At 39.6% G+C, this 133114-nt stretch overlaps 4 protein-coding genes across 9 annotated transcripts; 3 read left to right on the forward strand and 1 right to left on the reverse strand.

Annotated features, from left to right (window-relative positions):
- The first annotated feature begins 4780 nt into the window (after nt 1-4780).
- ephb2a (eph receptor B2a) lies at nt 4781-62551 on the forward strand. Of its 3 annotated transcripts, none has more exons than XM_057363404.1 (16): nt 4781-4941; nt 21367-21431; nt 22123-22807; nt 46060-46215; nt 47384-47719; nt 52189-52313; nt 52998-53160; nt 54362-54470; nt 54625-54689; nt 55723-55845; nt 56056-56303; nt 56846-57061; nt 57173-57322; nt 57536-57729; nt 58774-58929; nt 59091-62551. In XM_057363404.1, exons 1-16 carry the CDS (start codon nt 4842-4844, stop codon nt 59197-59199), a joined length of 3000 nt encoding a protein of 999 aa, XP_057219387.1. In that variant the 5' UTR covers nt 4781-4841; the 3' UTR covers nt 59200-62551. The 3 variants fall into 3 exon arrangements, with proteins under 3 accessions (XP_057219387.1, XP_057219388.1, XP_057219389.1); XM_057363405.1 differs by having other exon boundaries at nt 55732-55845; XM_057363406.1 differs by lacking the exon at nt 46060-46215.
- A 159-nt stretch (nt 62552-62710) lies between these two features.
- On the forward strand, nt 62711-75519 carry lrrc38a (leucine rich repeat containing 38a). 3 transcript variants are annotated; one of them, XM_057320216.1, is made up of 5 exons: nt 62711-65192; nt 65897-65976; nt 66046-66302; nt 66519-67872; nt 74383-75519. In XM_057320216.1, exons 4-5 carry the CDS (start codon nt 67245-67247, stop codon nt 74625-74627), a joined length of 873 nt encoding a protein of 290 aa, XP_057176199.1. In that variant the 5' UTR covers nt 62711-65192; nt 65897-65976; nt 66046-66302; nt 66519-67244; the 3' UTR covers nt 74628-75519. The 3 variants fall into 3 exon arrangements, with proteins under 3 accessions (XP_057176199.1, XP_057176200.1, XP_057176198.1); XM_057320217.1 differs by having other exon boundaries at nt 66077-66302; XM_057320215.1 differs by having other exon boundaries at nt 65897-66302.
- A 3910-nt stretch (nt 75520-79429) lies between these two features.
- On the forward strand, nt 79430-119178 carry vps13d (vacuolar protein sorting 13 homolog D). 2 transcript variants are annotated; one of them, XM_057363119.1, is made up of 70 exons: nt 79430-79948; nt 80457-80655; nt 80751-80828; nt 81480-81670; nt 81985-82065; nt 82161-82277; nt 82364-82468; nt 82559-82729; nt 82937-83037; nt 83176-83344; nt 83490-83591; nt 83776-83977; nt 84151-84333; nt 84417-84547; nt 84655-84721; nt 84808-84987; nt 85088-85218; nt 85301-85433; nt 85537-87789; nt 87880-88031; nt 88366-89448; nt 89546-89636; nt 89765-89891; nt 90897-91077; nt 91784-92008; nt 92928-93075; nt 93195-93408; nt 93516-93687; nt 94256-94371; nt 94465-94677; nt 94756-95027; nt 95112-95245; nt 95362-95517; nt 95600-95786; nt 96074-96148; nt 96244-96441; nt 96525-96614; nt 96880-97020; nt 97145-97270; nt 99811-99885; nt 101106-101211; nt 101300-101452; nt 102221-102356; nt 102527-102574; nt 102655-102805; nt 102893-103109; nt 103196-103443; nt 103521-103712; nt 103795-103921; nt 104047-104189; nt 104279-104409; nt 104528-104703; nt 105210-105333; nt 106830-107065; nt 107186-107288; nt 107386-107543; nt 107652-107760; nt 107848-108018; nt 108116-108220; nt 108378-108527; nt 108685-108834; nt 108959-109052; nt 109135-109283; nt 109479-109613; nt 109748-109915; nt 113299-113431; nt 113528-113720; nt 116719-116850; nt 117506-117746; nt 118243-119178. In XM_057363119.1, the coding sequence occupies exons 2-70, from the start codon at nt 80559-80561 to the stop codon at nt 118372-118374; spliced, it is 13179 nt and encodes a 4392-aa protein (XP_057219102.1). In that variant the 5' UTR covers nt 79430-79948; nt 80457-80558; the 3' UTR covers nt 118375-119178. The 2 variants fall into 2 exon arrangements, with proteins under 2 accessions (XP_057219102.1, XP_057219103.1); XM_057363120.1 differs by lacking the exon at nt 99811-99885.
- A 5187-nt stretch (nt 119179-124365) lies between these two features.
- dhrs3a (dehydrogenase/reductase (SDR family) member 3a) lies at nt 124366-132293 on the reverse strand. Its single transcript, XM_057319555.1, has 6 exons — nt 131801-132293; nt 127686-127829; nt 127442-127561; nt 125419-125657; nt 125202-125327; nt 124366-124935 (listed from the first exon to the last, which is right to left on the reverse strand). The coding sequence occupies exons 1-6, from the start codon at nt 131996-131998 to the stop codon at nt 124851-124853; spliced, it is 912 nt and encodes a 303-aa protein (XP_057175538.1). The 5' UTR covers nt 131999-132293; the 3' UTR covers nt 124366-124850.
- Nucleotides 132294-133114: the final 821 nt, after the last annotated feature.

The following is a 133114-nucleotide window of genomic DNA, read 5'->3' on the forward strand; positions in this document are numbered from 1 at the left end:
AGCGTCACTAAACTCAGCCCTCTCGCGGTGAGTTGTGGGTAATAACAGCCGTTAAGTGTCCATGAATTCGGCATCCGGGTACTTTGAGAATACTCATTTCAGCATACTATGATTTGGGACTTACTAATTCTATTTTCAAATACTATTTAGGACAGACAGTATGCAAATTGGGACGCAGCGATAGAAATTAATGACAAATTTTGTGCAATCAAACGTCAGAAAAAGGAGACCACCAACCAAAAGTATCGATGTTCCAACATTGTACAATTAAATATGTTTTTGGTTTAATTAAAATTCTGTTTTAGGTCATAAGTCTTTTTTGGGGGGGCCACAAAGTGATACACCCAACACAAAGGGGGTCTGACTGGTTTACTTGCCTGGGAAGCAGTTCAATACTGAAATGGATATCAGTGCGACAGGTAGCCATTTGCTTGACTGAACCTTTTTTGATCTAGTCTTTCCACTTTTAAAGCATGCGAAAGAGATTCTTGCCTTCAGGCTCCATGTCTAAACTGATGGTGAGATCATCAGATTGACTGTGCAAACTGCTTGCTTTATGCTGTTTTTATATAGAAACACCATCACATCTGATATCATAAACATATGTCAAATTGGTAATTATAGCAGACAAAACTGATCAATGACATGCAAATTTAATGTGGTACAACATTTTTTCCTTATGTGGAGTAGTGGGGGATGGTGGATGGGTTTCTGAAATTCAGTTTGCAGTTTCATCATCGAAATATGTCATATGAAATATGTTTATTCTATTAAATATATATATATTTAAACGATTATATATTTTATCTAAAGGTAAGTATTCTGTGTAGGTGTATTTTCTACACCTTTAGGAAACGTGTGCGCCAGACGTGTATATTCTTTCATCATTTATTTTGGTCAATTTCACTTCATACGACAGAAGAATGCAGACAGAAAATGAGATGATATGTCAAAGCGTGCACATGGCCCACAGCACTGACCATGTCCCACATATTAAATTACTCATGAAATATTAGTTACTGAAATATTCATCCTTTTAACTCTGCTTGGACAAACTTGTGTCACCTCAGTGAGCAAGGTCAATTTTTCCAATTTAGAGCAGCAGGATTAGAAAAACCCATATCACTGCGTGTTACCAACAAAAACCGTCAAAATGGCTGAATGGGGTGTCATGTTTGTTTCTACACTCACACAAGAGAGTATTATGATGCTCTGTGTTCTCATGGGAGAGTTTAGAACAACAGCGCTGACCCCTTTTTGAGGGTCATTGACCCTTTTCGAGCTTGTTTTGTTTGGTGTATCAGAAAATTTCAAACTTTGGGCCCACTCATAAAAACGGCTAAATGTATTGATCACAAGGCTCTACAGGGATTTGGGTTTTTTAGATATTTTCAGCCACAGACCTTTGTGACACATGTGCTTTAAATGCAGAGACAATCATTCCTTGTGGGAATTATAAAAATCATACCACAGTAAAACATTTAATTCAACACCAAGGATAACACTAATATGTTGTATTTACACCCATAATAGTGACAACACTTTTTTTGTATCTTTTATTCTGTTTTTATAGAAACACATGTTTATCCTTTAACGGTGCAGAATAGTCAATGTTCTTTTGTTGGTTGAGCAGCATTACTCACTCAAATGAGCACAAACTCATGTTATAGTTATAGAATAGTCTGTGATATGAGCCGGGATAGAAACCAGTTTCATGGTTCAATTCGTGACCCGCAAGTCAAGACAGATTAGACCCGATTGGGTTGTTGGTGCCATATGTGACCTACAATCTGCGCTCTGCTAGCATTAATAGACAGGAGGGTCGCCAATCTCCCTGGGCAAAGGTTTCCATGGAAACGACCCCGGATCTTGTAGTCTGCCGTTTTGCTGTCCCGACTCATCTTGAGGCTGAATTATCCTATATTCCTTTATGTCAGTTCCATATTCTTCTGCTCTATTTCCTTGCTTGCTCGCCATCTCTCTCTCCCTTACTTTCTGTCTCTCTCTCTCTCTCTCTCTGTCTCTTTATATCCAGTTTTCCTTTGCTCTATACGCGCTAAAAGCTCTGTTGTACGATGTTTGGCTTTTTAAAGAAATCTGTGTATTCATGCTCTATTTTTGTCAATGACTCATTATGATTTTCCACTTCTGTAGCATCTTGGGTGCTGAGACATGGCATGAAAAATACTGCCTTATATAAGAAGTGACTTGTATGTCAGCAAATTATCAACTGTCTTTATTTAACATACTCTTCTTAACTTTCTATTAAATGTAAGTGTAACTGAAAATCGTTTTCAAGTTAAACGTTTCTTAGCCTATATGCAGCTTAGAAAATTTGATAAAATTGTTTTTTTTCTAATTTAAGCATAAACCCATCAACATTTTATTGGATTTAATATATTCTGCCATTCTGCTATTCATGTAACGGTGTGTGCTATTCTATATATCAAGGCTGGAGTAGCATGCAGAGGTTCTCACATGTGAGTCAAAGATCACATGCAGGGGTGTTGAGAAACCAGGGCATTTGTCCACTTCACACACCAGCCACTTGTGTGCTCTGTCAGTTTTGCAGAGGTGTAAAGAGTACCTGAAAACCATACTTAAGTAAAAGTACAGATACCTTGCAGTGAAAATTACTCCATTACAAGTTACAAGTCACCAATTCCAAAACGACTTCAGTAAAAGTCTTAGAGTATCTGATTTTAACAGTACTTCAGTATTTTACTCGTACTGAATGTAGGCTCAAAGCAGCACTAGTCCTCAACACTTAAGAGACTTGTCAGTGAAAAACAAGAAACAGTCGATTCGCGAGGAGAGCAATCGCATTAATTTTCTTGCATCATAATAAGACTGAACACCTCAAAATTGCAACAAATCATGGTCGACACCATAACCTACATCTATTACAAACACCCAAGTCTCATTTAAGCTCAAGTGCTCATAAGTAAGCCAACATTCTTCAAAAAGGTCTCTTCAATATAACGGATAAATAAAATAATGTTAGGTAAAATTAAAAATTCAAAGCCAGTGATTGTCAACTACCTGATAATGCACTCGTATTTGGGGCTGTCACGATTATTAAATAATCGTCTCATCGCGATTGTTTGACCTCATCGCGATGGTTTCAGATCATCGCAATTATCGCACATCTCTACAGAAGACACTAGGGGGAGCTGTAGTGTATCTGCATATTGCATATTTTAGTGTATATATTGTTACTAAAGCATGGTAATACTTGTAAAATGTACCACCACAACACAATCACTTAAAAAAAAACATATACAAATTACCTGCTGTACAATTTAATATTATTTAAGCAAATCTCAGTGTGAAAACCAGTCTACCAAAATTTCATTAACACACAAGTAAAATTTTATTGTAGTCTTGCAAGTGAGAAAAAACAGACTAGAAGCTTTTCTATGACCGATAGCATTTTAATGGTGGCTTCAATTCACACCTGATCAATTTACTTCATTTACAAGTATTTCGTGGTTGTATTATTGACAGGTAAAAGCCTAAACCTTAAATATATGATGACCCAATTTTTTCTGATGTATTTCTAAGAAAAAAACATAGTCTTGTATTCAGAACAATATGGTCGTTTCAATCGCTGAATCAAAAATGTATGAGAATTAAATGTCAAAGCTCAAAAACAGACAATTAATCGTCATAATCGTCAAAGCCCTAAAACAGACAATTAATCGTCATAATCGCAATGATTTATTAGACAATTAATCGTCAATCAAATTTCATAATCGTGACAGCCCTACTCGTATTCACATAAAGAAGTAAGGGCAAAATTCACAAGAAGTACCTTCAATGCCCTTTAAATGGCAATATTAATTCTTCTGTAGCAAAAATAAACTGCTGCAAAAAAAAGATAGGTGCCATGCAAAATGTAATGTGTTATTGCATTAGTCATTACAAATGTAGTGGAGTAAAGAGTACATATACTTGTTCAAAAATGTAGTCAAGTAGAGAGTAAAAGTTGCTAATATCTTGAATACTCAGTACAACTACAAAGTAGCCAAAAAGATACTTAAGTACAGTAAATAATTACATTTACTCCAATACTTTACACCACTGCAGTTTTGTTATCTTCAGAATGATCAAATCGCAAGTGACTCAGAGGGATTATAGAATGAGAAGATAGATGATCACAAGCATCACCAGCTATTGGTAGACTATCCTATACCAGCCCACTTCTCAACCCCCATCATTTACTTACCCGCAGTTTAAGTTTTTTCCCCAAACTCCAGGGGGCACTGTTGCTACAACATGATTTACTGTAATTTAGTCAGATTTGAACACATTACTTGGCTTTTTGTGTCCAGCTAAGGAATGTCATTCATTAAAAATGTTGAAATACTTGGAGCCTCCATTGTGTCTTTTGTTTTAAATTAGTTATAAATGACTGCGTTGGGGGGATTTTGGATGCTGCCCTCTTTTCAGTTTCTATACGTTTTTAAACATATATAAAAAGTGTTCAGAAATGAATTTATTTTCATCGTATTACCGTGAACAATCTACATATTGATGTTATGTGAACTTGAAAATTTACATTTCAATTAAAAATGTTAATTAATTTTCAGATTTTTTTCTCACACAATTTTTTTCTGTTCGAAGAGTTTATAATTCGTTATTATTATTATTGTTGTTGTTATTATTATTATTAATAATAATAAAGTGTTGCGAGTCACACACACACATTCCCGCCCCTTCGTCTGCGTTTCATTGGTATCGTCCAAACTTGCTGTAGTTCTTCCAGTCAGTCTGATGGGGTTAATTCGAGCGTCTGTGATGGTAGTGTGTTCGCAGATGGCTTACCGGACAAGTTTTCAATGAATACTCTGGGTATTTACAACCAAATGCCCAAATTTACGGCAGTCATGGATATAATTCGTCTGTTATGGATAATACGGATTGTGTGGGCTGTTGAAGGTAGGAGCATGAGCGCGTCCCTGTCAAACCCGTGTGCTTGGAAATGTTTTATTACTTTTTACATTAGACAAATTGATTATATTTATCAAATTAAACTAATCCATATTTCAGTTAAATCGCGGTGGCAGTGTTTTACAGTTCTGTGTAAATGATCTCAAGGCAAATCGGTTTTCATGAAAGTGTGTGCAGGTGCAATGCAACTGTCTCTTGGATATGAATGAGTTGAAATTTCATTCTACTGAATTATCTGTTATCTTCCTTTCAACGTCGATACATGTGATTATTTTTTAAGATGCACCGGTGTCCAGTTAAAGCACAGCATTACTGTCTAATGTATACCTGTAAACGTTTTATGCTCGAAGCTTGTGATGCAAACTACCTAAACAGCATTTTTAGTCACTACAGACGAGATGTTTGAGACAGACCCATAGAGTCTTAACAAAAATAAACATATCCTCAAACGGGGTTAGCCTGGCTTATAAACGCGCGTTTTATTTAACAACTGCTTCTCTATATCGACTAATTCTTGCGATTTTAGTCATCTCTTTACATTAAAAGTCATCTTTTCTGCCATGCTTCAGCTTCTGCTTTGATTTATACCGGAGCGTCTCAGCCGCGCCTCCAGCGCGTGAGCCATTGTCCCAAATTTCTGTCTGGAAATCTACATCAGCATCTCATCACCTGAGACTATAGCAGCATCAGACTAAATCCGACCCATGTCATCCCCTTATACACCATGAGATAGTGAAGTCTGTATTTAACATATTTAGAGGAATTTAGGGATAAAGTTACATGTGGCGATGATGACCTGTTGGAATGTAGGACAAAAGACATTTGCCTTCTCTGGTGTCTAGGTTTGGAAAGCAAGCAGTATTCTTAGAAAATGAAAGTTTATTCTCCCCTTCTTTTTTTTTAGGTTTTAGGTCTTTACAGTATATATAACAACTGTTGCAACAAAACATGACAATTAACAAACGCATAATGCAGTTGGTTTATCTGTTAGATCTGATTTGTCATATTATAACAATAATAATCAGGTTGAAGTGCTTTAACATCTTTTTATTATGATTTTTCCTTTTTATTATAATGGTTCATATATATTTGTTACCTATAATGTACAGAATAATCTGTGGACCAGCTGATTAGAACGTTACACTGTCTTGTATCCTATACATTCATTGTGATGATAAACCAACTGTTTGTAATGAAACTGTAAACAATGCCCACGTCCACCTCCATGCTTTGCAACATACTGAAGACGTATCATCCTGTCATTCATTCAAACATCATTCTAGTTTTTGTTGGACTTTCTAATGGATTTCAGAAATGAAAGCTCATATCACACTTCAGAGCAGAGACAGATCCTGGGAATAAAATAGCGGTTTAAATAGACACACATTTTAGGTTGCGACTAAGGGCTTGAATATTTCCTCAAAGTAGTGAAAATGTCAGTCTCAATTGTACTCCACTTTGACTAATCTAATGAATCTGTTTCAGTTGTGTCACTGGCTTGTTTATTTGCCCATGGGCACTGAGTAAATGATTTGTTTTACCGTGAATAAAACACAGAGAGGCTTTAATAAATGTCGGACTGCCACTTAAGCTCCTGTTCTTTTTTTTTGTTCTGTCGATCATGTTTGAAGCTATAATGGGAGAAAAGCTGCAGATCCCTTAAGCTTATATAGAAAATTGTATGCATATAATATAGCAGGACTGCATTAGTGTATTGTTTGTGGTATTAGAAAAGCCACTTTTTGTGACTACATAATGACTACATTTTTGTTTCCTTAAAAATAGCAATCATGTGTACCCACAATACACCTGGTTGACAGAACATGTGATGCCAGTGCACGCCAGATCCAAATGACGTGTGTCATGTAAGGATCTTTATTAAGAGCAAGACCTGCCTCTGGGTCCTGACATCTTTCCAAGCCTTTACATAAGCAGGGCAAACCTGCCCAATTTCAGTCGTGCCCCGAACGTCCTGCGCAACTGACGGAACAAACCGTCTCTCAAGCTAAATTTGAGACGAATCAGTGAATTCATGATCACATAACAGAGACTTTCCATATGGTCTGTCATGAAATGATAAGGTCTGTCCACAGTCCCACTATAGGGGTCAAAATGGTGAAATTATCAGATGTCCAAGAGGGACTTGCCATCTGCTGGACAATTTAATTACCCATCTGTCTCCTGGTCTTGAGTGATCATTTTGAATAATATGAGGTGAATTGGATTGTCCTCTTTAATGTTCATTATTAGCCGGTTTGATTGTCTGCTGAGCACCATTATATTGATTTACATTCATGCTTTGTTTGAGTGCCGAGCCCAGGGTACAAAACAAACTCGGATGTGTAAACACTCCGAATCTCATCTACCAAATGTCAAAGTGTCAGCTCTTATCAAGGGAGCTATGTTTCTCCAACTTCCACAGATACGTGGGCAGACATGGTTCGTTTTTGAAATGTATGACACACTGGGCACAGTGGACGCTGGGGGAAACCATCTATTTTTCTTCACATCTTGTTTTGTGCAAAATACGAATCTTTACATTTGAATTCAATATTTTTGTTTTGATATAAATGCTAAACTAGGGCAAGTCATAAATACAATGACACAACTATAAAATGTATTTATTTGATACGGTAAATTGTCGTGGTTCTGCACAGTAAACAATGTTTTTTTAGGGGCCAAGCCCCGAAGGGTCTATGGCCACTATTGTTTCTGTTAGTATTATTAGGGGCCAAGCCCCGAAGGGGCTATGGTATGGTGTTAGAAATTGGACAAAACTACGTGAGAGTGTAAACACAGCGCGCAAGCAGATTACAGCTGCGCGAGCACACTGAAAACGCTTGCACGTAAAATGTGAACCTGTAGATATCGCAAATCTCTAACTTGAACACGAAAACCAAGATTGTGCACGTAAATAAACACTTGCGAGGGGAAATAACAAACCCCCGAATATTGACTACACGCGCAAGTGCTACTCTACGCGCATGCGAGCTGGGATTCTTCACGCGCGCGAGTCATTTTGACTTTTGGCACTAAAGGGCCGGGACACTGCGATTTTGTGACAACAAATGCAATTGGTCCTGCTCTTCCCGTTGTGATTGGCTGTTGCTGCCATCCTCAAGTTGATGACAGAAGAGGAGAGATGGCAGAGAATTGAGAAAAATTGGATCTAAGGAATTCCCATTAAGTAATATTTTATATATTGGCCCAAATGCAGGAAGACGAATGAGTGCAGTAAGGAGATTTATTAGAAACACTGGGTAATTAAATAAATACATATTTAAATATATATGAAAGCACTTCCGCCCTGCATTCAACCATAGCAAATGTGCATTACCAGTGGCCACCTTTTTGTAGATTAGCCAGTAATATAGACTTGAAATGTGTTATAATATAACGTTACATATATTATAATTTAACGTTTTCAATGTTCCGTGTTTACATACCCGGACGTGGTCCGGGTTTCAGATTTTCAAGGTATTGGCGTGTCCCATTTATGTGGTTTCCCAGAGGTTTACCTCTGTTATTTTGAATTTTCACACACCTGCATTTAAAGTATTAGACGTAAGGATTTTTAACATCAACCCTGATACTACAGTCTATTGTCATCACTTCAAGAGTGCAGATGGACCGGCTGCTGAAGAATGGGCCGTTGGTGAAAGCGCAGTTTTCAGCATCCGAAGCAATAAGAGCAGAAGTTATAGGCCCGTTCGTTTTATTTATCAAATTCCATTTTCTTCTCTTTTAATTTGTGTGTATTCTGCCTTTAAATGTTTGAAATTAGGTAAATACATTTTTGTTAAGCAAAAAGCATGTCTAATAAACCATAAAACTTTAACCATTTTTTAAAAGTTTTAAGTTAAAAATGTCATAAAAACAAGAATTCATTATTTGTTAATAACGTTTAGTGAGAAAGATGGTCCTATCATATGGATATAGACTTTATATTATTTCACGTGTTCTTGTTAAAGAAAACCAAGCTATTTGATCATGTGAAAGTCGGCTTCCTATTCCGGCTGTAGAGGAATTCCTTCGTCTGCTCAGCAGACTCTGAGACAGACAGATGACTGTGAAGCGAGTTGATTTGTATTTTTTTGTTTTAATAATTTTGAAAAATGCAATTTCAAACTTTGTTTATCTAAATCAGATGATGCTATTCTCTAATCTCAGTTTTAGCCCATTTTTCCATCAAGTTAGATTTTTGGACTAACCCTACCCCTGCCTTTCATGCATTAAATTTCAAATTCTAGTTCAAATACCAGCGTTTATAATCTTAAAGGAACAATACGGCATTTTTAGGAGGATCTATTGACAGAAATACAATATAATATACAAAACTATTTCTTCAGAGGTGTATAAAGACCTTACGTAATGAACCATTAAGTTTGTAATACCTTAGAATAAGATGTTTATATCTACATACAGAGCGGGCCTACATACATTGAATTCGCCGCCATGTTTTGTACAGCAGCCCTAAACGGACAAACAACTCTACAACGCACGTTTTCTCTTCCTCTCCGCTGCAGTATCGTGGTGAAATGGATCGCGGGATGATCCGTACAGATCGTGCTCTCCGGTGCGGAACGCATGTGACCCACGGATTAACTGAAAGTTTATTCATCATTGAGTAAAAGAGTAAAACGCACTCTCGCTCGCTCTCCAGATTCAGCTCCAGCGCGCTCTCGCTCTCTCTCTCCAGTATCTGGATTCTGGACGAGTACAATATTAAAGCGGTTCCAGATAAACAATGACGCTCAAAACTGCTCCGTCACACAGCTAACATTACACAACAACATATCTTGATATGTTAGTATGTTACTCACATACTGATCCGAATCAAAGCAACCTCCTCGGAGGTGATTTTTAGACGATCTTTCTCTGCAACGTCTCTCTGCTGGAAAGTATCTCCATAGATATCTGTGAGTATATCTGCTAAAAGCCTCAGTACCGCGGGTCCTAACGTGTCTCTGCTGTAAAGTCTTTATAATATTAGCGCAGGTCCTAGCTCCTGCCTGACTTTTATCCTTCTTTTTATACGTAAAATCCACAAACCTTATATTTTATGTAATATATAAGTCATAGCTCTTTCTACAGTCTTTCTGATGCCCGCAAAATCTCTTCCCTGCGTCAACATGAGAACGACATCTTTTTGTACTGTGGTGGCCACCGTCGTGTTTGGACTGAGCGATTCGTGGCAAATCTATAATACAACGCTAGTGGCCGCTGTTAATTAAGAACTGCGCCTTTAACGTAATTGTATATGTAGCTTTTAGATTATGAACACTGAATTTATGAACACTCCAATGAAAACACTGGCCCCCCTCACTTTGTACGCCCTAGGGGTATTTAAACGCGGAACATCGAAGACGTTAAATTATATTGTATATATATATATATATATATATATATATATACATATATACAATGTTATATTATAACACATTTTACTAATCTATATTACTCGCTAATCTACAAAAAGGTGACCACTGGTCCATATTTGCTATGGCTGAATATGCTTTCATATAAATGTTTTAAATATTTTTTATATTAACCCAGTGTTTCTAATACATTTCCTTACTGCACTCATTCGTTTTCCTGAATTTGGGCCAACATATAAAATATTACTTAATGGGAATTCCTTGGATCCAATTTTTCCCAATTCTCTGCCATCTCTCCTGTTCTGTCATCGACTTGAGGGCGGCAGCAACAGCCAATCACAATGGGAGTTCCAGAAAAGAGCAGGGCCAATTGCATTTGTTGTCACAAAATCGCAGTGTCCCGCCCCCTTAGTGCCAAAGTCAAAATGACTCGTGCGCGCGTAGAGTAGCACTTGCGCGTGTAGTCAATACCGTGCGCAAGCGATCTGCTTTGATTCGGGGGTTTGTTTTTTCCCCTCAGAAGTGTTGATTTACGTGCACAATCTTGGTTTTCGTGTTCAAGTTAGAGATTTGCGATATCTACAGGTTCACATTTTACGCGAGAGCGTTTTCAGTGTGCTCGCGCAGCTGTAATCTGCTTGCGCGCTGTGTTTACACGCTCACGTAGTTTTGTCCAATTTCTTCATCGACACCTCGGACTGGGGGTCCTTGCCAAAATGGGGAACAGTGCCACCTATGGGTTGCGAGAATTGAAAATGGCAATTTTGCTCGTAACTTTTGAAATGTTTGTGAGAAATTCGTGATCTCGGTGTCTACGGATTCCTCGTGACGTGCCGGATCGGGTGAGTATGATTATGTATTGGAAATGTAAAAATGTATTGGAGGCTGTATCTCGGCCATTCTTCGATCTATTGGCACGAGACTTTGTAAGCTTCATCGACACCTAGGACTGGGGGTCCTTGCCAAAATGGGGGACAGTGCCACCTATGGGTCGCGAGATTTGAAAAATGGCTATTTTTGCCCGTAACTTTTGAAATGTTTGTCAGAAATTCGTGATCTATGTGTCTACGGATTCCTCGTGACGTGCCAGATCGGGTGAGTATGATTATGTCGCTATTGGATGATCGGCCTGTCCACCATTTTGAAATTTGTCATAAATTGCCATATCTTTTAAAACTAGTGACATATCGGCATTTAATTTTTTAAGTATTATTGAATTAGTGTCCCGAACGTGCCTGCGACGCTAAAAGACAGCGCCACCTAACGTTCTCGTATTGAACTATTCTGAGTAACGTTTTGTGCACTACTATGCAAAATGGTTTTCTTGAGTTCATTCCCACCTATGCCTCTGTTTCTCAAATACGTAGTATTTCTTTTATTTCTGCTCTACAACTCGTTTCAGCATCTTTGCTACTTGCAGCTTTCACACGCACTTTTGAATACTTTTTATTGGTTACATATTTGCAAAACCCAGTGAGAAACATATATCAATAAAAAAATAAGAAATCTGGACTTATAAGGTTTCAGAAGGACTGCAGTGATGTGCTGCACATGAAGGGATAATATCAAATCACTACGAGAGTAGTGAAAAGTTTCATATTCATTTTTTTGTGGAATTCACAGCCTCAGCTAACAGTGATAAATAGAATTCGGTGGACATTCGTGTGCTTATTGGTATGGTTATGCCCTTGGCATTTCACACCATTTCATTTGCCGTTTTCGTGTCGGATCTGGGTGTACTTTCAGACCACTGTGAACTTAAAGGTGTTTTTTTTTACGGCAATAAGTGCTCAAAGCAAAATGTGCAAACCCAGAACTATTTTCACAGAAATTAAATGTTCATAGAAATTCATTTTGAATAAGAATTTAAGGTCCAGTGTATGAAATTTAGCTGCATCTAGTGGTGAGGTTGCGAAACAATTTTTACGAATTGTATTGTATACAGTATACGAAACGCGCTCTGTAGATCGCGTTCTGTAGGCCTGTATCACGAAGCAAGGTGAACAAACACTGATTTGCAGAGTAAGTTTTGAGTTGACAGCCTGGTTTAGATCAGATTCAGCTGTAGCACAACGCTTGGTATAAATGTTTTCTGTTAACTCCGGTTTGATCCAGTTTGTGAGACGCGTGCACCTGAAAGTGTGACACGTGCGGCAAACAGCCAATCACACGGACGGAACATGAAAAGCATCATCAGTTTGATTGACTTCTCGCGAGTATCAGCGCAATTCACATTTCTGTTGAAGATGAAGAGATCATTATGAAAAAATGTCATGAATTGAAACATAATTTACAAGGCAGGAATAAACACTGCTGCAGTGAAAGTTTGAGAAGGCAGCTACTGACTATATCAATGCAGAATCATATAAGTTTGTTTTTATATGAATATAGTTATATTCATTTAAATGCTATGTTTAATATTAATTAATTAATATTAATTATCAACTCATATAATAATTAAATGAATGTGTTTTGAATTATAATCAATAAATGTAAATACACAATACAAATAAACACTTGGCAGCAAAAGATTTTCCCTCTAACATCTTAGCACTTTCAGCTTTTTTTATCTTGGAGCGAGAGATACTTTGGGAGTGGCTTCACAGCGTCAGCACTTTTCTTAGAGCTGATTGGTACAGTTTTGGTTTGCGATTTCTAACCCAGAATAAAACCTGCTCCGGAGCAGGTTAGCCGTGTAGCCTAACACTGTGTCTACACCGGATGCGGAAAGACAATAGAATGCATTAGAACTCATTATAATATAAAATTTTGTCCACACCGGACGTGGTGTGGTGCAGCGCGACAATCCCATTAGAACAAGCCATGTGTCGCAGCACGGCCGGTGTAGACACGGTGTAAGTTACCATGGTGACGAAACCCATTAAAAACCATTCCACCTTCTTGAGCCCGAAAACTAGGAGTATGCTCAAACTAAACGCGAACTTAGCTGGGTAAAAACCGAAACCGGCTTCGTGATACAGGCCACGGTTTGTCCATTTAGGGCTACTGTAGAAACAACATGGCAAATTCCACGCAGTGTAGATAAAAATAGCTCATTTTAAGGTAATAAAAACACAGCGCTTCATTATGCGAGGTCTTTATATATACCTCTAAAGACATAGTTTCTGTCAATTTCTGTCAATAGATCATCAAAAAATTACACAGCACGCAACACCTTTAATAAAGTACTTTTACATAATCGAGCCAGTCCCCAGAAAGGTGAAAGTGGTTAGGGTGAGAAATGAAAAATGACCTTTGACCCCAAGTCTAGGTCATTTGAACCCTAATAAATTTAGTTTGAAACATGTGTAGTGCATTATTGATGGTATAAATTACTGTAATATTTACAAGAATTGATAACATACTCAGACTCTTTTCACAGTCATTTAATGGGCTTGGTGAAAATAACATTTTCTTCCTGAAACGAGTCTAAAGTTGGACCTAAATTGTAATAATTGACCCAGCTTTACATTCTGAAGAGAACTTAATGAAAAGATGAGAGATCCCGGAGCTAAACAATCTATTCAAAGTGATTAAAAACCAGATAAAAAGTTAATTTACTCCCATAGCCTGAAGCTGCTAATTTACTCTGATATCCACCGAGGCACAGATATGATTTGCAGATGGATTGTTGTAGAGTGATAATAATCGGTCTTCAGTCAAAACCTTCTCATCTGGAACCCTTTGGAATCACGTTCCGATGTATCTGTAACTTGATTTGTGCAGTAATATCACAATGAGATTCATCTAACAATCCACTTTAAATGGATAGAATTGGCCTCAGGATGTGACAGTTCATTTGATCTGCATAATCTTTTTAAGTTTATTACAAGTTATCCCATTACATATAGTCTTCATTTTTCAGTCATGGAATGTCTCGAAGCAAGAAAGAAATGAGCGTGAATGGGCATTTTAAATATGGAATCGGATGAAAGGAACATATTGCATAATCAAAATGTCCTAGAAGCCAATAGGCAGCGGTTTTGCCATCTGAGCAGAAGCGCTTTTTTGGCCCCTGAGAGCTGACATAAAATATTGAACTTCAAAAGCTCATGACCTACTTCTCCACTGTCTTCCGTTTCAAAACCATGGGTGGGCGTTCGGTTTAACATCCTTCAATTACACCCTCTCCAAATTATAAGTCAGTGTCTTATGGTTATTTCCACTAAGGCTTCCTCAAGAGAAATCATATAGACATCTTGGGATGCTCATAGATTACTCATTTATTAGTCATGCAGAGGCCTTGCTGTTTGAGTTGAGTGTTTTTTTTCCCTTTAAAGTCAGTATATTATTGTAACGACTCGAGGAAGGCGGGACAGGAGCCGTGAGGGAACTGTGCGAGGCCGGTGACACGAGTGATAATGAGTGACAGCTGCGCGTTGCACCTGAAGCATAAATAAAACTTAACACAATGTCCAGGCCCGGTCATCTCTCGTCGTACACTCCTGTCGCTCGTCCTTTTATGCTTCCGTAGCTCCTCCGTGAGAGATGCGAGACCGGTGCAACGCGCAGCTGACACTCATTATCACTCGCGTCACCGGCCTTGCACCGTTCCCTCACGGCTCTCGTCCCGGCTTCCTCGTTACAATTATATTTATATTATATTTGTTTATGTATTTCATATGAGTCATTCATGCATGTACTGAACTCTCAGTATCTGGACATGGAGGAATTATTCATCCACAAATCGAAAATCTGTCATCATTTGTTCACAACCCCGGTTTGCTTTTTTACACGGAATGCAAAAATAAGTACTGGAGCTGTCAATGACAAATAAGCACCATAAACATATAACAAAAATTGCCATTTTGGAGCTTGACAGCTCCAGTCCCCATTCACTTTCATTATATGGAAAAAGATGCCAGGAAATCGATAAAAAATTATAAACATATCTTGCGTTATATGGAGGAAAGCAAGCCCCAAGGGTATGAGACAATAATATAATAGTATTGAGTAAAATAGTGACAATGTGTGTTTTTGGATGAACTGTCACTTTAATATTTGATTGTCTGGGGTGGATACAGTATGTGAGTGATCAGAGGATGGCTTTTCTGCTCCTGGCCCACATCGCCATGGTGATGAGCGCTGTACGGTAAATTGGGAAAGAAGGCGATTAGTGTCGGGTCTGTAAACTGTGAGCAGGCTGCTCCACTGACCCACTGCTCATTCAGTGCCATCACATTTGGCTTCTGTCTGCAAATGTTTGCCAGTAAAATCAAAGCTGAGATACACAGAGGTTTATGAGCGGAACATCCCCATAACGTCTGCTAGAAATCCTTACAACATATTGAGAATAATTGTGGTACGACTGTATCTCACAGGCACATTTTGTCAATAGTTTAGCAGGTCATTGGATGCTGATAGTGTGTCCATCCATACTTAGTGTTTATGTTAGACTCTAATATCCTGTATTATTTTAAGGTGTATTTTTTCATTGTGGGTGAAGAAAATGACACGTTGAATAATGCAATCTAGTACTAAACATAAACAATGTTCAAACACAGCCTAAACTGTTCATGTATCTTGACGCTTCTGTATATCCTATGAAGCAGGATTTATGTACATTTTCCTAGTCATTTCTGTGATGAAATATCAGTGCACGCCTATTTAGTGCAATCACAAAACCATCTCGTGAATATATCATTGTTAAATGTGCCATGAGCTGTAGATTGGAGCCATGGTTCTTTTATGATGGATTGTGAATTTGCACACTCAGTCACACTGCAGCAGTCCCTGTGGTCTAGTGAATGTTTTAGCATCCCACCCACAGGTTGAGTGACAGATCTGGAGCAGCGAGGATCAATGCACTTTGTCCCCTTTCTGGATCCGGAATTCTGAGCGTGTTCTTACTCTAATTCACGCATTCACATTGTGTCATAGCTGCTTATTGCAGGACATGGAAGCCATCGATCGGTAGTACATAATATCTGTTACAACCAGCACTGCTTGTAATAATATAGATATATATTATTATATATATATATAATAATATATATAATAATATGGATAATGTTATTATCCCCCATTTTCTGTAAAATAGTCTTTATTTTATATATGCACAATTTAGAATGTTTTAGACTGTAAATCGTATTATATTGTATTGTCATTGTGTTNGTTATTATCCCCCATTTTCTGTAAAATAGTCTTTATTTTATATATGCACAATTTAGAATCTTTTAGACTGTAAATCGTATTATATTGTATTGTCATTGTGTTGAATGTCTGTACTAGAAGCTTCCAACACCAAAGAAAATTCCTTGTGTGTGCAAGCACACTTGTCAATAAAGCTCTTCTGATTCTGATTCTGATTCTGTAGCAGTAGTGTACTAGGGAAATGCGGCATTGGTTGCATAATAATGTTTGGAGTTTATAATACAGTGGGGTCCAAAGTCTGAGGATAATAGTTACATTAATGTATATTAATGTAAAAACATATTTTCAGACTAACAGTTTGAGTACTAATATATGTTATCGAGACGTTGTAAGGTGAATTTCAGAATTTAGCTTTATTGACAGCATGCACTTGAGCTGGCATGGACTTAAGCATGTAAGGGAAAACAACTTCCTGGAACTATCTGAAGGCTCCATGAATCACGTGACACGCGGAAATTTTGAATTTCCGTTGTAGCAACTCTCTCTCTCTCAACGGCTCTGGTTTAAAGGAATCAAAATGGTTAAAGCTGGGATCTGTCATTTTTGCCTCTCTATCGCCCTCTCTGTTAGAAAAATAAAATTGTATTTTACTTTACAAACTTATTTTTGTTTGTGTTGAAAAATGTCCTGTGAAAACCAAACAGACCGTTCAATTTAAAAATTATGACGCTGGACCACAAAACCAGTCACACGGGTATATTTGTAGTAAAAGGCGAAAATACATGGGTCAAAATGATCTATTTTTCTTTCATGCCAAAAGTCATTATATAAAGTAAAGATCATGTACCATGAAGATATTTTGTAAATTTCCCACCATAAATATAACAAAACGTTATTTTTGTGAGTGGATGCAGCAAAATCGCAAACAGAAATGGCTGGAAACACGCTTACAAACTTCGCTTGCTGCTGCCCGCTCTTTGGGAATTACCCACTCAAGTTTGGTATCATGTAAAGCTTAGAATTTCCACTTTTGGGTTCATGTACTGTCCACAACGTCATTACAAGGTTAAGATAGTAGAGACCGATAAAACAAACCTATTCTTAGCAACAGACTGCTACAGCGCTTCTGATTAACAACTTCAAAGGCGATTTTCTCAATATTTAGATTTTTTGCACTCTCATATTCCAGAGTTTCTAATAGTATCTCGGCTAACTATTGTCCTATCCTAGCAAACCATACATCAATGAAAAGCTTATTTATTCAGCTTTCAGATGATGTATAAATCTCAATAAAAAAAATTGACCCATAATAACTGGTTTTGTGGTCAAGAGGCACATTTATTAATATATTATTTAGTTTCTTTTAATTGTTCCTGTAGCTAAACTGGTAGAGCATTGCTTTAGCAGTGGAACAGGTTGATAAATGTATACCTTGTAACGTAAGTCACTTTGTATAAAAGTGTCTGCCAAATGCATAGACCTAAATGAAAATATTGACATTTGTTTATTTTCTGGTTTAAATTTGGATATTAAAGGTATAGTTCACCCATGCAAAAATCAAACTTTTCACCATTTACTCACCGTGCAGTTTTCTAAAAATGTAAGTAAAAATGGCTTTGTTTGTTTGGTTAGGGATATTTTGAAGAATGATGGAAACTAAACTGGGGCACCATTGACCACCATAGTAGTTTTCATATGATCAGTGTTCGATTAATCATACACTTCTGCATATTTTAAGGGCAGTTTTTTAGATTTATATATACCAATAAAGGACACGAAATTAATGGTGTAGATCATGAGAGCATTATAAAATGTAGATTCTGGACTGTGTCTCAGTAATGGTTCAAAGATTCACACTTGCACTATAAACATGCACAGATCTTCTCTCAGCTTCTGTTAGGCACAGTTGTGTTTACAGATCCCGCTCAGATTTGTTATCAATGGTGTTTTACATTTTACACACATCTTGAACTGTTACTGTTTATATGCTGGCTCACTGCTAAACCCTGAAGGGACAGTAGAGAATTCCGTGTTTATCATGTCAATGCATTCCACCGAAATTTCAATATGACCTAATCCTTCCAGGCTTGCTATGATGCTCTGCCATCTTCTGCGTTTATTTATCCCCTTTGAATGTCCTACACGAAGCAAACCTACACTTCCAGCCTTTGTTAGATTACATAATGTTCTGGATAGATGCTGTCAGATCACCTCAGTGCAGTGTTACTGTGATGCAAGTCTCTGGTTTGTGTGAGGAAGATGTGGTGCATGTTTGCGTTCTCTGCACTCGGTGCACTGGCACAGCTGAATGTGGGAATAAAAATGTGGGACTGAAATTCATGCCTTGGCACGCTGACCTAAAATCCAGTGAAGACTCGCCGTGTCTCTCGTGGGATTAATCCGGTGTGGCATACAGTGTGTAGTGCAGGCTGTAAGGATTATATGTACTGGACTTGGTCCCCGGTTGCCCTACTTTTCATTAAAATAGAGAGAGAGAGAGGGAGAGAGATTGCATGAATGCCAGGACAGATGGAGTGGGGGTTTGATTAAACAGTGCACCAAGTGCAGAGAAATGCCACAACTTTTTGTTTTCTTGTCTCCGTACGGCTATTCTTTGTAGTATTAAAATTATCTTTTGGTTTGAATAAGTGGCAATTTTAATATCAGCACTTTGTTGTTTTGCCTGTGAGTTTATAAGCGGTAAGAGGATTGTTTTAGTGTTTGTCCGGCCTCATCATATTCTCACATTCAGAGCTTTAAACACACAGCAATAGCAGCACTCCTGAGAGAAATATCTTCTCTTGCCCCTGAGCTACAGAAGCTGCTGAAATATAAATGAGACGCTTAATGGCTGAGGCTGTATTGAGCCAGTGTTTACAGGGATCCCGGGATTGTGTGTCGCCGGGCTTCTGGCTTCCATCTCAGGAAGTCCTCTTGCCACTCGCCAAGGTCCTGATTCACAAATGCCACAGTTGGTGGCACACTGTATGTGTTTATGTTGCTGAAGCATGTAAGCCCTGGAAGGGCCATCTTTAAAGACATGAAAATGCTTAGTCATTTATTTTATATCTAAAGATGATAAACAGTGTGTGTGAAATAAATGGTTGTAGTTTTAGGGCAGAGATATTGAAATGACCGTTCAGGACTTTTTGTTTTTAAAAGTGTAAAAATTTTAAGTTGAGAAAATATACTTTCAGTAGATATACACCATTTGTTACTCTTCCAGGAAAAAGACCAAATTAATGACTCATCGTGCCCTACATATTTTTGTCAAACCAGACGCTCTCTAGACTTGATACTCCATTCAAAGCCACTCGTTGTTGACTTGCCAATCATGGCTGTGACATGAACCATCAGCCTATTGGCTGCAGTTCACCCAAAAATACAAATTCTGTCATCATTAACTCACCCTCGAGTTGTTCCAAATCTGTATAAATTTCTTTGTTCTGATGAACGCAGAGAAAGATATTTGGATGAATGCTTGTAACCAAACAGTTCTTGGACCCCATTGACTACCATAGTAGGAAAAATTACAATGGTAGTCAAAAGTTCCCCAGAACTGTTTGCTGTCCTACATACTTTCCAACTATCTTCTTTTGTGTTCAATAGAACAAAGAAAGTTTTTTCCAGATTTGGAAAAACTTAGTTAATGTTAATGAAGACAGAATTTTTATTTTTGGGTGAACTGTTGCTTTAAAACAAATATGGCCTTCATTATGTCCCGCCCCAATCAATAGGAAATACATTAACAGAATTCTTCAAATAATTTTGTGGCATTTAATATTGATACATCAAGCACTTTTCTGTTTCAGAAGAAGTTTAAGCAGTGATATTTTTTGTGCGTGTCGGTGTGTTATTGTGCTATTTTATTCCTTCAGTCCCACAGGATTTACTGCCAACATTTGTAATACTTGCAGCCTCTTCCACAGGACAGTTTAAAAGCAGTGCCACAAATCTTTTGCCGTAAAACACCATCTGAAGATTTGAGTTAGAGTCCCATTTTTACTCATTCTGGCAATATGCGGCAACCAGTTGTACCTGGCTAAATAATTGAAAATGTCAGACCTGAGATGCATTTCAACAATTTTGTCCTACTTGTCGTAACGGATAGAAAATCACCCTCTGTCATCCGGCCCAGTTACGGAGTAGACGTGGAGGCAAGCAGATGTTAGAACATGACGTGATCTATCATCCGTGATGGATGACACCACCAATCGCAAAATGGTCATTTGTAATATTTGATTAACAATAAGAGTCAAAAATAGAGAGCTATTACTTCTGTGAAAGGGGCAAGTGTTCACAGTGTGACTCAGCCTTCATTTAACGTTCGGAAAAGCTTTCCATTATGCGTCATAATTACTGTTAAGTAGGGATGTAACGATTCACTCAGCTCACGATGCGATGCGATTCACGATTCTGATCTCACGATGCGATTTATTCACGATTTACTCACGATTTATTTTTTAAAAATGAGTTGAAACAAATTAGAAATGAACAACTTCCCTTGCATTATTTCTTAAATTTCTTTGCATAATAAAATAATGTTTTATTTCAAATAACAAAAGTAAACTGCGATTTTATAACATATTAATAATAGAAAAAGTCTCTTTAATATAAACGAACTAATACTGTCTGTGCTTTTCTTGGATTTTTTGCATTTAAGAAATATCAGCATCCACGTTTAGGTTTGCAGTGAAAATAGCGGCCCCTGCTGTTCAAAAAATGTATTGCGATTCAGTTCAAGCCTCAACCGAATTGAATCGTCACTCATTATAACCGATTTTCAACCGGCTCACGGTGAATCGTTACATCCCTACTGTTAAGAGATTTAAAGAACAGTGTCCTCAAGAATGCTTGAACGTGCTTGTCAATGGCTCAGATGCTGGATTATTTTAGTAGAAAATGTCAGACTGACTGATTTTTGGCATGCATTTCTTTTCAGATGTGTTGATGGACTCCACGACGGCGACAGCAGAGCTGGGCTGGACGATATATCCATCGCTGGGGGTGAGGATAGCAAAAACGATTATTTAGTTTGACGGATCGGTGTTAAAATTAGTGATTCAATTTAATGTGACTCATGCTGCCGTGACAAAAATAGAAGTTGAATGAATTCCAAATTGGATTGTTTTGAATGTTGTTTGCTTTGTTATATTATCTGAGCATGTTTAGTGTTGGGGGAAAACCATTCGAATAAATTTGTATGATCTCATTCTCATTTGTATGTTGCTTTCATGCCAGTGACTGTTAGGTTTGGGGTGGGGCTTCAGTATTGTATTGCTTCAGTAGTCAGTATTGTACGTTTTTGTAGGATTCACAGTGTATAAATTCTTACAAATGATCCACATCGTAATATAGTTATAAATTGCTGTGAGATTAACAGTCTAAAATACATTTAAAAAAGCTATATTCTCACGAAAAAAATTAGCTATATTTTCTTAGTTGTGCTTTCTAAATAGCAAAGATTTTTTAATAACAACCCCTGTTTAGTTTTATTCATCCTAATTCAAAATAAAAATTCTCATATTTGTGCCAGAAAAATCTAGTAGTTACATATTTCAAACCATGTTGTGTCTATAATTGTTGTGACTTGACTGTAGTTTAACTACAAATTATCAGTGGATTGTTGCCTTTTTAAAAGAATTTGCTGGAGCAGATGTTGCATATTCACACATCATTGTCTGCGCTTTGGTTGCAGTGGGAGGAAGTAAGCGGCTATGACGAAAACATGAACACCATCCGGACCTACCAGGTGTGCAACGTCTTTGACGCAAGCCAGAACAACTGGGTTCGCACCAAATACATCCGGCGGCGAGGAGCCCAGCGGATACACGTGGAGATGAAGTTCTCAGTGAGAGACTGCAGCAGCATCCCTAATGTCCCTGGTTCCTGCAAGGAGACATTTAATCTTTACTACTTTGAATCTGACTCTGACGTAGCCACCAAGGTGTATCCTTCCTGGATGGAGAACCCTTGGATCAAGGTGGACACCATTGCGGCCGATGAGAGTTTCTCCCAGGTTGATCTGGGTGGCCGTGTAATGAAGATCAACACGGAAGTACGCAGCTTCGGGCCCGTGTCCCGTAATGGCTTCTACTTGGCCTTTCAGGATTATGGCGGTTGCATGTCACTCATTGCTGTGAAGGTTTTTTATCGTAAGTGCCCCCGAATTATTCGCAATGGGGCCGTCTTTCAGGAGACGTTGTCAGGGGCAGAGAGCACCTCTCTGGTGTCGGCCAGGGGAACTTGTATACCTAATGGAGAGGAAGTAGATGTTCCTATTAAACTGTATTGTAATGGAGATGGGGAGTGGTTGGTACCCATCGGACGCTGTGTGTGCAAGGCAGGGCACGAATCTGTGGATAATGGGACCGTGTGTAAAGGTGAGTGTTGTTCCATTAATATTGTTAGTATTTGATTTTCTTTTTGCATCCGCCAGTTTTGTTTTTAACTGGTATGGTTTTAACTTTTAATGTCTGTCAAAACTCTATAAAGTGAGTTAGCACATTCTTGATTGCACAAAAAATTTATGTTTACTTAATATTGTTGTCTTGTTTTCCTGTACAAATAACTAAACCGTGCTAAATCAGATACATTTACTTGAGAAGTAAACTGAGTTACTATTGAACTATTTGGGTGTTGCGAATGTAACTTTTTTTTGTGAGTAAATTACGTACAAAGTAAATTCAATGATGCGAATTGACACGAATGGGCGACGCGAAAGATTGAATTGGCAACCGCGCGATATTCTTCTCAATCATGTCTTCGGTGCAAGTTAAAAAATTTCAACTTGTGGAAAAATCTCGTGAAGAGCTCATTGACACGTCTGGTTTGGCACGTCCGGACATGAGAAAACACTCCCCACTGTGTAATGTTTTTCACGTTACTCACTCGAAACAAAAACAGACAAGTAATCCTGGGAGTAATATAGAGCGAGGAACGCGATGCAAATGTGAAATATTTGCCTCAGTTGTGTCTTCCGTGCAAATTGCAAATAGTGTCAATTTCTAAATGAAATCAAAATTACGACTTTATACTTAAAGCAAGAAATTATTTTTTGATTATTTTTTACTTTTAAATAATACTTTAAAATGCTTTAAAACTTAAAATTCAAGTAAATATAACAGTAATATAATATAATATATTTTTATAAGTGTTTAAATTTACTTTATAATTTTTATTTTTTTATTTTAAATTATTTCTTTTTTTTGCCCCATTGGCAGATTTTTTTAAAGCATAAAATCTTTTAATGTTTTCTAAAAGAATATATCAAAATTAATATCTTATGTAATTTTCTTTCCCAATAAATGTATCATGATTTAAGAATTTGTAAGTATTTGTACTGGAAAAAGAGAAAAATACTAAGTGAATTTTTTTATTTTTAATGTATTGCAGTGTAATGCATTTCTCATTGCTGTAATTGCTCCAGTAATTATGGATTTGCAATAAACCCCTTCACTATAGCACAATACATATAGATTAATATAATTAACTGTCATTCTAATGAGTATTTACATAATGACATAAAGGGAAGACATAATGTGCTCCCTGTATGCGCGCACACACACACACACTCGTACAGTACTACTAAAAGCCGCGCCGCAGGAACAAAACATTCACTGGCATTCCCACTCCATCTTATGAAAGCCAATTAGAAGACATCAGGCCATTGTGTCTTCCTCTCTTCCCATCCATGAGCAGCAGTTACAATCAACGTTATTTCAAACTACACACATGCACCAGCACCGACCCTTAAAACTGATATTATAACATGAGATGATGTAGTTATTCTCACATCGGTTGACAAGGAGGTAACCCTCTGTGCGTGAGAACAAGAGAGCAGTAATGAATAGAAATCCCCCAGTCAGTTGTAATGCCGCTTGGAAGGGTTCGAATGAATGGACGGATTTGGGTAGAGAAAGGTGCCCTCGCTCAGCACTCGGCAGATATGATTACGTTCAAGGAGAGCGGGGCAGCGCTGAGAGAACCATTTTGGCAGAGTTCTCTTGGGTACTGTTGACAGAATCTAAATTACTAATATCCCCCCATCTGGAGCAGCTGATAGATGGAAATCGGCAATATCCTGGGCGAGCACAAGGCAGGCCGTCTCTTTTATTTCCCCTGGTGCTAATCCTCCTCTCTGCCATCGCTTTAATGACACTCCTAATTGACTAATTTGGAGTGTGCAGGGGGAGCCGGGTGGACGCTTAGACGCTGCTCTCCCCTGCGAGTCCATTCAAAAATCAAGCACATCTAATGAATCCCCCTGTGGTTGTTAAGCAAGGACTCCATGTAGACAAATGGATTTATGAGTTCCATTTTCTGTCTCTTAAGAAAATATGCAGTAGCAGTGCTCATTAACGTGGAGTAGGAACATAATGGTCTAATTGATAGCAAGCTTGATGTGTAATTCTGTTGTAATGTGTTATTTGTGGAACGGTCAGGTACAGTACAGTATACTTTAGCACTACTTACTTTGGATCAGTGGTTTTATTTTGATGGCTACATTATGAGGTCATATATTTATGTGGTGTTATGTGGAGCAAGATTTTAGACCAATGAGATTTTACAGGGGGAGGAACCTGCGAAATGTCACAGAATATAATTTACAATATAAATTATACACAGAGATACCTTAAACTTGAATTTTGCTAACAAGCTGCTACATAAGGGTAACAACAGTTGGCTGATGAATTACACATCATTTATCAAGCTCATAAACCGTTCATGCGTTTGACTAAGGATGGATATTTAAACAGAAGGAATTTGTGTTTAAAATCAAAAACTGCCATTCTAACCACCTATTAGAAATTCCTGGGGGTCCTGTGGCTTAAAAATGCTAATTCTCTAACTGGCTTTGGGAGTACTGTTAGGGCTTGGCAGTTGTAAGGAATATACTGTTGCGACTGAATAAAATGTCAACGTAAACAGATTTTCCTGTTCCGTGTAAAATCCAGTATGTAAATAAGTGGGCGTGGCTAACTTGAATACAGGACCCCTGCGCGTTATGCTGTGCACACTAGACTTTTCGATCCATTGACTTCCATTTTTTTACACACACGTTTACACACACACAACAAAAAAACGGAAAACTATTTTGCGGGTGGGCTTTTCGTGTCAATGACATTGGAGTTTTGGGGGCCCTGAAATGCAAACGGTTTTTGAAAGGCAAGTTTTTAAAAATGATACTGTTATTACATCCGTGTAAACCACAAAAACTCAAATCTTTGAAAATGGTAACGTAATGCTCATGTAGATTATGAGTTTAGTTTGTAGGCATGCGCATATATACTCAAAACAACAATGTTAGCCTACAGGACCGTGTGTTTTGTGCCACTCAACATAGTTATTAACATTCCTCCAGCAAAGTGTAGACCACTACGACCAGCAAAGGCACATTATTTACATACAACAAAACACATTTATATGCAGACAAATGGTATTCAAAAGCACTTTTGGGTTAAACTTGGGTATGTGTATTTCCACAGCTGTTTATTTACAAAAGTAACATGGCTAACTACGGGTCTGGAATGCATAATACAGCGTTTTTACTCGTTTTTGCGGATCTGTGTGAATGCAGATCGTTTTGATAACTTAGTAAATGAAACTTTAAAAAACGCTTAGGAAAAATGTATATTTTTTATACATTGTTGTCATACTCTTACACCGTGTCTACACCGGACGCAACTGGCGCGAAGCGACACAACAAAAGACATTAAAAATGCATTAGAACCCATTATAATTTTACATTTTGTCCACACTGGATGCGGTGCCGGTGTAGACAGTGTTAGTGTGACAAAGAAATCTCACAAACAAACCTCGAGCAGGAGGAGGAGCTTCTTATTAAAAGATGTGTTGTCGACATGGTTTGGTTTTTTGTCTATAACTGCATTGTGGTACTATATATATCATTACTGTAAAATAAATGTACTCGTACCATGAAACAAGTTCTTTGGTGATGCCATCCACCTCGAACCAAAAAGTCAGAACACAGTGTGAATCATGAATTTTGCAAGATAAACTATAGAAAAGTCTTGACCACACTTATGGGAAATAGCATTACTGTACATGTGTCTCCTTGTGCCGGGAATGCCTCTCAAGTTAAGGCCTGACACCCACACACCTCAACTAATTAAAGTGGTAGCACTAATTCAGTTAATCCGGTCCACCTCCCCACCCTCTCTTCTTTTCTAAAGATGTACGTTTCTTCTCTTTCACTGACATTCAAATGTGGCTTTGTGCTCTAGCCAATAATGGATATTATTGATTGGCCTATAAGTAATTACATATTCCTCACGGTGCAGTCTCTAGTTGTCTTAACATGTAATGATTATAAATAGTGAAATTCGATTGTTGTCCTCTGATGAATTACCTCTACTGTACAAAGCTGGACAGAGGCCAACCCCTCCAGCCAAGCTTGCTTGCATGTCTCCAAACAAGATAAATGTTGGCTGGTTTTGCTTATATTGTGTTATGGTCTAAAATCAATCATTTTTAAAGAAAGCATCAACGTGCATTTGTTACGGTATGTTGACCTCTCATTTAGAGGTAATGGTGTTGCTTGTTTTATTATGTTGGGAGTACCTTAGATCTAAAACTCATTTTTGTTTGTTGGGGTAATTCAAAGCTTACAGTTAATAAAATTGCATTTTTAAAGCATGATCTTGCAATAGATTCGCTGTTGCAGTGTTGTGCTTCCGACTTCTGATCTTTCAAAGGTCAGTATTGAGTGACCTTTATGTAATACAGCCGCTGTGTAAATACTTTAGTTTCCATGTGTTTATTAGTTGGATAATGTGTTTATACAGTATGTGCTGAGAAATGGGCTATTATAATTGGCCGACACTCCCCATAGTCACATGGGGTTCACAGTGGTAAAGTCTGTCAGTAGGTGACTGCTTTAGTATCATCAGGCATATGACATCTTCACCTTAACACAGGGAATTTTATGCATCTCTACACGTAATAAAATAAGGCAATGAGATTGTACTGGGCTCGTGTGGTCTGGGAGGTTCTAATATGGAGCGTGTGATTCAGTATGGCAGTAAAGCAGAGTACTGGAGTCTGTCTCCACATTTGATGGAGGTGCAGCTCTTTAATCCAATCGCAGCAGCACATTGCTGCAGGGTGCTTATCTGCGACCTTATTTGTTCATGTGACACTGGATGTATTTCAATTTGTTCCACCAAAGCGATAAAGGGAAGGGGACTATAGTACAACAGCACAGAAACTAAATCAGGCTGTACATGTAGGAGGGAGAAAGAATTTGCGAATTGCAACCAACGGCTCACCCCACCCCTCCCTTTCAAAGCACTAAGAAGGCTGACAAAGAACTAGGATGTCGTCACGTTTTCGCTTCTTTGCTGAAGGAGATGTATTTATGAAATGCGCTCTGTAGAGCAGTTTGTCCGTTTAGGGCTACTGTAGAAACAACATGGCGAATTCCGTGCAAGGGGACCCGCGGTGTATGTAGATAGAAATAGCTCATTCTAAGGTAATAAAACATAACGCTTCATTGTGTCAGGTCTTTATACACCTCTGAAGGCATAGTTAGGTATATTATATTGCATTTCTGTCAATAGATCCTCTAAAAAATAACACACAGCACCTTTAAAATGTTACTTTGGAAGATGAGATCCACAAATATTATTCTAATTTAAATTATAAGCGTTCAGAATTAAGTGTTTGAAACTGACATACAGTACAGAAACACTGCTTGAGAAACATTTGCGTAATTGGATTTTTGACTCACAATCTCACATGATTGAGAAAAAGCCTTTGTGACAACCTCCCAATAGGACAGCTAGCACCAGCCTCCCTACATCAAGAATGTGTTAGTAAATTCTTAGGTGACATGCATGAATTAGATATGGAATACATTCCTATGTATTGGAAATGTATATCATATGCATACCATCAACAAAATTATTATTATGTATATATGATAGACATTCCTATCATCCCACGGCTATAAGCTTATAGGTTATGTTACACACCAGACGCAAAAGCTTTAGCCTTCAAATGTATCGTATTTCAAAAGAAGGTTTATGCATGAAAGAAGATAGGAAAGTAGTGTTCATGCACGGCCAGACTTCTAATCCAAAGCTTTTGTATTTTCTGTAATAAACAGGATTAATGAGGATTTGTTTGAATTGTTTTTTCATTCCAAATCTCACAAGACATTTATGTTAGCAGCATGGCAGCATGTTGAAAGTCTATCCGACCGATTCCTCACTGTCTCTTCTCTTTAGCCACAGTATATCTACAGTACGTAGGAGAATTCGTATCATGATGATACTATTACATGATGAACACATCTGTTGTGTGATGAGAATCAGGCATTCAGATTGTTCATTTGTCGTTTGGGTAAAGGTCAGTTGACTCTCACTGGGGACTGTAGAGTTGGGGTTGTTACACATGTGATGATGATTGTTATTGATTGTCTTAGCATGCAAGACTTGCGTCAGCTTTTTGATCTTTCTCCTTGTTGTAAAAAACATTCATAAATCAAAAGTCTGCCCTGATCAGATCTGATCTGATACAGTATTTCACCACTCTGATCTTAAAAGCTCCAGAAATTCAAGGGTTGATGCATGCATTTGATCTATTTCAAATTCCCTTATGTTCTAGCTGGAGGTGTTGCGACTATAAACTAGTTGGGTGATATTAAAGCGGCCCTAACACACGCAGTTTCTGCCAGTCTCATATTAATCTTGAGTACCTATAGAGTAGTATTGCATACTTCGTATCTCCGAAGAGTATTGATCACATTTATAAAAGATAGATACAACTGTACGATTTTTTCCGAAAGCATACGGCGCATGCGGGGGGGAGGTGTAGGCTGAACTAAAGCACGTGCGCACCCATTGCCAACAAAACACAGACATCAGTTTCACTCATCGCATGCGGTTCATGTCCGGCATCTTTTAGCGTTGGGACGGCTCCACATATCAGTTTCAAATGATCTCCAAATCCAGCGTTATATCCACCGTTTATATAACATTCATCACCCAAATGCAGTGAACAAACAAATACCTGAACTTCACCTCTCTCTCCTGCACACAAGTGAAAGTGACGTCTGCGCATGCTCCTTCTCCTGCTCTCCTTGCTGCCGCGTGCTTTTCCGGGAGAATTGTCCAATAAGGGACTTAGAAATATTGTCACGAAACAGTTTTATATGTTCTAAAAAAAACTTTCCGAAACCTGTACAATCGCTGGGGGAGTGTATCGAGCACAGAAATACTACGTAATACACCCAACTCATTTTTTGACAAGTTGACCATGTTAAGCATGAGAAGACGGCACGTTTAACAGTGTAAAGAAGTCAGAATGCATGACACACCGTTGCACCACCCCTTTAAAGTGCACTTTCACTATAATTCAGTGTGGTTTGTTATAAAAGCTTTGAAGTGATCTGCATGGACTGGTTTGTGCATTGAGGCAAACTGTTTTTGAGGTGACCTTTGTGTCTAAAAATGTTAAGCTTGTGATAAGGGCAAGTCTGAATTTTTTGGATCTCCGATTGTGTTGCTTTTTGCATTACGATCAAAATGTTGACAAGGATTTGTTTGTGCAACACCAGTTCCGTATCAGTACAAATGCACTGTTGCAGTAAATGTCAATACAGTATCTACAGTTTGTGTTCACAAATCAGTTCCTTGTCTTTTTCGGAGACATAAAACCTATAGTGTGATAGAAGATGATGCTCCAGTAAAGCACAGGGTTAATCAATGCTGAGAGCTGGACGTCCACACTAGAGCTGTCTGGCCCTCATCTCTTTGATGGGAAGCAGGTGTCCTGTTGTCATTGACGAGGGGCTCATTGATCAAAGGCCCTTCAGGAGTCCAGCGCTCATCCATCACACTCCAATGGCCAGGCAATGTCACGGAAACGAGGACTGTCAGAGCTTCTGTACTCACAAATCACCATGAAAAAAAGTCCTTTACTGGCCAGGCAAAAAAAATAAAGGAGTTTTTTTGTTCCCTTTTGTGTCCATACATTGAAGTTGTAATGTTTCTCTTGGCACAATTTGCTCTTTGTATGGGTTTTAAGAATGATGATTATGTGTAAGATGATGTGTCGCAGTGATAATTTGGAAAAGCCAAAGGCCTCCAGCGTGCCAAACTGCAGCTAATTGACCTACATGGGGACATAAATGGTCCATAAAATGGGCTGCCCGTTATCAACTGTGCTCACACACTGGCACACCTGCTTAAATGAGTGACAAAAGGCCCGTGCAGGGGGCAGGAATAAATAGGGTGTTTGAGGTCTCCCTTGTGCAGCTGTGACATGGGGCTGAATCCCAATATCGGTCAACGGCTGCTATTCAGATGGGTCTTGTCAACCAGTAGAATAAAAATGATGTGTGTTTTAGTGTGTTGTTTGTCAAATCAGCGTATTTAACCTGTCGAGTGAAGTCACTGCACTAAAGTCATTGAGTTTACTGAAATGAGTTTGTCATTTACACGGTATGCTGGTGTTGACATTTAGGAATGATTGTTAAAAGGAAATGTAGAGAAGATGACAAGAAAATTATACGGTCTGATCTGGCCGTGCTGGTCAAAAAAAAGTGTATGATAATTGAATTTTTTCCATTTTCAAGCTGCATGGCATAAATTTTTCCCACACAGCAGAATAATTATTATAAGAGACATAAAACAACAGGAACAACTGGGTATTAAATTGTATTTCATTCAAGTAAGGGACATTTGAAAAATTATTAAATAGAAAGGTCATATAATATATAAGGTTTTTTTGTAGGGTTCGATGGGTTTGATTCCTCACGAACATGAACATGCATGCTGATGAAATATATAGCTAGAATATACCGTTTGTTCCCTTGGATAAAAGTGTCTGTCAAATGCATTAATGCAAATGTACATTTATTATGCAGTGTGAAATGCAAACGATTGACAGATTTAATTCATGGCTAATTGAAATTATCTAGTATATTGTAGAAAGCCACATAGCGACAGTGCTGTTTAAAATACATAAGGCATGATGCTGATATTTCTTTCTCCTCTGTAAAATCATGAACTGACTGTATCTTTGTTTTGCTTTTAAGCATTTTATCAATTTCTATTATCTTGTCTGACTTTTGATGGTGACCCCAAGGGAAGCCGAGTACTTTGATTAATGTGTCTATCTGGTTCTTTTGTGTAAAGGACACGATTAGCATTATTGGCTACATGCAAACAATTAAGAGGTTTAGTAGGCAGCCAGTTTGAATTGATTTATTACTCCGGAAAGTTGTTTAGATAAAGCTATTTTAATGTTAGATTATTTATCTTTGTCAACTGGATATGTATACACGGGAACTCAATCAAGATTAATAGGAATAGTTTACCCCAAAATAAAAATTCTCTCATAGTGCAGTGCACTCAACCATACGCAATACAAATGACTTTCTTTCTTTAACTGAATACTACGGAGCCCGTCTGGTCACCCCGCGGAGAAAAAAAAACAAGACCCGCAAATCCGTGGCCACAGTTTCGTAATTCGTTCCCTCAGTTTACAAAATTGTGCTCTCGGATTAATAAACTGTACCCACGAGTTTACAATCCGTGCTCTCGGTTTTGTAAACCGTCCCCTCAGTTTTTGAAATCTGTACCCACGAATTCATAATCTGTGCCCACGCTTTCGCAATCCGTGCGCACGGTTTTGCAAACTGTAGCCTACTCACGGAATTGAAGCCTCTGTCTGTCAACAGAACAAGCTCCTTCCTACAGGAACATTAACCAATATTGTATACTGTTTTATATATAAATTGTCCTAATGTGTTTACACACGAGTGCGTGGCGCATATAAAGCATACGAATTCTGTTAAAGACAATATCTCACTTGGCACTGAACTTTGAGCTTTATCATTTTGCAGGTATTGTTTATGCTCTAACAGCAACATTACACACTAACTAAAGGTTGAAAAATGGGATCACGGGGAATGGGAACTTTAATAAATTTCTTCAGAAGTGAAACGATGGATTTGTGTCAAAAAATATTTCTCAATATTACAAATAAAACTTATCAATTGAATTAAATATCAACTATAAATACTATAAACATTGGCTGCCATAAAATGGTCGTATGCGTATTCACAAAAGAGGTGAGTTCTGAAACATGACCTTTGACCTCTTTAATGATGTAATTGTATTGTAATTGTGATGTAATTGTAGCATTTATGCCTATTTATGAAGGTAAATTGTTTTTATTGTACACCTGTAGTTTGTGACTGGTTTGTACACGGTGCACAGCGCTTTTGCATTCATCAGTTCAAATGCAAGCATCATGATATGCTTGTGAGAGGTCAGAGGTCATGCTTACATCAGAATTCTGTTTTCTTGTTAGTTTGTGTTCAGCTGAAGACAGACACCTGGGATGAGGGTGAGTAAATGATAAGATAAACATTTTTTTACGGTGAACTGTTCCTTTAAAAGTTTTTATGAAAATATCCAATTACATTTTATTAAAAGGTTGATTGTTAATGCAGAGCGGGAAGTGAAGTATAGCATGATGTTCGTTTATCTCACCAGTGAGTTGCAAGTTTGTTTGTGTTTAAATGACTGGAAATCCCTATTTTATCCTCATTTCCCATATATGTACAAAACCAGTTTTTTCAAGACATCAGATGCATGTTAATATAGTCTGATAGTACAGAAAACTCCATACTGAACCACTCATAACCATCACTGTCTGTTAAACAGAGAAGGGCTTCAATATTCGCCGCTGCCATGCATCTTCTGCTGGCTCTCTCCCCAACAGTGCTGCTGAGTGACATATTCAGATACGGCTGACAACCTCACACAAAGGAACACAGAACATCATAGATGCATGATGTTGACACCACACAGTCGGCTCGGGTCCGCGTGTCACAACGTTGCATATCCAAACTTGTTCTGTGAGCACGGGGGTCTTTGTTTCAGGTAGAGGTTAGCAGATGGAGCTGACACCATTAATATTTACAGCTCTAAATGAAACAAATACATTTTGAATGTCAGTCACGGCACAATGGAGGCAGACAGCAGAAAAATGCTCCCTGTGGAGCGAAGGCAGAGGCGTGCGCGACTACTCAAATATTAACACCAAATACTCCAAATGAATAAAAGAAAATCTCTTTAGGATGGGAAATGGTTTCTCACATTTGCAGGTAAACTGGAGGCGAGCCAAGTTAAAGTTATAGTTTACCTTCAAAGTAAAAATTCTGTCATTATTTGCCCTCTTGTCATTTCAAGAGGGCAAAGGAAGTCAATGGAGACCAACGTTTTTTGGTAACCAACATTTTTCAGAATTTCTTCTTTTGTGTTTGCAGAAGAAAGAAAATCACACAGGTTTAAAATGACAAGGGGGTGAGTAAATGATGAAACAGAATTTTTAAATGTAAAAAAAAGGTGAACTATCACTTTAAATGATGGAAATCCTCTTTTGCTCATTTTATGCAAATTTCTTGCATTGAGTCATCAAATTAAATATGTTTTAGTATTCGAGTATAGGATATATTTGTATGAGAAGGGTGTGACTAATATTCACATTAAGTTAACAAACCGTAGTGAGTGAAGCTTTTAATACTGAAGTCACAAAGGATCAGTTGAGGTCTTTTTTTTGACTGTCGGCATAAACCTAAAACGTACATTTGTTGTCTCATTTGCAAACGTCTTGCTCATAAAGCTGAATATGGCCCGTACTAAATTTAAAATATCCAACAGAGACTAGTGGGCGTTCAATGTTGTGGCGAAGCCACATTTTCCATAGACTCAATAAAAAGATCAGGCTTTGTTATTTAAATGAGCCTGTCAGATTTTTGAGGAGAGGTTTTCTTTTAGCTGGACTGCACACTTTAACTGTCCTTCAATTCGGTCTTGCTTTACCGTGTAATTATTCACATTCCAGATGCCGGCGTCAATAAAAGCATTAAACATCCTGTTAATGACTTTACTCTCTAGTGAATTCTTTATTATTTTAGTTTTCAAGTATGTTTTGCCATATTGCCTCTCAGATTTTACTGCTAGCTCGGGTACCGCTCAGTCATGATGGCTCTCCCAGCGTGAAGGGGCAGGATTCTGGGCTCCGTCCTGTCCTGCTGGGTAATCCCGGCCGGCTCGTAAAAATTCAGGATTAATCTGAGTGATGATGAAAGTCTGGGAGAATTCCCTCACATATTGATGGGAATTAATGAAGTAGTCGGATAATGAAAACAAGCTGGTGAGCATTAGAACACAGTACAGCTGTTGCTGGGGTTCTGAAAGAATGGACGGTAGAAGACTTTAGTGTTGTTAAAATCGTGTATGGAGGAGAATTAGAAGCCACTTCACACAAACATGCACTTTTTCAGCGTCTTTCACATGAGCATCACATTTGTACTCCATGTCAAGTTAAAATAATATAACTTTTACACGCAGTGCCGCTAAATGTCAGTTCCAGAACAGTGGACCAATTTTGAACCATTTCTATGTGCTTCATCTCGCAATTTTGTACGAATAGACACAAGCTGTGTCTTGTTTCGGAAGGCTGTGTCCTCCGGAGGTCGCATTTGAAGACTGCAGATGTCATCGAGGCTGTCTCGTTTCATAAAAGCAGGTAGGACACTCCGAGTGCACTCTTTAAATGCGACCCTCTTTCACAGGAATTCGGAGGATGCATGATCCTTCGTTGCTAGAGATAACCCACAATTCTTTGCGTCACCCAATGTCTTTTATTTGAATAAACGGAAGCAGTTTAAATGTAAACGGTTTACAATTTTCTGTTACATTTTTTTTAACCTCAGCAGGTATATGTAGTAAATAAGGTTAAAAATGTTTAGTGATTTTTAAACGTTTAAAATAGTAAGGCAAGAATTGGTAATTTGTTTAATTCTTCTGGCCTTTGTTTAGGGTAAAAAGTAACCAACTTTTCACCTATTAAAATTATTTAGAAATCATTTTCATTAATTTGACAGGTGTGAGAGCGCAATGTGTTGTCATAGCAATGTGGTACTTCCTGTTTCCTGTTCTGCCAGTATGTCCTACGAAGGACATCTCGATTAATTCTAAATTGAGGATCCTTTGTATACCGCATCATTTAGAGGATGCGACCCTCCGAAAGGACAAACAGCTACAGTCTATGTAAATAGCCCCTTAGATTGCTTAGTCACTTTTAAAGGGATAGTTCACCCAAACATTTTAATTCTGCCATACCAATGTTTTTTGTTTAGATGTTTTTTTATCAATAAATATTTTCAGCTATAACGTATAACATTTTTAGCTGGTCCAGCTATCATATATGCATTTTAGAAAAATATAAACAGTTAGTGTAGGCCTTAGCCAATGGAAGAGCAGAACAAATTTATTTAAGTTTTGTGTTAAAACATTGCATTCATTTTAATGGAACAATTTACATACAAATGTACGCATTTGTGAACAACTTTCACTGAAAGTTGCTTTTCTCATGTTTTCTGAACAATCACATCACACGCGCTCTTAGGAACATTTAAGCCACATTCACACTGCAAGCCTTAATGTTCAATTCCGATTTGTTGCTCAGATCTGATTTTTTTGTTTGGCTGTTCACACTATTTTTAAAAATGTGGCCAATATCAGATTCCAGTGTGAACTGGTGATGGTTATAAACTGAATCGCATTGCCGGAAAACGGCGAGCATAGAAAAACTGAAATACTTGGCAACAGTAAAAGGTCCTGGCAGATCGCAAGCCAGATAAATTGCGTACACAGGAAATCCCTCTGCATAGAAACCATTTTCTACTTTTGGACCTTTTTATAAATGTAGTGGAGTAAAAAGTATGATATTTGTCTTTCAAATGTAGTGAAGTTATAGTACAAGTACTCAGAAAAAATAATACTCAAGTAAAGTACAGATACTCAAAAAGTGTACTTAAGTACAGTACTCAGGTAAATTTACTTCGTTACTGTCCACCACTGCATTTAGAACAACGTTCTAATTGGGAAATTATTTAAAGATATATATATAGTTCTGGGATGAATGGCATGGAAAGGCTAATTTAGTAAGTAACTTTGTTTTCTGTTTACGATGAGAGCATATTAATTGTTACATTTCATTTGCTGTTTGTGTAACGGTTTCAGCACCACCGGCCACGCCCCCCATGTCGTCACCGCCAGCTCGCTTCACCCGTTCCCTCTCCCCGGAGTTTTGAACTCAATTTCCCAGCATGCACCACACATCCACCATTTTTGATTAGTCCACACCTGCATCACATCATCAGGACTCTATTTAAGTTTGCACCTTTTTGTTCTTCCCTGTTCAGTCTTGTTGTCTTCAAAGCAATTCTCTACCCCGATAAGTATACTTACCTGTTTTTGGATACTTACCTGTTTTTGAATACTTATCTGTTTTTTTGGATATTCTTGTTTTCGCATACTTACCTGTTTTTGGATACTTACCTGTTTTTGGAGATTTACCTGTTTTTGGATATTTACCTGTTTTTGGATACTTACCTGTTTTTGGATATTTACCTGTTTTTGGATACTTACCTGGTTTTTGGATACTTACCTGTTTTTTTTAAATAAACTCCTTTTTCTTATCTACCTCCGTGGTGTGCTCTCCGTCTACCAGAACCCTGACAGTAGACTGAACCACCACCATGACCACACCACAGACTTCTTCCGGTCCTTCACCTCCAGCTCCCTCTGATCCCCTCTCTGAACTGGTCACCCTACTCCGGAACCAACCCGCACCTGCACTCCTTCCGTCTAACCCACCATCGGCGTCTAGTCCCATGGCCTTACCCAACCGATATACTGGCTCCGTGGAGGAGTGTAGCGGGTTCTGTCTCCAATGTGAGCTCTACATACAGTTGCACCCCGGTCAATTCTCCACGGACAAATCCAAGGTAGCTTTCATCATCTCCCTCCTGAGCGGTAAGGCCCTGAACTGGGCATACGGGATTTGGCAGGCCGGAGGACCACTTACCACTAATCTGAAGTCTTTTCTTGAGCACTTTAAAGGGGTCTTTGGCCAAGCAATGGATTACCTTTCGGTGCACGATCTACTGCTGAGGCTTCGTCAAGGACGCCTTTCAGTGGCGGATTATGCCCTCCAGTTCCGCACCCTTGCGGCGACCAGTGGATGGAATGAGCCGGCGCTTGTCTCGGTCTACCGCCAAGGGCTACAGAACTCGATCCGATTACACATGGCCATCTACGATGACTCGGTCGGTCTGGAGGCTCTCATACAACGATCCATTAGTATCGCCCAACGTCTGTCAGCCTGTTCGCCGTCATCACCCGGTACATTTCCTCCACGGGTTACGACCTCTGCTTCCCGGACTCCTTCAGACCCAGAACCCATGGATGTGGATCGTTTTCGACTATGTCCTGAGGAACGTACACGGAGGCGGAACCTTAACCTTTGTCTGTACTGTGGAGGGTCAGGTCATCGCCTAGCCGTCTGCCCCGTCCGTCCGGCTCGACCAGCGGTGAGTTCTATCCATACACCGGCCTCCTTACCTCACCTTGCTCTTACCCAAGTGGTCATTATTGCACCTAACTTCTCTGTTCCAGTCCACGCCCTGATTGACTCTGGAGCCGCCGGGAACTTCATTTCTCTGAATCTTCTTACTCAGTTGGGCTTCCCGCGCCTAAGGAACGGGAGGACCATGTTTGTGCAAGACATCCTAGGAAAACCGCTGGGCCGAGGTCGGATCACACACCATTCCCCACCCATCACCCTTCACATCTCTCCCAGGCATACGGAGAAGATCTCCTTCTGGGTACTGGAGGGGTCCACCTCCGATATCGTCCTGGGACGACCCTGGCTGATGGAACGTCAACCTATCGTGGACTGGCGCACTGGCATCATATCCGGATGGGCGGGTCGCCCCGCCAACACCAGGGTCCCGATCAAGGAGGAAACTTTCCTAAAACCGGTACTACCCATCCTAGCCACTACCGTCGAGAGTCCTGAGGTCCTCAACTCCGGGGAGGTTCCCGTAGATTATCGGTCGTTCCAGGACGTCTTCTCCAAGCTGAGGGCTACGGAGCTGCCTCCTCACCGGCCATGGGACTGCGCCATTGAGCTGCTGCCTGGGGCCACAATGCCCAAAGGAAAGATCTATTCCTTGTCCATCCCGGAGCAGAAGGCCATGGAGGAGTATATCGAGGAGGCATTACAACAAGGTTTCATCCGACCGTCTGTCTCCCCTGCCGCGTCAAGCTTCTTCTTCGTAGGGAAAAAGGATGGAGGTCTTCGTCCCTGCATAGACTATCGGGTTCTCAATCGTCACACCAAGCGCTTCGCCTATCCTCTTCCCCTGATACCTGCCGCCCTGGAACAGTTACGCCATGCCACATTGTTCACCAAGCTGGATCTAAGAAGCGCCTACAACCTGATTCGGATTCGCCCAGGTGACGAATGGAAAACGGCCTTTGTGACTCCCAACGGTCATTACGAATATAAGGTCATGCCCTTCGGCTTGGTGAACGCCCCAGCAGTGTTCCAGAGCTTTATGAATGAGATCTTCCGGGACCTGCTGGGGAAATTCGTTATAATTTACCTCGACGATATACTTATTTACTCCCGCTCTCGACCCGCTCACGTTACCCATGTCTCCATCGTCCTCCAACGCCTACGCCAACATAAACTATACCTGAAACTCGAGAAATGCCAGTTTCACCAATCCACCATACAATTTCTGGGTTATATCATCTCTTTCAACCAAGTTACCATGGATCAGGGGAAGGTGGAGGCGGTCCAGAACTGGTCACAACCCCATACGGTGAGGGAGATGCAGCGGTTTTTAGGATTTGCTAATTTCTACCGGCGCTTCATCGCTGGATTCAGCTCTATTGCAGCTCCCCTCACCGCCATGACTGGAAAAGGCTCGAGATCCCTGTCCTGGAATCCCGAAGCTCTCAAAGCTTTTGACCAGATGAAGCAAGCCTTCTGTACTGCTCCTACCCTACTTCTACCCGACCCAGACCTGCCTTTTCTCGTGGAAGTGGATGCCTCTTCGACCGGGGTAGGAGCGGTGCTCTCTCAGCGGCAGGGGAAGCCTCCTAGACTCCATCCATGTGCCTACTTCTCCCGCAAGCTATCCCCGGCGGAGTTAAACTACGACATCGGGAATAAAGAGCTCCTAGCCATCAAACTGGCTCTGGAAGAATGGCGACACTGGCTGGAGGGCGCGAACTATCCCTTCACCGTGATCACCGATCACCGTAACCTGGAGTACCTCAAAGAGGCCCGGAGGCTGAATTCTCGTCAGGCCCGTTGGGCACTCTTCTTCTCACGGTTCGACTTCAAAGTGACTTACCGACCTGGCTCGCAAAATGGCAAAGCTGATGCTCTCTCCAGACAACACTACGTCACCCCAGATTTAACCGAACCTGAACCAGTGCTTCCTCCAGCCCTGTTCGTCTGCCCCATCCAGTGGGCCCTCGACCGGGACATCGCTGAACTCCAACACCCTACTCCGCCGGGAGGTCCCGAGGGTAGGATCTTTGTGCCATCCGAGCTCCGCACTACCCTCGTGGACTCTGCTCATTCTGTTCCGGGATCAGGACACCCAGGCAGACAGCGCACCCTCTCGCTCATCTCCGCCCGATACTGGTGGCCTGGGATGACTCAGGACATCGCCCGATTCGTCAAAGGATGCTCAGTCTGCGCCATCGCAAAGACACCACGTCGCCTGCCGGAGGGAAAACTACTCCCATTGCCCATACCCCAACGACCGTGGTCTCACCTCGCAGTGGACTTTATCACCGACCTGCCCCTGTCTGACACATTCACCTGTATCCTGGTGGCAGTGGATAGGTTCTCCAAAGCATGCAAGTTGATTCCCCTCACTCAGCTCCCCACTGCACTAGAGACGGCTGAGGCCCTGTTTACCCATGTGTTTCGCAATTACGGGCTTCCTGAAGACGTTGTGTCAGACAGGGGTCCCCAATTCATCTCCCGGGTCTGGAAGGCCTTCTTCGGAATACTGAACATCTCGGTGAGCTTGACCTCCGGATATCACCCTCAGGCGAACGGCCAGGCTGAGCGGAAGATACAGGACATCGGGAGGTACCTGAGATCATACTGCCATACTCACCAACACAGCTGGCACCGTTTCCTACCCTGGGCGGAGTACGCCCAAAACTCCCTTCGACAGACCTCAACCGGTCTCACCCCGTTTCAGTGTATCCTAGGATATCAACCTCCCCTGTTCCCCTGGTCTGGAGAACCCTCATCGGTGCCAGCTGTCGATCACTGGTTTCGGGAGAGCGAGAGGGTCTGGGACTCAGCTCACCACCACCTCCAGCAGGCTATCCGCAGGCAGAAGCTCCATGCGGACGCCCGAAGATCCCCAAACCCCCAGTATGCCCCAGGGCAACGGGTCTGGTTGTCCACAAGGGACTTACGCCTGCGACAACCCTGCCGGAAGCTGAGTCCCAAATACATCGGACCATTCCTCATCACTCGACAGATCAATCCCGTCACCTTCCGCCTCCAGCTGCCCAAACACTACCGGATCTCCCCCTCCTTTCACGTTTCCCTTCTCAAACCCTTTATTACTCCTGTTTCTGTTTCCTCTACAGACCCTGCTGTAACAACAGATCTGCCTCCTCCTCCACCACCTCTGGACGCCGCCCAACAGATCTTCAGGGTAGAGGAGATCATGGACTCCAGGAGACGGGGAGGTCACCTCGAGTACCTAATCAACTGGGAGGGCTACGGACCTGAAGAACAATCCTGGGTACCACGGATTGACATTCTGGACCCAGCACTCCTACGAGAGTTCCACCAAACCCATCCTGAACGTCCGGGTCCTCGACTTCGAGGTCGACCCCGTCACCCTGGTAGGTCCGCTGGAGCGGACCATGGAGGGGGGGGTACTGTAACGGTTTCAGCACCACCGGCCACGCCCCCCATGTCATCACCGCCAGCTCGCTTCACCCGTTCCCTCTCCCCGGAGTTTTGAACTCAATTTCCCAGCATGCACCACACATCCACCATTTTTGATTAGTCCACACCTGCATCACATCATCAGGACTCTATTTAAGTTTGCACCTTTTTGTTCTTCCCTGTTCAGTCTTGTTGTCTTCAAAGCAATTCTCTACCGCGATAAGTATACTTACCTGTTTTTGGATACTTACCTGTTTTTGCATACTTACCTGTTTTTTTTGGGATATTCCTGTTTTTGGATACTTACCTGTTTTTGGATACTTACCTGTTTTTGGATACTTACCTGTTTTTGGATACTTACCTGTTTTTGGAGATTTACCTGTTTTTTTTAAATAAACTCCTTTTTCTTATCTACCTCCGTGGTGTGCTCTCCGTCTACCAGAACCCTGACAGTTTGTATGTTTTTACAAAATTAATTATCAGACTTCTATTAAGAGGGCATTCCCCTAAAGCCACAGAGCCGACAATACATACATACTATGGATATCAAAATATAAAATAAATGGCCTGATAAAAGATCATAGGCCTATCTTTTATACAGTATATCCAACTGGGCTAAATTGATTAAATATTTATTTATTTTCAAAAAACATTGTCCGGACCTCCGTTTGGAAGAAAATATAAAGACCGGACCTCTTGGAACTTTAATTGAATACCCCTGCTATAGTGTGTCAGTATGGTTGACACAGCTACAACTTCTGCTAGATGGCCGAAATAACCTACAGGTTCAGGAAACTATTATATGAAAAGTTTTAGACACTTTTAAAAAAACATATTGATTTTATTTATTGATTAAATTAAGTTAAATATTTGGTGTGGTCACTCTATGCCTTTGAAACGAAAGTTTTAATATATTCATGCTCTCTCAGATTAATAGGTTCTATCTCAAGTTCAAGTAAGTCTATGTACTGAATGAGAGCGAATGTCTCCAATCCTGCTCAAACACACTTGAACTCACTAATCGAGGTCTTCAAGACTGCTCTAAATAGAGGCTGGAAATAGAATTGTGAAGTTGCTCTAAGGCTTTATTAGAATACGTCAAAATCATTGAAATTCCTTTTAGAAAGCATGGATGTTCATGGCAAATAGTCATTACCATAGCAACCCCTTCAATTCTTTGTTCACCTTGGTTTGGAGTTGACAGTCCGGCACTATAGCACAGATGAGTTTAGTCCTTCACCCGCATTAAATAAGTGAACTCCCCTGTGTGAATCCTGAGATGAGTTCAGCAGGTTGACACTGCAATTCTAATGGATATGAACATCTTGCTCACCTCCTGCATTGCAAGGAAGGGTTACGCATACATCTGTGGCTTCACGGTCCAAGAAAACCGCCAAAGGGAGTTTTGCATGGACTGCATCCATATTTTACTCCATGTGTGTCAGTAAAAACAAGCCTGTGGGTGTGTGCCTCTACATTGTCTGGAGAAGAATGGGCTGTTTTCTCTCCTGCAGATTTCATTTCCTCACTGTCAACCGGTGTGATGTCAGGCTCAGGTTTTTGAGCTCAGCTGCTTGTTTATGAAGCGACAAAGTGTGTGCAGATGGAGATGTATTGCTTTATCCCATTGATTGATGAAGCTGTAAAAGGCTGTGCTTTTTACAATAAGTAAGTTTGAAAGTTGCTTTGGATAAATGTGTGCTAAATGAATAAATGTAAATGTAAATTTGTTGGAGAAACAGATGTGAACCCACAGTATTGGTTTGTTCTATGTTGGGCATGTTGGGATACTTTATATATATATATTTTCTTGCTTGTAGTTCTTTCTACATATTGAGCTGAGATAGGAAGAAGTTTTGGTGGCATGTCGCAATAAGGTTGTATTCGTTAATATCAATAAATGCATTAACTAACATAAACGAACAATATAGTTTTTCAGCATGTATTAATCCTAATTAAAGTTAGTTAAAGGGATAGTTCATCCAAAAATCAACTTTGTGTGATTTTTTTGCTCACCCACATGACGTTAAACATGTTTAGAGAACTTCCGGCGTCTTCGGAGCACAAATAAAGATATTTAGGTGACACCCGAGCGCTTTCCAGGCCTCCTCATTGAAACCATGGTATCAGTTTTTGCCAAGGTCCAGAAAAGTACTAAAGACCACTTTAATGTCAATGCAGCTATTCACGTTAGTTCATGGTACATTATCTATTAACTAATGTTAACAGTTACAACTTTTCATTTGAAAAGGAATTGCTGAAATTAGTGGTCCAGTGTATGAAATGTAGTGGCATCTAGCGGTGAGGTTGCGAATTGCAACCAACGGCTCAGTCCACCCCTCCCTTTCGAAGCACTACGACGGCTGACACAGGACAAAGATTTCATCAGGTTTTTGCTTTATTTGCCAAAAAAGATAACATACTTTAAACACGCTCTGTAGGACTACAACGTGGCGAATTCTATGTAAGAGGACCCGCGCTGTAAATAGAAATAGCACATTGTAAGGTAATAAAAACATAATGCTTCATTATGTAAAGTCTTTATACACCTCTGAAGACATAGTTTTGTAAATTATATTGCATTTCTGTCAATTACAAAAAAAAATAACACACTGGACCTTAAACATGAACTAAGATTAATAAATGCTGTCGTTCATTGTTAGTGAAAAAATTAACTAATTGTTATTAAATAAAACCTTATTGTAAAGTGTTAGCAAAGTATTTTAACACCGAAACATGACAAACCTTTGAGTTGATGAGTGCGTGTTTAATAGACACATGAAAAATGTCTTTAACCAAAGGATAAAAAACAGGCAATAAAGTGTTTATAGTTTCCCTGTTGTAAATTGCACCTCATAAAAACACACAGCTGTTCGCAGCAATGAAGATAAATGGACATTTGTACGATTATAAAAACCCAGAATGCCAAAAAGGTCTTTAGTCAATTCTCCCAGAATTCCATTAACACCTACTTTAATACTCCAGTCATGTTCAAAACTCGGCATACATCTAATGCGTCGCCAGAATATTGTGCTGCTGTCTTTTTCTCTCACGCTTTCTATTGTCAAGCCCTGTGGTACCACAGATTTAATTCCACTTCTGTACACTGTCACTCACACCCACTCTGCCTCATTGAACTGTAACCAACACCTCATTCAGTGCTTCCACTCCTCAAAGCCACTGTGATGTGTGAGCGTGGAAGCCTTATATTCCTTCTGGCAGAAAGTAAATGTTCTGTCATCAATCATCGACCGAGAGACGCAGCCAGAGTAATGTTTTACTGTCAGAGCCACTTGGGATATTAGGCTAATAGAATGGGTTTTATTGTACTTCCTAGCGCACACAATGTTTTTAGTAAGTGTTGATAGATTTTCACCTGCAGATGATACGTGACACATATTTAATTTACCCTCTGTGTTTGACTTATTTCTGTGCCTTACAAATGAGTTGTATTATGAGCACGGGTTTATTTTGGCCGGGGGGTGGACGGGACAGTTGTTGATGAATGTGTTGTAAGCAAGTAAAGATTGCTGTTTTTCAGTCTGTCAAAGAGATTAGGAGAAATTTCATGTTGCCGAACATACTGACTGAATCTGACATTAGATTTCATAATGTGAGCACATAGCAGGCTTATGTAGTTTGTTCTAAAGTCCTTATTAGGGTTAGGACACAAAACCAATGCAAGACAGTGGGGACCAATGGTTTTCTGTTACCAACATTCTTCAAAATATCGTCTTTTGTGTTAAAGGACCAGTGTGAAATATTTTGGAGGGTCTATTGACAGAGATACAATATAATATACATGTCTTCAGAGGTGTATAGAGACCTTACATACAGTTACGTTTATGCATTTGGAAGACGCTTTTATCCAAAGCGACTTACATTGCATTGTATTATACATTTTGTTATTTGACTATATGCAATCCCCTGGGATCCAGCCCATGACCTTGGCGTTGCTAGTGCCATGCTCTAACCACTGAGCCACAGGAAAGCAATTATGTGTTATGTTTTTATTACCTTAGAACGAGATATTTCTATCTACATACACCACGGGTCGCTTGCATGGAATTCGCCATGTTTTGTCAGCCTCTGTAAAGCTTCGAAAAAAATGTGTTGTTGCAATTCACAACCTCACGGCTGGATGCCGCTAGATTTTACTGACTGGTCCTTTAAGTCAGTTAGTCGGACTTTCTGGTATACAGAGTACAGATGAAGCACTAATCCCAGTCACACATACAACAGGGTCCAGTACAGCATCCGATTCAGACGTGATTAAAACAAAGCTTTTCAAAATAAAATGAAATCATTTATTTACAAATGAATTGCTTCAGAATAGCGCTAGCACATTTGCATTTTGTTCTTGGCAGACTAGGCAGCAGCAAAAAGCTGTGCTGTGATTTAACAGGTCTTTGTCAGTATATTCCACAGATATCAGTGCTGTTCTGCTCTTTGTGTGCCAAACAAAAGATTATCAGCGCGAGACCAATCTTCAAAACTGCACTGGATGCCCATCAGAATACATCATGATGGCTTTCAATTGCTAAGTTTCCATTTTTCCAAGCAGGAATATAAAGACTGTTTTATAAGAATATGTGATCACATATAAACATTGAAATGAGAGTTTGTAAGGGATGTATGGCTGATATGTGTGCAAAGAAACAGAAGTTATCTGTCGGTCCTCTTGAGAACTTGATTCTGATTGGTTATTTGATCAACCTGTGGTGCATTTCCTTAATGATAACTGACTGACTTCTATTCTAGTTTATCATTCACTGTAGTCTCTCTCTCTACCTTTTTCATATAGCATGTCCTTCTGGATTCTTCAAAGCATCTCAAGGGGACCAGCTATGTCTCCAGTGTCCATTCAACAGCCGCACTATCAACGAGGGGGCCATCAACTGCGTCTGCCGCAACGGATACTACCGAACGGATTCTGACCCTCTTGAGATGCCCTGCACCAGTATGTCATTCTTCCAAAGTGTAGTGTTTTTAAGTCTCTCCGAAAATCAAAACGGGAGACTTGCTTTGATGCAGAACATCCAGACAATTTCGACCATCTTCAGATCTCTCAGAAACATGAAGCAGGAGATTGATATAGAGTGTTCTTTAGCATGTAGCGAGGTGTTTTTGTGAAGCTCCCTCTTTGTGTGGTTGTCCTTTTAAGGGGTTTCCGTTAAGTGCGGCAAAAGAAAATGAGTGGGTAACTTGCGGAACAGCAAGAAAACGCCCCATTGAGATTTGCATAATGCTTTATTCTGTAGGGACGGTGGGCATTTGTTGAATGGTGGAGAAGTGTTCCACATTGTCAGCACTCCGAACTGCCTCACTGTGTCCAGATTAGAGGGAGGAGAAAGTGCTTCCCTTTCACTCGTGTTTTACATTACAATGAAGCACTTTTCCTTTCATCCCTTGTCATTACCCATTATGAAATTATTACTTTAATGTGGCTTGTTAGAAAGCGGAGATGACTTTGATCCAGGCTCTTTTTTTTAAGGGAACTGTGATAATAGGCTAATGAATAAGCGAGAATTGGATCGTAAATGCGTAAAGACGCTAGGCACTTAACATGAGCTTAAGTCAGCAGCCGGGTAAACTGCACAGGGCAAAAATACACGGAACTCATAAAGTTATTTTATATTATTTCATATTGCATGAATTCAATTTTCAGTCCCAAGTGTTTAGTCTCATCTTTAGTTAAAGGTCCAGTGTGTAATTTTTTTAGAGGATCTATTGACAGAAATGCAAAATAATATACATAACAATGTTTTCAGAGGTGTATAAAGACCTTACATAATGAAGCATTATGTTTATATGACCTTAGAACAAGCTATTTATATCTACAAACAACGTGGGTCCCCTTGCATAGAATTCGCGATGTTGTTTCTACAGTAGCCCTAAACGGACAAACTGCTCTACAGAGTTTGTTTTGTAAATACGTTACGAAAACGTGACGACATCTTAGTCCTGCGTCAGCCACCGTAGTGCTTCGAACGGGAGGGGTGAGCGGTGGACTGAGCCGTTGGTTGCAATTCGCAACCTCACCATTAGATGCCGCTAAAATCTACACATCGCTCCTTTAAAAAAATATAGAAATCTTTAATGAGACAGTATGGTTTGGTTTTCCACAGCCGTGCCCTCTGCACCCCAGAATGTGATCTCCAGTGTGAACGAGACCTCTCTGCGTCTGGAGTGGGAATCTCCTAAGGAGAGCGGTGGACGGGAAGACGTGGTCTACAACATCATCTGCAAGAGCTGCGGCTCCGGTCGAGGGGCCTGCACCCGCTGCGGCGACAACGTGCAGTTCGTGCCCCGCCAGCTGGGCTTGACTGAGCCCCGGGTCCATATCACCGACCTGCTGGCCCACACTCAGTACACTTTTGAGATCCAGAGTGTGAATGGAGTTTCTGATCAGAGCCCCTTCTCACCTCAGTTTGCCTCCGTAAACATCACCACAAACCAGGCTGGTAAGAGAACAGTAAACACAATTTATGGTTTGAGACACAAGTGTGTGTAAATAAGCAGTTTTCAAAGCAACAACGAAAACAAATGTTACTGCACATGCATGCTTTTGTGGCCCAAACCTAACTTCCGGTACACATCTGCAAAGAACATCTCTGGAGATTATTTCTGATAACAAGCAAAATAAATAACAAGTAAATTACATTAGCTAGCAAGTTCAAAGTATTTCTAGACTGTATTATTTTGGGTGACCAGTAGAAGAACCGTTACTTGGCTAAACTTAAAGTGACACGACCCATTCATCAAATTGTTTATTTAATTAAATGTATATAGAATAAAATTCAACAAATAGTTTATTTGATACGATTATTACACAATAAAATATTAATACAAATTTAGATGAATTTTAATTAAATAAAATATAAATAGTTATATTATTAACCACTAGCCAGACCCATCAACAAACAGAGACCGAAGTCAGGCGCGTTCGTCTGATGAAACGTCTATAAGCAGGTATTTCCCTCGTTCCCTGTTTAATATTTTAAGAGATTTTGCCTGGTCATTTTTCTAGAAAGCTGCTCCGGGTATCTTCTGTTTTATAGTATTCCGTCAGGAAACTGATGTGTTGGCATCTTTCTAGCTCCACCTGCTCAAGTTTCCCATATTCCCTGGTTTTTATCCGAGATCTGAAAGCTACTCCACAGCATTCATCATATTGTGCTGTTCGGGATTTTAAATGTCAGTAAAAAAGAGTGGGTTCAAAAGGAACATAATAGTGTTTAATAGAGCATTTTAATGAGAGCCGTGCCCCCGGCTGTGCTGCAGTGAACTCGCTGGCCCTATCACTGCAGGCTGGGGCTCCACCGGTGAGCCTGTCAGTCCACATTACTACCTCACTGCTGCCATCATAAGACATAACTCTACCACACCACACAAAGAGAGAGAGAGACAATGCCAGAACCTGCTGGTCAGTCAGAGCCCAGACGTGAGCTCGGGAGCCAGTGGATTTACACAGCCCTCGGGAACTCTAAACGTCGTCTTGTGCGCAAGAATTTATTCATAATGTTGGCCTGAGAAACACAGCGAGATTTTAATAGAATAGATGACGTGCCCATGTCGAGTTAGGAACGCTCTTGAAATTTTGAATTGAGCAAAGGCAGTACAAGAATATTGGGGTAGTATTTCATTTTTAATCTTTTTGTTTGAATGTTTTTCTATAGTAGAATCACGTTAAAATAACTTTTGTATACCAAATGTCATAAGAATATTTCCGAAATTAGAAATATTTTGACTGTAGGGTTTATAGGCATGCACATTAATGTTTTCAAATCTCTAGTACCTTGTTTTACGCTGTGATCAGCTAGGAAATTCCTTTTATTCATTTGCCACAGTTATAATTCTTTTAGAGAAAAGATTCTGAGATCCTTTTCAGATGGAAACTCATAATCAGTTTCTCATATTCTCAAGAATACCACAAGGACATCAGAATTTATATTTTTGTCAGAGAGCGAGAACCATTTGTGTTTCTCATAAATCACAGTCAAAGAGAGCAGGCGAATGATGAAGTAGCTCTTATTGTTTGGAAAAGTGATCACCTCATGAAATCAAGAGAACTTTTTTCATACATATAATAGCTCTATTGACTTTATAACTGCATAGCTGTGGTGCACTCATTCCAGACGTTCTGAGGTTTCTGCTCTTCAGCATTAGAAACTGTGTTCCATTAAACAAGAAGTCATGTTTGTTTAAAGCGGCCGTGCAATGGTGTGTCATGCATTTTTACTTCTTTACAATGTTAAACGTGCCGTCTTCTCATGCTTAACATGGTCAACTTGTCAAAAGACAAGAGTTGGGCGTATTACGTAGTATTTCTGTGCTCGATACACTCCCCCAGCGATCATACAGGTTTCGGAAAGTTTTTTTTCGAACATATAAAACTGTTTCGTAACAATTTTTCTTAGTCCCTTGTTGGACAATTCTCCCGGAAAAGCACGCGGCAGCAAGGAGACCAGGAGAAGGAGCATGCGCAGACGTCACTTTCACTTGTGTGCAGGAGAGAGAGGTGAAGTTCAGGTGTTTGTTTGTTCACTGCATTTGGGTGATGAATGTTATATAAACAGTGGATATAAACTGGATTTGGAGATCGTTTGAAACTGATATATGGAGCCGTCCCAGCGCTAAAAGATGCCGGACATGAACCGCATGCGGTGAGTGAAACTGATGTCTGTGTTTTGTTGGCAATGTGTGCGCACGTGCTTTAGTTCAGCCTGCCCCTCCCCCCCGCACGCGCCGTATGCTTTCGGAAATAATCGTACAGCTGTATCTATCTCTTATAAATGTGATCAAACTAAATACTCTTCGAAGATACGAAGTATGCTATACTACTCTATAGGTACTCAAGATTAATATGAGATTGGCAGAAACCGCGTGTTACGGCCGCTTTAAAGCAATCAAATGTACTTGGAATGAATAAGATTCAAGGGCTAATGTAAGATTCTCGCGGCCATTTTTGGTCTAATGAACTTTAGTTTATATTTTCTGTGGCATTTTCCAGATCTTTTTGACCATAGTTAATAAATGAATCATTTCTCTTGGATGCCCATTTTAAAGCATGTCAAATTAGAAAGTTTGAACATAATTTTAGTTTGTCCTTTAAAGGGATAGTTTACCCCGAAAGTAAAATTATTTCTTCATTTTTTCACCCTCATGTCATTACTGACTTTCCTCTGCAGAACACCAAAGGAGATATTTTGAAGAATGTTGGTAACCAACACTGGCCTCCATTGACTTCCATTGTTTGGACACAAAAAACACTGAGACTGACATTTCTCAAAACATCTTCTTTTGTGTTCCACAGAAAAAAATCATACAGGTTTTGACCAACATGAGAGGGAATAAATGAAGAGAATTTTATTTTGGGATGAACTATCCCTTTAACAATGGCCAGGTCCAGATAGAATCTACAAACCTGTTTTGCATCTGTACGTGTATTTTGGAGGAAAATCTGCAGGATGGATTAAAATGATTACGACCGTCTTTTCTGCAGCTGTACGCATAAACAAATTCCACGAAATATTTAATAACCACAAAAATGACAGGAGGGACCTTTGTGAACTTTGTGAATGATTTGTTCTCTACTTTTCTAGAAATCTGCAGAGCTTTCTGATCAGATCTCAAGCTGGTTATGACCCAGAATGCAACACTGTCAGTAGATCTTAACATTTTAATTTGCAATTAATGGGCGTTAAAGTGTTGCACATGTCTGACAAATTGAATTTCGTAATTGTTTGAAATGGTTCATCCTCTTTTTGAAGCGCTAGTCTAATCTCATCTGTCATTTCCAGTCTTTTTTGGATGGTTCTCTCCAACATACGCATAAGCACACATGGCTCACCCGTCGTCCTCAAACAGCATTGTCCAATTCAATGCTGTAAATCAAACGAAATGGCTCGTTCAGCTCTTTGAAAATAACGCGTGGAACAATAAAGTAGAAGATTGAAGTTTACAGTGATACTGACAGGGTAAGACGTATTTTACACAACATATTCATGTGCTCTAAATCAGCAGGTGCTGTAAAAAGTGCATACAGGAACAACAAGCCTGTGAACTCTACAGGCAATTAACCATCAATTTTATGTCATCTCTGTAACCTCTTTCAAGGATCTAACATTCATCATTAAACAGAAATGGCACATGTGAAAGAGCACAATTGTCTTTTCAAAGTATTAAAATACTCATAAAACATAATGGGTAACACAATGTGAATGGTTTTATCACACATTTTTGGGGATTCCCAATTCGGCTCATAAACAGGATCACTTTTCATCTCACAAAGAAATGGAGTGTGCCAGGAGCAAACCTCATGTCCTCTACTGCCCACTACAGCTGCGGTTAAAGCGTGTTCACGGCACCGACTGGCTTTAAAGCAGCATAATTTGTTTGATCTTTAAACCACAAGTGCAGTTTAACCACCAACTATAGTGTTTGCCAGTTTTCACGCTTGTCTCCTCTTCTTTGAGCTAGTAAATGATAATGAAGTGTTACAAGGCTTTCCAGAGTCCGCCTGGAGCTGTAGATGATATAATGGCTCCTCTATACCCCAAAACTATAACCCGATGCCAGAAAACATTAAGTTCTGTGTGAAAGCCAACAAGTTTGTAAGCTCGAGCTGCAAAAACAGACACTGATATACCGAATGTTCTTCTGACAGTTCTATGCTTTGTGCTTGTGATCCTGTGGTGCATTATGGGAAATTTGTATGCTGCTGCCGTGCCTTCCAGATGTCGGTGCAAAAGCAGTGAACTTTCTTTGTGTTCATTATGTAAACTACGCCTGAATAGAGAACCGCTCTAAAATGGTTATGCTCTCACAAACACAATGCTTTATTTTGACGGTCTGTATTATGAGGTAATTCTCAAATGAACTGCTTTGCGTATCCAGCTGTATTTATTTCTCGTGTTTTTCCTCTCTACAGCTCCATCTGTTGTGTCCATCACGCATCAGGTCAGTCGGACTGTGGATAGTATCACATTGTCCTGGTCCCAACCAGCCCAGCCCAATGGAGTCATTTTGGATTACGAGCTGCAATATTATGAGAAGGTGAATGACATATTATAACTCTTCCCTCGAAAAATAAAATTGTTTAATGAAGTGAATTAAAATGATCATTATGTAAGTGTGTGTTAGTCTGGATCTTGATTCCATATTTTTATAGTCCCAACAGATGAATTAGTAAACTTCCATTTTGAAAATTTAAATGAATTGCAAGCAATGAAATTAAAGGGACGGTTCACATCAAAATTCTGTCTTCATGTATACACCCTCAAGTTGTTCCAAATGTGTATACATTTCTTTGTTCTGTTAGGAAAAATTGCTTTATACATTTCTTCGCTCTGTTGAACACAAAAGAAGATATTTTGAAGAATATAGGAAAGCAAACAGTTCTGGGGCACTTTTGACTACCATTGTAATGTTTCCTACTATGGTAGTCAATGGTGGCCAAGAACTGTTTGGTTACAAGCATTTTCTAAATATCTTTCTTTGTGTTCATCAGAACAAAGAACTTTATACAGATTTGGAACAACTTCAGGGTGAGTAAATAACGACTGAATTTTTTGTTTGTGGGTGAACTGTTCCTTTAAGTTCTGACAAAAAGTTCAAGAATTTCCTAGAGGAAATAAAACTTGTTCAGCTTTCTTTAAAATAAGCCATAATATATAGTAGAAACGAAGCATTTTATTGTATCGTTTGCAGTTATTTATTGTACAATTTTCCCTATTGCAGAATACGGCCGAGTCAAACGCCTCACTTCTGCGAAGTCAGACTAACACAGCTGTTATCCGCGGCCTGAAGCAAGGAACCATCTACGTGTTTCAGGTGCGGGCCCGCACAGTGGCAGGCTTTGGGCGCTTCAGTGGAAAGATGTATTTCCAAACAATGACTGAAGGTATTTGACTTTGAGACATCTGAGACTTTTGAGATCATTTAACGGGGTAGTTCACCCAATAATGAAAATTCTGTCATCATTTACTTAACCTCTTTTCAAACGTGTTTGCCTTTCTTTCAGAACACAAAAGAAGATATTTTGAAGAATGTTGGTAACTGAATAACGGCGGTACTTATTCACTTGCATTGCTTTTCTGTCCATACATTAGAAGTGAATGGGTGACGCCGTTGTTTGTTTACCAACATTTTTCTAAATATCTTCTTTTGTGTTCTGCAGAAGAAAGTAAGTAATACAGGTTTGAAATGACAAGAGGGCGAGTAAGTGATGACAGAATTTTCATTTTTGGGTGAACTATCACTTTAATGCATTAAAGAAACTGGTGCACGGTACGTTCTGTAATTCACTAAAAGTTTCAACAGTCAGTTTGATCAGTTTCCACATTCTGGCACGTATTGCTTTTTTTTACGAAATGGCATCAGCTAGAGATGTGTGTGCCAAGGGCAAAGCCAGAAACATGTTTCGTTGGCCAAGTCATGGCGGCATGCTCTTCATTCCCAATGTAGCTACATTTACTTGGAATGCTCGTTTGTAAGCAAAATATAAATTTGACAGCAGAGGCACTTGGACACTTTAGTGTAGATTTGTATTTAGTGGGCACTAATGCAAAGGAATCTGTGGAATACTTGACAACACACATAAATTGAATGTTGAATGTAAATATGTATGTGAATGTAACACTTGTGAATTTCTGTGTATAAGAAAACTATGTACAGTAGCTATGTAAAGGAACACCTCCCTAAAATAAGTCGACCAATCAGATTAAAGAATTCATTTTAAGGCCAATTGTGACATTGTGACAACTTGTCTATCTGCTAATTCCCAACATGACAGTTCATCTCTATGTTTAACATCATTTTGTAGTAGAAAGTGATGCACATAGTTTGTTCTTGCTTGAAGAGAAATTATTCTTAGGAAGAGACTTCTTGCTGATTGCAGTGCTTTTTATGCACATTTTAAAAAGGAAATTACACTTTACGGTAAGGGTACATGAATGATCATGAATTCAGGCATACATTCATGCATGGACTAAACATTACTTGACGCATTAATACCTCATGAATTGGATCATGTTTTGTTTTTGTTTTTCTCTATGAACAATCTTTCCGACCTGATTCTGTGTCTACCCTGTCTGTGTCTGAAGAGGAATATAACTCCAGCCTGCAGGAAAAACTGCCCCTTATTATTGGCTCGGCTGCTGCTGGCGTTGTTTTTCTCATCGCTGTGGTTGTGCTCATTATCGTCTGTAATCGGTAAATCTTGTCGGTAATCCAGGAATACACAAAATATTTCGAAACCACATTTTTTTCGTTCCATCTTTCATTAACCATGATGAAAGATTCAGAATTAAAAGGGTATATTAAAAGCTACATTTTTTTTCTTATTTTTCTGTGTGTGACTCAATAGCAGAGGCAGTGACAGGACAGATTCAGAATACACAGACAAACTTCAGCATTACACCAGCGGCCACAGTGAGTAACCATTAAATACCTCACCTAACCTCTCCCACTCATAGCAAACACGTCAGTACAATAGATCAGACTGACTGCTTAATATTTCCTCGGCTCTTAATAAACAAGACACTCCAGTCATTAAATGAGAAGAGCAGACTGCTGCTCAGCACGTGTAAACACACATTTAAAACGCCAGAACGCATCAGTCACAATTTAAACATGTTTACCATGTACCGACACCATGCTTTCAACTACATTATAATGGAACGAGACCATATGGCAATGGTAAAATGTGCACTTAAGATTCACCAGCATCTACAGACACACAGAAAGCATCATTTCTGTTTCATGCCCTCTCCCAGAAGGTAAATCACTTGCGTGATGAATTCGACTTTTCTCTACTAAATCTATTTATCTACTTATTTATTGTTTACTTTGAACTAACTAAAACATGAATCTGTCCTATTGGTCACAACATTTCCAAATAATTGAGTTGTTTCATAAAATGCATTATCTAAAGAACAAAATCTGAAAATAGCTTTATTATTTGTTTGTTTAGAATGATTAACCTCATCCTTATGTCATTGTTGCATTGTAGATAGATGTATAATTAAGTTTTTTCTTAAAGGGATAGTTCACCAAAAAATGACAGTTCTGTCATCGTTTATTCAAAACTATTATATGACTCCTTCTTCTGTGGAACACAAACAAAGATATTTTGAGAAATGCATCCATATAATGGAAGTCAATGGGTGCCAAAGATGTTTGGTTCTTCAAAATATCTTCTTTTGTGTTAATTCTGCATAAGAAAGATAGTCATACAGGTCTGAAATGACATGAGGGTAAATAAATGATGACAGAATTTTCATTCTTGAATGAACTATTTCTTTAAGTTTAATATACTGTTTATTGCAGTCTTTTTGTTTTTGAGGAAGCGTGTAGTGATTTGGTATTTTGTCCTGTGTCTTAAAGATCCATGGACATAGAATTATTACAGTATAGCTTATTTATTTTTGTTGCGTAAACTGCAGCTTCCGTTTCTCTTTCCAAGTGGCTCCAGGAATGAAGATCTACATCGATCCTTTTACATATGAGGACCCCAATGAGGCTGTGCGCGAGTTCGCCAAAGAAATAGACGTGTCCTGTGTGAAGATCGAACAAGTTATTGGTGCAGGTGAATATCACAACAAGTAGAAATATTTCAGTACACAGACTGTGGCATGTGAAAAAATTAACAGCAATTTTTCTAAAGCCTGGGACTCTCTGGAAGTCACAACCTTCAGTAAACCAGACTGCTAATGTGTTTACATTCAGCTAAATGAGTTCTATGTTAAATATCATTATAGCTGTAATCCACTGCGCGTGTTTTGTTTTTGTCTGTTAGGTGAGTTTGGAGAGGTATGCAGTGGGAATCTCAGACTTCCTGGGAAGAGGGAGTTTCTGGTGGCCATTAAGACTCTGAAATCAGGCTATACTGAGAAACAGCGACGGGACTTTCTGAGTGAAGCCAGCATCATGGGACAGTTTGACCATCCCAACATCATTCACCTGGAAGGAGTGGTGACCAAGAGCACCCCGGTTATGATCATAACGGAATTTATGGAAAACGGATCGCTGGACTCATTCCTTCGAGTATGTGTTTTGTCTCTTCATGGATATAAAAAACTCTATTTAAAGTGATAAAGTGATAGTCAAAAATAAAAAAATCTTCCATCATTGAATTACTCTCATGTTATAACAAACCTGTATGACTTTCTTTCTTCTGCAAAACGCAAAAGAAGATATTTTGAAGAACGTTGGTAATCACACAATATTGGCCTCCATTGACTTCCACTGTGTGCACACAAAACCACTGAGACATTTCTCAAAATATCATCTTTTGTGTTCCACAGAAGAAAGAGTCATATACAGGTTTTGAACAACATAAGGGTGAATACGTCCCTCTAAGGGGGCCCGGGTCCCATTGGGTCGGGTCCAGATGTGTGTAAGTAGAGGCACAGCTAAACAGAATAGTTTGAAAGTTCAGATGCTTTGCCACGGGACTCAGAACTAAAACAGCTCATTTGGCCATGTTAAAAATCCTTTTCATTTTCAGAGAGAGCTATACATGCATCTGTATCTATATGCACATGTGTATGTAATATATCAGTTTTGTGTTTTCTTTTTCATCATAGCAAAATGATGGCCAGTTTACAGTAATTCAGTTGGTTGGCATGCTGCGCGGCATCGCAGCTGGCATGAAGTATCTCTGCGACATGAATTATGTACATCGCGATCTGGCTGCCCGCAACATCCTGGTTAACAGCAATCTAGTCTGCAAAGTATCCGACTTCGGGCTCTCCCGCTTTGTGGAAGATGACACATCCGATCCCACATACACAAGCGCTCTGGTGAGAATGTTTAATACGCGGCTTATTGCGTGCATGCTTGCTCAAGACTTAACACTAATGCATTGTGTGTTCAGTTCCTGTACTCGCTAACTAAATTCAGCATCCATGCAGGGAGGGAAAATTCCAATACGATGGACAGCTCCCGAAGCCATCCAGTACAGGAAGTTCACCTCCTCCAGCGATGTGTGGAGCTATGGCATTGTGATGTGGGAGGTCATGTCATATGGAGAGAGGCCGTACTGGGACATGAGCAATCAAGACGTATGAAATAAATACTGAATATCTGTAAAATTATATTTTAAGGTCTGCTTTTAATATCAGAGTAAGCAGTGTTCATGAAGAGTGGGATTAGGTTGCCCCCTAGTGGGCAAGTAATGCGTGAACACTATCTGTTGGCCCATAGAAAAATGTCTGGTTTTAGTGTGGCTTTACACTGCTGTTGTCACTTTATCTGGTGATTTTTCTACACTTCAGGTCATAAATGCAATCGATCAGGATTATAGATTACCTTCTCCTATGGACTGTCCTAATGCACTACATCAGCTAATGCTGGACTGCTGGCAGAAAGACAGAAACAACCGTCCCAAATTCAGTCAGATTGTCAACACTCTGGATAAAATGATCCGTAATCCTGGGAGCCTGAAGGCCACCACCCCACTCTCTTCAGGGTAAGATGTTTATTCTGAGGCAAAACTGAAGTAAATTCAGCACAGGTTAGAACTGCATTTGATAAAATAAGTTATAAAAAGATTTAAAAAAAAGATATTTAATATATCGCTGATGTCTTTCAGAAACCTCGTATATCCATATTTGTTTTTTGTTTATTTTTTTGCAATATATTATTATTTTTAGTCACCCTTTATGTACGTCACAGGGTTTTGCAAATATCTAGCCAATAAAAAGTATTAAAAAGTGCTTGTCAACTTGTCAAAACTTCGTTTTGGTAGGACAGCAACGATATGTAATATAACGAAGAATGACTGTAATACATAAATAAACATATTTTGTGTTTATGGTACAGTAAGGTAGGTCTGAAAGAAACATAAAAAGCTTCATTTTTTTTGAAGAAAGCTTCAGTTTTGTTTAAAATGTTAGTTGTTTTGGTTGTGGTGTATTTTTCAAAATGTATTTTCTTTGCATTGTATTTTTCATACTAATTAAATATTGATATATGTCCACAGAAAATATTAAGAGACCACTCTAAAATTATTTTCAAATTTTTAGAATTTACTGTTTCTAGGTACGTGTTTAAATGATCCTTTTACTTTAATTCTGTGAACCAGTGACAATATTTCCCCCGAATTCTGAATAATTTATGTGCAGAAAATTAAAACTGAACAAATAACAAAAAAAGATGCCATATTTGCAGATCTTCAATCCTGTGTTTAAACAACATGTTTTTACATTAGTATAATGTTAGTTATATTACATATACATAATGTATTTTTGAATCAGTTCAAAAATGAATATTTGATAGAAAAAGACAACTTTCATGTGTCTTTGCATTCTCTGTCTTTCACATTGGGTGGCTTTGTCATTTTGAAGTTTGTTTCTGTTTCAACAAACATTGATTGGACTGGAACTGTCACAATACATGCAAAAAAGTTGATCAAAGGCAAATCTGGAGTGGGCTTTTAATTAAATATGCTAATATACTTATGGTCTGTGCTAATATACTGTATAATGGTCTTGTGTCTTTGTATGCTTCATAGTATACATCTACCTCTGCTGGACCGCAGCACACCGGACTTCTCCAGCTTCAGCACAGTGGATGAGTGGTTGGATGCCATTAAAATGGGCCAGTACAAGGAGAACTTTGCCAACGAAAACCTCACCACCTTTGAAGATGTATCTCAAATGACCATGGAGTATGTTTCCATTATTGTCTTCCTGTTGCTCATTTCATTACTGAATTACAGGACCAGATGCTCCGGGCACCGGAACCCTGTTACCATAAATCAGATAGTCTTGTCTGCTCATTGTGACATTACACGGCTGATTCTCTAATGTCCTTTGTCTGTCCTCACAGTGATATCCTGAGGGTGGGAGTGACATTAGCCGGCCACCAGAAGAAGATTCTTAACAGCATTCAGATGATGCGGGCGCAAATGAACCAGATCCAGTCTGTGGAGGTTTGACTCTTCAGAGCGGAGGTTGGGACCAGTCTGTGCGTACGGGACCCTCGAACCGGTTCTCCTCAGAAAGACACTCCACGTGTCTAGCAGTAGTCTCTTTCTCTGGGGAGGATCAAGAATGGGTGTCCAAAAGGGAAAGAAACATTCCCACAAAGCCTTCTTGCACATCGTGTTCCCAGTAAACCACCAGCACGCTATAAGCAAGCTTTCCAAGTCTTTCCAAAGGCCAGTTTTTCTAAACATTTAACAAGTGTCATTCTGGCTGCATTTACATGCAAGTCTATATTCCAGTATTATCTGTTAGTTCAGTTTCATATAAGGCGCACTGTTTCATATTCAACATATGACATGTGAAGTCTTTTAGTTGTTTGCTGAAGGCCAATCATTTTCCCACAAAGTATTCTATGGAAAATGCTTTTAAGTATTTATTAATGTATTATTTACTAACCATTTAAATGGATAGTTCTGTCACCATTTGCTCATGTACATTTCTTTGTTCTGTTGAACACAAAAGATATTTTGAAGAATGTAGAAAAGGCACTATTGCCTAGTTTTTTCCTACTAAGGTAGTCAATAGTGCCCCAGAACTGTTTGGTTACAAACATTCTTCCAAATATCGTTCTCTGTGTTCAAAATGTATATAGATTTGAAACAACTTCTGGGTGAGTAAATGATGACAGAATTTTTATTTTTGGGTGAACTGTTCCTTCAATAAGAAAATTTCAATTTATGGAGGCCACAAACTCTATTTTATTGATTACCTCAAAGTCACCTGACGAGAAAAGTGCACCTATTATACTATAAATAGCATAGTGGAACAAAATAGAAGATATTTTGAGATGTTCAGTGATTTTGTGTCCAAACAGTGGAAGTCAATGGGAGCCAATGTTGTTTGGTTATCAACATTCATCAAAATATCTTATTTTGTGTTCTGCAGAGGAAAGAAAGTCATACATGTTTGAAATGACATGAGAGTGAGTAAATGTTAAAATAATTTACATTTTTGGCTGAACTGTTCCTTTAAAAGTTTAGTTCCTAAATCTTTATTGGATATTACAGTAATAAACGCATGCAGAACAGGGATGGATGAGGCATGTAAATGTAGCCACTTTCATGCATTATTTCATGCTATTTCTTTGTCGTTTGTTTTTCTCATTTATTTTTACTATGATTTGTAGGAGAATCTGGCCTTTAAATTAACCAGGTGAAGTTACATATATTTAGGGCATATGTTCCTTTTTTTACATAGTTGGAATCTAAACCACATTTGTAACTTAAATGCGATTTGTTAACGATAAATGCGATTTGAGCGATAAAAATGTCCCTGTGTGCATTTGAAATGAACTGTGGACTAACAGCACAGATGAAAGGAAAATCAATTATGCATGTGTGAAACTCATGTATGCTGAGAAATGATCCATATAACGGATCTTGAGCTGGCAGTACAAGCCAGTATGAAGACTATTACAGAAATTCAGTTATTATTAGACCAATACTGGTTCAGTATGTGTTTTGTATAAAATATCGTCATATTTCTTATTTTCGTCATGAGGTTTATTTATTTGTACTTTTTAACATCATTTCATTGCAGTTTGTTATGTAATCACGTAGTGCAGTGTTGTACTGCAGTTCATGTGTTCTTGTCATGCACGTATATCAGAGGTCATATTCTGATCTTCCAGAGCCTGCCGACAGAACTTCACAATGGCGCAGACCGGATTTCACTTTGATGTTTAGTAACGTTACGTTTTATCCCACTGTGCATCTTAGTTAGAAGATGAATATTGCTTTTCAATTTTCAACATATCTTTTTTTGTCGTCCCTCACTGTTTTTCTTTTATGTTTTGATTGTTTCTTGTATTTATATATATCTGTATGTATTCATACATACATATAGATATAACAATAATTATGTATATATATAAATACTTGCTTCACACGCAAAAAGGCAGCTTATGAAACTAAAGAATGAGTTGAAACGAACCACATTTAGCAGGCTTAAAACACATGAAGGAACATTTTAAGATGTGTTTTAGAATAGGTTTAATACCAATATGTTCCCGTATCAATATAGTTTTTCCAGTTTTATCTGAATTCCAGTGGCGTGGTAAAGGTTATTTTGACAGTATGTACTCAAGTGTAACCATTTGAGCAGACCTCACTGATTACACTGCTGGGATTTTTGTACAAATTAACACATTTTTAACACATTCAGCATTGTTGTCAAGTACTTTACATAACACACGTTTGCTTGCTTGTTGTTTTCTGTATATACAGTAAATTGCAACACATGTGTACCCCAAATCCTGTCACGTTGACACTTTAACACTGTGACATCATCTCTCTCAAAGTGAATGTGCTTCCCTTTAGGTTGTTGACTGGTCTTCCACATCGAAACTCTTGTCCACATGTTCTTATGTTTAATTCATGTCTAGGTGTTTTGTTTAAATCTCTCTCTCTCAACACTAACATTTGAATGACTTTTGATTTATTCCTCTCTGATCACATTGCTTTTACCTGTCTGGTTTTACTCCGTGTGAAACACTCGACTGTGTTTTGACTTTGTAAAACTTTGCTCAAACTAACAACTTTCATTATGTGCCACTGACCACTGTATTGAAGTAAAGATCCGTCTCTGCATTCCGTGTTTTAATTTGACCTAAATTGTGCATCTTTTAAAAGAGCTGGGCAGCTATTTATATGTAAATCATAAAGCAAAGAATCATTTCTTATTCTTGTTTTGATTGAATTTACAGCATTGTAATCAAATAGCCCTGCATCATACCAGGCATCACTAAAAGGGAATTAACACAAAAATAACCAAAAGCTGTTTTATTTTCATTATGTGGCTTGTGGTGTTTTAAATATGTGTCATAACCGCGGTACACAGAGATTGGTAATGAAAAGGTTGTATGAAAAAATGTAAATATGTTAATATATATATAAAAAAACTCATGTATATCCTATTTCTTTGTTTTGTTATTATACAGTATATACTGTATTTTTAATTGTACTCTGTCAGATCATTCTTTCTCTTCCAGCCCTATAGTCGAAGAGATTTTTTTCTGCTATCAATATCTGACTGTGGAATGGGCCATGCACACGCATACAATGTTGTGCACACACTTTTATCTGTGTAAACCCGTCATACGCACACACGCTTGTCACACTGTCCGCCATGACCACTGTGAGTCAAGCAGGAGTCTCTGGATTTTGTATAAATGTACCTTTACTGTAACCCTGTGAATGATGTTACAGTTGAATAATTTGTAGTAATGCAATTGGTTTATTTTCTATGAAAGAACATTTATGACCCGAGATGTTTTTCTTCAATAAAATACGAAGCAAGGGGCAGTGCCATGGGTGAAGTTCAACGTGTTTTGTTTTTCACTGAACAGTGTTGCGAGTTTGCGTTATGAGTTTTGTAATGCTCGACGCCGCACCACCAGGGGGAACCGTACGACACAAAATTACATTTAAGATCTGTCTGCTAGCCCAACTTGGCAGTGAAGTGACAAAATATGAGATAGAAATAGTATACAGTGTATAATATGACGAGTTTAATACGTACAGTAATTGGTGGAGATTTGCCTGTTTGATTTTCAGCATCGAAGACCAAGAATCATTTGACATGTCTAGAAAATATACAATAAATAGATATATTAAATGCTTGGATCTGTTGCTAGGCTAGATTGTTTTTAACACATGGGAAAGTAACCGCTATTTTTAGGTTATATACTTGTCCGTATTTTATGGGTTGAACAAACGCACTATTTTAAAAGTGTTCATTATCCTGAACATAGAATGTCTCTTAACCTTTTCTGTATGTCCTGCAGCAGCCAAAAACGCTTGTTGGGGTTTATTCCTCAGAAACTGTTGGCACGTGCACTCTTCTGTCATTGGAACAACGGTCGTATTCATCACTCTTGCGATCTATTCAGGCCAGTCTTGTTTTGATGACATTCTCTCTGGGTACATTTAAGTGAAATTAGTTTGAGAGAGAAGCTTCTCCAGCTGTTGTAGAGCGATTAGAATTTGCAAGGCTGTAACATTAGGCTGTGATTTGGTAGGGTGTTGTATTCTGACCATCTGGTTTATCCATGTTTTTATCAACAGTTATGTGTCATTATTAATGATCATTTTTATATAATAACGTTAATTGTTAATGCTTGTAATTTATAGACAGTTTCAGCAGCGGCAACAACATAAACAAACCAAACTTATCTTCCGGTAACTTGTGGCTGGAATACACTACAAGACTTTTAAAATCTGAACAGATTTTTTTTAAACTAGACATCATACACTTGCAGACTTTTTGAAAGATTCAGATAGAAACACACTAACTGATCAAATCTGCAGATTGGCACAGACTTTCTGCAACAAGTCCAGACTGAAAATCTGGGTAAAATCTGAGCAAAAGTCTTGTAGTGTAGCCTTTAGACCTCTGCTAAGAAGCAGTTAGTTAACTGTTGAGTAGTTTTAATTGAATAAAATTATTTACAATAAAATCAAAAATAATAAAAATTAATTGTAATTAGGGCTGTCAAACGATTAATCGCAATTAATCGCATCCAGAATAAAAGTTTGTGTTTACATAATATGTGTACGTGTATTGTGCATATTAATTTTGTATTTAAAAATACAAAAGCATACACATACACAAATGTATATATTTATTTTTTTAGGTGAATTATTTATATTTACCAATAATTTAAATTACATATAAATGTTTATTAATTTTTATATTTTATATGTTTCTTAAATATATGCATGTATGTGTATGTTTATAAACACAAAGGTAATATGCCTAGTACACAGACATTTATTATGTAAATCGCGATTAATCGTTTGACAGCCCTAATTGTAATATAAAATAAATTCAATTGTAAACATCGACTGGAAACTTTGGGCCAGGCACTTGAGTCCGATGATGGTTTCAGCAGCAACTACATGGTTTTGACTAGAAGGGATACAGCTACCTCCACTGGGCATGCGCACTTCAATACCGCATAATTTTTGTCACACTGAAAACAGTTGATTAATATTTACTTATTATTGTAAGGTTAGGGTTGGGGTAGGTGTAGGCGTTAGCTAATGTAATTTATTATAATTATATGGCGAGATTTTGCACCACTTCCGGCCGTAGTTGTATCCTAGCAACAACCCTACATAAACGTTATGTGGCCCAAACGTAACTTCTGGTAGACGTTTGTAAAGAATCAATAAATTAAAAATTTGTTTTAATTTAACTTAAAACTAATAATTAATATAAATTAAATATAAAATAAATTGTTATATTATAACCAAACAGACCAGAAGAATTTGGGGCCAGGCATGTGTGTCCGATGAAACCGTCTATAGGTGATGCGTGACAAGTGGGACATTTGAGTTACGAGTGCGACTGTTAACACAACAAAGTGTTTCTTTTTGCTGGATTGCTGACCATCACACGTGGTCATGACAAATAGGGGTCAAGTAAAGACATGCATGAACACAGCTAATCCTTGAAACACGATAGAAGTCTGTCAAGCCCATCTGATAACTCTAGTATCACCTTCTTGGCTGCAGTGGACAGTAGTGTTCATGTTTAATCCAAGGCTAAAAATACATAAAACATTAATACAGTAATCTACAGCAAATATGCAAACACACTCTTAAGTACGGCATTTCACATATATTATAATGCTCCTAAATCCACATAAATGCAATTTGTCAGATGTGATTTCTAATGCTTTATCGACTTGGCCCAGTTTGGTTGATCTCTTGTAGTCGGGACTTCAATGCTGTGCGTTTGTCTGCGTGTCCTACTTTTCAAGACGTTCATGTCTTGTGACTATGTGTGCTTTTTTGACCTTTTTTCTTCTTTTTTAGCTTTCTCAACATTTGGAAAGCTCCAGCGAGGTGACAGTTTCTTGCTTTTGGGTGCGTTGCCGTGGATCATCGGGACCCACAATGCACCTGGATGAAAAGTGTGTCACGATGTCCTCTGTTGACAGGTGCTCTTTTGAGGACGCTGGCATGCTCTCATACACATATATATATATCACCATGCACAAACACACACGCATATGGAAAGATTATATCAGGTTTCTTTTCTCTTTAAACACCCTGGTGAGAGAATTTAGGATGGATCATCTCTCCAGTAAAATCTCTCATGATGATCCGTCCTTGACAATTAATAGTTTAGGTCAGTTATAAAAATAAATAACCAATTGTCAATACAAAAGTATTGTTCATCTTAAAGGAACAATTCATCCAAAAATGAAAATCCTGTCATCATTCACTCATCCTCTTGTCATTTCAAACCTGTATGACTTTCTTTCTTCTGCAAAACACAAAAGTAGATATTTGAAAGAATGTAACCAAACAACAGCGCTACTCATTGACTTGCACTGGTTTTGTGTCCATACTATAAAAGTGGATGGGTGCCGCCACTGTTCGGATACCAACATTCTTCAAATATCTTCTTTTGTGTGCTGCAGAAGAACAATGACAAGAGGATGAGTAAATGATGACAGAATTTACATTTTTGGGTGAACTATCCCTTTCATTTTTAGACCCTACTTGTTTTTTTATTGTTCCTCCCTGTTGTGTGTCATCTACAAGCCCACTGTTTCCAACAGCATGCGACTCGTGGTATTTATCTTTTATTCATGTGCCAGACCTTGAAAAATCTATGTGGCTTTTCTCACACTGCCAGATGTCCCACTGAGAAGATATCCTGGTCTTACCATCTTTAATGATCATGGCATTTAAAACCAGCTGACATCTACAGGACAGGTGAACCACAAAAGTAACTTAACATACAAGTTGACATGTTTAAAATACGTCTTATTAATGTAATTGAAGGAGTCGTGTCTCCTTGCACTCTTCCTGAGAGGTCAAGGTTACGACCTACGGGAGTGTTGTGTAATTCCATTGGTCTGTGCCATGCCGTTCTCCGGAGATTGTGATGTCAGAGGAAAGCTGTCTGCGCTCCCAGCATGTGCTGTTTGCTTGGAGATTTACAGCAGCGCAGGAAAAAACATAAATTCAGACCACAGGAGGACAAAAATAAACAGCAACAGCTGGAGAACGATGAGTAATGACCGCTTTCATAAGATAAGGTATTGTCAAGATCTTTTGTATTAATCTCAATGTACAATTCCAAACGTGTGATTTCCAAGACGGCCATTACCATGAGGGCATAAACAACTGTGATTGTCGCTTATTGAATTGTGATATTGTTGAAGGCAAGGGGTGCAATTTCTGATTTGTCACGTGTTACGGATAGAAATGTACATTAAGGTTCACACACATTTGATTTTTGCTCACACTTACAGGGCAGTAATCTGTATGCACACAGCCGCATGTTAATCATCACAGGCATCACCATGGCAATAGAGGCAGAAAATGAATTCAGACGCTGTGCCGACCGAATCGCCAGACAACAGAAAAGACGGTGACTGTGATTCAATGTGATAACAGAGTAATCAGCTCCTTGTGGCACAGAACAAGTCTCACAAACATCTGCCCCAGATGTGTGCTTCACCTGCCGCTCAGTCAAGATAAGAAGAGTAAATGGACCACGATTTTTAATAAAGAACTAGAATTTCTCTCTCCGTTTCCCGCCATCACAGATCGTGTGTTAAGCCAGCCGAGCTGTCACACCCCCCTTCCCACCCCTCTCCATGCCCCCAGCGTTTCTCAGTTCTCTGTTTACCTCTCTGTTAATCTCTCTCTCTCTCTCTCTCTCTCTCTCTCTCTCTCTCTCTTCGGCACATACTCTTCATCACTGTATCTCCTCCCCTTTCATGCTCAGAGCCAGCGGGCTGCCACACGACCCACACTGCCTGCTACATGATCTCCTGAAAACACGGCTCTGTGTCTTTGTAGCCGCTTGTCTCCACTCGAGCCTTTTTAGAGACACGGAGAGATGCCTTCGCGTCAACCTTGATCTCCAGATGCTCCCCGGCCCCCTTTCCTAGTATCTCTCCCCCTGACCCTTTACCCCATCACCCCCCTCTACCCTTCCCCTAATCTCCCCTCCATCGCTCACCCCCTTGACAATGTTCTCATGTGTCTCCTGGCTGCAGCCTTTCCTTGCCTTGCTGTCCTCCACCTTGTTAACTTGGGGCTACAACTGCCCACCCAGCTGCTTGTGTCCAGACCATCACACCGTGGACTGCACAGGTCAAGGACTCACCCGTCTTCCAAACTCCATCCCTCTGGACGTACGGAGACTCCTCCTGTCTAATAACTGGATTCCCTGGATCCCCTCTGATTTCCTGGTTCTGTATAGTGATCTGGTGTACTTGGATCTGAGGAATAACTCGCTTACTAAACTGGAGCCTGGGACGCTTACGACGTCATCCAGGATGGTTTATCTGGATTTGGGGAGTAATAACTTGACCGAGATCCCCACCGGGACTTTCGGGGAGTCCCGGAGCCTTATCAAGCTACGTTTGGGTAACAACCCGTTTTTGAACATGGTCAGCAAGGACGCCTTCTCGGGCCTCACATCTTTACGAGAGCTGGAGCTGGAGAGAAACGCCCTCTCTGGATTGGATGTCGGGGTGTTGAGCCAGTTGCCGTCCTTGCGGGTGATACGCCTGGAGGGGAACCCCTGGGTGTGCAATTGTAACTTTGCCAAACTCTTTCTGTGGCTGTTGGAGAATCATCACAAGCTTCCAACCGGTAAGCTGCTTAAAATCTCACATGATTTTTTGCATTTGTGTGTTGTTTTCAAATAAACACAATTTTGATTCAATCAAAATATTTTATTTTGATGGACATTTTCACCAAATATTCACATTTTCAAAAAGTCAGGAACATAAAAGATGAAACGTGTTGATGCTTGACATCTACAGTAGAGGCCAAAAGTGATGTCAAACTTTGGGCGTCTTCATTCTTTGTTCAAATATTTTATTAAAGATGCATACATTTTTTGGAGGACTTAAAAAAATATGTGCAAAGTTTAAGACACACCATTAGAATGACTTCAAAATAATACCACAACAGAGGCTTATAGGCAAATATTAATAATTGATAAAGTTGGAAGTAATGTAAGCTTTATTTCCTGTTAGATTATTGTTTTTCTAAGCATTTTTCTTTTGTATATAAAAAAACATATGTGATGCAGTTTTCCTTTTTGCCAAATAATTTTGTCCAAAGTGTTTTGTTAATTTCGTACTATTTATTTCATATTTTGATGGTATAATTTAACCTGAGAGGGCATTAAAAGCAAATATTGTTTGAATATGCCTGCCTAGACTTAACTTTTGGCCACTACTGTAAAGTATATTGTATAGATATAAATCTTTGGGAAAAAAGATTCTTACAATCCATGCTTTGTTACAATTGAAATTAACAGAAACTGACAATTCTGTTTAATCTCTTTATCAAAGGTTTTTCATTGCTAACTCTTTTGATACATACCTCCAAACAGTGCATCTTAGATACATCTAAATAATGCATGAGATTGTTTTCAAATCAAGACAAAGATGCAGACACTGTAGGTGATCACTAGAATATGCATCATTTCTTTCTGGTGGATAATTCATGGAACATATGGCACACAACAAATGCTTTCTAATTCTGTCTTGCATCTCACGTCTTTATGTTTTCCTCTGTTGTTGTTCCTTTGAGTACTGTACTGTAACTACAGGATGAAGTTGAGGGAACTGTACCAACTTGGATCAGTTTCTGTTAGTCATTAGGTCACTTACCACTAGTGAGGTTAAGGTCAATGTGAACTCCAGAGGTAATTCAAATGAGGGCATGTGATTCTCAATGTCCTGTTGAAATTTTCTCTCCTGTCATCTATTTAATAGACTAATGGAACGTTAGGTTGCAAGTTACAAACATGTCAGTATACAACATTTGATTTGGGGTTTAGATTGCACGTGTTAATATACCTAATGACAGGAAAGTGTGTGATAGTTGTGTAACCAAGCAAAGGAGAAAATATGAAACCAAATGCTATATTTTATTAATGTTCTGGAGATAAATGTGACCTTGTCTGTGAAAGCACAGCTAAAGTCATTTTTTGTGATTTACTATATTCTACATATAAAATGTAGAAATTATGGCTTTTTAAATATGTCAGCTGCTTGTTTTGCGTGAATGTGAATGAGCTGCACAGTGTAACACATTGCTACACTTTATTTCAAAAGCATTTCGCTGTTTGAACAAATATGTCGTCAACCACACACTCTTTGAGACGACCCTTCAAAATAAAAGTCTGGTTAACTTAAACATCCAGATTGAAAACACTGTATTGTATTATAATATTTAGTATAGTATTCTAGCAGTAAATTAGACACTATACTACTAGAGCAAACACTACACTAGAGCATACTTATATTTACTAAACTAATCTAATATTATATATACCTGTATATGTGTATATATAATATATCAAAAACACCATTGTATCTGCAAAAGGAGGAATTTTTTTTTGTAAATGGTATAATAGTATACTACAGTATGTGGACAAATATATAATTGTATATTAAAAAAATGGAAAATTAAAGGAGTCATATGACGCGATTTTGTGTTTTCCTGTATCTTTGGTGTGTTACAAGTTGTTCATGCATATACTGTATTAGACACATAAAATTGTCTCAAACCAAAAGAGCGTGTCTCTTCCCGCTGTAGTGTTGTTGTTGCTGCCGCCTTGTCGTGGAGACGCTGTGTGTTTCATTACAAATGAAAACTACTTAGTTGGGTCTTCCAAACGAGGACACAATTAGAAAACAGTGGTTAAGTTTTATTTACAACACTGTTCCAAAACAGCACAACTCCAAAATCCAAGTGTGTGCACCACATTAATACCTGGTTGTGCACAAAGTTTGTTTCTAAAAAGTGGGGAAAATCCAACTTTGGGAGCTGGATTCAGCCTCGTATCCTCTGGCTGTTCTCCCCTGCAGCGTGATGCTACATGAAAAAAAGTCAATACAAGTCATTATATTCATTAACTATGTCGCCGCTGGATGCAACAAATGCCTCTTTATAATATGTTTTATTGACTTTGTCGCGCTGCGTCGAGACACAGCATCAAAGGCTGCTCAAGAAGTTAGCTATAGTTAGCTAATTGTTAAACTTGTAGTTTTTTAAAATAAAACCTTACCAATCTGTTACGCTCTGCTGGCAAAGTCGCGCTTGGTCAAATGCATTTTCTGGATCATATTCGGGCTTGAACTCACACAGTACCGGTGACATTATAAGCTGTCAATATGCTTTGAAGGCTGATGTTCCGAATATGGTAAGGGGCGTTACTTTCCACCACATGCTTGAGGTATTAGGCCAATCACAACACACTGGGTAGCTGGCCAATCAGAGCACACAACGCTTTTCACAACGATGACTGTCAAGAAACTGACATGGAACAGAACCCAGATGCAGACAGCTCTCAACAACAACAAAAAACCCCACTTTATGCTGCCCATGACAAGGACAAAACATAACTCAAAATCCCTTGAGGGGGGAAACAAGATCAAAATACTTTAACATAACAAAATTTAAGACACATGCGGTTTCTGCCAGTCTCATATTAATCTTGAGTACCTATAGAGTAGTAATGCATACTTCGTATCTTCGAAGAGTATTTAGTTTGATCACATTTATAAAAGATAGATACAGACAAACGATCCAGCACAGGACAGCAAACACAAGGGCCACGGACAGGAACAGACACCAGAGGGGCTGCGCCCAGGGACATCCCCTGGGGGGCCCGCAGACAGGAACATACATTTGAGGCCCGCAGACAGGAACACACTCAGGAGGGCCACAGACAGGAACAGACACCAGAGGGCCAACGCCCAGGAACATCCCCTAGGGAGCCCGCTGACAGGAACACACACTGGTGGCCCAGAGACAGGAACAGACGTAGGGAGGGCCACAGACAGGAGCAGACTTTGGTGTGGATCCAAATGGCATAAACCCCTGAGGGGAACCCGGCAGCATCGACTCCTGGTAGGTACATCGACCCTGGAGAGGGACCCCGACAGCCTCGACCCTTGAGGGGGACCCCAATGGCCTCGACCCTTGAGAGGGCCCCAGAGGAGATCACCCCTGTAGGGGACCCCAGGGAGATCCGCACTGGAGGGGTGCCCGGTGAGCTGTCTGCTGGGTTCTTTGAGGACTGGATCTTTCTGTCAAGAAACTGACATGGAACAGAACCCAGATGCAGACAGCTCTCAACAAAAAAAAAAACACTTTATTTGACAAGGACAAAACATAACTCAAAATCCCTCGAGGGGGAAAACAAGAACAAAATACTTTAACATAACAAAACTTAAGACTTAAAACTTGACTTAGCATCACCAGGCACTTAGCATTGACCAGGGGCAACAGGACAAGACGTAGGATAAAGACAAACGATCCAGCACAGGACAGCAAACACAAGGGCATTAAATAGGAGAGGAACAAAAGAGGCATAATGAGGGCAACAAGTGAAGGGCGTGAACTGATAATGGGATAATGAATAAGGAAACAAGGGGGCGGGGCTAAGACGCAAGATGTGAGAGCACAAGGCACAATCAATGGCCATGTGCCTCCAAAACAACACAAGAAATGGGGCTGTCATGATCCCGTCGGCCAGAACAAGAGATATAGCTGCTAGGAAGGCGATCATGACAGATCTTCAACCACGCATTCCTACTGTCGGAATCCGAAGGAAGGTTATGCAGCGACTGTGTTATTCCACAAGCAGGCACTGCACAATATTTTGCGATCTTTAACGGCATGATGCTTACACTCGCTCTATCTAGTTCCATGCAGCTTGTGTTCAGTACTGTCATGCGCGAACCAGTGGGCAGGGCTCGAGAAGTAGGCGTTGATATTCTTCTGTGGAGGCGGTGTTCAACCCAGGACCTGCCGTTCGCTGAGCCTCGTGTCAATAACAGTTGTTATTTCAGTAACAAGGGCGTTTTCAGGTCTGACACTTACAGGATGTTCGCTTGAATACGATTCCCTCTTATATAACAAAAGCTCGGGTTAAAATTGTGGTCCTAGTTCACTGCACCTTTAAATGTAATTGCATGAATCTAATGTAATGTAAATAGGGAGATATACAATGATGATGATATTAATATACAGCTCAATATAAAAATATTTTGTAATGTAACCTAAAAAATGTGTTTTTTGTGTTTTATTCAAGTCAAAAATAGAATCTGTATGATTGAATCAATCTAACTATATAATAATTACTTAAAGCAATTTTAAGGAATAGACATATGGTGGCAATAAACAGGTCTCTGGACTGCTCATGTCACATATGTAGTGACAACAGGCACGATGACGCTCTTCGGCCGACAGCTTGTGGATAATGTGAGAATTATCTAAACGGGTTTAAGCATGTGTGTTGCAGATTTGTTTCTCGTTCTCTAGGAGTTTCAATGATGCTTTGGCGTGATAAAAGATTGGATTTGCTTTTAGAGCTAGACGAATATTCACGTGACAAAGCGACAAAGGAGACTGAGGTCACTGAATCCCCTGCATGTGGAAAACCCCTTCTGGTTGGCATGATTCATCCCGCACACACAGTTGACGATGATGTCAACTGACTTCACCCAATGACAGGAACAAACAGAGTGCTATGAAATAAATTGTGAATGCATTAACTAGCCGTTTTAATGTGAATTATTACAGCATTTTGTCCTTTTCTTCTCCTGTGTTGTGATGTTTGTTCTTCAAAACAACTAGGGGTTTAAATGCTGTGTAAATGCAATTACTGGAGGAAATGGAGCTCTGCTGTTCTGTATCTGTCTGCGAGTGTGGCCATGTGACGTAGGCGATGTTCCGCTTTAAATCTGTCATCTGGTGTCCTCTGATCACACAGCTGAAAGGAGATTAAAAGCTCCCTCTGTGAAAATCAAAATACAGACCCAAGAGGAAAACGTAACAAAAGAAATGTTTCCAATGAAGTGAAAAATACAGAATTGGAAAGCATCCCATTTCACATCTTATCTAGCAGTTATGTAATGTGAGTTTCTGAGTCATAGCAGTAGCACGGAGATACTGCTGGATACAAAATATCCAAATAATAATGCTGTCACTATTTATAGGCAGTGACCATAAATATTTTGATATTGTATATAATGTGCTTGATTTGTGCATTTTGCAAATTATGTACTTATTCTTTATTGCTTTATTGATGCTATATTGACTTTCTGTTTTTAAGGACAATACTGCACCTTCTATGAATTAGGTTGAAAAAGGGCCTTATTTATATGATTTCATTTATAAAAATGTAGATATTTATTTAGACAAATACATTCTTCCACCAAAGTTTGTTTTTGTTGTGGTGGATTTTGTTGCAAGTTTTTTTTTTTACCTTTATCTGATCTTAAACAGACGTGTCAAATCTTATTGTGTTTTATGGTGCAAATCACTAAACATGCATTTGGCCTCATTTCAAGTGTAGCTTGTCCATCACAAAAGCACTTACATTTCAGGACACTGAATGTTACAAAAACATTATTTGTAAAAAAACCTGTAGTGAAATAGCCTTGAGTCTTTTGTATCAGATGTATTGTTCTTTAAAGCGATGCGTTACCACCAATAGAAAAATCATTGGATTTAAAATGTTCTGAACAAACAACATAAATGCTGTATGCCGAAAGAACTTAACTGGCAAGAATTGAAATAAAATAAAAACATCTCTACTTAAAATACCACTTTACTGTTTTTAAGTTGTTTGCACAGTTTGTGTTTACATTTTTGTGCAGATTGTCTAATATATATTTTTTAACATTATGTGATGTCCTCCTGTTATACTGTCTTGTGATAAACGTACTGTAGGTGACATTCACTTGTTTTAAAGATTCCAGTTTTATAATAATAAGGTTGCTTTGTTCAAAATCATTTAAAGGTGATTGTATGTGATATATTGTACAACTCAGGATGCCTCTGATATTAGTGACCCGACATATGAGCTGGTTCGGAAACTCAAGTAACTGTATCCTGGTCATGAGAGACAGAACAGAATGTTCCATGTACTGTTTACATTCACTGTGCATTCATCTTCAAGACATTTCTATCAAAAACCATTTCCTCTTTTTTACAACAAAAAATGATATCAAACTTTTTTTAAACTAATCAACAAAATGACTTATTCCAAACTGTTGCACAATGTCTCAGTTGAATACATTTACAAACATTGTTTTTGACAATGCATCTAACTCTCTCCATCTCTCTTTCCAGGTTTAGATGGTGTGGAATGCTTTCTCTCAGGGGATGGGCAGCAGGTGTCACTGAGCGCGCTTTCTGAGGACAGTTTCCGGGAATGTCGAGGAATGCTGACTCTCACCGATTATCTCATAGTGATATTTTCTGGAATTTGCATTTCAGTGGCAGCCATTATTGCCAGTTTCTTTCTGGCTTCCACTATCCACTGTTTCCAGCGGCTCAAAGCCAAAAGGACAGATGAAGAGGAGGGAGAGGAGTGAGGAAGGAGGAGTGAGTAGAACTCAAAACTCCCACAGATTACCCATAATGCAGCACACAGTGGAAGTCAAGCGATGGGATAAAGTGGTGAACCACATCATTTCCATGATAAAGAGCCCCGAATTAGACCCAAGGTGATGCTGCTAGAGCCGTCCTGCATCTCACGATTCAAAACCCTCATCTGTGATGCTTTAGTGATGCATCATGTGTTTTCAATACTTGAATAACATTGATCGAATTGAGCCTTAAGATTTAAGCTGTTCTGAAAAATACCGTTTACTAAACCATTGTCTTTTCACCCTGTATTCTTGATAGCAGTCAAATGTGATTAGCATTATATTTTGACATCAGATAGCTGTTTTAACATAACAATGGTCTTTTTATGGAAATGTGCAAGTGAATGAGTATTTTCTACATGAGTTATTTTTTCGTATTGTGTTTTCGTAATGAATCTTGCTCAGCTGTAGTAAGGTTTAGCTACTTGCACTTTAAAGTACAGATGAACTATTGCACAGAAATCCCAGTAAGCCACACTGTAGGCATTTTTTCATGAACCATAATGGCCCTTCTCACCAAAGAATTAACATAAACAGTACATATTGTGATTTTTGAAGTTTGAGTTTTTTTAAGAGAAAGGGTTCAAAACCTCACACAATACGATTTTTGAAATAAATATGTCAATGTAATTTTTGTTGTTGTTAATTACAGTAATAAAATACTTAAAATTGCATAAATGTCATGAATTCTGTGAATAAAGGACAATTGCTGTAGCTAGTTGGGTCATGCTAATCAATTATTTTATTTTAATCATTGAATTACAAGGGAACTACTTTATTTTTTGTCAATGATATGTCTCTTCTTTTTAATATGATTCAATAAATATACACAAAAGTGATCGACATTATCAATTATGCTGTCTAAATCTTTATTCTTTTAAAAGCATTTATAGATATATAAGGTATACTGTATTGTTACAGTAAAAATCTTTGCATTGAAAAGTTCCTGTGGGTAAAAGAGAAAAATGAAGGCTCCTGATGACACGCTTTATCATTCATTTTTAACCTGTGACCCGAAAAGTCCTGACTGCTCTCAAAGGATAAAAAACAGGCCAGTTTGATCTTAGTTTATTTATATAACAGTTCTTTGTGAGAATATTTTCACAGTAGACTTGCTAAAAATCAATGTGTTAGAGAGAGAGAGGAAAGCACACAATTTTGTTTTGCACTCATTATAGTTTGAATAAAACAAAAGCAAGAATTGGTCAGAATGAAACAAGGATTCTCCAACATTCAGTAACTTCTCACTGTTGCTATGGTTACATGTTTGTGGGCCAGCTGTGTTGAAACCAGACAAGAATACTGAGGAAGAGTTTTAAATATTTTCCTAATAATATGTTTCCACCTGTCTCTTGTCATTTGTCAGTGTCTTTACTTCTTGAGTTCTCTCCACAAAATGTTTGACTCTTAGCTTGTGACATAATTTGTAATATTGTGACATTGCTGTTTATTTAAATTGACACCTTATGACATTTGGTAGGTGCATTTGATGGATTGTTTCAGTTTATATGAATTGAAACCACGATCTTGGTGTTGCTATGCTCTATGAAGTGAGCTGTAGAAACCAATTTAATCTACATTTCTTTCATATAATTTAGATGAGGGAAAGTATTATTAAGATTAAGATTTTGGGGGGGTTTGGAGAGGACATCAAGCTTTTTTGCCAGGTTTGTCATATCACATAACAGCAACTATTAAGGAAAATAGTTCAATTCATAGTTAACTATTTTTGCAGAAACAATTATAAAGCAAAGTGCAAACCTTGCCTATTAATCATGTGTGTAATAAACAGCAATTCGACAATGGATTTAAAGGTGATCTAAACAGTTCTGACATGCAAGCATCAAGTAAACACAAAGGTGTGGGTCAAGACCCACCCACTTGAACAACAGCCAAGATCATTTTTAATTCAGGACAAATGACATGATCCTCAGACTGTCCATTGTAGACAATGATAGATTACGACCTGAGAATGAAACCAAAACTTGAGAACAAGAGCTGCATGTAATTGCATCCGGATCCTCTCTACTGTTTCAGACACTGGTAAAGTTTACAATGATGAGAATGATTACAGTAGAGAAAACAACAGGTTTTAAAAGTGAAAATATGCAGATCTGTTTTTCCCAAAGTATTAAAAATGTACCAAATATTAGAGGGGTCATATGACACTGCTAAAATTAATATGATCGTTTGTTTTAGGTGTAATGCAATGTGTATACACGATTTAAGGTTTAAAAACGCTGTATTTTCCACATACCGTGCATGTTTATAGTTTGTTATATATATTGTAATATACATATATTATAATATATATTGTTCTGACACTTTCATTTTTGCAATTTTACGTGTCTAATACATGCATGGGCAACTTACCAAAGACACAGAAAAACACGTATTCGCGACATGTGACCCCTTTAAATATGTTAATTGTATTGCAAACATATGTTATAGTATAGCCTACTACGTTACTTTTGATGGACTCTCAAGGCAGGCTATTTGTACTCCGTGTAAATCAGTGTTTCTCACTGTAAATCAGTTTTTCTGCCATTCCCCACTTTGGAGGTAGGGAAGCGGTCCGAGCCCCACCTGTCCCCAATTGCCAAAAACAAAATGGTAATAAACTTTAGGTCCACTGTTTGTCTTGGTTTTGTCTGCTGTTGCCGAATCTCCAGTTTTCCTTTCATTCCATGTCACAAACCTCCGACGTGAAATCATTCTGATATTCTACTTTGGTTCCACATGACATTTTCTTTGCAATCTGATGTTGTTTTAAGTAAGGCTTAGGCTACATTTAAATGTGTCGTTGTTTCGTTTTGAGTGTATGGTCAATAAATAAAGGAATTAATAGTAGGGATGTTCCCATCACATTTTTTGTGGCCCCGATCTGATCAGAGTCATTTAATTTTGAGTATCTGCCGATCCGAGTACCAATTCGATACTTGTATTTTCCTAGTGCTAGCACACTCCAGGTATATTAAGGTTATTAAAATACTGTTTAACAGTTCAGCTTAATCCTGCATTATACTAAAACGAATAGCCTAACATATTGTAGCAAACATGAATGACAAAATTTGTTTTTTCAATTTATTCAAATGATTAGATTAAACATTAAAAGGGCACTCTTTATCAAGGAACTATGGTTAAATGCTTTTATTGGAGCTGGACAGGAGTTTGTACTCATGAGGAGACAGACTAACAGTTTCATTCAACACTGCCTCAAAATTAAAAAAACACTCAACACAATTCTGCAAGTTCACTCGGTGCTATTCTGTGTCATTATTAATGTTGTTGTAAAGCTCTGGTAGAGCGCTGTATGAAAAGAAGAAATAAGACGCTAACCCGTGTTCTCTATCACAGCGTTATGGAGCTGAGTGAACTCGCTGTCCACTTTTTTGATGATTTGGTATTAAATTGTTATTATTGAACGAAGCTCCGTTGCTAACGCCTCGTGAAATGCTCGCGCTGCAGACATTACAAGCGGCTGTTCCGCTGCTCTTGTATTTTGCAGACACAGCTGTCACAGCTCGCGCTCTCGTTTACGAATCATGTGTGACAACAGACGTGATCGGAAATGATCGGGCATTAAATAGCCGATCCCGATCAGGTTAGAAATGCCTTGATCGACCCCCGATCTTTGCGATCGGCTCGGGACATCGATGGGCACAAAAATGACCAAATGTCCACCTGTTTGACACGCCCCACTTGTCATGTCTCTATTCCCCACCAGTGGGTAGCGCCCCACACTTTGAGAAACGCTGGTGTAGACGCTCCGTAAATTTAATAAACTCTCAACTCTCGGTTTAAAAATTAACCCTCAAACTAGTTTAAATAGAAGTGTATGTGATCACAGGAGAACTCTTCACCAGACAGAGAGAGACACAAACACAAACTTCCCAGACCAGATGTGCAGTTTTAAAGGGATATGATCTGAACAGATGGCTCTCTGCTATTGTAGGCAGGCTGGGATTATGTGGTTGCACACGACGAGCCAGGGGGATGCAGAGCTCCACATGTGCTCGGCAGAAGAGTAGTTTGTTTATCTCAAGATATATTGCAAACATGTCCGTTTGCACCTAAACCGCATAGAGGATGACACAACAAACCTCAGGGGCCTTTGAAAGGCCGGATTACACTGTGGATATGGAGTCTGGATGGGTTACTCCATTCAGGGCGTTTTGTCAGATTTGATAAAACCATGCAATCACGGTTGTTCCGTAATTACATATGCATGAATTAGAACAAGCACAAAGCGAAATATTTACATTAAAGTCTTTCAATTAACCAAATAATTAATAACCGCCATTCATCAATGTGTTTGCATCAACAAGAAACATGTCCATAACGTAAAAGCACCATGTTCGTGCAATCTTATATGCAACTCTGCCGCCAAAAGTGCTAAACGGGAATTGCACCGTCACGATGTACTGTATTTCTAAAGAGTCTATATTTACACTATTATTGACCCAACACGATTGGTATTATCGGGTCAACCTCCAAACGCTAGGAGTAAAATAAAAACCCTTCCACCTTGCTTACGGTATTTAATTTAATGCGGCACTGCGCAAACCGATCGGTATCTGGCATCACGTATCGCGAGAGCGATTCAAAAAGCACACCATTGCATTGCAGCTCTCGCGATATTTACATATTGTGCTAGGAGAGGTCTGCACAATGTGCGCAACGCCGAATGAGATCGACACGCCTCTTGTTTTGGCACGTGAGCGGAAGCGCGCTGTTGTAGCGTCGCTGGTTTCAGGAAGTGTTGCACTGTTTCACTTTGACATGATGGAAGTTTGAGCTGAGCGAAGAGGATTGAAGTACAACAAATGGTTGCCTATCAGATCGCGTTTCGCAAGACCGAGACTTCGGAAAAACGTGGAGCTAAACTACGAACTGTGTGACCAGTCACTCTGTCCACCTGTACGTCATATTGTCAAGTTAGCAGGCAGTGCTAAAGGACGAGCGCTCGAGCTAACGTTACATATAACTTTTTCCCGTGTGTCACTGCCTGGGATTTGTGCTGTTTTCTCGCCGTATTTTGTTTTGTTTAGGCTTTGTCTGACGGTTGTCAGCTCCCGTGTGTAGTTAAACAGCGGAATTTTAATTTAACATTGGCCAGAAAGGACACTTTCTATTCTCAGAGCGTGACTTTGTATTGTTTGGACCACACCGGGGAACGTCAAGAGTTAACTTGATTTGGATTGAAATGCTCCTAGACTGCGGCTGACCTGGGAACAGAGTACCGGAGGTACAGTATCATGACAATGGTAAGTTGATGACTGCAATTGTGTGCTACCTCACAAATGACCCTCATGTGTCATGCACTTTCGAGAGTTATTGAATTTAAACAGTACTACTACTACTACTACAGCTAACTAAACAAGTTTACGTTTTTATTTATTCTGACAATTTTAAAGAAGGTTCAAGTTGACACTTTGATACAAATTGTACCTAGATCAGCTTATAATGCAAGTAAGCTGTCATCGAGTCAATGCGTGTCCTTGACTCATACAGTCTGTAGAGGTAGATTTGAATAGCTGTAAAATAAGAACTTTTATTTATCTTAATTGTAAAGACAGTCCACTGTATACTTCAGCACCATTGCTGTCTCTGGCTTCAGTTTAGATAATGCAGATAAGAACTGCGTAGAAATAGCTCAGCAGATACTTTCAACTTGGCCTTTCTTTTGTTTTGATATGGCAGATGTTTGTTTATAACAAACACAAGTTTGTTTTGCTTTTAAGATGATATGTTTGTGTTTCTTTGATTCCTCAGACTTCACATGACTGGAATAAACGCTAACTGTTAAGGCGCTCTTCATTGCCTACAAGGAATTACTTGGACTACTAGCCCAGCGCACACTCTTCCCTTCCTATAATGTTGGAAGGACTTGTTGCCTGGGTGCTCAACACATATCTTGGCAAATATGTCAGCAACCTTAACACTGACCAGCTCTCCATTGCACTTCTTAAAGGTATTTGAATGCATTTATAATTTGCCATGTAAAATTCTGGTGCTAATGGTCCTAAGCAGAGGTTACAGTTCTGTTTGCCCATTTTTTTGATCCAGGTGCAGTCGAGTTGGAGAACCTTCCACTACGAAAAGATGCTCTCAGAGGATTTGATCTGCCCTTTGAAGTCAAAGCAGGTTTGTTTCAATGAAGATGTGTAAGCATTCTGACGTATTCCCAAGGTTTGACATGATCAAACAAGTGTGCTTGTTTTGTTTCCTGGGTTGTTACGACACCTCATGTAGATGCAGCATCATCCAAAAGCAAAAGATTTTGGTAACTGGTGCTGTTATAGATTTGTACCACCTGATTCATTTATTCTGCAACCAAAAGTGGTTGCCAAGATCATATAGTATTTAACATGACAGCCAGCCACCATGAATATAGATCATCCTAATGTAGAATAAATAGCTTAATTTATAAAACCAAATGTGGATTACAGTACGATGTAGTAATTCTACCCAAAAGCTAGGTATTTGAATCTCTGTTGTGATCTTACATCTTTTGTTAAGGAAACTCTTTCACTGTAAACAATTATTTGTTGATTTGTTGAATCAACAATACAACAAATAATTCTTTACAGTGCATTCACTGCTCAAGTCCAAACAGGATGATCTAGATATGCAGTAACATGATGGTACTTAAAACATGCATATTTTGTGGCTGCTTCTATCTTTGTTCTGTTACCCAGCCGTTGTATGTCAAAGATTTTATCACATCCACTCAGACATGAAAATATTCCTCTATGTTATTTATAACTTAAATATTACTTGTAAAATATTTTACAGGTGTCATTGGGAAGATCACCCTTCAGATCCCCTTTTACCGACCACACAGTGACCCATGGGTCATCTGCATGTCCCAGCTGAACCTGATAATCGGCCCAACCCCCCCACAGGAATATGATGAGGTGAGAGAAAGAGAAGCTGAGAGAGAGCAGAAGAAACAGCTGCTAAAGGCTCTAGAGGACAAGTGGAAGGTATGGAAAAAAGTTATTTGTCAGAATCACCCGTGGTTAAGTCAAAGCTCTTTTTTAATGAACCTGTCAATGAAAAATGGCCCATTTGCAAATTAAATATTCTAAATAAGATACATTGCTGCTTTGTCTTTTATCTTGCGATTACTATATAATTCATATATTTATATGTTTTATATATAAAACCATTTTCTCATTTTGTCGTGTTTCCACTTTTGTAATTTATTTTATTCTTTCTAGTAATTCAAGCTGCAGTTTATGTATTAAAGACTACACATTAAATGATTTATTTTAATAATTTGTATATATTTCATCAGAGTGAATGTGAACAGAAGGGAGAATCTTATTGGTACTCTGTCACTGCCTCTGTTGTCACCAGAATCGTTGAAAATATTGAGGTAACTCACTATTTTCACATTTACCTCTGTTTGTTTGTAATCTGCTAGTATTATTTTAAATTCTGAAATAAAATTCACTCTATGTATACAAACAGCTGAAGATTCAAGGTGTTCACTTACGATTCGAGGATGATTTATCCGATCCTAACAAACCTTACGCTTTTGGAGTTTGTATCAAGAATGTATCTGCACAGAACTGCACCAAAGAACCAGTAAGTTGTCTGATTAGTTTAATTCAGTGGGAATCTTTCAGAATTGTCTTTGTTTACATATTGACGGGGAATCTCTTCACTCACAGGCTCAGAAGCTTATGCGGCAAAAAGAGCTGGAAATCAGTGAATTTAGTGTCTACTGGGACACAGAGTGCAGTATGTATGGGAACCTTTCCTCAGCAGAAGTACAGGTATGTTTTTGAAAATGTCAGGCCATTCAATAGAACAATGGCTCTGTTATCTATACTGAGAGTGTTCCACCAAACACCTGTCTGTTACAGGAGCAGATGAATAAATGTATGCAGAGCCGAGAGCATCAGTATATATTTGAGCCAGTTTGTGCCTCTGTTTTGGTGAGGAGGAACGGCTCTAAAGAGCCGTTACGAAGTCGTCAGACGCCACGCATTGAAGGCCAAGTGCAGCTGGAACCTCTCTCTCTTCGCTTGTCACAGGTACTGTGTGAAAATACTGTATGGATCATGTATAACAAATGTTATTTTTAATAGAAAGCCATTCTGGTGCTCAGTGGCATGACAGAATTTTGAGTCACAGCTGGGTGCTGCTGATGTACGCACATTCAGTGAAACAATGTTTTTGAATTTTATAGAAAGAATAATTGTATCTACTGCATGTCACAGTTCAGTTCCATTTCATTGCAGGTTCAGTATCAGCAGATCATGGCATTCCTTAAAGAGCTGGACCGTAGAGAAAGGGAAATTATTTTCCGACAGTGGAGGCCTAAACTTCCCATCTCTGGAAAGTATGAGACTTTTTCCTGCACCTCTATTGAAAACAAGCTAAAATATTTCCACAATAAACCCTTTCATGTTGATCAAAATCGGTCTTTTGTTTCACAATAGCATTGTTTAATTACATAATGTCTCCTTCTGTGCTGAAGCTGTCGACAGTGGTGGATGTTTGCCATTAATGCCAACCTGAATGAGATCAGGGACCAGCGCAGACGGGGGAGCTGGGATTTTGCTTTGCACAGGGCACGTGATGCCAATCTCTACACTAATTTATATGTCCAGAGGCTTAAGGGAGTTACTTTGAGTTCACAGGAGGAGGTAAGAATTATGGACTTACAGGACTGAAGAGTATTCAGAGGTGCGATGCTAAATTCTGAGTGCACACTATGTTTGCTTGAGCGATTGCGAGTTATAAATATTGCGAAATCTTTTGATTTAAAATCTGCATTTGTCACGTGAACAGAATGAGTTGGAGAGGATTGAAGATGAACAGACACTGGAGGAGTTGCAGATTCTCAGGGAAACGGTTTATGTATCCTTCCGCAAGCAGGAAGAAATTGCAGAGGTGAGAAGCTTGGATGACTTACATTATTTTCCAAGTGGTGTTATGTTTTGTTTAAAGTCTTTAAGAATGTTACGGCTAACTTTTAATATTGCACTGTCTAGTACTGAAGAAATAGACAGAACATACATTATATATCATAAGCTGTTCAAATCATGTACTTTAAATATCTTTGATATTCATTCAGAGTGTTCGAGAACCTATCAACGAGCCCCCGGCTACCACTACCCCAGGATCCATCCCTAAAAGTGGGAGTTCTGGGATGATCCAGTACCTGCAGTCCTGGTTTCCGGGTTGGGGTGGTTGGTATGGGGGTGCTGAAAGAGGACCAGATGGACAGCCAGTTCCAGAAGACCTTTTACCAGGAACTGAACAGTGGGAAATTCTAGGTGAGCTTTTCTTTTTACGGTCAAATGAAATGTTATGGTAATGCTATACTTATGTGGTATACCGTATTTAAGGACACTGTTTTCTCCTAAAAAAACTCAATATATTTCTTGATTTATCTAATGGCATGTAATACAGGATGCTAAAATGTTAAATACAACTGTCCTCATAACAGCTGAGACAGATGATCTCTTCGATCCTTTGGAGGATTCGCAAACACTGAATACCTTCACAAGAAGGGATCACGTCTTTGCACGGCTGGACTTTGCTCTAGAGAAGGCATCTGTCACTTTGTACCATCAGAACAAAATGAAACCTCATTTGAGTGAGAGTGGAGTCATTCAGCTGGAGTTTTCAGGTGCAGCTTGCTTCTGTTTTGGAAGGATAAAGCTACAGCATATAGCTAATAATAATAGTATATTTCTTATTATTGCTTTATAGGTGTGAAGATTGGGATTGAGTCTCTACCTCGCTCAGAGTCCTCTTTACTCTGTGTAAAGCTTGGTGGGCTTTTTCTCCGTGACCTTTTTACCCAGGGTTCCATCTTTCCTGTCCTTGTTTCACCAAAAACGGTTCGATTCTGACATTCAATTATTTGCTTAATGCTCCAGCAATAATCTGCATGTGCTAAAATCATTTGTAACATATTAAATGCTTTTCCTTTTACTTTCCCTTTAAGGACAATGTTGTTGTTGTTGTCAGTCAACCGTTAGGTCAGACTAATAGCACAGAAATGAACAGTCTGGGTGAGTAATCCCTAACAACATATAAAACCAATGTACATGTGAATATCTCTGATGGTTAAAGAATGCATTTTTTGTACTATTTTAAGCCTCTGACGTGGAGCCCTCAGCACCTCCTGTCTTTGAGATGATTTACGAACGCAATCCAATAAGGAGCAAATTTGAGAGGAGACTAGAAGTCAATACCAGCCCTCTCAATATCATCTATAACCCTCAGGCTATCAAGAAAGTGGCTGAGTTTTTCTACAAAGGAAGAGTCCACACATCAGGTGTGTATTGAGGATGAGGTCCCTTTCTTTTTTTTACTTTTTTATTTTAAATTGCTTTTGTGAAACATAAGTGTATGATGGTTTATTTTATGTTATTTAGGGTTCGGATATCAGTCAGAGTTAGAGTTGAGGGTGGCGGAAGCTGCTAGAAGGCAATACAACAAGCTGAAGATGCAAACCAAAGCAGAAATCAGACAAACTATTGATCAGCTGCTAGTTGGAGAGTTTATTGTAAGAATGCTCTTTAATTATGATAAATTACAGTCTGGATTAGATGTTCAGCCTTAACGCTGCTGTGATTTGTTTTGTACAGGAGAACAGTAAGCACTGGACTATGAAATTGGATATATGTGCTCCCCAAGTCATCTTCCCAGATGATTTTCAGTCTGAAGACCCCATGCTAGTGGTGGTGGACCTTGGACGTATACTTCTCACAAATTCTCAAGGTAACTGGTTCTGATCAAGTCGAATTGTCAGCAGTTATCCCTTCGTGCATTCTGTGTTTATTTATTAGGGCTGCTGGTGACAATTTGATTCCTGCTCCCACAGAGGAAAATAAAACAAATCCCAAGACCTCTCAGACAGAAGGGGAGAGCGATGAAGAGTTCAAGACGCCATTAGCAACACCTCCTGGATCTCCACCACCAGAGCAAGATGTTTATATCAAAGGTCAGGAGAGGCCCTGTGACATCACCAGCCTTAAATCAGCAGAAGGTGCCCAAATCGTCAACAGGAACTTGTACGAGAAGTACTCGTTATCTTTCAATGACCTCCAGATCATGGTCGGTCACTATAAAGACAACTGGAAGCATCTACAGGAAAGTGAAGTGGGACCCACTCATGTGGTTGAAAAATTCAATGTGCTATTGGAGCTAGAACAGAGACTGCGATACACATCAGACCCTCAGTTTCCAGGGGCTGTTCTCTCAGGAACCCTACCAGACCTCAAAGTGCACATCAATCTGGAGAAAATGACCGCTCTTAGAAGCTGCCTGGCCAGACTTAGTAGCTCAGGGGCAGATGGAAGTGACATGAAAGGAGAAAATCTCAGATCTCCTGACCCTCTAATACTTCGTCACGAGAAGATCTTTCAAAGGGAGGATAGTGATTGGAAACTCCAGGGTTCTGATAAAAGTCTCACAAAGAGCGTGATGGCGCTTGAGCAACATACCCGAGAAGTACTTGTGGAGTCGAGACTTCTTCTCGCTCAGTTTAATATCAACTACATGCAGCTTGGCATTGAAAGCGGCGGGCGGTATATTTCTGTTCTGAAGGTGTTTGGAACAAATGCACATTTTGTAAAGCGGCCTTATGATGCTATGGTTTCTCTCACAGTCCACGGTCTATATCTTGTTGACACGTTGCAGACATATGGATCAGACTTTGACCTTCTTGTGGCATCTCATAAACACCTAAGTTTCGATGTACCAACCGGAAGTCTACGAGAAAGCCAGCCCACATCACCTGTCTCACCAGACGGTAAATCTCCAGAACTGCCAGGCTTACACAGGAACTCCTCAGATATTGCATTTGACAAAGTATCTCCACGAGGCTCTCCCCTGAGAGACCACGAGGCTCTTATTAAATTGGAATATCAGTTTGTTAGCTCGGACTGCCCCTCAATGACCTTGGATAGCTCCCTTCAGGTCACCAGCATGCAAGTCAACAACTTGGATATTATCCTCAACCCTGAAACCATAGTAGAGCTACTGAAATTTCTCCAACAGTCTTTTCCCAAAGAAGAAACCCCTCCAACACCACAGCTAACACCACTGCCTAATGGAGAAGACCATGAAGAGACCTATCAATCCACATATGACCAAAACAAAGAGTTAACTGTGGAAATCCACAGGTTGAACTTGTTGCTCTTGCGCACTGTGACAACTGGAACTGTTCTGGGAGGTGAGAAGAAGGGCATGAAAATTGCTACCGCCAGTATAAACGGAACTAAAGTCAACGTTTCCATGGGAAGCCGATTGGATGTCAATGGCTCTCTAGGATGCATTCAGCTTGTAGACTTGACTCAAGAAGGTGGCAGAAGTCAGTTTGTGGTCAGTATCGGGAGTCTGGAAGACAGCCTCTCGACAGACGGCGTGGCATTCTTTCCCAGCACTGGTGTGACGCCCTCTGAAGCTTTGAGTTTCCACTTTTTGGAAAAGTCTCAGGGAGAATGCTTCCTTCAACTCCAAATGGCATCTCTACACTATAACCACTCAGCAAAGTTTTTGAAGGAACTCAGTTTATCAGCAAATGAAGTCGAAGAAAATTTTCGTTCAATGTTGAAGACTGCAGCTACAAAAGTCTCGACCGTATTGGCAACAAAAACAGCAGAGTACAGTGGTATGGTGTCTCTTTTTGACACTCCATGCAGAAGACCCAGAAGACAGAGTCAGTCTCACTGGACAATTGACCCTTTTGAGGATGAAGATTTCCCTGCCCCTGAAAAGGAACCAGGTCTGGATTCTTTTCTGGTCAAATTGACCCTAGACGTCAGTATAGAATCCCCTGTTGTGTCTATTCCAAGAAAGCCTGGCCATCCTGAGCTTCTTGTCGGACACTTAGGGAGCATACGGATTCAAAACTTCATTACAGGGCAAGACTTGGAGGGAGAGAAACTGCAAGTTGAAGTAAAGGATATAAGACTGTATTCAGTCAACACGAGTAAACTGGTTTTAAGAAAAGAAGCACGGCTTAATAGCAGCTCGACCTCTGGACACTCACCTTCTCATAGCAGCAATATTAATCCGAATGAGCCACAGTTTACACGCCATGACTTCTTTGAATACTTGAGCCTGGGAAAAGGTCAGTTTTAAGTGTATAAGTTGCTAATACAGTTTGGGGAATTAAAAAAACATTACTTACAAGGCATGCTTTCTTGTATTTTTCTTTCAGCATTTCATGTTTTGAAAGATGCCACCATCCAGCTGACTGTTGAGAAAGTCGCCATTGATGAAAACTCACATTTTAGCTTTTTGTTATGTGAAGAACCTTACCAGAGCACTGGGCTACTGAAAGTTGAAGGCAGATTTGTCAATGCTGTCCAGGTAAAGCTTTATAAAATTCTAGCCCCAAGCATGCCTGGTACTAGGCTGGCTCCATTGGGGGGAAATCATATATTCTGGTTGGGCAGATATATAATCATAGTTCACTACATGCATATTTTTTACATTTTTCTGTGATTAAATTGACAGATCATTCTTTAATAGATAAATTAAACACTTCTTTTTTTGTATTTTAATTATCTGAATTGTCAGCTGGATATTTTTAAAGGGGCCCAAGAAAAATCTGGGGGGGCAGTGCTAGACTCGGCCCTAGCCACAACTGGTATACATAAAAAAGTATTTCAGTTTTTGACTTTAAAACTATTTTTTTCCTCAGGTGTGTCTATGCAAGCCTGTGTATGAACAAGTTCTTCAAACCCTCGACAATCTTTCCTTCATCGAGGATCAGCGAGTAACGCCCAGTCAGCCACCCACACCTCCGCCTCCCACACCCTCCTCAACTAAACCACACCGCTTCCCTGATCTACAGGGAGGGCTGTTTGCCCGCGACCCCCCTCATGGTGGCCTCTCATACTCCTCATTGTCGTCCTGTCTTTCAGCATCACTTCCACTGCAGAGCGACATCCCCCCTCTCCAGCCTCCCTCCTTTACCCAAGTGAGAGCCATCTTCAGGGTCTCTGAGCTGCAAGTGCAGTTGTGTGGAGACCTCAGTCAGGGCTCTCAAGGCCTGGTCACCCTGCGCTTCCAAGACCTGGAGGGAGACTTTACCAAAGATCATCCTCATTCCATGTCTATTCAACTAGCACTTCACTCCTTGTTAATGGAAGACCTGCTAGAGCCCAACCCAGAATCAAAGTACAAATATCTCATGGTATCCAGAGGTGCTCCAAAACCCTCCACCTTTAGTCCCAAAGAATACCTATCACAGTCTTGCCCGACAGCATCCAGTGTTCTATACCCAGAAATGCCTCGTTCTCTTCCGGCACAATTTGAAGAGGCACAGAATGTCTTCCAGTTTTATCAGAGGCATCCCAGTACGCCTTCCGCATCCAGTCGAAAGAGCAAGAAAGATGCCGAGTGCCCCAGCACCCCTCCACCATCACCGTCCCGACAAACTCCGTCTCCCCACCCACGGGCAGATTTTGATGACTCTCTGGTACATATCAATATGCTTATGGTTGATAGGCGGCACCCTAAGTTTAAGACGCGATATGGTAGTATCGGTCGAAGTGTGGACGTGGACTTCAACTGCCTTGATATTCTCATCACACTGCAAACGTGGGTTATGATTCTAGACTTTTTTGGGATTGGCTCAACTGCTAATAACCATGCTGTGAAAGTGCCTTCTACCATACCTCAGCCAACACCCGAACACTCGCTGCAAAATAGCACTCTCAATGATCTGGAAGATTTTTATTCGGAGATTGAGGAAAAAGTCAATACTAAGATTGATTTAAAGGTACAAATAATGCAAGATGTTAATAAATGTATCAATAAATATATTGATGTAGGTATATGTATTTTATACCGTATAAACAGTTTATCTTTCTCCACAGATTCACTCTTTATCACTGGTACTGAGGAAGAAGACCAATGAGCTTGCCAAAGCAAATGTTTCCAAATTATTGACACATATAGAAATGATTGGTGTGTATGAGTCTTAATACAATTAGTAAAAAATACAAGAGCGTACAAGATTTGATATATTTCGTGGAATAGACTTTTTCTTAAAGTTCGTGCTTGCTAATTGTATGTTCTGCGTTTTAATCTTTCAGATGGAGATCTGGCATTGCAAGGAAGTCTGGGAAGTTTGTCTCTTAGTGATTTGACCACTCACGGGGATCTATACAGAGAGCGTTTCACAACAAGGGGTGGAGAGGCCCTTGTCTACAACATATACAAGTATTCTTTCTTTTTGGTTGCTTACTCACTTTATCAATTTAAGCATTTTTTTAGTTATCATTATCAAGGAACTACATATAGTTGCTTATCGTCACTCTCCTTCTGAAAACTTGTGTCAAAACTTGCTGTTTTTCAGGAAATGGAAAAAAACACTGTATTTTTTAAAATGATTTAGAGGTCCAGTGTGTATTTTTTTTGGAGGATCTATTGACAGAAATGCAATATAATATACATAACTATGTCTTCAAAGGTGTATAGAGACCTTATGTAATGAACTGTTATGTTTTTATTACTTTTGAATGAGCTATTTCTATCTACATACACCGCGGGTCCCCTCACATGGAATTTGCCACCATGTTTCTGTAGTAGCCCTAAACGGAAAAACTGCTCTACAGAGCATGTTTCATAAATGCGTTATCTCCTTCGGCAAAGAAGTGAAAACGTAACGACATCTTAGCCCTGTGTCGGCCACCGTAGTGCTTCGAAAGGGAGGGATGAGCAGTGGAGTGAGCCGTTGGTTGCAATTCGCAACCTCACCGATAGATGCCGCTAAAATTCATCTACTGTATCTTTAACAAGCACTTTTTAATATGTTTTAATGGTTAGATTTTATAACATCTTTTAATTATAAGTTTACTTGCTGTATATTTTATTAAGTATGAAATAAAACATGAATAAATATTGATCTAAAACTCTTATGTACTTTTATGCTAGTTAGCCTAGCAACACGGTAACGTCAAACTTTATTGTAATTAAATGTGTCTATAGTACACTTTACATTATGAACATTATCTGTTAATCGTCCAGTCTGAAGGATTCATGGTTAGAATGCTGACTGGAACATAGTTTAGCTAAGCAGTTCAGTAAGCGTTGGCACCGCTAGAGTACACATACACATTCTGTAACTGTACACTGCAAGTATTATATTATAAGCTTGTTTGTCTGATGTTCGTCCGTGTTTTTAGTTTTGACATTGACTCTGATTTTTCTCTGACTTATCTCTAGGTATGGGGAACCAGACGTCTGCCTGCAGCGGGAATATGATATGAAGGTGTCTCTTCTGATGGCCTCAGTACAGTATGTTCATACCCAGCGTTTCCAGGCCGAGGTTGTGGCCTTCATCCAACACTTCACTCAGCTACAGGATGTCCTCGGCAGGCAGAGAGCAGCAGTCGAGGGTCAGGCAGTAAGTGGGACATTTCAACAGTGTTTGTTTACTGTTAACCGTTGGACAGAAATTGTTTATTTAAAATAGCTTATTTGGCCCATTCTTACGTGTGTTTTGAAATAATCAAGCATATGAAAGCAGGTATCCCAGGAAAAACAGGTAGCTGCTTGGAGTTTGGGTGATCGGCTCAATCCTTCCCTGCAGAGATGAGATAGAGTTACACAAGAAGTTGTCAACTCCCATTTCTTGGAGACACTGGTGATGAGAGTGGACACTGAGCTCTCTGTTCTGCTTCTAATTCCACTCTCACATGTGGACACATACAGTCCAGAGATCAGCAGTTATCTAACAGGACACATACATTCTCAGTCACATATTGTGATTAAACAGCTTCTGTTGGTACTCATGTTGCAAAGGAAACATTTAGCAAATGAGACCACATGAAATAAGATCATCGTATGAAAGCAAACCGTTAGGGAGAGAGATGATGATAAAATTTGGATTCAAACTCGTGCACACATGATTGTTGTTATATTGCGGTTCTCTGGTTTGTCTACACATCACAAACAGAAAAATAAGAGGCTGTTTGTTATATGGTACATAGAAGTCTATACTAATACTTTAATGTACATCTGTCTCTGTGTGATCTGTAATTTATTCATAAGCAATCATGACACTATTGACCTTTAAAGTTGATTGTTTTAATTCACTTTCTACCATACAGGTGTGTGAGCGCCCACAGCGAGCTGCTCGTGTACTGCTGGACATCGAGGCAGGTGCTCCTGTCCTCTTGATCCCTGAAAGCTCCCGCTCCAACCGCCTCATAGTGGCCAACCTGGGCCAACTCAAAGTGCGTAACGGCTTCCTGCCTGCTGGCACCCATGGCACCTTCTCTCTCAGAGATAAGGTAGAGAAACTTACCATGGCACATACCTTTTTTCCCTCTCTGGTGAGTCTTGTCATCCCCATATACACACTGTGATGTCTTTTCATTGTGTGTTTATGTCATTTAACCCCAGTGTGGTTTCCCACAGTCTGTGTAAAAATCAAACTTGCATTCACATTCTCAGTTTATAAACGTTTAACAGTTAACACTGATTATGTCATTTGTTGGTGAAGAATTTGATTTTGCATGCTAATTCATACAAGGATCCTTCACATTATAAGGTATCAGGGCATGCTTAACTGAAGTGTGTGTTTATTGTGAGATGGAATATGATGGTGTGTTTTGACCTCATCATTTTTAACTGTTTTCATACTTGATACTGACCGGTTGACAAGTTCTATTCATGGTTCTATTTTGAAATGCAGTGAAATTTAAAGGGACAGTTCTCCCCATGATTACATTTCTTTCGTTTTTTGCTTACCCTCATATCATTCCAGTCAGTTAGAAATTATTGTTTCCATTAAAGACAAAAGAGCTTTTGAAGAATTGTAACATCAGATCGTGTAGATCTTTTTTTTGGGTGGCTTATATGTGGCTTGTATGTGAAGATTGTTTAAAAACTTTGTGCTTGAGGAAGCATCATTGGAAATATTAGTTTTGGGCAGCATGAGGGTCAGTAAAATGTTTTGGTATGCTATCTGACTGACATGCGGTGGAATTGATGTCATGCATGATTGAGATCTGCTGTCAGTAGTGAACACACTGAGCTATTCTCATACTGTCTTTTTTCTTATTTCTGATTCAAAATTCTGTAAATTGTGTACTGTGAATTTAAATGTTGTGTAAATTTAACTTTCTGTAAACTTTGTGATTTAACACTTATTGTATCATGTTTATTTACTTGCTTACTGTAGCTTATTGCATTGGTAGCAAAATGACGGCTTTCATTGGTTGAATGTTAACACTGTGATCGTTCCCAAAGGATCGCGTAAAGGATGCCCAGTTCGCCTCTGAAAAACCATCTGAAAAAAGCAAAGCTTCAAACTCAAGTAAATCTTCTGGATTTACCCTTGGCAGACCCCAGCCTGGCCTCGGAAGCATCCCTGAAGCAGATGTACTATCAAGTCCAGGTCAGCACTCAGAACCTGAAATACATTTTATTGATTGCAAATCCAGACGATGCATTTTTGTTCTTAGTATCCTTAATTCTTTTAATTCTGTAATTGATGCCGATGTCATTGTGTTACAGAAGACCACGTGTGTTTGCTGGACTGTATATCTCTGGACCTGCAGGAGATGGACATATTTGCAGCAGAGCGGTTGCCTTGTGAGCCTTGGGACAGTGTTGGGAAACATCTGGATACAGACTTGGTCTTCCCATCTTATTCGGTGCGCAGAAGCGGTTCGAGTCTGCTGAAGGAGCGCTGCCATCTGAAGCTGAAAGTAGAGCGTAACCTTGATAAGTCAGTCACATGTTTCTCTGATTTGGCTCAAGCTAATCTTCAGAGTATAATAAAGTAGTTTAATTCGTCTTTATTTTGTCGTGTTTTTGATTTCCGTCCTGTCTCAGGGAATTGAGTCATGCTGTCCCAGACATGACCATCCATGGTAGCCTGTCTTCTGTCCACTGCTCCCTGGACCTGGAGAGGTACCAGCTGATCCGCGGCCTCCTGGAGCACAACCTGGGAGAGCCTGTGGAGGAGTTTCTGAGGCCTTACAATCTACAGGACCCTAGCAATTATGTAAGCATACAGTATAACTGTAGCTTTGCTCAAACAGTCTGTTTATGTATTGGACACAATTATGTTGTACCATCTTTTCTACTTCATATAAATTATGAAGAAAGGTCTTCTTAATGGTAAAGTCATTTCTGAATACCCTGGACCACAAAACCAGTCTTAAGTAGCATGGGAAAAATTGTGGCAATAGCCAACAAAACATTGTATGGGTCAAAATAATGTATTCTTCTTTTATGCTAAAAATCATTAGGATATTAAGTAAAGATTAATTTTGTAAATTAAAAACTTAATTTTTGATATTAATACATTTTGATTTTTGTGCAACCTCAAATTCCAGTGTTTTAAATAGTCATATCTCGGCCAACATTGTCCTGTCCTAACAAACCACACATCATTGGAAAGCTTATTTATTTAGCTTTCAGACAGTGTATAAATCTCAATTTTGAAAAATTGACCCATAATAACTAAGACCGGGTCACATATCTTTATTACATGCGTGTTTTAATCTTTATCCTTAAAAAGGATGCATCATTGATATGCAAATCATTGATCTCCTTGTTTCTCACTACAGACTGTGTTAAGTGGTGATGTGTACACAAGTCTTTCCCTTCTGGTCGACATGAAGGATGTCAGTCTGGAATTATTGGACCACCAAAAATCCACAGGTCATAACCACTCCTTGGCCAGGTACATGAGAATATATTGAATTTCTTTTTACATTTCTTTAAAAAAAACATTACAATAAACATATTTTTGTTCTTGCTCTTTATCACCTGCAAGGTTCGATTTTATGAAATCTAAGCTCCTGTTTGAGAGCTTCTCCAATAGCTCCAAGTCTGTGAACCTGGTGTCTCATTCACTGCTCGCTCATGACACTCGATTCACCGGGTGCAATGGTCCTACAGAGGGGAAGCAGAATGTGTTCGATTGCATTTTGCAGCCATCCAAAACTGGCAACAACAGAGCTTCTTTGCAGCTGGAGCTACATTACAGGTATGCGGCGGTGACTACTAAACCAAATTTTTCCCTGCACGAAATAAACACTCACTTCATGTTCTCTCTGTCTCGCAGATCTACACGGGAGTCCTCACACTTCACTGTGGTTTTAAACAACCTGCGAGTCTTTCTCATCTTTGATTGGCTGCAGCTGGTGAGTGACTTTCTGCACATGCATGTGGACAAAGAGGCGGCACCTACCCATCAGCGCTGGCCTAGTGGCAGCAGTGACATTGGAAGCACGGGGGCTGTCATGCCCAAAACGGTCAAGAGCGGTGTTGTCACTAAGCGAACCACCGTGCCGGTCATTCAAGATAAACACCTGGAGGTTAAGATCAATGTGACAGGTAATGAATTAGCAATGCTATGGTGCTCTCTTATGCAGATTCTTTAATTTGGAAAACTGATTTCTGTTGCATGTTTATCTCCAGGGACAGAGTTTGTGGTCGTGGAAGATTCTTCATGTTTGGATACCAATGCTATCATTCTGAAAGGCACCACTGTGCTTACATATAAGCCGCGACTTCTGGACAGGCCTTTCTCGGGCAGTTTGGCTGGCATAGAGGTAACGCACTGGACACCAGCTATTCCATCATATCTGATTGCAGATTAGTTAAATGAGCTGTAAATTACTTTGGACAGAAGCATCAGGCAAATACATGTACCTTGTCCTTCGATTAGGTGTTCTCCTGTCGGCTGGGCAGTGAGCAGGAAACAGCATTGTCCATCATCGACCCTGTCAATGTGCAAATGGAGCTCTGTGGGAGTCCAACATACCAGAGCAGCACAGGACTCCTTGATGCCTTTAACATTGAAGACTTTCCACCCCTCCTAGAGGTCAGTGCTTACAGGTTAAGTAAGCTTTTAAAAAGTTTTATGTAAATATAGAAATGGTTCAAGATCCAGTTTTCCCCTTTAGATCCAGTTTCCTGCTCTGGACATCCGTCTCTCCTACAATGATGTTCAGCTATTCTTGGCGATAGCTAAGTCCATTCCCACATCAGCATCAGCTGGCCCTTCAGACACCAACACAGAGACTGCGTCACCCACTGCCAGCACGGACAAACCAAAGGACAGTTTCACACGCAAGACAGAGGCCTTAGTGGGTTAGTTCACCCAAAAATTCTGTCATCATTTACTCACCCTCTTCATTTCAAACCTGTTTGACTTTCTTCCGCAGAACCCAAAAGAAGATATTTTGGAGGAAGTTAGTAACCGAACGGCACTGGCACCCATTCACTTCTATTGTATGGACACAAAATCAATACAAGTGATTGAGTGCCGGTTAACAACATTCTTCAAAATATCTTCTTTTGTGTTCTGGGGAAGAAAGAAAGTCATACAGGCTTGAATGAAGCTATTCGCTAAAGTTCAATCAAATATGTCATTTTAGAAGGTCAGCTCAAGCGGTTACAAGACCTCGGGTTTAGAAAGGAAGACTGCAGACGGGCCCTCATTCACTGTAAAGGTACACAATTGTCTACGAAGACTACAAAAGACACTCTTGTGAATTTAAGAACAGCCTGCTTTAATATCCATGGCTCTTTGTGTGTTAAATTACAGGTCAGCTGGACCAAGCGGCCACATGGCTGTGGGAGAACGCAGAAAGCATGTCTGGACGAAACAGAGCCAACTCCGACTCAAGCAGCCATTCGACTCCTCCTCTCTCTGGTGTGGAGGTGAAGGCCGACAGCGTGTGTATCTGCTTCATCGATGACTGCCTGGACCGTGACGTCCCTCTAGCAGAGCTCACCTTCTCACGTGAGAAAGACTGCGTAATGTGATGCTCAGACATCAAACACAATGCAGCTGGTCCGATCTGAACGGGTTTCCTTTCATTGCAGGTCTGTCTGTTCTCCAGAGGATTGGATCTATGCAGGAAGGAAAGGCTAGTTTTACACTTTCTGGAGATTATTACAACAGAGAACTTTCAGGTGAGGTCATAAATGTGGGTCTAGGCCCACCAGTTGGCACTCCTCCCATAGTCACACTAAAACAATTTTGTATAATAAAACATTTACTGAGGATCTGCAAATCCGTCCGACCCACAGTTCAAATAACATTTATCACTAGTTTGGAGTCATTCTATAGGAAGATATATGTCTCATAGGTCAAGTAGTGAACTAAGTGTAAATCAATGTCTCTCTGTGTACATAAGTAAACACACACATACTTACGCTTCCGCCTGCATGTCTACAGGCTGGGAGCCGTTCATCGAGCCCTGGCCATGTTTCCTGAATTGGCAGAGGCAGGCGGCAGGCCGGCTCCATCCTCCTCGCTTGAAGATCGGACTTCGAGCCAAGCAGAGGCTGGATGTCAACATCACCACTGTCTTACTGGGTACTTAGTCTGGGTCAAGCACACTCGGACACCTCCAGACTTTTTTCTAGATGTTTGCTTCCATATTTATGAGCGCCGTGTCCATTCTGACACCCTGTTGTGGACCTGTCTTTCTGACACACAGAGCAGTACAGCACCACCAAGACTTCGTGGTTAGCAGATTACTGCAAGGAAGACGAGCAGCCGCCACAGTCCTCCACCGCCCTGTCCTGGATGGGATCGTCGGTGGACCCCCCCTCTTTTGGCCAGAGTGAGTAGCAAGCGTCTGCTTAAGGCTGAAGTATGGTTCCTTTTTATGCGTTCGTGAGGGACAGCATACAGTGCGCGTGACGCAAATTTTGTTATCTGAGTAGTACACGGCGCGTACTACACACGCACCTCCGGATTTTTGTTACCTTGCGTACATATGGGATTCCTTTTGTGCCAATAAGAATGAACGCAAACTTTTAAAAAACGAACAAAAATATACAATGAGAAAGAAAAAAAACACTTTGATAATGAAAACAATAAACTCAATTGCAAGAAAGTGACATGATTTTCAAATAAACTGCTATTTTTCTTAACAATTTTCTAAGTTTCGTTTTTGCAAATAATAGTTTTGAATTCGCTGCTGGATTTTTCATTTGCGCTTTCCGAGTTTTCGTTTACGCTTCTCAATTTTTCGTTCACCTTTCTGGCACAAATCTCACGTGTAGGCAGGACTTATGGCCGCTTTACGCTGATTGGCTAGTGAGTTTTTGATTGACAGCTCCCTGATAAGGAAGTCGATACTGAAGACTTAGAGAACGATCTGCATGCTGTTATCTTTATTGTTTGTACTACTTTCTTATTTAGTTAGTATATTAGTAATTGGTATTTGAAGTTGGTAAATCATGCGCGGTGTGGATCCCAGCGTCCTCCTCACCCTCAGGTAAATGAATGTAATTCAGATAATAAAGAAAATCGCGAAAAGTTGTATTCCTGTACAGTAGCAATTCTGTCTTTACTTAGCTCGTTCATTGAGTGCTTTATACTTTCTGTCAGGTATTATTTTATGGACTGTATGATTATTTTCTTAAAAAGGAACGAACAACTTGCATTATAACATCCAATAAAGACACGTTACATATTATTGGGTTGTGAGAAATTAACGTGCTAAATGAAAACATTGCTGCATAGTTACTGTACAGACATTAAAACTTTTAGCGATTTTATTATCTCGGTTACATAAATGTACCTGAGGGTGACTCCAGCTGAGGAGGAGGATGACGATGTCGCTCTTGCATACAGTTTCCTTTTAAAGAATTAAGTCCACTTATACTGTAAGTCAAGTACTGTATCTTTCTTTTTAAACTCATGGTGAAAGTACAGTATTATACCCCTTTCATTACATTCACAGAAAGTACACCTCATAAAACAGTACCAATACATTCAAATGACATTTATGTGTTTTAAACGCTACAACAAAACACATTCATAAGGTGACACAATTAGAGGCCTTCAGAATGTTTTATTAATTTAGTCTGCCTCTTGCAAACAACAATTTCATTATGTATTTACACACCTACATAAAAAAGGTTAAAGAAAAGCAGAAGAGAGACTTCTTAAACTATAAACAAACATTTAAAGATAGAAACAATACATAAAATGCCACCACGATTATAATGTATAAATTAGAAATATGAACTTGAAGCATAACACTTTATGTCCTCAAAACTCACTAGGCATCTCGTTTTCCTGATATCTAATTATAGACTGCTGTCTTGACGGCCTCTAAACCCATGTAGTTGTAAAACCTGCGTGTGAATATGGCTATCGTTATCTATCCTGTCTTTACTCGACGTTAGCTTGTTGTTACGGTGTGATAGAGCCTGGAAGCGTGTCCTACTTTTAAGTGCGTGAAAGTTGGCAACCCTGCTAATATACTAACAAAATAAGAAAGTAATTTAAGTACAAACACTAAAACAATACTATACAGAAAACCGCAAGCAGATTGCTCTCTAATCCGCTGCACTGTCTTCAGTGTCGACTTCCTGGTCAGGGAGCTGTCAATCCAAATCTCACTAACCAATGAGAGTAAAGTGGCCATAAATCCCGCCCACACGTGAGATTTGTGCCAGAAAGGCGAACGAAAAATTGAGAAGCGTAAACGAAAACTCGGAAAGCGCAAATGAAAAATCTAGCAGCGAATTCAAAACTATTATTTGCAAAAACGAAACTTAGAAAATTGTTAAGAAAAATAGTAGTTTATTTGAAAATCATGTCACATTCTTGCAATTGAGTTTATTGTTTTCATTATCAAAGTGTTTATTTTCTTACTCATTGTATATTTTTGTTCGTTTTTTAAAAGTTTGCGTTCATTTTTATTGGCACAAAAGGAATCCCATACGTACACAGTACGCAGATGTTGCACATTCCCATTTCTTGCAGTAATTAGTTTAACCAACAGGTGGCGACCGTGTCCTGGGGGTGTATGCGTACGCTCGCGTACACGTAAACAAATGAAGCATACCAAAGGCATTAGCCTGGACTGTTTGTCAAGTGAACTGCACTGTATGTTACATAGTCTACAACACAAGAGGTCATATATTTGATGAGTAAATGTAGAGGAAATCCTGACAATGTCTTAACATCTTTGTGATTTAATGATTCCACATTAGTTAAAATGCACTTCAATATTCTACTCACAGTTCTTAGTGTGTGTCATTCAGCCCTTGTCTTTGACTACATACATCTCCACTCCTCTGCCCACTGTCTCCTAGCATGTGTTTCTCTCTTCTCTTCCCCCTAACCCTTTCTCTCTGCTGTCAGGTCTTCCTCTTGCCAACCTTAGAACTAGAAGCTCTACCAGCTTGACTTGTCTCGAGCAGCAGATTCATGCCCGAGGTACAGTTCATAGACGGGTAGCTAAACATTAGTGAAGTCAGAAAGTCATTGTGTTTGTTGTGGTAGAGAGTAGGATAGAACTTTTTAATACTCTGAATTCTGGATCTTTATTCTAACCTTAAAGGGATAGTTCAGCTAAAAAAAAGATGAATACCTTTACCCTCATTTTTTCCTTCTGTAAAACACAGAAGAAGAATGTTCATCAGGTTTTATGCAGCTCTTTCTTTCATTTAAAGGAGTCATATGACACGGCTAAAACAAATATTATCGTTTGTTTTAGATGTAATGTAATGTGTATACACGGTTTATGGTTAAAAAACGCTGTATTTTCCACATACGTTTTGCCCCGCCTCTCTGAAACAAGCGGAAACAAATGCTCATCGCTCTGAAAAGTGTGGTGTGCTATGATTGGCCAGTTAACCAGTGCGTAGTGATTGGTGGAATACTGCAAGCGTGTGATGGAAATGTAACGCCTCTTACCATATTTGGAACATCAGGTTCCAAAGCAATTGTACTGACAGGTGCGCCCACCTTACTTGCGTATACATTTGGGCGGTCTTAGTCAACTCATACCATGAACTGAAGTAGATTTGTGGGGGTGTGGTTACACGAGGTGTTTCAGGCAGGTCTGGGTGAGCATTCACTTTTAGATAGAATGCATCTTTTGTTCCGACACTTTATTTTTTGCAATTTTACGTGTCTAATGCATGCATGGGCAACTTATAACACACCAAAGACACAGAAAAACACATGTTCGCACCATATGACCCCTTTAATAGAATGTAAGTAAATAGTACTGTAAGTGAGGCAGTGACTTACAATCTATCTAACATTTCATTATTGATTGTGAACCACATGAGGGTAAATAAAAGATTTTTGTTTTTGGCTGAACTATCCTTCGGAACCTAATCCTAACCCATAATGTAACCCTGACCCTTAACCCTACATCTTTGTGTTCAGTAGAAGTTTATACGGCGAAACTTTTCTTTGAAATCATGTTTGATTTTTGCAGTTTTCAGCTGGTGTTATGTCATATTTATTAAAAATGTAATTTAAAGCTTTTCTTTTTTTGTCCTTAAATTCTCCATAGATTTAAATATGAATCCACTTTAGGAAGCAAATGTAGCATTTCCTTTTCATTACCAACCAAAATGTTTTATTTGTCCATCATACTCATGTTTTTGACTTGTTTCTTATTCTTGTTTTTAATTTTGTTTCAGCGGATGTCAAGCATTCCAAAAGGAGACAGCCATTTATTCCTTATGCCCTACGGAATCATTCTGGCTGTACTATGTGGTTTGCTACGCTCACTACCACACCAACCAGGTCAGAGGAGCTGTCTATTCTATTTCTAGTCAGTTTTCATCTATGTGTTTCAGTCAGTGACAATACACTGGGTCTGATATGTCCACAGAGTGGCGCTGTCCCACAGCAGCAGTGCTGACTCGATATCTGACCTGCAGGGGTCTGGGACAGATGATACACACAATGTCAGCCAGTGGAGAGAAGTGTTGCCTGGGGAGGAGATCCCGTTTGAGTTTGAAGCTCGTGAGAAACTGAGACACAGGTAGAAAAAAAACTGTTAAAAAGCTGATACTGAAGTGTAAATAGGATAGTGTAATCAACAGTAAATTGTTGTAACCAAGTTTCTAAAGACATATACTGTGCTATAGTTTGACAGCAGGGTCTTTATATTGCAACTACTTTAAAACCGTTGAGAAGGCCATTTTTGTCTAAAGTGACTTGCAGGGCATTAGCTGTTTAGTGTCATGCTTAGGGGCATAATTATGATAGAACTGAAGCATAACCACGGCAGCTCTCCAGCTCTTGGATTGTTAATAGCCTAGAGCTGATGGATATTTGCTGGTAAAATAAGCATTACAGATCCAGGCTGGTGTGACGCAGAAGCTGAAAAGCGTTGCTAAAGCTACAGCGTTGTACCTGTGAGCTATGCTTGTGGCAAATGTCTGTTAAATGACAGTCAAACAGCTTTGGGGCTAATCCTTACCTTAAGCTAATTAATATTGATCTAACTGCTTCTTTTTAGTTGTGGATGGAATTTTTAAATCCAACATGCAACAGAATTCACAAATGTACTTATGTAATGTGATCTATTTAATGAAGCAATATAGCTTATGCGAAGCTAACATGTGCTTTTTTAAAAATAAACATTCAAATGAATCCCACTATTACATTGATTCTTGTACACGATTCATTGGTACCTATGACTACAAATCATTCTTTAAACGATCATTTAAATGTTCTCCACCTGTTAACCAATAGTCAGATTTTAGTACTTTTTACAGTACCTCCTAATGATGTCATCTGACCACAGACACACCCATGAGCTGAAGCTGCACCAGCTGCTGGTGCGTGTTGTGGGCTGGGAGCAGGTGAAGCCAGTGTCAGTGGACAAAGTCGGAGTGTTCTTCCGCTACGCTGCCCCTGATCGAAACAACCCCTCAAGCACTGTAAGTTATGATGGGTCACACATTGTCCATATGATCACATGATTTTTTCAAATCTTCTGTCTTGGATGTTTACAATTATTGTCTTGTGCTTTAACTTATAACTGTAACCATATTTTAAAACAATGAAAAATGAAAGTGATGCATACAAATGTAATAAATTGGCTTTCTAGGTTGGAAGCCCTATCAGCAGAACAAACATCATACACCCTCATGTATACGTAAGTGTACTTTTAATCTTCAATCACAGTTTGAATCATTCTGTTATTCTTTAAACACAGTCCGTAATCTTTGTGTTCAGTTCTCAGCCTTGCCGCCCGTCCGAGTGGTTTTCTCCATTACAATGGAGGGCAGTGCACGTAAAGTCATCACAGTCCAGTCTGCACTTACAGTGAAGAATCGCCTTGAAGTCCCCATGGAAGTTCGACTAGACAGTCCGTCTGCACCAGACAGTAAGCAGCTACAAACCAGTGCATGTTTCTGTTGTCATCTGCTGTCACATGTATTTGTTCACTATTCATCTTGTTTCCTTCCTAAAGAACCTGTTGTCCTACCACCTATCCTGCCTGGAGAAGCTTTGGCCATCCCTCTCCATCTGACCTCTTGGAGGCTGCAAGCAAGACCTAAAGGCTTAGGGTTGTTCTTCTGTAAAGTGCCTGTCCATTGGACCACCGTGGAGAGACCTGGTGAGGTCAGCAGCAGCAAGAGGGAGTGCCAGTCGGCAGACTTTGATGAGCAACTCAAACGGAGCTTCAGGTAAACATAAAAACTGAAGAGACAGAAAATATCAAGACACAATGTCTTCTTATGCGTTCCTAAATGTATTTTCTTTACTTGAATAGGTTTTGTGTTGTCATTAAGAAAGAAAACTACCCTGAACAGCAGCCTGCCAAAATTGTGGCAGGAAGTGCAAAACAGATTTACCGCCAACCAGGTCACACTATCTGTCTGCTGCCAACCCTGGTGCTGACTAACCTTCTGCCCTGTGACCTCAACTACTACATCAAAGGCACATCAATAAAGGGAACCATGAAACCGGGCAAAGAGGCAGTGCTACACGCCGCAGACACATCACAAAACATAGAATTAGGTGAACTGGAGAACAAATACATGTTTCTTTACACAAGTGCATTAATGAAAGCTTCACAGTGGGCTGTTCGTTCCCAGGTGTACTTCTGGAGAACTTTCCTGTGTGTAAAGAGCTGCTCATCCCTCCTGGTACACAAAACTACGTGGTGCGCATGCGGCTATACGACGCACAAAAGCGGATGCTCTGTCTCACCATTCGTATTATTCTTCGAGCCCAAGGAGCGCTAAAAATCCTCATATCTGCTCCCTACTGGCTCATTAACAAGACTGGTATACCTTATTGATGAGATGAGAAGATTTAAACTGAGCATTCAGTAGAATTGTACTAGAACTAGTTTTTATTGGTTCGCAGGGCTGCCTCTGATCTTCCGTCAGGACAATGGGAAAACCGACGCAGCTGGGCAGTTTGAGGAGCACGAGTTAGCCAGAAGTCTGAGCCCTCTGCTCTTTTGCTACACTGACAAAGAACAGCCCAACATGTGAGTGCAGCTCAGATCATTACTGTGTCCCCGGCATCCCAAACCATCAAATGCAAATCTCATTTAACGGCTAGATCGTCCCTTATTTATTAGATAAGTAAAATGTATGGTGCTCTGTGAAACAGGTGCACCATGCGGATTGGTAAAGGGATCCATCCAGATGGTGTTCCAGGTTGGTGTCAGGGTTTCTCTTTGGATGGAGGCAGTGGAGTAAGAGCAGTCAAAGTCATTCAGCAGGGGAACAGACCTGGACTCATCTATAATATTGGTAATAAGAGAACATCTTTCATGGTCAGAACAGCATTTCATGCATATGTGCTAACAGAAGTCATGCTAAAATGTCCTGTGTGATTATAGGAATAAACGTGAAAAAAGGGAAGGCACGTTACCGTGACACCCACATTGTGACCTTCGCCCCAAGATATCTGCTTGACAATCGATCATCTCACAAATTAGCCTTTTCTCAGAGGGAATTTGCCAGAGGAAAGGTAAGAATTGAATCTGTTTGACTGCCACTTATTTTTTTGAAATTTTCAATGAAATTAGCATTGGTCTGTTTTTGTTGCCAGTTGGATAAACAATTTCTACTTTACTATGTTGTTGCAGGGCACTGTAAATCCAGATGGCTACATCTCAACCCTGCCAGGCTCTAGTGTGGTGTTCCACTGGCCCAGAAATGACTATGATCAGCTTCTCTGTGTCCGGCTCATGGATGTACCCAACTACACCTGGTCTGGAGGTTTTGAGGTCAACAAGCCCAAATCTTTCCACATCAACATGAGGTACCCAGTACTACCAAATACACAAATTGGCTGACCAGAACAGAAATTACTAGTTAATACTTTTTAGACTAAACTATATCGCACTTTGTTGTATAGTACAGCACTTGTGAAACAAAATACTGATAACTACATGTACTTATACTGAGTTATGCTGTGTTCACACCAAATGCGAAGCATCGTATTCCTCACTCTTCATTCATTGCGGGAGTAGTTTGTAATAAGTGGTGTCTTCACATTTCCTGACGTGTCAAACAGTAGGTGTCAACGAGCAATTTCTTGCTCGAGTGAATCGCGAACATGCGTCAATCGTGCCGCCTGATTCTCGTCGCCTGGCACGAGTTTGCATCTATTCGCATCTTTATGTTAAATTTTTATGTTATTTACTCGCTCAAATCGCGTTTGTTACAAACGTAGCATTAGGGTTAGGTTGATGCAAGTACTGTGCAAGCACATGTAGAACAGGACAATAAAATATAAGTTATACAACAACTTTTTGTTTTCCATAGGGACATACTGGGGAACTGTTTCTTCTTACGTGCTGAGATTTCTTTGAAAGGGGCAACACATCACATCTCTTTCAGTGACACTGACCAGCTGCCTCCACCCTTCCGCATAGATAACATCTCTGAGGTAAGTCCACAGAAGATAGTTGCTATTAAAGATGAAGTGAAGATGTAGAACAAGTGTTGGTCTGTATTGCACAATTTTTAATTGATACCTCAAATCCGCCTCGCATTTCTGAGATGATTTTGACAGTTCAGTCCGAGTGATTCCGAACATCCTTCATATAGTATGTGCCAAGCATAATGTGCATAGAAAGTCTTTGCACGTTCACCTTTCTTCGACCCTTAAAGTCCTCGTGAACTGGAAGTTGCGATCGTTTTTACTTCCGTATTCTGACACATTTCCTAGTGAAAAGGAATTTCAAAGGAGAAAATGAGTGGGCGCGGCTTGCGTTTTTCACTGCGAATTGATTGGATGTGTAAAAAAATCCGTTGCATTGATTTTGAGATGAAACTGGCAGGACGGATGCTCCGGCCAAGCCGTCTTGTTTACGTCATTTGAGATGGATAGTCATTTCAGGGCTGACGTGCATTTTCAAATTTTAACTGAAGATTATGAGAGTACATGAATTTTTAAAAGAAAATGACCCACACTGATAAGCTATTTACTATAAACGCTGCAATATTTCATGAAAAAATAAGAATTGTCATTTTTTATTTCACTGGGACTTTAAGCTAATTTTCCCTTTATATAATCCTTCAAAGGTTTTACATTTACTGAACGAGACACGATTCTAGCTATTACAAAAGACAGATATAAAGCTTTTGTCCCACAAAATGGCTCTTTTACTCCCTGTGGCATGACTTAAGCGATCGATTTATCCATCAAGCTTTGAATTCACACCTGACAGCTCTGCAGCAGGTGGTTCATTTGTCTCTTTTTGATCTTTTTTGATACATTAATGATTCTTTTAGCCGTACTTTTAGCTTTGTTGTGGGCATCTTTCTGAAATACTAGAATGTCTTTGATGCTTGGCTTGAGTACATTCCCAATGGTATTTCATGAAGTCCTCAAGGGTTCCAGGTCTTTTAACATCAGACAACCTCATCCAGTCCATCCAGCAGATGTTTATCAAATCTTGGCTTGTGCCACAGCAGCAATACTATTACACACATCTGCTGTCTTGATCCAGAACCACCTAAAGGCTACAGAGAGCAGTGTAATCCCTGCAGAGAGAGTGCACTACAAAGCATCCTAGCTCCACTGGCAAGCAGCCTTGCCTTTGGCAGTCACTGACTAGACCATATATTTCTTCCTTCTCTGTGTGTGCGTCACGTCTACGTGCTTTTCTCAAAGTGCTGTGAGCCCAGCATGACTCCAGCATGTTCTTTTTTCTCTTCGACACCTAAATGTCAGGTCTTGCCGACATGATGGGGAAGCATCAGTTGTTAGTGACTCCGCTCTCCGCCCTGCACCTTGTTGAGAAGCCCACTACTGTGGTTTCTTTAATCAAACCATTTGGTTGCTATCAGGACTTTGATCTAAGACAGTCTGCTTCTATGACCAAAGTGATCCTAATGTAACATTTGAACATCGTTGAAGAGTTGCATTCTCTATTTCAGGTGCCTATCCAGTTTTGGCAACATGGCGTGGCTGACATCAGGCTACACACCGAAGTAAAACCAGGAGAATCGCTAGACTACGCCTGTGATGAACCCATTCTTCCCCCTTACATCACTCTCACTGTGAAGGGAGCCGGATCTTCAGAGGTGACCGCTGAAATGAACTCCTTCAGAGAGTACAACAAACTCTACTACGAGAACTTCATCTACATTGCGGCATCCTTCACATTCTCAGAGTGAGTTCTCCACCGTTTTCTCTCCGGCCGTTTGTTTTTAGGTTAAAAGGTCGTTCGAATGATTTCGAACTGATTTGGTTGTAAATATTAGTACAGTCAAGGCTTTTAATTTACTAACAGAGATGCAGGAAAGAGGCCAGTGGGGAAGAACCGGGATGTAAGCTGTGCTGAACTGGTGCTGGATATAGAGACCAAAACACAGAGGGTCATTCTGAAGAAGAAGGTTTACTTCTGTTCCTTCTCATGTTCTGTTTCCAGCGTTCTAATTGAGCATAGCACTCTGGGTAATAACATCTCGTCGGGTTCATTTATCTGTTTAGGAGCCTGGTAAGCGCTCCCAGCTGTGGCGGATGACGGGAACAGGAATGCTTTGTCACGAAGGCTCCTCTCCTCCTCAGAGTAAACCTTCTCAGCCTCGACCCCTCTCTTCATCTTTAGTGCTTGACATCGCCGAGCTGGCTGCAGTAACAGACAACAGGTTATAAGACACCGAAGAAACCTTGTGCTGTCTAATCGAAGTTTAGAACAAATGTTGTTTTGGTGTGTGAGTGTCATTTCTCACCTATCTTGCATGTCTTATTTTTAGCTATGAGCCTCTGATGTTGAGACGGCCAGACAACCGCCGCAGCACCACCCAGACATGGCACTTCAGCTCCGGCATGTTGACCTGTGGTTTATCCAGACTGGTCGTTAAGGTCTGTCAATCAAACTCGGGTCGCTCCTAATTTGAATTTTCAGTTTGAAAGCAAAAGTCGTTCCTTAACGGCATGTTGTTGTTGTAGGTAAAGGGAGGAGTTTCAGGGCTGTTCGATGGTGCTGAGGTGGTACTGGGTCCAGACTCTTTTGATGTGGTGCCGGCACCAGAGCAACAATTTATCAACCAGAAAATGAGGCCTGGCTCAGGGGTGCTGTCTGTACAGGTCCTGCCCGATGGGCCCACGCGAGTACTACAGGTAGGACACTCACCCACCCACCCACTTTGTTAGGACGGTATGCCATTTGGAATGAAGTGAATTCGCACTTTCTAATATAATGCATTCCACATTTCAGATCAGTGATTTTAACCAACGCCGCATGAATAGACTTTCTCCTAGCACGGAGGAAAGCCAGATTAAAGAGAGTACAGAATCGCAAGTTCATGATGAGGAACTCGAGGTAACAAAAAATGCCTCTAAAAATGTTCGTACTGCCGATTTATTGATGCAGCATCGTACTTTGAAAATGAAAAGTTTGTTTTTATTAAGTAATATAATGCAAAAGAAAGATTTGCATTTGGAGAAGATAACATCCTTATCCATTTTCTTTTCCATAGGTGTTAGTGAACCTAGAGGAGGGAGTGGGCCTATCGCTAGTAAATAAAGTCCCTGAGGAACTGTTGTTTGCCACCCTGTCTGGCATTGATCTGCACTTCACCCGCACTGCTGCCAGCGAGGTGTTAGAACTTACAGTGAGAGACATTCAGGTAACTTAAATGCACAAACACACTTTTGTCATATTTTTTAGATTTGTGGGAATGAATCGGCAAACGTTTTACAAAAGCAGATCACCCTGTGCACCCCGAAATCAATTGCATTCCCATTTCAGACAGATATGTTTTACCGTCTCATGATCTATTTCAGGTGGATAACCAGCTCCTGGGCACCACTCACCCTGTGATGCTGTGTGTGACTCCAGCGTCCAACGAAAGCAGTGCTGTGGACTCAGGCCCTGCTCTGCAGGTCAATGCGGTTAAAGTTCCAAGCAACCTCATGCTTACAGACCTTTTTAAGGTAAAAGCTTCAGGCATTCATTTCTACACCATTTGTGCATCTTATTATTTCGCAGTGAGGTTTTGTGAAACGCTATTACTCGGCTGCAAGAGTTTGATTATAGATTGATCTCTCTGTCCTGCAGCATCTGATGGTCACAGCGCGCCGCTATACAGTCATCATTGAGGAGAAACTTTTGTTGAAGCTGCTCACGTTCTTCGGCTACGGACAGGCAGAGGGTGTGTAGAGGGATCCCTCTGCTGTGCATTATGGCAAACGTAGTTCATTATGCACTGACAACTTAATGATTTTGTGTTTCAGAGTTGGAAAAGTTGGACGAAAACCTCCACGAGAAAGCCAGCGAAGATGCAGGAACCCCAAAACGCTATTATTTTGAGAACTTGAAGATCAGTCTCCCTCAGGTCAAACTGAGTGTCTTCACCTCTCATAAGTTGCCCCCTGACCTCAAGGTACACGAACCACAACAAAACAACTGCAATTTATTGTCTAAATGCTGTCATTGCTTAATTGGTTGCAGTAACAGTTTCATAAGACTAAAAACACTATAACCAAGTCCTGTTGTCTAAAGTTTTCCAGCTGGCCTTATAATGTGTATAATATGGTGCTCTGAATGTGTCATAGAGTGTCGTCTGTGTTCTCTACAGGCCTTGAAGGGAATACTGGGGTTCCCACTCATTCGGTTTGAAGATGCAGTCATTAACATGTACCCCTACACTCGGGTCCACCCCTATGAGACGCAGGAGATGGTTATCAGTGACATCCTTAAGCACTTCAGAGAGGTAGGAAACAATGGTGACCAACAATGAGAGTAAAAGCATTGTGTTGGTGCAAACGCCACTTTAGTCTGTGATTTTGCTTTTTCATCGCCACTGTGTGATGTCATCTGCTCATGGACTTTTGGATCTCCTTTTAGGAGCTGATCAGTCAGGCAGCCCAGATCCTGGGCTCAGTGGACTTCCTGGGCAACCCTATGGGGCTACTGAATGATGTCACAGAGGGCATGAATGAACTCATCAAGTATGGCAACATCGGAGGACTTATCCGCAGTGTGACACATGGTGTTTCCAACTCTACAGCCAAGGTAGATAAGTTCACATGGTCACGTGATCTATGTCTCACAATGCATGATTCTCTATTACTGTAGTATTAAGTGGGAATATTTAACCAGCTACTTCAATGATGATAAAGGCCATCTGTTCAGCTGTACAGCAGTTACCACAAGAAAGGAATTTTATCAAGTCATATCTAGAAAACAACATGGGAACGGCCTGTCCTTGTGTACAAGGTCTGTTTATGTGTAAATTAGAAGCTTAAGTTGTTTATTTCAGTCTTATTGAACATGTTTTTTGAAGAACCATCCAGGCACTTTGTCTGAACACAGCACTAGAACAAGCCACATGTTGTCATTTGATGATTTCCAGGAAAAGAATGGGAACAGCATCGAAAGGTCAGATGCACGTGATGTTCACCAGCAGACCAATCTCACGTGATTTCCCTCCGAATATGCATTGAAGGTTCAGATCGCTGATTAGTTTGGTTCTCTGTAAACAAGCACGTTAGTCAGCGGAGATGTTTTAAAAACCATCTCTGGAAAGTTCGCATGGTTTTGAGACTTTTGTGTGTATCTCAGATTTGAGCTTGAGCAGATGGACACATGATTGATGAGCTCGGTCAGCGTTGGTGTGTGTGCGCATATGTGGTTGCAGATGGCATTTTAGCACAGCGGCGATGTTTGTGTGTGGTCAGACCCGAGTGCCAACAGTCAACTCTCAGCATGCCTGTCGCTCCACAGCCCTTCACTGCCGGCCAGCTCTTTGTGTGCTTTTCCTCCTGCACTCTCATTTACTTTGCTTTCATACCGACCGTGCTCATGCCAGAAGTACTGATGATTTGGGACCTCCAACCAGTGAGCTTTCCAATTCGCACTTGACGTTTCTCACTGCTCTGCCGAACTCTCACTCCCTCACACAGAGCTTTGTTTTAAGCCAAGTTGAATTAGTTTAAACATGCTCATGACTTTTGAAAATGGATCAGTCTGTGACTGCAGCTCAAACGGAGGAGTAGTGTCTTGATATAGTCTATTGCAATTGCTTGGTGGACTGGTGAATGTAGTCTTAAGTTCTCTGGAAAAAAGTTTTTCCCCTCTGTTGCCACTAACACAATTACAACAGTTTTAATAAAAGTTTGTGAAAATCATCCACAGACTGTGTAAATCTTTATTGTGTTTGTACAGAATACAGTAATTTTTTTGTAACTCATGTCATGGCCACCCAAAATGTATTTTGTAACCTCTGGAATTCTTTGTTAGTTTTACTTTATTGGTGCCTGAAACTTTTAATCAGACTTTGACTGGGAGTTTTCAACAAAGAAACTGCTACTATAAAGGAACAGTTCACCCAAAATGAAAATTCTGTCATCATTTACTCACTTTCAAACCTGTAGATATTTTGTTGTTCTGCTGGATACAAAATTATTGTAACCAAACAGTTCTGGGGCACTATTGACTACCATAGTAGGATTTGTTTTACTATAGTAGTCAATGGTGCCCCAGAACATTTTGGTTTTACACATCCTTCAAAATATATTTTTCTGTGTTCAGTAGAATAAAGAAATTTACACAGGTTTGAAATGACGTGAGGGTAAATAAATAATAACAAAAGTTTTATTTGATCTCTTTAAGCTGATTTTTGAACTGGTTTTGCCTGGGTCTATTGAAACAGGCCTTGAACTACCTAATACTGAGCTCTATCATCTTTCTGCCAGTTGCCTCAATACAACCTCTGACCCCTGGCGCACTGAAGCGTTGTTCTCTTTAGAACAGCATTTCACGTTTATCACCAGCTTTTACGCTCTTTCCCGTAGCCCGTCAGACCTCAGTCACCCACTTAATGACAACCGTAACATGATTTCATACATCTCTTTCTGTTTTTCTCACACATGCACGTTCTCACACACCTCTAGAGGCCCTGCTTTCAAATAGGACAGGCTAACGGTGTGCAGGGGGAGGTATGGGGGCCATAAACTTGAAAGTGTTCTGTTCCGCCTCGGCCTCCCCTAGACTCATATCTGGTAAATGTATTGGTATAATTTCACAGCCAAGCTTTTTTCTGAAAGAGAGGAAGGAGAGAGAGAGAGAGAGGGAGAGGGAGAGGGAGGAAAGAATCTGAGCTGGCCTTCAGTTGAACTCATCAGGGACTTTGCTTGGAGGGGTCATCCCAAGTTCATGCCTGACTCTTGGTTGAGTTCTGCAGAATGTGCTTGTGTTTATACAGTGCTCGGGCTGCAGTAGGGAGCTCGCTGGGCCTGTAACACAACCTCACGGCCAGGAGGCGCCTGCAGGGGACCTGTGGGGGGCCACTCTGGCAAAGTCAGGTCAACTATGCCAAGATGGGGGGGAAGCCACCCCATTAGACAAATTACAGCCTGATATATTTGACAGCTGGATGTGACGGTGTGTAAAATCAGTTATCTGTAAAATCGATATGTTGAAGGGGTTGAAAGCTGTGGTAATTGCCCAGGACGTGATGCATTGTAAATATTGTGTCAATTTGGGTGATTTTAATGACATTATGATGAAATTATACAAAAGTACATTGTTGTTTACTAAAGGCAATTTACAGTGTTATTTGACTGCAATCTATAGTATAACATTTGAAGAGTTTCATTTCAGCCTTTTCTTGTAAGATCAGTCATTCCACACAGAGAACCAAAGCAAGTTATTGCTATGTGCCAAAGTACACAGTCATCTCATTCACTGCAGGGAGTCTGTGGGCCGGCTTTTCAACTAAAGGCACAACTATTCCAGCATCTGATGTTTTAAAGCCTTGTTTTAATATAAAGCCATTCCAAATTTTCATTTAATCAGCATTTCTAGATGTATTGTGGCCATTCCAGTACAGTGTCTGTTGAATTAAAAAAAATCTAACCTCAGGAGTAACAAAGTCATCCTACAGCAATGTGAAAAACTGACAGCATGACAAGACGCATCAAACTGTAATAACAAGCTCATGTTATCAGATAAAAAATATATTTTTGAACCTTTCGTAAATACATGTAAAAATAGTACTGTTGTTTTGCTTAAAAGTGACTATGAACTTGTTTTCTGTGCTGTATTTGAGGTCTGAAAAAATATAGAGCTTTTCTGTTATTTTGACATGTTTCTCCAGTTTTCATTTTCTGTGAATAAATGCAAATATAAACAATATATTTTTTTTTAATTTGGGAGAAGTATTGATTGTAGTTCACAGAATAAAACAAAAATCATTTAACCTAAACGCATACCTATAAATTCATAAAAACTGATAATTTTTTTGGAAATAGTCTCTTCATTGTTTCGATGCGGTATATACAGTACGTATCATTTTAAATGTGTTAATTTATTTAATGTCCGGTTCTTTCTTTCTTTACTTCTTTATTATCTGTTTTTTGTTTCTGTTGTTGTTAAAAGTTTATTTGCCCGTGCAGTTTGCAGGTACCTTTGCTGATGGACTGGGTAAGACGATGGACAACCGCCATCAGACTGAACGAGAGTACATTCGCTATCATGGAGCCACCAGCGGAGAGCACCTCGTGGCAGGGATTCACGGTCTTGCTCATGGTAAACCACAACATTTGACCTTCCATAGTCTTTGTCAAAATATCGAATGTATACATTTATAAATTTGGCAACTGTGTATTGTGCTTTGCTGTTTAGGTATTATTGGTGGCCTTACCAGTGTCATCACTTCCACGGTGGAGGGAGTGAAGACCGAGGGTGGCGTCAGTGGATTCTTCTCAGGTCTTGGGAAGGGATTGGTTGGCACGGTGACAAAGCCGGTTGCAGGAGCTCTGGATTTTGCTTCGGAAACGGCTCAAACTGTCCGTGACATGGCCAGCGCTAACAACAGGTACTTTCTGCTCGAATGGAGGAACTTTACAAGGAATAGTTCAGCCAAAGTCTTATTCCTAATCTTAATATTCTCCCAGTGTTCAGCACACCCTTCACCTTTGTGGTTCAATATTTCTAGCACTTAAAACTTCGCATGACCCCTCTGTAAATGTGCCCGTAGATCCCACCTGCCTTTTGATGAGTTTAGCTTGTGGCTAGCGGAGCTTTACACTAATGAACACCTGCTAATGATCCAAAGCACGGGCGTGTAGAATTTGCCCACTGTTTTAAGAGCAGCCTTTGGAGTCTCACCTCCACTTCATCCTCTAAAGCCAGCAGCACTACCTGAGGTTTTACGAGAGGGGCCAAAAAACAGGTCATATTACACAGGCTGTCTGGTATGTAAAGCCATTTGTTCGTCATTTGCCTATGTATATGTGTGGCAGGGCGTGTTTGTGGTTTAACTGCTCCAACCGGAGAAGGAATGAGTTTCCTGTCCCCTCGCCATTCCCAGTGAATGAGAGAGGAGCTGTGTGTATATGTGTGTGGAGAAGGGACCTGCTGGTGAACTGTGCTGGGGGAGTTGAAGGGAGAGGCATTCGGAGCGTGCCTGCCACATTGCGGCCAAGAGTTCAGCCAGAGTTCACACCGAAATTGTGCAGGATTCACGCTTCACAGCGGACACCGTCTGACCCAAGTACACTCGCAGATAGCACTTTTGCCACAAATCACCACATACGCGCCTTCTCAAAGGATCGATTTAACATTTCCACCTATCAACAAGTGAACACAATGACACCCAGTTGGCCTTCCTTTTCCTTTACATCTGAAACACGAAAGAGGTTTCCCACGTTTTAAAGGTTTTAAGCAAGGTCACCTTATGCATAGATTTATGGAGCGATGTTTGTGTTTTTGGCGGTCGTGAGTACGACTCGTACACGCACCGTTAGAACGCAGAAAGGAAATAAACAAGTAAATGAGAAGCAGACTGTAGCGAGCTCAAGAATAGTGGAAGTGTCCACACAATCTTTTTGCTCTCCTGCCCTGCTAGTGAACTCACCCTCCCACTTCAATTCTCTGGACCCCAGCACCCCCTCCACACACACACACGCACACACACACACACGCACCATTCCCAACTGCACTATGCAATCCAGGCAGCTTTCCAGAGGCAGCTCAATTACAACCAACAAAACAAAGGCAAAGAAGTGCTGGGGGTTGGCGGAGGCAGCATGAGGGGCTCAGACGTTGACCGAATAGTTTTATCTTTAGCTGTCAGTTTAGTTTGAAGAGCATGCATTTTCTATTACTCCAGACTTTTGAAGAAATTCCCCTCATGTGGTTTGCCTCTTGACTGTCAGCTTTGGGAAAGACATCAAGGTAGATTTGTATGCCTATGCAAAGTTTTGTTAAACCTCAAATACCTTCACAGTATAAAATCATAGTACTTACCTGTTGCACGTTTCCCTACTGTTATAAAAAAAGGAGCTTGTGCATAACTTACCTGTCATTCTCGTTTATAATGAACAAAAATAAAAGTACATTACATTGACCTAGAATAGATCAGTCGACCCAGTGATGACCAAGAGCCAAAGATAAGAAAGAAAAAACAACAACTATTAGTCAACCAAACATGAGACATGCCAGATGAACAAACTAGATGTCTCACCACAAGTCACTTTGACCGTTTTTGCTTTCAGACCAAAGGAAGGCCTAATTTCGCTTGCACTCCATGTTTTTGTGACTATGTCTGAGAAGAACCGAGTAAAACACCTACAGCAGCCTTCCACATAACGCCCACCCTCAAACCCTTTTGCTCATGATCATTCTCGGAAAGGAGCGAGAAGTAAGAGCTGTTTGTTTGCACCCATTGACAGCTCACTGGCCGGGCTCCAAGCCCTGTGCCTGACCTAAAATTGAACCCTATTGTTCCAATCCCACAATCGGGTGCGGGGCATTGTGCTTGATCGCCTCCAGAGCAGTGGGTGAGGCGAGAGAGAGAGAGAGAGAGAGAGAGAGAGAGAGAGAGGTTAAGAGTCTCCCTGGGTCTATTACAGTCCTGTCATGCACAGGGCCAGATCTCATGACTTACGGTTATGATTATGAACCGTGGCTTGATGTCAAAAAGAGAGCCAAGTCAATGTGGAAGTTCTGGCTTGGCTTAGGAAAAAAACATCACAATTTCATGTCATAATAAGGTAAGCAGTGGCTTGAGAATATTTGATTTAGTTATAATAGCTTAACTCGGACTAACACTATTACACTATAATTCATCTGGTTGTTTATTTTTTTCTTGGCACGACATCAGAAGAGTTCACAGCGAGTTTAGTTTTCGGCTTCAGTTTTGTAGGTTTGCTTTGAAATGCAACATGCTAAAGTTTTGCTGACATAAATAAATAAAAACAGGGCTCAAGTTCAGAGGTTTGCCCGTCCTTTGCCCTGTGTCCCTTCTTTAGCACTTGATAAACAGCGGCAGCTGCGTTCGCCAAGCTTCGGTGTAAACCGAACAGAAAAATGCAGTACATTGCCGTCTTTGTGAATCAACTGGAAACCATCAGCTCTAATCAAATGCCTGCTGGCCCAGATTCAAGCCAGATGTAGGAATTCCACTTGGCCCACCAGTGGTAGTCAAAAAGAGGGGTTGTTTGCAGTAGAAGCAAGATTCGAGCTTTGCATTGGCACATCGGGCCTCGTCCGCTGAATCTGCACACCTAACACCAACACGCTGTGATTGAAGGTGAAACAGAGTTGAACCACATGATATGGTGGCAGGATATCACCTTAACAGGCATAGCAGGAGTCTGAGTATGTGGGTTATTTGGATTGTGGCACAACAGGTGTTATTTCAAGAGACTCTCTTGTACTCTTTAACGGGAAGCGGGGGAAAGAAAAAAAAGTTCTAGTCTTTCCAGTAAAAAAGCTGCTTCATTCCAACTTGGATTCCCCGGAGTTTAACTCTCTTAAGGCTGTGGGGTTTGTAGATAATGATTCTTGTGTGTTTTGTATCCGTGTTTCAGGCTGAGCGTGCAGCGAGTGAGGAAGCCGCGCTGCTGTAAGGGACCTCAGGGGCTGCTGCCCCGATTCTCCTCCCTACAAGCAGATGGACAAGAACAACTATTTTACTTAACAGACAATATCCACTCTGAATAGTGAGTACATCATGTCTGATGGTAAAGTCAGTACTTAAGTCAGTTAGACACTTCAGTTTGTATAACAAAGCAATACACTGTTCACTATTGTTTTTGATAAATAAAACCTAAAACATTTCCAGAGTGTTTATCTAGTTCAAGTATACAAAACTGTAGGGGGATTATTTTTAGACCGTGTACTTTGATGTGAAGCCCCAGGACCTGTTTCGCTGTTCAAAGCAAGACAGACAAGACATTTATCACTTAAGAGGCTAATCCATCCATATCAGGAGACCTCCTGCCGGCCCACCTGACCTTTCTCTTCAGAGGTGCCACACTGGTCATTACTCTCCTCAGCTGTAGCCTGCACATGACCGTCTTGTGCTCTTTGTCTCACTGTTGTGCGACACTTCTCTATGAATCAAATTTATAATCTTAATCTGGTTTTATTATTCAATAGGAGTATTCAGTTCATAACTTCACAACAATTTAATTTTGAACATGTTTGCTCATGGGCTCCAGAGCAAACCTGTGAAGTAATGCAATTCAAATTGAATTAACTCAGATTTACTAAACCAGGACATGGGTCTGTTTTTCTCTTAAAGAGTAAAGACAGCACACTGTTTATACAATAATATATACGCTGTAACCAGTTCGTAATTTCTGTCCTCTATAGTTTCATTGCAGTGGAGCTCATAGACACCTACTGTGTGCTGATCTCCTCCAAAGTGGTGTACTTCCTCAAGCCTGGAGAGTATGCAGATCGGGAAGCAATTTTTCTGGAGGTCAAATACGATGATCTTTATCATTGTCTGGTGTCCAAAGACCATGGGAAGGTATATGTGCAGCTTACAAAGAAAGCTGAAAACAGCAGTAGCGGAGTGGCCATTCCAGGTCCGTCACACCAGAAGCCTATGGTAAGAGACATGTTCTTGAGTTTTTTTGGCACTTAATACAAATACGATACAAAACGCAGCCTTTTTTTTTTACAAAACCGTCAGTGAAAAGACATGCTTAACCATGTTGATCATCAGTTTTAGGAGATCAAAATAAATGACGTGAAATATTTTTTTGATTTATTTGTTCATTTTCAGTTATTGAGGGTTACAGTTTTTACAACCTTGTTACCAAAAATGGGACATACTGTATATACACAAATTTTCTTGAATTTGTGTGATTTCGTTTTTTAACAATAGACATTATATAAACACGTAAATTAAATAATAAACATTGGTTAGGCATGGTTTTAATTTAGTTCAATTAAATCATTTTAATCGGTGTAATTTAGTGTAGTGTTCATGGAAAACCTTTTCACCTTTTCACTACATGACACAACATCTTATTTGCATCTGGAGGTCGACTTTTGCAGATGAATATCTGTCACTAATGCCTAAATCTGTTGTTTCTCCACAGGTTCATGTGAAAAGCGAGAGCCTTGCCATTAAGATTTCACAAGAAATCAATTACGCCAAGAGCCTTTACTATGAACAGCAGCTCATGCTGCCTCCCAGTGAGAATGAGGATAGTCTATTATTGGACTCTTAACCAAACCGCCCCACAGGGTGGTAGGTGTTTCTCGCTCATTTTTCAATGGCCATTTCATTTTTTTCTGTTTCTGCGGAAGGACAGTAATAAATCAGCAAAGCGTGATCACCCACTTAGGCCAGTCTACGGGATGTGCTCACAGTGTGTGGTTTCTTCACTGATGCAAATAATCTAGAGGGGCGGCTATAAACCCTGGCAAGCACAGATTTAAATATGAATATTTCAATATGCAAGTGTTTTATCAAGTTCCCGTATAATTTTTTGGTTTGTTTGTTTTACAGTTGTTAATAGAATAACCGGTATTTGTCGCTAGATGTACACAGCTAGTCTGACACTGTATATGTTTATGTATAGATTCTATATGTACATACATAGACACACACTAAAAGGATGTTATCTGCCATGTATATAAAATGTTGAAATATATTATATAGAATGAAATTAATAATGGATTGCTGTACAAAACTGCCTTTTTTATCTGAATATGACAATAGAGATTATGTGCACTGATGTAAATGTAGAGAACTGGAGCTGTTCTCCCAATGGTTTGTGAACTAACATTAACACACACAAACATACATGCACACTGGCACAAAACACAGAATTGTAAATATTGTTTCAATACAAGCAATCCACCCTAAAAACGAATTTGTTTTCCTCTCAAATTAATTTATTTTTTTATTTTCTGTATTACATTTAATTTAACACGTTGCTTTATATGTAGTCAGACTGTAAGGTTGTTTGAAAATCCAAGCTTTACACATGAAACATTTAACATGGCCACAAATAAAATGTTATGCAGTGCTTAAGATGATGCGCTCCCATTTTTTGCCTTTTATGGATGCCCTTATTTCTCTTTCTTCTATACCACAAAATGTCTGTTTTAGTACTGTTTAGTATATTTTAACTTGTACACTACGTGAATAAAGATGACTTTATTTGGGGTTGTGTAAATTCAGTTTTATGCTCGCATAACCACCTTATTCTTTTTGGTATTTCACAATAAGTTGTTTCACATATTAACAAAGTCGTGTTTACTCTATTTTTTCTTGATAAATTGTATACTGTTATGATAGGCAAAGCAATAAATACTATAATTTTGAGAGGCTCCCAAAATCCTTATTACGTTTAAGTGGTTTCCAATACACTTTAATTTTGACAGTCTTTACAAAAAAGCACCACTTATCACGATATCGCAAGAAACCAAATCAGACATAAATTGTTACTGTCAGCAACTCCGCCGTCAGCAAGATGATCTTGCATTTGCACAACTATACACTGGAACTGGTGTAGAAAATCTTCAGATTAGTCTATCCAGTTTTGATGTTGTTTTACAATGGCATGTCTTCAACCAAGTGACCATTTTTTGCGATAGACCGTCATGTTACTGTTCACTACAACTCGAATCAGTGTTGCCAGATAGAGTTCCAGCCCCAAACGGTCCAAAACCCGCCCAAACTCACACAAAACCGCCCAAAATAATTGATTAATATTTGGTTAAATTTGATAAATATTTAGCTATTTTAAATGCTACAATTAATGTACCATGCTATGGCTAGCGACATACACCAGCAGCAACGGAACCACAGTAACAAAATGACAACATAAGACGTTCACATCTATGGCCCCGCCCTCACATCGCACACAACGCACTTTTACAGTGTAGATTTAGTTTAAAGATTATTCACATACCCAAGTCGGTAATGACGAGTTCAACAATGTGGATTGAAATTATATTTTATACTTCAAATATTATTATTTTAACTATTATTATTACTACATTTTACTCATTATAAACAGGTGTGTAAGAAAGAGCGAGACAAGACAGAGAGAGGGAGATCTTAAGCCTAAATGCAGAACAGTAACAGGGTGTCGGTTTTAACTTGACAGGATACTGAAGAACACAACTGAACGCAACTTTTCAGAATCACTTCGGCATATTGACTGTTTATATTTCCCTCTGAGTGCTGGCTGCTGCTTCTTTTTTGGCGGTTGCAAAACTGTCTTTGGCGGTGGCAAACTATCACTCGTGATTGGCTAAAAACCCGCCCAATCTGGCAACACTGACTCGAATCGGATTTCGCGCCACATGTAAAACATGCGCGAGCAATTTGACGAGCATCGCGAGAATTCAGGAAGCGTATTTTAGCTGCTCACGCATTGTTTAAACCGGGTAAAGATAAACAAATATAGCCAAGCCCACAAATAAATATATAACAAGATAAATGTATCGAGAATAAGCTTCGTTCTCCAACTTCTTATAATACAGTCTACTGAAGAGACTGAGTGATATGAATCAAAGACTTCTTGCAGAGACTTCTTAATAGTAATTTTCCCTCGTTTGTTAGTCATAATACAAGTATCTGCTAAATGAATGCATGTAAATGTATGGAAGCCCGTTTCCGCCAGAGTTGGGATTTTTTTTAGATTTTATAAGTCATTATGACTTAGTATCTCAAAATAATGAGAAACTACGTCGAAATTTCGACTTAGTAACTCATAATAATGAGAAACTTTCTCATAATAATGACTTAAGTATCTCAAAATAATGAGAAACTAAGTCAAAATTTCGACTTAGTAACTCATAATAATGACTTAGTAACTCATAATAATGACTTAGTATCTCATAATAATGACTTAGTAACTCATAATAATGACTTAGTAACTCATAATAATGACTTAGTATCTCATAATAATGACTTAGTAACTCATAATAATGACTTAGTATCTCAAGAAACTTTGACTTAGTTTCTCATTATTTTGAGATACTTAAAGGCGCAGTTCTTAATTAACAGCGGCCACTAGCGTTGTATTATAGATTTGCCACGAATCGCTCAGTCCAAACACGACGGTGGCCACCACAGTACAAAAAGATGTCGTTCTCATGTTGACGCAGGGAAGAGATTTTGCGGGCATTAGAAAGACTGTAGAAAGAGCTATGACTTTTGTATTACATAAAATAAAAGGTTTGTGGATTTTAAGTTTAAAAAGAAGGATAAAGTCAGGCAGGAGCTAGGACCAGCGCTAATATTATAAACACTTTCCAGCAGAGACGCGTTAAGACCCGCGGTACTAACACTTTTAGCAGATATGTACTCACAGATATCTATGGAGATACTTTCCAGCAGAGAGACGTTGTAGAGAAAGATCGTCTAAAAATCACCTCTGAGGAGGTTGCTTTGATTCGGATCAGTATGTGAGTAACATACTAACATATCAAGATATGTTGTTGTGTAATGTTAGCTGTGTGACGGAGCAGTTTTGAGCGTCATTGTTTATCTGGAACCGCTTTAATATTGTACTCGTCCAGATACTGGAGAGAGAGAGCGAGAGAGCGCTGGAGCTGAATCTGGAGAGTGAGCGAGAGTGCGTTTTACTCTTTTACTCAATGATGAATAAACTTTCAGTTAATCCGCAGGTCACATGCGTTCCGCACCGGAGAGCACGATCCGTACGGATCACGGATCATCCCGCGATCTGTTTCACCAGGATACCACAGCGGAGAGGAGGAGGAAACGCGCGTTGTAGAGTTGTTTGTCCGTTTAGGGCTGCTGTACAAAACATGGCGGCGAATTCAATGTATGTAGGCCCGCTCTGTATGTAGATATAAATAGCTTATTCTAAGGTATTACAAACTTAATGGTTCATTACGTAAGGTCTTTATACACCTCTGAAGAAATAGTTTTGTATATTATATTGCATTTCTGTCAATAGATCCTCCTAAAAATGCCGTATTGTTCCTTTAAGTCATTATTATGAGAAAGTTTCTCATTATTATGAGTTACTAAGTCGAAATTTCGACTTAGTTTCTCATTATTATGAGATACTAAGTCATTATTATGAGTTACTAAGTCGAAATTTTGACTTACTTTCTCATTATTTTAAGATACTCAAGTCATTATTATGAGAAAGTTTCTCATTATTTTGAGATACTAAGTCATAAAATCTAAAAAAAATTCCCAACCCTGGCGGAAACGGGCTTCCATATAAATGTAAGCTAAATGTCCGTTTAATTAACTGTGGCAGTACTTTCAAATAGTCTACATTCTTCTTGAATGACAGTGCAGTGTCAAATCACGGGCGTCTCGGGCCACACACTCATTAGGAAAAGATGGATGTGTCTCAGCATCACACAACCCGTGGTGCTTAAACAAGCGTAAGGCAAGAGGAACACAATAAAAAGTTCATTGCTGAAAGCAAGTGAAATCTCTTCTAGCGCATGTTGATATAAGAATGGATACTAGATTCTATAAATGATTAATGGTGGCATTGGAAATATACAATCAACATACAGTATATAAACTATAATTGTATATTTATGCTCATATCCGTAAATCTGATTTCTGTATATGTGCACTACCCATGCTCTGTGTACTCTTTCGACTTATTCTCCACCTGTGCTAGGTCACATTAGATTGTTCTTTTCCCTGGGCAAAGGGTTCATCACAGGGTGAGCTGTCTGTCCAATGGCCTACTCAGATTTATCTACTATTTGGCTAACCTTGCACTGAACTCACCCCCTGAGATTTGAGCTGACTTCTCAAACACATGCTCTCCATGACACAATTTCATGTCCTGATCCCAATCTTAACAGTGTCCATCATTACTGTTAGGCACGCCAAAACCCATTGTTCAGCGCTGTCATTTATACTATACAAAATGTACTTGTACTGGGCAATTCCGTGAAAATGTCAAACTTACCATGAAAAAATAAAGTTTTTACCAACGGTTTTTACTTTGGTAACAGCACAGATATTAACATCAGGTGGTTCAAATACCCATGTGAGATCTCTCTTCAAATTTGTAAAGCATTTGTTTTATTTTTAGTGCATGATTTTTCATAGTCAGGTAAGTGCCATTTTCAGGATTGTCACATCCATAACGCTACATATTCCTCATAAAGGGACACATGAAAATTTAAATAAAATAACTATTTTATGTTCTATAAAGAGGCATCCCTTCTCCATGAATTGGGTATTATTGCTTTAGGATTGTGCATTTTATTTCACAGAAATCCTACAAAGTTTGTCGTCTAACAAAAAACCTGTCCTTTTTTTGTCACATCCATAACGCATCTTTATTTCCCTTTTTTAAAATATAAAATTTGTTCATAGACTGACATTTTTTTATGTTTAGACTCTATCAACAAGGGTGGAGTAAAATATAAACAGATGGCAGCATTTTTATGTCACGTCCATAACGCAAAATGTCACGTCCATAACGTTGGAATTGCCCTACTGGTAAAAATCCATACTACACATTCATTCTTTTGGTCAAGTTTGTCAGAAAGTAAGTTGAACCACAATGTTTATTCATTTATTCAACTCACAGAAGAATGTTGCTTTGTGCATGTTATACTTAGATAACACTCTATTGTCTTGTGCAGCTGGGATGAACTGTAAAAAATGATAAAGATGGATAAAGAAAGAACTGCCTGTAATCTAGATTTGATATTGTGAGATGACGCCGTCTTAGATCTGGCCAACAGAGAGAATACATTGTCTGAAAACATTCAATTATCTATGCATCTGTTTGGAGAGAGACAGCTGTATTGATACACAATGTTTACATATTAATTTAGACGGTTTTATTACAAATAAGGGAGCATTCAACATTTTGCCTTCAATAAAATCTAACAAAGACCAGAGTACACTAAGCTACGTTTATCACTAGCTCAGATGTCAGTGACAGATCGGACAAAAAAGATCACTTCTAGAGAGCCAAAATCACAATTTGCCTTTTTGTCTTCCAGTGGCTGACCCCTCGGCAGTGTGCTTTCCTGCTAAGCGGAGTTAGTGTTATGACAACCCTGCCTAGTGCACAATGAGCTCATGATTGGCTGGCCCGCAGCGATGGAATGCTGACCATGAAATGCCTGTGAGTTTTGGCAGAGACAAAACAAGCACACTGCCAGGGACTGACACTTCCATGTTTTCTAACCCACATGAACGCCCACAAAATAACACTCGCTGGGTTTTTTTTAAGATCAAATACTGTTTATTTAAAGTTGACAATAATATGAAGATAGACATGCTGGAATGACTTTAAACAAGTCGGAGAGCCAAATCGCATTGACTCGTGTTACAAAAATGCTCTTATAATCAGTGGATATCTATAAAACATACAGTAAACCTTGGGCAACCCTACAAGAACCCCAACTGATGAATCATTTCTTCTGTAACAGTCTGTGCTCCAAAGTTGTTGTTTTTTTCGCAATATCCAAGGAATGCTTTCACCTACATGCTTATATGCAATCCAGTATCAGAAAGCCAAATCCAATTATATCCACGTAGGACACACTGGCATAATAGTGCTTGGGAAAACAAGCCATCTAGATGCGTTGTTTCCAGTGACCCTTACACTGACTTTTATGCATCCACACAGCAACAGCTTGATTGATGTTCCTGGACATAGTGCTGGCTTTGTGTGAAAAAAATTGCTTTGAGGAATTTTTACATTCAAGCTTTTCCCTGGGATTAAGTCCGTCCTTTGAATGTGTTCATGCAGGTGTAGCTTCCTGAGAACTTGTGGATCTCTTCCAGGGCAGACTGGGGCAGAAGACTGAAAAGAAAATTTCAAGTCATCGGTTGCCAATGAAAAGATTCAATACTAGAAATAATACAGCCAGGTCAAAAAGTCTGAAACCACACGGAACACAGAGATTTAAAATCTAGTTCAACTTGGAAAAAGAACTTGAGAAGTTCCTAGATTCATGTTAATTTGTTGAATTCGACTTTTCACTCGAGTACTGATAAACATTTTCATGGGTGGTCTCGGACCCTCGCCGTATGTTTTGTTTTTGCAGAGCTGAAATCCAGCAACCTCACCTCTTAAGGATGACAAGAAAGTGCATGGTCCACGGCAGGACAACAAAAGCTGTGTTGGTCCTCACGGCGTCTACAGTGCGCTGCGCCACCATCTCAGGATTCAGAGGAGGAAACAGTTTAGGAAACCTGCATCAGAAGAATTCAAAAACAAATGCATGTTTGTCGTCATTGATGGACTTATCAACAGCAGCAATACAGGTCAGAATGAGCTCATTACCTCACTCTCATGCCCTGGAACATCTCTGTGTCGGTATGGAAGGGTAAAGCTGTGGTGCAGCCCACGCCAGGGCAGTCCAACAGGCCCAGTGTCAGGCTTTCCATGAAAGCGTAAGACGAGGCTTTAGACATGCAATAATCGATGGCTCCAGGGATGGAGGAGAGGGAGAGAATGGAGTTAATGCAGACCACGTGGCCGTTCCGCAGCTCCAGCATACGAGGCAGAAATGCTTTTGTGGTCTGTGGGGGAGACAGACACAATTATACATTGTTCTCTCAGTTACCCCCAACTATCATATTGTTGGAAATCCAACAATACCAATCAAGTCACTATGGTATAAAAACTCGATACTTGTCTTTTGTTCTAGAATGAGGTTAGGATGACCAGACTTCTGACAAAGTATTTCCATTGCCAGTTATATCCAAAACATAGAAGTCTTAAGCAGGTCAGCAAAAGTTTGCTTGTGCAAGTGCCCACAGGCCAAACATTTAACAACACAGTCTTTTTACTCTCCTTTCTATTGTTTTAAGTGCTAGTGGTATACTTTTTATTATCAAATACTTTTTTTACTATTTAAACTTAAAACATAAATACTAGTTTGCATAAGTTATATTTTAAGAGAAACAATACAGTATTGCATATTATTGTATATTGAAAGAGCAAAATAATATAAAATAGTAAACTATCAGTAGGATGTTAAGTTCATACTTGGAAACAAGCATACTTGGATAATATAATGAATAGTAGTATAAAAACTACTAAACTACTAGAAAATAAAATAAAAAGTTATGTTTACTTGTAGTACACGCAGTCAAATGAAAAACAGTTTTGAGTTGTATACTCGAAGTTTACTACTGTTGCACTTAAAGAAACAGTTCACCCAAAAATGGCCACCATTGACTACCATAGTAAGAAAATTAGCTTTATACATTTCTTTGTTCTGTTGAAGAATGTAGAAAGCACTTTTGACTACCATTGTATTTTTTCCTACTATGGTAGTCAATTGTAGCCAAGAACTGTTTGGTTACAAGCATTTTTTTTCAAATATCTTTCTCTGCGTTCATCGGAACGAAGACATTTATACAGATTTGGAACAACTCGAGGGTAAGTAAATGATGACAGAATTGTTTTTTGAGTGAACTGTCCTTTTAAAGTATACTTACACATTTATAAATAACAAATTGGGCAAATATACAGTAGTCTCAAGTAGCACACTGAAAAAGTACACTTACAAGTATACTACTAGTGTGTTGATATTAGTGTACTCACCACAACTTAAGTTCAAGTGTATTCTTAAAATACACTTGAACTTAAGTATATTTAATAAAATAAACTTGAAGTATCCTTGTTTTATAAGGCATGTTTCTGTACATGTACTGCCCAAGACACGCCTCTGTCTCTGTCTAGTCACCCTGGTGAAAATTAACAGGCATGTTTGATGGTTCAGCAGACATATGAGCCCACATTCAGTGTTTGATCTGTCAGATGACCCATGACCTTTTATCATATTTCAATACCCTGGCCATGCCCTCCCTTAAAAGAAAAGGCTTCTTTGCAGAACTCTTTATTTAAAATTGGCATTCAGAAAACATGTTTAAAATGTGAGCAACAATGGATAATAGTGATTGTCAGTGTGTGCATCTCAAGCATCAGATAACCGCTTCTTATTCTCATATGTGTGCTCTAAAGATTTTCTCTATAAAGATTTCCAGTTCAACATTTATTTAACTTTTACTTTTCCCTAAACGGAGCTTGAAGTAACTCATTAAAAATCTCTCTTGTATTTTATGTCTGACTGTTCTATGTGAGGAATGTGCTGTTACTTTTTCTCTTTTGGCAAAAACAGGTTTAAATGATGAGGAACGCTTCCAAGAAGTACAAATGACTTTCCATGTTGAGTAACTAAAAAACTCAAATGAATATTTAGAATTCTTGTAACGTAACACACCACAGCTATAATAAATTGACAGTTGCGAGAACATAAAATGAGTGATTGAAGCATTGAATCTATTTTGTTTCTTACCCAAAACTGTCCAAGTGTGTTTATGTGCTGAGTTTTCAGAAGTGCATCATCATCACTGTCCATTAAACTTTTCCCATGGACAACAGCTGCGTTATTCACAAGAACGGTGACGTCCCCAACCTATGAGACCACATTGAATATATTTAGACTACACTTGACTATGTGGCTTAAATTACCTTTAGATATTTTAAGACGAGAGAGAGAGAAAGAGAGAGAGAGAGAGAGAGGCAGTGCGTGAGTGTACCTTTTCCCTGAGCACCTTGGCCTGCTGGTACACCTCCTCTCGGTTTCCCACGTCACAGACAAAATAATAACACTCTGTTCCAGTCATAGAGATCTCCTCACATGTCTCTTTTAGACATTCCTCAGTACGGCCCCACAAAATCACCTGAGGAAGGAAAGACATGATTGTTTTACTGTTAAAGTGGTGAGAAACTTTGACAATAGAATAGGGCAAATGCAACATGAGGAATGTTTTGCATTGTGAGGTACATTGCTCTCCAAGTTAGTGTTATAACTGGCCAGGTCTGTTGTTATGATTGCTACACATTGATGTGCAGGTTCTTGAAGCAGTATATTGAATTAAGTATTTCTTATCATTCTACAAGAGGTTTAGGGAGAGCGAGCGAGAGTGATAAAGCACCGGGTCAGGCTGTGGACCCTTGTTAACTCTCTGCATTAGATCCATTACTCAGCAAGGTCAGCGAGAGGTAATGAATACAAGCACAAGTCCTTCCCCTGCCTTTCCTGTCAAGCTTTATCTACCTCATAAACAAACACACACACACACTGTACGTCATACACTCTGGCCCCAGGAAACACTTTAATTTTAAGCAATTTTCAAGGCTTTTATTTACATTTTTTACATTTATCTGTTTGGCAGACATATTTATTCCAGATTGCTAGACTGCATGCAAGCTATTCATATTTTTATGTGTTCATTTGAGGAACACAGTGTGTGAGGAACTGCTTTGTGTGTCACAAAGCCTGTGAAGAACATATTTGTTCTTCATTAAATATAAAACATCATCACAGATTATGAGAATTATAAAAGATGTATTAAACTCATTAGAACCTCATGATTTTTATGTCAAAATAAAAAAGATGATTTTTTTCTGAAAGAGATAAATGGATCTAGAGAAAAAGAGAGAGTGGACAAGGGCAAGCAGGCAACAGATGTGCCTTCTCATGTGCTGAGTGACATACAGCCTGACTCATGTCCCGCCAATGTCACAAACAGCACATGGTGAGTTTCCATTATCAGTAAAAGTTCAAGCAACAGAGCCACCGGGAAACACGGGCAGGGGCAGCATAACGCCCCCTCATTAGTGCTGGCCCAGTGGGGTCACATATGGGACAAAGCCCAGCTGGGAGTATGGACTGCCAGCCTCTATACCAGGTGTCACCAACTAGCGGACTCCGGTCCGAATGCGGACAGCGAGATGCATCCGTCCGGACCTCAAAGCCTTTTGACGTAATAAATAAATGAACGCCTAAAATTATTTTCTAATGCAATCAAATTTATACCAGGCACATCAAGGTCCGCTCAGTAGCAGTTTGGGTCCTACGGCGCCACGGACAGATGCGCACTGTTGCTACGTTCAGAGTGACGTCAGATAGACTCGCTGCAGCGCGCAGACAGATGTAACTGTCAGTGACTGAAAAACAATGTCCTTTTCAAAAGTTTGAAAAGATGACGCTGAAAACCATGTTTTCCGAGATGAATGGATCGAGAGATTTGCATTTATTCTTCCTGCATCGACATGCACGAGGCCGGTTTGTTTCATTTGCTCGGAGTCTGTTGTGGTTGTCAAAAGTGGAAACCTTAAACGGCATTATGAAACTAGACATAGACACTTTGAAGAAACTTACCCGCAGCAGTCTGAGGTAAGGACACGGGAAATATATTAGCTGAAAGCCCAGTAGTAGCAATCTACACGGGTCCTCACTCACTCACTTACCGCCCAACAACGAGCATATGAATGTTCTCTAAGAATACAGTGGATCTTGGGAAAACATAAAAAGCCCTTTACTGAAGGGAAAATAGTAAAAGAGTGCATGGAGGCTGCGTGTGAAACACTTTTAGAAGGAAAATAAAGACATGAACTAGAAGAAAATATTAAACTAACCCCCCTTTCAGCTGCAACAGCCATAAGAAGAGCTGAATTGTTATCAGAGGATGATCAGTCACAACTTGATGCTGGTTTTTGTTAATCTCAGTTCAGCAGAAAACAACACTTTAGTTTTCTTTTAAAGGTGTTAATGTTGAAATGATGTATGTTCAGTGCAGGTTTAGAGATTGGGGCATTTTGCACATTTTCCTTCATTATATTGCTGTCACACATTGTAATGCCGTCGTATAGATATGAAAATACATGTTTATTTCTTTGGTCTGCCAAAAACCATCAATTCATGTTTTTAGGTATTTAATTATCCAGATCTCGGCTGGTAAGGAGGGTTTGTTTACTGGACCTCAAGCAATTTTAGTTGAAGACTCCTGCTCTATACCTCTACCTTCCCTTCTTTAGCTTTTCAGCCCTTTTTAATATCTGCTTTACACTTATACATATATAGGTCCTAGGACTTCAAGGGTTAGTTCGCCCAAAAATTCTTGCCGCATTCACTCACCCTCATGTCATTCAAAACCGTTGACTTTTTTCCTGCAGAACACAAAAGAAGATAATTTGAAGAACGTTGGTAAAACTACTAACATTGCCTATTGTATGGACACAAAACCTCTGAGACATTCCTCACATTTCTCAAAATATCTTCTTTTGTGTTCGACAGATGAAAGACAGTCAGGTGATGTCATACAGGGTGAATAAGTGACAGCAGAATTTTTATTAATGGGTGAACTATCCCTTTTATTATTATTATTATTATTATTCAAATACAATGCTTTGATCTTGTCATTGTTTAGAAACAGAGAAAGATTAAACAGATGAGCACAGGATTTAGAAATTGCCTTTCAACCCCTCTCACAATGGCAAAAGCATAATTTATTACATATCACATGATGATGAATGAGGGGCTATTCCTAACATGCACATGTTTGACTTAACTTTCATACACACACACACGCACACATACTTGGCCTTGGAGCGGTCTTTTGACTTTTCCTCTGAGAGTCAGCAGTAAGCAGCCGACACAATAACACAAATGACATCATCAGTCCTGCAAAAGCTGGCTGACCTGCCAATGAACTTGGTTGTGGTAACCAATCTGCAAGGTGCTTCTCTGCCTACTACACCCCTTTGCAATTGATCCATTCACACACCTACACATGTTGAGCGCACAAACACACTCACTCACGCACATAGACATTCATTCTCTCTCTTTCACCCATACACACCCTACTAAAGTTAAGATGCTATTTCTGTCACTTGATGCTCTCTCTTGTGTTGTTGTGGTGGTTGTCCCTCATATCTGAAGGGGGGGTGGAGTAATCAGTTTTACGTTCTCACCAAAAAATGATATCATAACATAAAATAATAATAAAATGTGACTTTTCCTGCACTCTCGAAAGGGAAGTATGAACTTCCCTGGAAGGTTAAAGAGTCACACATGATTTGAGTTCAACAAAACAGTTCGCTTTGCCTGTCAGCAGTCCATTGTTGGGCATTTGTAAAGGCATAAAGGCTTAGGAAACACCTGTGTTTGTGTGGCCAGTGAGGAGAATACGAGGAGAAACATGAAACAGAACTTAAGCCTCCAGACGAGGGCACCGGTGGGTCACTATGCCTTCAGTTCACTCACTACAAAATAACACTGCGCACCGATATGCAAACTCGATTGCTTTGAAGTATATTTAAGTAGAAATAATCATATAAACGCAAAACGATCTCATGATTGGCAGTAAGGCATGACGTGATCAAATAAACGGTTCAATCACTTTCTCTGGAATATCTTTTTAGACACAAAAAGCGTATTCCTTTCCCATACATTTTAGTCATTTAGCAGAATCTATCCTAAAATAATACAAATGAGAAACATGACAGCAAATGTATCATGAGAGTCAACACTCGCAGTACGTTACCACTATACTAATATGTGCAGGTAAGAGAGAACAATACACTTACTTTTTAAGTATTAGAAAGTCTCTTTGATCATTATATTAAAGCCAAAATAGAAACAGTTGAAGAGCAAAGTTTAAAATTCAGAATCTGTTTGCAAATATTGGACACTCTTACCTGGCCTTTAAAAAGACACTGATTATGACATAAAGAATAAATTCGACAGCAAGAAAGAGAAATAGCCTACATAAGCTAAGAATTATGATTATAATGCCACCTCTGAAATGAATAATTAGAACATTGTAATAAATTGCACTGCGCGCAATACTGCAGGCAGAAGCTGTACCTTTTTCGCCCCTTGCTTGGCAAACTCTTTAGCCAGGTGACGACCGATTCCTCTTCCACCACCAGTGATGAGCACCACATCAGCGCCCAGATCTCTGCGCTTCTGGCGCGTCAAGAGGCGCACTGCCGCCCTCAATACGCACACAAAAATCTGGAGAGGAAAAAGCATTGCGCATCCCAGCACCTTCAACTCCATCATGACTTTAAAATAGTCCAAAGTATTTGTGCAATAAAACACGCTCTTAAAAACAAACTGTTGAGATGGGAAAGTATTTCTAACTAGTGAGCTGTCAAGAAGGCACGTTGGAGTAATCTGACAAACTTGAATGGGAATTGGATAAGCGCTCCCCTGGTCTATTGAGCAATATGCGGTCCCTTAAAGTGCGCCGATTTAACAGAGGAGGTCCATGAGAATGACCAAGTGCCCCGTGTTTCACCTACGAATGAAGAACTGACACAAGTGAGATCTCTCTCTCTCTCTCTCTCTCTCTCTCTCTCTCTCTCTCTCTCTCTCTCTCTCTCTTCTCTCTCTCTCTCTCTCTCTCTCTCTCTCTCTCTCTCTCTCTCTCTCTCTCTCTCTCTCTCTCTCTCTCTCTCCCTCTCTCTCTCTCTCTCTCTCATATTAAAATGCACGACGCATTGAGAATTGTATAAGAAATAGCGAGTTCTATGGGCGCTTTATCTCAAGAGGCGGGACAGGCTTCTGTTATGAAGACTGAGTTAACTTTTAGAGAAACATTTACGAGAAAGTCTTAAGTATTATATGCATGTCCTAATTATTATGTGACCACCACTGACTGAATCTCTAATGTACATCTGCGAGACTTAATGTTGCGTGACGATTCACTGCAAAATAACGTAAATTAAACGTAGTTAAATAACTTAAAAATAAATTATATTTTGACCCTAAATTCTGCGACACGGTGTCTGCTCAGTCTATATTAACCCCTTTCCCTTTGTAAAACCACAGCAAAGCACTGACGTCATATTGAGTATATTGCTTAAGTACATTTTTACTTTAATTTTGTAATGGTTTTAATGGAAAAAGCTAGCTAATGGTTCATATAGTATTTTGATGGAAACCATTAGAATTTATGTAACGGTTTCTATTGGGTTTCTATTCCCTCAACTCAATAACCCTTTCCATTAAAACCATTACAAACTTATTTTTTATAGTGTGTTTTGGGCATTATTCCAGTAGGATTTAACATCCCACCAATAGATTCCATCACATACCAGTAGAACCATTACAGATTCAATTAAAACCAATACAAATCCCTTAAAAACCTTTATAACTTCTTTAATGGTTTCTATT

Source organism: Triplophysa rosa, linkage group LG21, assembly GCF_024868665.1.
Source record: "Triplophysa rosa linkage group LG21, Trosa_1v2, whole genome shotgun sequence".
NCBI classification, from domain to species: Eukaryota; Metazoa; Chordata; class Actinopteri; order Cypriniformes; family Nemacheilidae; genus Triplophysa; species Triplophysa rosa.

Bases quoted from the DNA above. Each gene is read 5' to 3' on its own strand.
- ephb2a (XM_057363404.1), top strand. From the start codon at position 4,842: ATGAATACTCTGGGTATTTACAACCAAATGCCCAAATTTACGGCAGTC. The intron at 55,846-56,055 runs GTGAATATCACA...TTTGTCTGTTAG, and splicing joins CGAACAAGTTATTGGTGCAG to GTGAGTTTGGAGAGGTATGC. The intron at 57,323-57,535 runs GTATGAAATAAA...TCTACACTTCAG, and splicing joins GGGACATGAGCAATCAAGAC to GTCATAAATGCAATCGATCA.
- lrrc38a (XM_057320215.1), top strand. From the start codon at position 67,245: ATGTTCTCATGTGTCTCCTGGCTGCAGCCTTTCCTTGCCTTGCTGTCC. The intron at 67,873-74,382 runs GTAAGCTGCTTA...CTCTCTTTCCAG, and splicing joins TCATCACAAGCTTCCAACCG to GTTTAGATGGTGTGGAATGC.
- vps13d (XM_057363119.1), top strand. From the start codon at position 80,559: ATGTTGGAAGGACTTGTTGCCTGGGTGCTCAACACATATCTTGGCAAA. The intron at 93,076-93,194 runs GTCAGCACTCAG...ATTGTGTTACAG, and splicing joins AGATGTACTATCAAGTCCAG to AAGACCACGTGTGTTTGCTG. The intron at 107,066-107,185 runs GTGAGTTCTCCA...ATTTACTAACAG, and splicing joins GCATCCTTCACATTCTCAGA to AGATGCAGGAAAGAGGCCAG.
- dhrs3a (XM_057319555.1), bottom strand. From the start codon at position 131,998: ATGATGGAGTTGAAGGTGCTGGGATGCGCAATGCTTTTTCCTCTCCAG. The intron at 125,658-127,441 runs GTAAGAAACAAA...TCTCCCCCACAG, and splicing joins ACACACTTGGACAGTTTTGG to ACCACAAAAGCATTTCTGCC. The intron at 125,328-125,418 runs GTAATGAGCTCA...CTTCTGATGCAG, and splicing joins TTCCAGGGCATGAGAGTGAG to GTTTCCTAAACTGTTTCCTC.